Source organism: Macaca nemestrina, chromosome 12 (genome assembly GCF_043159975.1).
Source record: "Macaca nemestrina isolate mMacNem1 chromosome 12, mMacNem.hap1, whole genome shotgun sequence".
Lineage (NCBI taxonomy): Eukaryota > Metazoa > Chordata > Mammalia > Primates > Cercopithecidae > Macaca > Macaca nemestrina.
In genome coordinates, this window is record NC_092136.1 from 101,010,443 (window position 1) to 101,154,621 (window position 144,179).

At 37.1% G+C, this 144,179-nt stretch overlaps 1 protein-coding gene across 4 annotated transcripts; it reads right to left on the reverse strand.

Annotated features, from left to right (window-relative positions):
- Positions 1-1,235: 1,235 nt before the first annotated feature.
- LOC105466499 (progesterone receptor) lies at positions 1,236-118,212 on the reverse strand. 4 transcript variants are annotated; one of them, XM_071075503.1, is made up of 9 exons: positions 115,849-118,212; positions 114,433-114,584; positions 80,097-80,213; positions 51,840-52,133; positions 40,749-40,893; positions 39,181-39,311; positions 31,314-31,471; positions 28,144-28,335; positions 1,236-1,317 (listed from the first exon to the last, which is right to left on the reverse strand). In XM_071075503.1, the coding sequence occupies exons 1-8, from the start codon at positions 117,492-117,494 to the stop codon at positions 28,180-28,182; spliced, it is 2,799 nt and encodes a 932-aa protein (XP_070931604.1). In that variant the 5' UTR covers positions 117,495-118,212; the 3' UTR covers positions 1,236-1,317; positions 28,144-28,179. The 4 variants fall into 4 exon arrangements, with proteins under 4 accessions (XP_070931604.1, XP_011713763.1, XP_011713762.2 ...); XM_011715461.3 differs by lacking the exon at positions 1,236-1,317 and having other exon boundaries at positions 18,390-28,335; positions 51,840-52,019; XM_011715460.3 differs by lacking the exon at positions 1,236-1,317 and having other exon boundaries at positions 18,390-28,335.
- Positions 118,213-144,179: the final 25,967 nt, after the last annotated feature.

Sequence of the window (144,179 nt, forward strand, 5' to 3'; positions counted from 1 at the left end):
AAATTGATGAGTTGAAAGATAGAAGCATCAGACAGCCTTGTAGCCAAGGCAACATGAGTCAGCAGGGTTCCCACACTTGGAACGCCTAGTAGGTTAGTCAGGTAATACAAATGTGTGAAGAGGGCCAAGTGAAGCCATGATGAGTGGTACAGTGCTAGCCCTGAAAGGCACAGACCTATTAAACTCCAACTGATAGTTGTCATACAAAATGTAGGCTTAGATTTTCCCATTTTTAAAGAGATGATAGAAATCTGGTTGTTCATGTGTCTTCCTTGCTTTAAAAATGTCAGCAAATATTTCAGAATGTTGTCTTGTTGGATCAAACAACACGATTCCGGATGTAGCCAGTGAACTACCAGTTTATGATCTTTGGGTTCCAGTGAATTTTATGGGGAGTAGTGATTAATTTTTCTTTTTCCTTTTTTCCTTTTTGATTCGTCTGGCTGAGGAATGGGTCCTCTTGAATGAGCAAACTGTTACAAATATCTGAGGCCCTCATCATCAGTATATCTGCCTCATTTACCATAGAAGTAAACAGAATCCATTAAAAAAAAAATCATAAAAATCCGCAGACTTTCTTCCTGGCAGAGTCTTGAGCACAGACAGCTGCTAAACAAACAGAGGCGCTCAGCAGAATTTAAAGGTGTTGAGAGGAAGTTGCATTATTTTGTTGGAACAATGAGTCAGCAGAGGAAATGTTGGCTTCATGTGTGGAGTAGGGAAGAATGGATGTGAACGGGAAATGGCCAAGAACATGAACCTTTAAAAAGAGCTCATCTAAAATAGACTCATTTGGGCTTTACAAACCTGGAATTTTTTACCGAGTGTTTAGTCTGAGATCCTCAGGTTTAGGATCTGCTGGTATCAATGTGAAATTCACTTCATTTAAGTCTTATTAACAGAACCCTTTGACCGTAATCTCTGTTTTTAGCTTTGGAGCATCATCCACAGGCCATGAGAGTTTTTTCTGCTGCTGCTTTGTTGTAGCAGGGAGGCCACATCCTTATGCTGAGGTGGAACTTGGCAAATGCTTCTTGAAACATCGACTCAATCAATTAGCATCAACCTTTGAAAGTCCACATTCCTCATGGTGCGGAACTGCTTGTTTTGGAGTAGGATTAGAGCAGTTACGAGCTAGGAAGCAGCTACTGCAAAGGGGAGGGATCAGTCCTATTAGGTTCTGACTGTTCTAGTCCCTATGCCAGTTGTTTTCCTTTGGTAATTTCATTTCAGGTGCGTACATTTCTGGGACTCTTCTGACTCAGGAAAGTCTGTGTATGAGCTGTTTATCTTTTTCTTCATACAATAGGAGAAGGGCTGCAATGAAAAAAAAGAATGGAAATAACAGAGAAAAACCTTTTATTATATTTTCTGTCTCTATAAAGAACTTTATGGCTTTACCTTTCCATGGAACTCTCCTGCTTGAATATTTTTCATTTTCCAAGAGTCACCGTGAATTGAGAGTTTTACCATATGTCATTAGATTATTTTATAGGGGCATATAGAGTAGTGGTTATACTCAGAATTGTGCTTTCTGGCTTAAAATCTGGATTTTTTAAAATGTCAGTTTTCTAATCTGTAACATGGAGCTATAATAAGATATCTCATAGATTATTAGTATTACATGAAATAGTCCTGAATCAATAGCAGCTGATAGTATTATTTGTTCCTTATCTGACCCCTGAAAAATAGATGTTGTCCAAATTTTACAGGTGTAGAAACAATATAAGGAACTGCAATAACAAAAAAGTACAAATTTTTAAAAGCCCTTTATTTCTTTTTCAGAACTAGTAAAACTCTATTGGGAAGTTATAAGTTCTCGTTGCTTCTTCTTTTAGCCCTAGGTAAGGAATAGAGTTTTCACCAAGACTTGATGATAATTTTCATGTTCAAAGTGATCTGGCTAAAAAATATAAGCTCAATAGCTGTACATTCTCAGGTGCAGGATTAAAAACCACTAAATGAGATGTTGCTAGCACTGCTGGATGGAATAGCAATGATGAATAAACGGTTTCAACTATCAGATTTCAAAACTTCTTTAATGGGAGAAGAAAATAACACTATTAGATATACTTCTTTAAAGGTTTTATATATATTTTTTTAATTATATAAAACAATTTAATAGCCATTCAGGTTTTGTAACAGGCAGCCTAACTGGCAGCCAGTGTCTCCGGAACAGTTCAGAGAATTCTTGTTTTCCAAACTGACCTAAAGAGGAAGAGGCAAGACTAATCCAACAAGCAAATGTAGGGCTAAAAGACAGGAGGGAAATGGGCCAGGGGAGTGGCTGAGACCACATTTCCTTCCCTAGCTCAGCCAGTTACCCTTTGATGAACATAATACCTCTGAGCTTCATTTTCTCCTCCTCAAAAATGCAGTGGTAATAAATGCCTGTTTTCTATCGGGGTGCTTTTCCAGATGAGATAATGCATATGAAATGGCCTATGTAGAATCTTTTCAAATGTTGGAGATCATTACAAATACATGGAATTATTATTTTTTGTGTGTTTTACTTTAAGTTCTGGGATACATGTGTAGAACATGCAGGTTTGTGACATTGGTATACATGTGCCATGGTGGTTTGCTGTATCTATCAACCCGTTATCTAGGTCTTAAGCCCCTTACACATTAAGTATTTGTCCTAATGCTCTCCCTCCCCTTTCCTCCACCCTGAGCAAGCCCTGGTGTGTGATGTCCGCCTCACTGTGTCGATGTGTTCTCATTGTTCACCTCCCACTTATGAGTGAGAACATGTGGTGTTTAGTTTTTGGTTCCTGTGTTAGTTTGCTAAGAATGTTGGCTTCCAGTTTCATCCATGTCCCTGCAAAAGACCTGAACCCATCCTTTTTTATGGCTGCATAGTATTCCATGGTGTATATATGTGCCACATTTTCTTTATCCAGTCTCTCATTGATGAGCATTTGGGTTGTAATTATTTGTAAATAGTGCTGCAATAAACATATGTGTGCATGTGTCTTTATAGTAGAATGATTTATAATCCTTCGGGTATATACCCAGTAATGGGATTGCTGGGTCAAATGGTGTTTCTGGTTCTAGATCCTTGAGGAACCGCGACACTATCTCCACAATGGTTGAACTAATTTACACTCCAACCAACAGTGTAAAAGCGTTCCTATTTCTCCACAGCCTCACCAGCATCTGTTGTTTTCTAATGTTTTAATAATCGTCATTCCGACTGGCATGAGATGCTATCTCATTGTGGTTTTGATTTACATTTCTCTAATGACCAGTGATGATGAGCTTTTTTTTTTTTCATATGTTTGTTGGCTACATAAATGTCTTCTTTTGAGAAGTGTCTGTTCATATCCTTCACCCACTTTTTGATGCGGTTGTTTGTTTTTTTCTTGTAAATTTGTTTATAAGGAATTATTAATAGCTCAGCTGTAGTTTGAAAAAAGTGAAGAAGGCATTCTAAGTTAGAATTTTATTCTAATGGTATAAGAGTTCATAGATATGATTTAGGGACCTAAGCTGGATTACACTTTCTATTTCATTGTAAGATTTAATACCTATTTTGTTTTTATTTCTGGTGTATAAAGCCTCAAAAGCATCTGAGTCTTGTTACACATGTAACAATAATCCTATAGGAAATGTAACATTAACTGATACGTATGAGATGGGAAGAAACATCTGAAAATATTGGATTACGATTTCTGTAAATTCTTAAGCTGTCAGAGGTGTTCGAACCAGAGTGACTCCATCTTGAATAGGGGCTGGGTAAAATGAGGCTGAGACCTGCAGGGCTGCATTCCCAGGAAGTTAGGCATTCTAAGCCACAGGATGAGACAGGAGGTGGGCACAAGGTACAGGTCACAAATACCTTGCTGATAAAACAGGTTGTGGTAAAGAAGCAGGCCAAAAATCACCAAAACCAAGATGGCCAGGAAGGTGACCTCTGGTTGTCCTCAGTCCTCATTATATGCTAATTATAATATATTAGCATGCTAAAAGACACTCCCACCAGGCCCATGACAGTTTACAGATGCCATGGCAATGTCAGGAAGTTACCTTATATGGTCTAAAAAGGGGAGGAATCCTTAGTTCTGGGAATTGCCCACCCTTTTCCCAGAAAACTCATGAATAATCCACCCCTTGTTTAGCATATAAGCAAGAAAGAATCATAAAAATGGGCAACAAGCAGCCCACAGGGCTGCTCTGCCTATGGAGTAGCCATATTTATTATGGAATAAATAAATTTATTATATTTATATAATACATTTATATAAAATTATAATTTTATAAAAATAAATATATAAAATTATATTATGAAAATAAAAATATATATTTTAATAATATTTAAATATTTAAAAACATATATTTATTTTATAATATTATAAAAATAAATTTATAAATAAAATAAATTTATTCCTTTGCTTTCTTAATAAACTTGCTTTCGCTTTATGAACTCACCCTGAATTGTTTCTTGCATGAGATCCAAGAACCCTTTCTTGGGGTCTAGATTGAGACCCCTTCCTGGTAACAAAACTAAGAATCTTTTTTTTTTTTTTTTTTTTTTTTTTGAGACGGAGTCTCGCTCTGTCGCCCAGGCTGGAGTGCAGTGGCCGGATCTCAGCTCATTGCAAGCTCCGCCTCCTGGGTTTACGCCATTCTCCTGCCTCAGCCTCCCGAGTAGCTGGGACTACAGGCGCCCGCCACCTCGCCCAGCTAGTTTTTTGTATTTTTTTAGTAGAGACGGGGTTTCACCGTGTTAGCCAGGATGGTCTCGATCTCCTGACCTCGTGATCCGCCCGTCTCGGCCTCCCAAAGTGCTGGGATTACAGGCTTGAGCCACCGCGCCCGGCCAAAACTAAGAATCTTATTACTAAAACTTTTCCTGTAGCTTCAGTTTACAGATAGTTTGTGAGCTATTTTAACATAGTATGTGTTGTTTAGGAGAAATACCCTCGGCAGTGTCACTAGTTCTCTTTCAACTTTTGTGTCAACTTTCTGTGGTTGCCATGGTAAAAAGGGTCTTCCTAGGAAAGTGAGATTAATTCTTATTAAGAAGATTAGGAAAAGTATTATGGGCAAGGAGAAACTTAATTCATACCTTGAAGAATGAAATAGACTTAAAAAGTAAATAGTAAAACAAAGGGTACGTTAAGTACCAAAGGTAAAGTGTAGACAGATTAAGTATCCTGAGACTCATGGGAGATTTTTATCATTGATTACATTGTTCTTATTTCTCTTTACCTGTCTTAAACTTAGAAATTATAGCCAATTTAGTATGTCTTATTTGTAAATTGCCTGGTCACATGACCAATTAACATATGCTAAAACTTTCTTTTATGTAGCAGAATGCAAGTGTTACCTGAATTCAGGTACTTTTGTAGAAGCATCTTTCTAATTGAGGCACCTCTTTCTGATCTTTAAGAAGAAAAATAAAAGTTAGAGCTCATAAAAAGCTCCAGGGAGAGTACAGATGGTGGATTTTGGCCAACGTCATGGAATTCTGAGTTGTGTACTGATTCACTCTGAACTACATGTGGTCTCTTCAAAACCCAACTTATTATACCCACAAACCTCTTAAGCGTAAAAGAGAAGGTTCCCCTTAGGTCCCCTTTGAAATGTACTAAGGGTGTGTGTTTTAAGTTCTTTAATCAAAGGGCAGAGGAATGATCTCTAGCTCTTTCCCACCCTAAAGACTGTTATTTGTAAGATGTTTGGAGACTTTTAAAAGTAAACATGAATTGTGGACTGGCTAACATATTTACTGCCTCATTTATTTCTCCGGATCTCAAACAGACGTCTAAGGAATAAATGCAGATTTACGTGGAAGTAGTATCAGGGCCCACTTGTAAATCTAAATGCATTGATATGTGAATACTGAGTTTCACTAGAAAATATTTACATCTTCCCTCGTAACTGTAATTGGAGAGACTAAAAAATTAGACTTTCATTGCTCTCAATTTCTAGCTGTAGTCATCATCGCCTACAAAAATACAATCCTTTCAAAAAAAGCGCTTCTGTTATTCTAAATTTTAAGACCACACGGCCCCAAACCTTCTCCCTAAGAGACCTGTGCCTCATAACAGCAATAGCAACATTCACTTTGAATGAGACTTATTTTCCTTTCACAGGCAAATGTCACAGGGAGGCATACTCTATTTACTCCTTGGAGTATTGATTGATCAGCTTCTTTCTAATGAGACAGTTCACTGAGCATGTGTTTGCAGGGAGTGTAGAAAGGCACAAGTGTGTAGCAGATAGCCTGAACTGGGAGAGGCTAGTGTAGCCTGGTGCAGACTGAATTCATGGGGACTCTGCAAACATGTGAAGATGCCCTAAGGAAGGATGGCAGAGAACTAAGAGCAGTTAGCGTTGCAAAAGATAAATCTCCACTTACACGACTCTCTCTGGAATCACTCTTGAGTCTTTGGATGCCACTTACAAATGTATTTTTTTTTTTTTTAATGCTTTGCAAAAGTGTGAAACTGGCTCGGTTTCAATTGTATTTGTAATATCAACCTACAAAGCCCAGCTAAGCCAGAGTTACCTTCTTTGCCCAAGTTCACAGTGCACTTTGGGTATAAACATACAAAGATTCATGGGAATGTTCATTGACCTTCAGAGCTAGAAAACAGAGAAGTTTTAAAAGAAGCTGTAATCCTTGCTAATATAATTGAGAAGTTTATTTGCAACGTTTTCTTACAATTGCTGTTCCTGGCACTGAGTTACATATGACCTTAAAAAGGACCATAATCTGCTAAGAGACTGAAACCTCTCTCTCTACCCCCCACCAACTCCCACTTTCTTTCTCTTTGGGTAGGCTGCCCTCATGAAATGTGTTGCTTTATTTTGAGTTTCTTGGCTGCTGAGGTTTTATTTGGAAAAGAAACATCAAAATAAGTTATAATAGCAGCAGTAGTGTTTTGAGAAAGAATTAGAAATTAAATAATTTCTAAATGATGATGCCAGAGACAAGATTTATTTACTGTGGCATTTTAATATGATATTACATGTTTATTTTTTCAAGTTTTAAGATTACCTTCTTCAATACTCTTTCTCATTTTTATTATTTACATATCTTTTTAATGACACTGCCAAAACATGGTAGTTGTCCTACTTAAAATAAACGTCTATGTCCCTTCTTTTTTTGCTGAATCCGATTTGCTGTGGTTTTTATAATATAAATTTCTCAACTACACATGTAGGCACTTTTTCTATTTTTGATGAGCTTTTTCATTGCCCTTGTTCTCCAAAGACTTTGTCTGAAGAAAATTTGCAACTATGAGGAGTTTCATGCTGAAACTTTGACTTGCTATTTTAGTTTTGGTCAAACTATCCAACCCAAACCTCTATTAGCTCCAGACTGCGTTCCTTTGGTCTATACTACCTTCTCCCTTCTCTGAACTCTGACACCAGAATTGAAGCCTATGATTTAAGATATATTTATATTATGGATTAAATTTCCCTGAATTCTTCTCATGTGTATAATATTCTTCATCTCTAACAAGTCCATGATTTAATTGAGTGTGAGCTCTGTTTTTCAGTTTTTTACTTAGATAATCCTACAAGTTCCTGAATGGCACATAATAGAAGCTCAATGTATATTGGTTACTGCATTAGGGAACAGTGAGGGGACATTTCTTTCTGTCATTATTTCAGGTCCTTGTTTGCCCAGAAGAAATATTTTCTGTTCCATTCTCTCTAATCACTTAAAGTCAATTTAGATCGTCATTCTTTAAAATATGTTTCTATTTTGACGATTATTGGATTTTTAAAAAATAATGGTCACTTTTAGAAGACAGAGTTGTTTAATTCTGTTTTTAAGCCTACTAACTATGTTTTGGAGCATTTCAAAGCAGAATGTATCTTCTAGAAATCATTTGTCTGTTCATTTTATAGTTTTTGTACTAAGTTTTTTACAAAATAGTGAATGACAAAAGTGAGTGACAGACATAGATGAGATATAATGTTATGAAATTGATCAATCTTTATTAAACTTTATTCTGACTTTTGTGTTTATTTTATATCACCTCTAACTCCAAATAACAAGAAAGGAAAAGGTTACACAACATTTACTAGTGAATAGGTCAAGCACCAAGGTCAGTGGAGCAGAAATGCCAACTTCTATAATTTCTTTCAATTGAGAAAAAAGGATGGGCAGAAATTTATTGTGCTCTGAAATAACTTATCTGCAGAATTATGAGAAATTCATTTCAATTTTTCCATAAATATATATTTTAAGGGATAAAATATGAATACTAAATTCTAATTACATTACAGTTACAGTGTAATAATACTGTGATGCTAACTGAAATGGGAGATTAAATTCACTTTTAAGTTTTTGAAGACCAAATTATGGGGAAGCCACAAGCGGGTGTTAGCTGAAAACCCACTTATGTTGGGAGCTCTACAGATCAATAACATTCTGAGGTCAATCTTGTGAAATGATAAGAAATATACATATTGGTCTTTGCCTCCAGTTGCTAACACAGAAGTTCCTAAAACTCTTGTGATTTCCTAATAGAGGTTCTAGAAGCATCTTTTGTTCTAATATTTGGTGTTTGACCTGGCTCTTGGCACAGAGCTCCAAAATCCCTCAGAATTTCCTGGATAATAAGATCATTTTTTGTTTTAATGAGATGACTCTTGGTGGGCTCCCAGATGTGGGCTGGTTACCAGAATGACCAAACTGTGATTAGAAACTTGGAACTTTGAGCCTCACATTCCATTCTCTGGAAAGGGGAGAGGAGAGCTGGAGTTAATAATTGGATTATGTTTATGTGATGAAGCCTCCATAAAATAAATCCCTAACATATGGGGTTCAGAAAGCTTCTGAACTGTTGGACATATCCCCAGCTGGGAGGGTGTGCACCCCAACTCCACAGGGCAGAAGCTCCTGAACTTCTATCCTTCTGGACCTCACCCTATGTACCGCTTCATCTGTATCCTTTATCATATCTTTACCTTAAACTAGTAAACATGAGTGTTTCTCCGAGTTCTATGAGCTGTATGGGGTTCTATGAACCTGGGTGGGGTTGTGGGAACCTCTGATTTGTAGCCAAGTCAGATAGAAATTGTGGAAAACCTGGGAACCCACCCCCTTTCAATTGAAGTGGGAGCAGTCTTATGGGACTGGGCTCTTAACCAGTGAGGGCTGTGCTAACTCCAGACGGTACTGGAATTGATTGCATCATAGGATACCCAGTTGTCTGCAGACAATTGGAGAATTGTGGGAAAAAACTCCATGCATCTGGTGTCAGAAGTGAAGTACTGACAATGGCATAAGTTCAGAAATAAAAACTGATTTTTCCTCTTAATATACGAATCAGCACCTTGCTCCAGCTCTCACACTCACACCCTAAAGTATGGGGCTCAGGGAGCTTCTGGATTGTTGAACACAACCACAATCTGGGAGTGTGGCACACCCTAACTCCACAGGGCAGAGACTCCTGTGCTTGGACCCTTCTGGACCTCACTGTGACCTTGGATGAGTCACAGATTCTCTTGAGTCTCAAGTTCTCTATTTGTAAAATGAAGTGATGGAATTGATTTCTTTCATAACATGTGTTTCATTGTTGACCCCTCTGAGAAGTTGATGAGAGCAATGGAAAACATGTATACATACACAGACACTGAAATTCTGCATAGACTGTGTTGGAATTCAAACTGCCTCAAAACCAGTTGTCGTTGCCCTACGGAGAAACAACCCATGAACCAGATGATTTTTAGAGGCTTGTGCAACTCCAACATTCTATGACTCTTTGACCATATTTTTGTTTTAATTAAGCTTAAACGGTATACTGAGAGACCAAAAAAAACAAAACAAAACAAGAAAACAAACAAAAAAACAAACCCAGGCAAAGGAAAAAACATTTATAAGCAATAAGATATTTTAAGTGTAACACATATCTGGGTATAAGAGTTATCAATTTAGATACTAGATTGTGGTATTTGGATGGGTAAAAATAATGAATTTGATATGTGGAAATAGATACATCAGAACTAGCAATGCATTTTAACATTAATGTTTTAAATAATATTATTACATCCTTTAGCAGTACGTGTTCTTAACATGTAATTCAAAAATTCCATACAGAAAAATATTAAAAAACAGATAAAAACATAGTGACTTTCAAATTAATATAGAGGGCCTTATTGATTTGAAATACATATTTTGAAGATGATTTTTAAACAACTAAATTTTACATTTATCATGCACTTTGTTAAAATTGACATGTTAAAATCATTAAAATGATTTTACTATTCTGTTTTAACCAATAAAACAAATTTAAATACTTCTGTTTGACTTAGTTTAGCCTTAGGGTATGGTGTGAAGCTATTTACTTATTATTGTTATTACTGTGATGATGATGATGAGACAGTGCCTTGCTCTGTTGCCGGCATTGAAGTGCAGTGGTGCGACCATGGCTTGCTGCAGCCTCGACCTCCCAGGATCAAGTAATCCTCCTACCTCATCCTCCTGAAGAGCTGGGACTATAGGCATGCACCACCACACTTGAATAATTTCAAATTTTTTGATAGAGATGGGATCTCCTTATGTTGCCCAGGCTGGTCTCCAACTTCTGGACTCAAATGGTCCTCCCTCCTCAGCTTCCCAAAGTACTAGGATTGCAGATGAGAGCCACTGTGCCTGGCCTATTTGCTTATTATTTTAAGTCATTTAAACAATGAGCTTTTCTGAAAATAGCTGAGAAAGTGCAAATTAACATTTTGAACAGTAATGTCAAATTAAATTTTAGAAAAGTATAGTGGAAAACATGCCTTGTTTTTCAGAACCAAGATTTTATTAAAGGGAATGGATAGAGAGGAAATAGAAAGACAAAAGGAAAATTGCTTTTGCAGATAAAACAAAAATTGCTTTTTAAAATGTAGTTAAAATTTAGTAATAATAGAATATAGAAAAAATGAAAAGTTTTAGTTCAGGGAAAACTTTATTAGGTTTGAAAGTATTACAAATCAAACTAGTGCTATATACTATAGCTATCCAATTTCATAATTAAATGGAAAAAACTAGAAAAAATTATTTGGGGGAATTTTTTGTAAGTACCATAAATTTCTTCAGATTATTAATATATGTGTAGAAAATTAAAAGGAACTATTTGTTTCTTGCATTTTCTAGCAATTCAATGGAAACATTCAGGTTCAAATTGCATAAAGTTAAATACAATAACCACTAAGAATTTATAAAACAATTAAATACAAATCTGTTAAGCTATTGCCCAGATTGCAGTATAAGAATAAGGCATAGTTAAATAATCGAAAATGAAGTAAATAATACTATAATTTCCAAAAATGTTGAATTTTGAGATTACATGTATGTCATACACCCCCATTTTTTCAGATAGGTAAAATAAAGTTCAGAAAGGTTATAGGTAACTCATGCCAACTCAATAGGAAGTGTCAGAACACAGCTTAGAACACAAGTTTTTTCATTTCAAGCTTCCAAACTCTTTTCCCTATATTTTAGCCTTCACAGTAGGTAATGTTTGCTGTCTTTTGTAAGAGGGACCTGACTCTATTTTTCTCTAGATTCCTTTCACTCATGCATATGTACACGCAGAGTTAAGAACAGACATTTATTATCCCTGAATAATTTCACTGTAAGTCCTACTTAAGTAGAAATAACTTAGGGTAAGAACTTGTTAAACAAATTAGCTCCACATGATATATGTAATTTAGTTCTCTGAAGAAAGTTTTTAAGAATATAAAAATGATGGAAAGTGTGAATAGCCTTGGAATATAAGTTCAGCATTTTTTTGAGTTCTTGAAAGAAACACATTTTGTAGTTACAGAGCAAAAGTGAATTCAGCCCAGTTTAGATAGCCAATTCAGATAATTTGGGCACAAACAATAATCCCTTCCTGTCCCTGGATCACCTCTACTTAAGTCAGTTTCCTCGTGACATATGCTTATTTATTGTTTGGAAAACATTCTGTTAACTGAGCTACCAGTAAAGATGATTTTCTTAAATTTTGCATGACTTTTAAATATAAAATGTTTTTCTGTTCACAAAACTTGTTTAAAACTGAAGACCTCTTATATAATAGTTATGAATATCATTCTCTATTTGAAGGTTGGAAACTGTAAAAATTCAGGGTATGTGCAAACAATCATTTTTTGACATGTTTTCTAAGCAGCAGCTCCTCGTCTATCTCCCATTGCAGGGTATGGGTCTACGCTGACAGCCACCTCTTCTTCAGTTACACAGGATGAAGGTCCATGTGGCCCTGGAATGCCATTCTCCAGATGCACTCCCACACAAACTGCCTTCTCCCACATGCCATGACTTCTTTACCAGATCAGCATTCTAATTTTTTTGAATATAGGTTTGTTGGGCTTTTCAACTGATAAGTATCTATGTTGGTAAGCTTAATATATTTTGGTTATGAAAAATCATATATTTGGTGACCCAAGATTTATTCATTTATAAACTAATTAATTACATCTACTTATGTTGTAGAATGTTGTGTTGTATCTAGTAAGGGTGTTTAGCCATGTACTTACCTATTTCTTGGTAAAAATCATATTTGTATAAGGTTTTCTTGTCTGTGATGGAATTTCATAGGCACTATTGCATTTCAATGCAAAGCTCTTTATTAAAATATTTATTTCTGCTTATTAGATGACGATGCAGAGGCTCAGAATTAAAGACAGATTACTAAAATCACAAGGGATTACTTTTCAAAATGGTGACAAACCTATCTTTTAAAACTGCGTGAAGTTCTGCTGTTTGTTTTACTATAGGTATTTATTTGGGTGCTGTTAACAAGTATCTGAAATTGGCACATAGGCCATCTCTGTTTAGGTTCACAGGTATCTATGTTCTTGTTCACTGATTACCTCCATTTTTGCCAGTATACTATAACCTGTTATCAATCAGGTTTTTATTGTTTTTCTATTTATTTTTTTAGAAATTCTTAGTGATAATTATCCTTAAATCAACAGAACACTTGTACCAAAACTTGAAAATTTGTGCAAGCTGAATGTAAATATTATTTGGTTAAATGAATATAAATATTGCATGGCAGTTCCCTCCTCAATTTGAATTTTGTTGCATAATTTATGGATTTTTACCTTAGTTATTCTATATTTTCTCAAGTTTAGTGAGGAGTTAGTTGATACATTTCTTACTATGCATACTTTTTAATAACATCATTTAAGAACTTGAATAGGTTCATAATAATGGTTTGTGAATCTTAAAATTTTTCAAAAACTATTTCTTGACATTGATCCATCTTAAAATTATTCTTTCATTTGATTAATTGTTCATTACTTAGTAATGTTGCAATAAGAACACTGCATCTTGTAATCATTGTGATCATCAGGAAATGTTTAGATTTATAAAAATCAAAATAAATATGACAAGTAAAAATATTTCTCCTGTTCTATATCATCCAGGTTGGTGTGATTTAAACCTTATTTTAACAAAACAACTAATTCTGTACAATTCTGCTAACATGGCTTTAACAAATTAAGGACTTTAAAATTTAAATGATATACATATATATATGTCATGTAACTTCAAAATTTAAATGTGATATATCCTGCATGTGTTCTTTGTCTACAGTGTGGCCCAAGTTTGTTTTCAACAGAAATGCTTAGTGTCTAAATCTGTCTTACCTTTATATAAGGATTATATGGTTACTTATCTCAACCTTCTGCTACATAAAGATGAAAACATTCAGATAAAATAAGGAAGCTTTGAAATAGGACATTAAGTCATCAATTATATCAGAACTATTTAATATAATGAAAATACTGAGAATATGACTTTATCCTCAGAGTTCCAACTATTAAAACACATTCCAGAGCAGAGGGCTAGGGGAGGGATAGCATTAGGAAAAATACCTAATGTAAATGACGGGTTGATGGGTGCAGCAAACCACCATGGGACATGTATACCAATGTAACAAAACTGCATGTTCTGCACATATACCCCAGAACTTAAAGTATAATTAAAAAAAAAGAAATGTTAAAAAAATAAATTCCTTTCCAAATGATTCAGTGTTAAAGGTTAAATCAGAGGAACTTTTGATTTTCAAGAATGTTATATTTATTATAATTTATATAGCATTCCCTAATATCACTGAATAAAATTTTAAGATATATTTTCTTTAAGATGTGTATGAATTTTTTTTAAAAAAACACTATTATAGTAATTCCTATAGATCTAGGAGCTATCAGTCAACTCTTTAATCCAAAGTGCTATCTTCTGTCACTAAAGAGACAGTTTCCCCAACTGCACAGACCATGTCAATTACTTGCAAGAAAATGTTCTGTCTCAGAATATATTTCCAGTACTTAAATCTAAATGCAATTTTTAATCACAAATTTAGTAGGAGAGGAGTTGAGTTTCTTTTGATCTCTGATGAATTCCTTAGCATATACTGTGCTGTTGGGAAATTAGTGCTGTTCATAGTTGATTTTCCCAGAACATTGACTGCCCTCTCCCCAGTTGTCTGTGACAGAAACTTCTTTTGCTTTGGAAGAAGAAACGGTGCAAACAATGTTTTTCAGGTTTATTTATTTAATTAAAAAAAATTTGTGGGGGAGATAGAGTTTTGCTCTGTTGACTAGGCTGTAGTGCAGTGGCGTGATCTCAGCTCACTGCAGCTTCTGCTTCCCAGGTTCAAGCGATTCTCGATTCTCATGCCTCAGTCTCGCAAGTAGCTGGGATTACCATGCCTGGCTAATTTTTGTATTTTTAGTAGAGATGGCGTTTCACCATGATGGCCAGACTGGTCTCGAACTCCCGACCTCAAGTGATCCTTCCGCCTAGGCCTCCCTAAGTGCTGGGATTACAGGCATGAGACACTGCACCTGGCATTTTTCAGGTTTAGTGGACTGCTGTGAACCTCTACCTAAACTTCTGTACAATGTGACTCAGGTTTAGCTTGTATAGATTGCTCTATGGGTAGGGAAAATGTATGTAGAGTTCTCTAATGCAAGACCTTGTGCATAATAGGTACTCATATCAGTGACAGCTAAAAAACCAGCAATACTGATTTCATATTGATTGTTGGTCTCTAATAATTAGAAATTGATATTAGCACAGGGTAAAAGAAGTAGGAGAAATGAACTTCTATTAATGAAGAATGAATACATACACTGTATTTAATTGAATGTGATTAATGTTGGATTTTATTTTATTTTTAAAACATTTCATTCACATGAGTCAAATTTTATTTGAAAAAAAAATGAATTATTTTAGATTTCCAAGCTGTTCATCATGTGTCAAAACAAGGACTACACAAAACAGTATTTCTCAAAGTAAAGATCTTACTTTGTGTTTCTCATATTATTATTATTATTTGACTCATCACCCAGGCTAGAGTGCAATGGTGTGATCTCTGGTCACTGCAACCTCCACCTCCTGCATTCAAGTGATTCTCCAGCCTCAGCCTCCCAAGTATCTGGGATTACAGGTGCCCGCCACCACTCCCAGCTAATTTTTGTATTTTTAGTGGAGATGGGGTTTCACCATGTTGGCCACGCTGGTCTTGAACTCCTGACCTCAGGTGATCTGCCCGCCTCGGCCTCTGAATGTGCTGGGATTACAGGTGTGAGCCACTGTGCCCGGCCAATAATTTTTGACATATAAACAATATTGGAGTCCTTTAGTGCCGACAAAATACAACTTTAGATTTATAATCTAATCTTAACTATTTTATAAATAGTTTTTCATTATTGTTTTGTTCGGTATATCTCATAATTCAAAAAGTTCTTTTTTTCTCTTTGCATATACTTAAAAACATTATTTAATGGGGAAGGTAGTTAGGCTAGAGCCATAAAATGAGATAAATTTGGTTAGTCCAATCTATCCCATGCAGAAACTATTTCAGGTACAGAAACTGAAAAATTGTGACTATTCAGATTCATAATTTTGTTGATTAATACCCTATTTTTTCACTCGTAACAGTCTATCTTTGATCTCCTTTGCTGAAAAAATTTACTACTTTGATAATTACTATGCTACTGAATTTCCCATGACCTAAAATATTAAAAATTATTTTTACTAAATAGTTTATATAAAAATTTAGGCCGGGCACTAGTGGTTCATGCCTGTAATCCCAGCAATTTGGGATACCGAGGCAGGCAGATCACAAGGTAGGGAGATTGAGACCATCCTGGCCAACATGGTAAAACCCTGTCTTTACTAAAAATACAAAAATTAGCTGGGCCTGGTGGTGTGTAACTGTAGTCCCAGCTACTTGGGAGGCTGAGGCAGGCGAATCGCTTGAGCCCAGGAGGTGGAGGTTGCAGTGAGCCGAGATTACGCCAGTGAACTCCAGCCTGGGTGACAGAGCAAGACTCCATCTCAAAAAAAAAGATAAAAGTTTAATATCTTTTGTACCCTTAATCATTTATCTATTAAGGAAAAAGCCACTTAATTTGGATGAAACACTGAAATAGTGCTTGCTATGTCACACATTACTCTAAGTTTATTTTTCTTATACTGATTTGATCTTCATAACAACCCTATGAAACAGGTACTATTGTTATATCCATTTTACAGATCAGAAAACTAAGGCAGAGAGTGAAAGTATGCTGCAAGGTCACATAGATAGTAAGTGGTACAGCATGAAATGAGATTGAGACAGTGTAGCTCCAGAGCATATATTCTTACTATACTGCTTCTCTTATATCACAGCATAATTATGGGTAGCTGACATAATTCAAACATAAAAATACTTTGCTTTTTCATAGAGTACCTAAGTTGTTTAAGCTTTATGAATTCCAAACTACTCACAAATAACTGGTCACAGATCTCTGCATATTATATTCTACTTGTTTGGATTCGATCATTTATAAGATGGGTTTAAACTTCATCTGCTTAGGTAAATATAACTTCCTGCCATTGAAATATAGCTTTAAAAACTTGATCCTTGATATTAAGTATTTATTCATGATCAGTGTGGAGAGAGCTACACTTAGTTTGTTACAGTGACTCCATACAGTGACATATAGGGGCATAAGGGAAAAAATCTCATGTGCGTTGACATTCATAGCCACTTGCCACATTTTCTCTTTATTCATTAATTAACTTCGATTGGAAAAACTCCACCAACCATCAAAATCAAGTATTTATAAAAAACAGCATGTTGTTTCACAGGTAAATATGAAGTTTCTCAACAGTATTTACATTTGTAAATCTGAATATGGTGGCATGTTTAAAAACCGAAAACATAGTATTAACCAGGAATAAAGTGTTTATGTGATAGGAACATTTTCATGGCCAAATGATCCAATAAAGCTTTCCAGATTTTCTAGTCTATTCCAAATCCAGTTGATTCAGTAAGAAACAAGTATTTTGACATTTCAAACAATTAATAATATGTGGCATTGTATCAACTCAAACTTACAGCAAGAATCCTGTTCTACTCATCTTTGTGTCTCCAAGACCTATAATGGTTCTGAGGTAAAATATCACCAGGACTTGTTTTCATGACCCTGCTGATGAAAAACAGGTGTAGCTAAGAAACTGGCCCAAATCAGCTAGGACTAGAAGTTACAATGCATCTGCATGCTATGAGACACTGCCATCAGCACCACGACACTTTACAAATGTCATGGAAACATCCAGAAATTAACTTATATAGTTCCAAGAACTCCCTGCTGCTTTTCCAGAAAATCTGTGAATAACAGACCTCATAGTTAGCATATAATTAAGAGTTGGTATGCATCTACCCAGCCAGCAACCCACGAGGGCTACTCTGCCTACGGAGTAGCCATTTTGCTGGACGCTGTTGCTCCAATAAACTTGGCTGCTTTCACTGTGGACTCCCTCTTGAATTCTTTTCTGAATTAAGCCAAAAATCCTCCCAAGCTGAGCCCCCATTTTGGGGTTTGCCTGCATCAATTCCTTATACAATTTAGGCATTTATTTTATGTATTTGTATATTTGTATATTTCTAGGACTATACTAAATTATACTCCTAGTAATGAAACCAATGTAGTCTGAAATACTTTGTTATTATAAGTAGATTATCATTTGCCTTAATGTCAAATGCATTAAATTTCTTATGAAAATTCTTGTGTAATACCAAACTTTTTAATCAATGTGAATAACCAAAACAGTATATTATTGAATCTCACTAGATATCAGTTGATTGTATTTTGTCTTTCTGATTAAAACACTATGTAGTTGGTTTCAACTTAATTGCCTGAGAATCACTCTTTGCTTTGCTAAAATGCATACACAGTCAAGGATATTGTCTCTATAATGCCAAATCTTCCATATCAGTATCTAACCTTATGCCACATACAGTATTGTACAAATTGAAATGTTGGTTATAAATTTAAAATGACTGGTAAAGAATGCACTTATAATTGGTATGTGTCTTGTATGTAATTGTATTGAGGTTTTAGATGCTATAATTCACTAATAAAGAGAGATATAGAAATTAGTTTATTCTTTATTATCACACGGAATAACAAGAATTAGAGCTAAATTCACAATATTTTTAAAGAAAACATTATGTGAAGATGATTCATTTCAAACCACCAGCCAATTTAACATAAAACACTTGTCAAGCTGAGTAGACTGTTTTCTTATGCGAACCACAAAATATTTTCTCTGAAATCTACACTTAGTTTAAAAACAGAGATGGGATTTTGCATATTAGCTTGAAAATAAGTACACGGTGATGATATTAGGTGCCCACTAGCACCTAGTTTTTACAGCTTTGCATTGTCACCCAATCACTGCCAGGGACCCAGCCTCAGGCATACACAGACGAAAGGACAGTTTCACCTTCTCAGCAAAAACCTTCACATCAATTGTCAACATACTCTGAAATGTCTTTTTCATTCAGAAATGAGCAAAGTGTATGACTTTAGACTCAAGAAGTATATAGTGCTAAATATCTTTAAAAGTATAACTCTGGACAGTGTACTCAGTGACCTACTATTTACTCAAAATAGGGTAGTAGCATTAATAACTAAATAGGTCGTGAGTCATGAGAAAAATTCCCTGCATCTCTTGCCAAGTATTAACACTAGTTTTACTAACAAGCAATGGGGTAGATAACTGAAGATTTCATCAACTTCAACACACAAAAAAGTGAATATCTACCATGTGCAAAACGGTCAAAGTATTTTAGGGGAAATATAAAACATTACATAGAAAATAAGTATGTGATGATACCGTTAAAATCCATGATCACCTAATTTTTACAGTTTTGCATCTGTTACCAGCTAGTGCCAGGACTGTCAGGCACACGTGGATGGATGAAGAGTCTTACCCTCTTGATAGAAAACCTCATGAATTCCCAAAGCACTTTCAAAGTATATGCTTATTTGAAATAATTAATCTTTGTGTTTTTCTGTTTGGCACCCGACCTTTCTCCTGGTCAGTTGGAGGCATATTGCTCTGAGGATAACTGGAATTGTTATAGCAGAAAATTCAAAGAAAGTCAACATTCAGCTTTTGACGTCCTCAATTGGTGTTTGAAATCCACAGAAAGGCAAGTCTGGAGATTAAGTCTTTCTCAAGTGAAAAACAATGTTCTAAATCTCAAAGGTATCCTTAAAAGGTGGACTTAAGCATCGAAAGCTACTAGGACTAGATGAGAACTCATTCTAAGACCTGACAGAAGCTTCCAGCACACAGCAAGAGGAAGTGAGGGCCTTTCATGATTCAGAAGAAGGAATAGGTAGGGCAAAGAGGACAAATGCCTACATTCTGAGACTGAAACTTGAAGGAGGTGAGATTAAGACAAAGGGAAGTCCAGGAAAATCAAGACTTTTATGCTTGCCCGGAAACTCTGCAACATCTTAGAGAAACTTGGATTTAGTGTGGTGGCAGCTGAGTGGAGGCTTAGCAGGCAGTGGTAAGCCATGGCTCTCCTGGAGGGGCAAGGTGACTCCACAGCAGGGCCAGATGAGAAAACAGCTGGGCCTAAGAGGAATGAGGAATCTGCTAAGCCAGCAAGAATGGAAGTTAGCAAAGTCTCAGCACTCTGCAGTGCTGAAGCTGAAAGAATAGATAAATTCACAAGCCAAAGACTTAAATATGAGACGACAGAAATGGGTTCTATGACTCGGCATAACTAACAAGGGACTGGCATATGGCCAGTGAAGACCTGGAGAAAGAAACCTCCTTCCCACAGCTACCATGTTCACATAGAAAGCTTCTTCCTTCCCAGCTGCTGTCTGGTTAGTGGAACTAAAAAGGAAAACCAGCCCTTGATGGAAATTGAATGAGGTAATCCAAAAATAAGGCTCTTTTAGATGAAAAAAAGATGGAAAGATTCTTAAGTGCCAAGTTTTCTCTTCAACCTATTGCTCACCGGTGCTTCCTCCTCAGCTCCAATGCTGTGGAGGGCTCATGAAGTCATGACACTCTACCGAGAATTTAGCTCTTTTTTTGGAGTGGGTATACCATTTTGTAATTCCACTTGATAATGGCATCTGATTATTTGATCATGGCATTATTATTTGTATACAATGCAGCAAGAATTTTGTTTTTAATGTAGGCTTTCAAATGGGCTTTGATGGAACTTTGTTCCACAGAAGGAATCTCAGATACGGCTTTTTAAAAGCCGAGCCCAGCCATGGATTCATAACATCAAATATCTATGAGTTAGGTGAATTCCTCTCCTCTTGAAGTTTCAAGAATCTATACAAAGAATGTGTTTATTTTGCATGGGTTCAACACAACTCAGTTCCTCTTTCTTTCTCATTTTCTGAACCTTGAGCTGCTTAGTCTTACCTGTGTATATAGACCTGGACTTTGAGGTTGGACAGAAATGCAAAGGTAGAGATACAGGTGGAGTGGTACAGATTGTTTGGATAGATAGAATTCTGGGACTTGGTAAAACTAAGTTTTGTAGTTTTTGTTCTCTTTCTTGAAAAATTTGTAATTTCAACACATATGCAAAATAATTAGATGTCTGGCCTTGTGTTTGACAATTTATATGGCATATTTTGTCTCCTTTCGTCAGTTCTGTCAATGTTCCTATGTTATATCTTCCAAAACCCTTCTGGAGAATTAGAGAGGAGGTCATGATCACCTACAACTCCTCGTGTTTATGACCATCATTTTCACCAAAATAGTGCAACTTCCTCAAAAATATTCTTCCTGCTTCCAGGATTAGTCATCTCCAACTTTATTCTCCATATTCCAGTGGGAGTCTTCTAAAATATTCATATGAATTGTGCTGCTTTCCTGTTTACAACAGAATCAAGTCTACACTCTTTAACATGCTGTACAAGGCCACTGATTATCTAGACCTGGCTTTCTTCTTCAGTCTCATCATCCATCCCCACCCTATATTCTCTCTCCCCATCAGGTTTGTGCATATGTTGTTTGGGATACTCTTTTCTCTTCCGGATCCCTCCTGTTTGGAATACTTCTCTTCTTGCCTTTGGCATCTCCTCACCCTGCATGTTCTGCTAATTCCTAAACTGCTTGTAGATCATGGCTTAGGCTTGACTTTTTTCAGGATGCCTCTGCTAACCCCTAAATTCAAGGTAGGTGCTCCTCTTAGGTGCTCTAGTAGTTCCCTGAACTTTCTCCAGCATAAGCACTCACAGTACAATATTGTAGCTGTTTACCTGTCTTTATTCCCCACCCAACTCTAAGCTCGGAGAAGGAAATGCTGGTTATCTCCACAGTCTGGCATAGTGACTGGCATACAACACAGTAAAGGCTTCACAGCTAGTTGCTGAGGAATAAAATGATGCCTAAAGACTTTTTTTTTTTTTTTTTTTTTTTTTTTTTTTTTTGAGACGGAGTCTTGCTCTGTCACCCAGGCTGGAGTGCAGTGGCCGGATCTCAGCTCACTGCAAGCTCCGCCTCCCGGGTTTACGCCATTCTCCTGCCTCAGCCTCCCGAGTAGCTGGGACTACAGGCGCCCGCCACCGCGCCCGGCTAGTTGTTTGTATTTTTTTTTTTAGTAGAGACGGGGTTTCACCGTGTTAGCCAGGATGGTCTCGATCTCTTGACCTCGTGATCCGCCCGCCTCGGCCTCCCAAAGTGCTGGGATTACAGGCTTGAGCCACCGCGCCCGGCCGCCTAAAGACTTTTCAACAAAAAATATTTAAGTTAATGTTTTAGATAGCCCTCCATGTAACTTTTGTAAATCGTATTTAATCCTCTCAAAATACAAAGAACTTTGATATTTTCTTCTGTTTCTTTCAAATTTCAGTTAAAAGCTTTTAACTTAAAAAAAACCCTTTGTGCTGATTTTTCTTATAAACGTGCACATCTTAGAAAAGTTAAAATACACAGAATACTAAGATCAAAAAGAGATACTTTATTGGCTAAAGTGTGGAATTCTAAAGTCTGCCATGTGAAAATATCTTCCTATCCCTAATCATAGCAAATACAGGGCTTACTAGTTTAGGTAAATTCTGGAAAGTATTTCTACCTTATGGAGAACAAGCAGAGCCACATCTCTGTTTTGACAAGAATATGGTATGTTTGAATTAACTTTCCACGTACCTTTTTTGGTTATTCTCATGAATTTTAAAGCCCTTAGAAAAAGATAAGTGTATGTAATATATTATGACCCCAAAGCTCTGGATCTTAACCTAGTTTAGGAAACCTACGATAGAAGACCATTGACTAGCTATTATTTAAAAAGCAATGACATTTTATACTATCAAGTTAAGGCTACACAAAATATATCAAATCGGTGTGGATATAATTGTTATTCATGCTGCTCAGCAGCTTTCACTGATATGTCTTTGAATAACAGAACATTAAGAAAACAAAATAACTATTTCTTAATAGAAGTAGAGTTTGGTGGATGGATACTTCAGGGTATAAACTTTCCTGGGGGAGGAGAAAATAAAAGGTATTTTTCGTGGCAAAAAGCTTAAAACCACTGCTGTCTAAAATAATTCATAAGAACAAAAACTCAGATTAGTAAACATCATAGACAAAGAGATCAGAAGCTTAACATATAACTGACAAGACAAAAACACTGAAGTGGGCTTCATTTAGAATAATTTATATCTGATAAATTGAATACATCAGTATTTGATGTATTAAGAGCAATTTCAAAAGATAATAAAAATAAGCTATAGCATATGTCCCGAAAACTATTTACAATATCATTTGAATATTTTATTCATGCCTATCTAAATATTGACCAGGACATTAACGCCACACTACAGAGTTACTAATCTGTACATTTTCTTTAATGGACAGAGTATGCTTTCTTAGCTGCCTGATTCATGTTTCTCTAAAAATGCTTTATCAGTTAAAGTTTTCAACCAGCTTAAAAATAATGCCTCTCCCATGTCTCCATGAGTGGAAAAAAAGCAAACAAACCTGTGTTTAACAATAAGGTCAGCATGACATAAAGCAACAAGAGCCAGTAAATCGAAAACGAGGCTGACATTCTGGGACTAGGCCAGCAGTCCTGCAATAGTCTTCCAGACTCCACAGCTGCATAAGGCTGTGGACAAGCTTGGGCGCAGCCCCTGGGCATGTGACCTGAGCTCTGCCTTGGAATGCAGTCAGCTCCAAGGAGGAGAGCAAACCCCTTGGTGTTTTTCTTTGCTTTGGTTATAGGATATTCAGAGAATGTATGTATTAAATCATTTCTGCCATGAACAGCTGCTGTGTTTAACTTAGTACCAACACCCCCAAATTCTTAAATTTTCTCCAGTGACAGGGTGGACAAATTGTTGAAGAAAATTGTTCTTTCCTGCTTCTTTTCAGTTTTTAAGGCCATATTCATTCTAGGCTTAACTTTAGAAGTATAGGTTCTATTAGCTACAGCTAGCTGATGGTCTGTAAGGCCTTCTTTCCTGAGTTTATTAATAAATAGGGATGTGAGCCAACCTGAACTCAATAATCTAGGCCCAGTTCAGCTTAGATTCATCTTATGGATGTTGACTAATCTGGTTTGGATTATATTTCATAATATGGGTGAGTAGTCAGTTATTTTACTGCTTTTTGTTTAATTTTGGATTTAATAAGGACCACAGAGTGTGGAATTATGGTACATTAAATAGTCCGCAGATGCTAGGGAGAAACAGAGATTGGTCTTTTCACTCAGCCATGAATAAGAAAAAAACAAACCACAAAACCTAGGTGATGTTCTTTTCATTAAAAATCATTTCATGACTTAGTATAGTAAGGATAAGCAATTTAGGACTTAATGAACTTTTGCTACATCTGGCTATGTATTTCCTGTAAATTTTAAGAGATGTAGAAATTTCCCACATCCAATGGCTTCTGAACAGGCATACTTTGGGAACAAGAAACTTAAGCCATTACTTGTCTTCTTGTCCACTTCACTTTATCAGTGGGGACCACAGTTGTTGAGTTATTGAATACAAAAATAGAGTATCTTTAAATTTGAAAAAAATATGTATTTTGCAAGTTTTGAGTGCTTCTTACGCACAAGGCTCTAGGGTTGTAAAAATATTTAAAAGGATTCATATTCTATCCTGACTTCTGATGTGTGAAGGATAAGTATGGATGACAGAAATTGCCTAGGTACTCACAGCAAAAACTAAAAATGTAATAGCCATCCTACAAAAGGAATACAAGACAGATTAAAGCAGACATAGATTTCTTGTGGGCATCTTACATCATAACCTTCTTAGGGATAGGAAGTTATTTTTTGGGTTGATGACTTCACTGTGATTTCTAAACCCATTGTTCCCTTTTGTGGAATTGTTGCCATAGTAAAAATAATTTCAGCATGGGTTTTTGTAGGGGCTATGTTCTAGTCAGGCTCTTCATTCTAAAAAGACACTTAAAATGTTAAAATCAGTGTCATTATTTTAAAATACCTACAATGAAAGAGTGATAGCCTCTTTAGATCTTTGATAAAACAGGCCCTAAACTCAAAACACTGTATTTTTTTCAGCAGAATAAATTACTTGAATACTTTCAGCCCTAATTTTAAATGAATTCAATCAAATATATCATAGCATATGGTGACATAAATAAAACAATGAGACTTTCTAGAACCCTGGTTTCACTGTAGAAAATAGCCAGTTAGTTTGATAAAATTATAGCCAGAACTATGGCTTAATGAAAACAAAATAATAGCAATTACTATTTCTGAACGCCTGTATACATTTTTTTGGTTTCCATTTCTACTCATTACAAAGCACTGGGCAAAGGCAGGTTTAATCAGAGAGGTTAAATAACTTGCTTAATCTCATCCAGCTAGTAAGTGGCAGAGAAGGGGGGCACAGTCCTACGTCAGCTATCTCCACAGTGCCCATCATCAAACACATGACTAGTTGTGGATAATTTAAGTTACAGGTTGACATGCCATGGCTACTTACAAGGCATAGTTTTGGCAAAAAAATATTGTTCATCATATTTCCATATCACCTGTATAGCAATAAATTATCTTAATGTTAAATGTGAAAAAATAGCATAGCATTGCCTTATTAAAAAGTGCCACATCTTTAAACATTAAACACACACAATTGTCACATAATTACTGATAATGGAGGTATAATGCTTTAGACTCAAATGGCTTTTCAAACCTTTTTACGGAAAATATTTTCATCTCAAGAATCTATTTCAATAACCTTCAAGTATTTCCTGATATGTAACCTGTCTTCTTATGATTTAGTGTCATTTTAGAGCTACCAGAAAGAACATGACCTGTAAAATGAAGATAATGGTTATGATGACTAAATAGTAATGGAGACATCAGTAGATAGGACTTTGTAGAGAAAAAGATTTAGAAATTAGATATTTTCCATTTGGTGAAGCCATATTCTTTTTAAAAAGGTATTTTATTTTTTAAGCTTAGCATTAAATATTAAATCCTAGTGTTTAGACAACTACATTGCAGACAGAGATCAACATCAAAGATATCAAACATTTTAACAAAAGCCAAACCTGTGGCCACCACATTCTATTCCCTCATAGTTGAGTGAAATTAGAAAATTTTAAAGTTATGATGGAAATTAAATCTATGCTGGTGGAAATGATTTATATCATCAAAATATTGGTTTAATTCAAAGTAACAAGAATGAGATAATAAAATGACCACAACATCAACTGTTCCCTGAGTCCATCACTTAAGTATAAAGGGCTAATAATATTGTTTTTGTTTCTTGGGGGTTTTTGGATAGACCTACATTCATTTTCTTATGTCACACAGTTCATTCTGAGAGGTGTCACTCTCACAGAGGTAGATTTCCTGTAACTATTATATTTGGGAGATGTTAAAAATACTTCTCTTGGGATGACGTTTGTGGGGAAAATATACTGAAAGCCTTTTCAATAAGATTTAATGCAAATGAATTACTGACACATAAAGGTGTTATTTAATATTTACTTTAAAGTTAGTACCTTTGTGCTGCACATGTATCAGTAAAATTGTCTGTAAATGTTTTGCGTCTATCTAGTATATGTTGAGTGTACAGATATTAAAACGCCTACCTATCAGGCACTGTAATTTATACCTACTACTGGACTGTAACTTTCCTGAGTTAGATAGTCTTTCTTCAGCTCCAAATTCTCATAAGGCTTATTGGCACATTTTTCTTGTGCTAATATCAGGTACTCAATCAATATTTGTTGAATGAAATTAGAAATGAAGAAAGTTTTTATACTGAGGTTTACAGTACAAAACAATTTAAGGCTACGTAAACGTGAGAAATAATTGTTTTGTGGAATTTTTCTTAGGGAGAGAAATAATATTCCATTCATTCAGTTTAAAAACTTAGAACAAGAAATCTAAAGTATTGTCCTTAAGACACATAAAATACACTTCTATTCTTCTATGTTATAGTCAGTAAAGGGAGAGATCTCACAAAGTAGGAAGCAAAGGTGGAAAGTTTAAAAGTAATGAAGATATTTGATAAAGCATGGGAGAAGGAAGTGATAAAGTCATGGGTACAGAAATATGCAAAAATGTAACCAAAGAATGATCAAAATCTACTGTAATACCAAGACAGAGACAACATGTCATTCAACTCTCAGTCGACAAACACTATTGTCCACTTTATGTGGCTCCCAGACTCCTAGGAGAGTCACAATTGTAAAACAACATGCTACTGTAACTCAAATGTGCACAAAGTGGCAAGTGAACTCTAGAAGAAGGCAAATTACTGCTTGAAAGACTCAGAGATTTTACAGAAATGACATTTGGCTGAGTCTTGAAGGTTGAAACACGCATATGGAATTAGCATCAAAGGGGAAAATTCTGGCAGAAATTTGATGGTAAAAAGATCTGCATGGCTGAAACATAAGAGGAATTCATGATAGTGGAGGATAAAGAGGAGAAAGGTATGTGAATTGATACCTCCCTCCTCCTCCTCTCCCTTTCTTCTTTCCTTTGATTTGAAAAGATGTTAATAAGCTCTGACCAAAAGGAGCAATTGGCAGGAAAGATATTTTACTACTTTCAAAGGTGAGAGAATTGAAAATCAGTAAGGGTGACTAACTTTCAACATGCCACAGGTGGTAAGGAGTACAGTTAGGCCATAATCTTCTGATTTCTTATTTCCTCTTGTAATACCTCATTAGAGGACAATTCTCTCCCCAAAAAAGATTATTTTAAAAACCTACAAAATCCACAATACTATTTGTATAATGATATGAATCTACTTATTAACTTACTAAGAGATTTGTGTTTCCAATCTGGAAAATGGTCTTAACATATGAGTTGTTTTGCCTAGTTTGAAGAACATCAATCTATTTTAGTGGTTTTAAACTCTTTCTACATTATTTGCATTAAAAATACTTTTGAAAATCTGATGAAAGTTATGAATTTCATCCTCACACAAATATACTTAGACAAAATTTTGCATAACATTTTAAATGTTCATTTTTGGAAATATAATTGAGACAAAGGGAGTTACCTAGAAATAACTTATATAATAGCTTTGTATTATTACATGTAAGATTTTTTTTCTCTTAAGTAGATGATTTGTTAGATGCAAAAGTTAAAAATTCTCACCTACATGGTATGAAATAATATGGATAAGATATAGTTTAACAATTTTAGTACTTTTTCAGTCTTGTAAATTCTTCAAGAAAATATGGGTACACAAAACAGCTAAACATTCTAATTATACTTTATAAAGGAAAATAATTAGAACCTCACAATTTTTCTCTTAAATTTACACACTATGATATGTTATAAATGTAAGGCTTTCAGAAGAACATTATAAAAATTCAAGACCTCATAATCCTGACAAAACAAAAAGACATACCACAGAATTTAATTCTTTAAAAGAAAAAGATGACATTCACTTTTTATGAAAGAGAAGGGGTTTCACCATCCCTGCCAATATCTTGGGTAATTGTGCAGCAATAACTTCAGACATCATTTCTGGAAATTCAACACTCAGTGCCCGGGACTGGATAAATGTATTCAAGCAGTACAGATGAAGTTGTTTGACAAGCTGTTGGTTTAACAAACAAGTAGAAAACATGTAATAAAAATAATAAATTCATATGCTATTCAAATATGGCAACTTATTTTTCTAACTATAATATAAATACTTCTCAAGGTGTTTTCTTCTTACCACAATGAAAATAACTCCCACCATTTTCTAGAATAATATGTAAAATGTTACATACTTGTGATAGGACATTCTGATATTACGGAAAGATTTATTTAAATAAATGAAAGTTATTCATAATTCCACAGGATAAGCTGTGTAAACATTTTGGTATATTACTCAAGTTTTTTTTCTTTTTATACATGTGTACAGACATACCCAAATATACACACGATGTTACACATGTTTCATAAATTCTATTTGCTAATCTGGCTGTTTTATATAACATATTGATTCTTCCTATGCCAATAATCCAACATCGTTTAATCTAATTTTTATCAAAGTAATTCATGTGTATAGTGTTAAAAGCCAAGTAGTACTACATGATTATAAAAACAAAAGCAGCAGCAGCAGCAGCAATACAGCCTTGCAGTTTCCTGATAGACTTCTTCCCATCCCTATTCTAGCCCCGTAGACACAACTACCTTCAACTTTTTGTAGCCTGTGTCTTTTGATATTTATTTCTATATTTCCACTAAAGTTAGGTTTAGTTTCTACTATGGGAAATGAAGAAAATGAAGTTCTCTTTTTTTTTTTTTTTTTTTGAGACGGAGTCTCGCTCTGTCGCCCAGGCTGGAGTGCAGTGGCCGGATCTCAGCTCACTGCAAGCTCTGCCTCCCGGGTTTACGCCATTCTCCTGCCTCAGCCTCCTGAGTAGCTGGGACTACAGGCGCCCGCCACCTCGCCCGGCTAGTTTTTTGTATTTTTAGTAGAGACAGGGTTTCACCATGTTAGCCAGGATGGTCTCGATCTCCTGACCTTGTGATCCGCCCGTCTCGGCCTCCCAAAGTGCTGGGATTACAGGCTTGAGCCACCGCGCCCAGCCGAAAATGAAGTTCTCTTATACTAGACACTCTCTTCCTCAACTATGTACACGTTCTCTTCTTCCCAGAGAGAGCTTTTAGCTCAATTTTTAGCTAAAGGCAATATCCAGCATTTATATTATAAAGATTTTTAATGGTTTTCTGCTGGATTGCATCTCCATTCTTGTGACTCATTTTTATTTTGCAGAAGTGAATCACCTCGTGTTCTTGTTTGTTTTGTTTTCTCTACATTTGTCACAAAGTCATAGTCAAATGCGCCAACAGAATTGTAAAAATCACCTCAATTACAGTCATACTTACTGGTAATCTCTCAGTTCCATTTATTTTTCCTGGAGCTGGTATCCTAGAACCCTTTGTATTACTGCTCCCATCTAGACTACTGCTCTGCACAATTATTGTGTTGGGACATCACTTTGCATCTCTCTTGGGGTGGATCTTTGGCTTAGTCCCATGTTTTGTTGTAAGACATCCTATAGCAATTCTTGAGAAAGGTTGTATCTGAGGTAAACTCTAGGAGACCTAGCACGGTTGAAAATACTTCCATGCTGCCATTGTACTTGTTCGATGGTTTGGCTAGGTATGAAATTCTTTGAAGATTTTCTTTTCCGTGAAATTCTGAAGGCCTGCTCCACTGTCTTCTGGCTTCCAGTGTTGCTGCAGAGAAGTCCAATATCATTCTGAATCCTGATAACTTCTATGTGATCTGTTTCTTTCATTGCTGGTATACTTCAAAATTTTCTCTTCATTTCTGGCATGCTACAGTTTTACAATAAGGTACCTTAGTTCAATTGTGCAGTGCCTCTACACTGGACCCTTATTGTTAGAAAACTCGTGTATTTCAGTTCCAGCAACTTTTATGATTTCTTACATAAATTTCTCTCCTTGATTTTCTCTATTTTTTCTTCTGGACATTCCTATTAATTGGAGGCTAGAACTCCCTGGATACTAAATTTACTATAACTCTTCTTTCTAATTTTCCATGTTTTGATCTTTTACTTTTCCCCAGATTTTCCCTTCCATTTCAGCCCTTTCAGTGAATTTTTAATTTCTGCCTTTCTTCATTTAATTATCCAAAAGTATTTTCTTGCTAAATGTTCATTTAAAAAATGTTTTCTGTTCTCATGTCATGGACGCCATATCATTCTTATTTCTCTGAGGATGTTAGAAGTTTTCTTCTGTTCTCTGCACTGGTGTTTTTTTCCTTCAAGTGTCTTTTTATTTTGCTTTCTGCCTTTCATTTTAGAGGCTTTACTCAAATAGCTCATAATCTTGGCTGTCTGTTCATATTCAGGAGTAAGACCTCAAAAGTTGACCTAGTGAGTGGATAGCGTTTTTATGCCTTCACTGTCATTTTAATGTGATCTGAACATAGTAGCAATAAAAGCTTGTATTTCATATATCTTGACAAACCACAGATATCTTGTCTTAGTAATCCACTTCTGGTGTTAGGCATTTCTTGTTTGTTTTTCTTTTTTTCCCCTCTGCTATGGTGAACATCCTTGCATGTATATTACATTTGCCTAATTATTTCTTTAAGATAAATTCTAAAAAATAGAAACTTGAAAAGCATGCAAATTTTAACTTTTGCTATATATTGCCTGATTGCCCATCCATCAGCAATGCTATTTATAATTCCATTTAAAATGGCATGAGTCTTATTTTCCACACACATACCTTTGTTTTTACTATATATATAAAATCTTTTATAATTTTAGGCACAAATATTTTAGAACATATTCAGGAAATGTACCATAATTTCTATCAGCTATTAAATTACCCTCAAATTATACAAATACTTGTAAAAGAATATTTGGGTGGTCTATACTGAAAATGAAAACAAACTATATAAAGTCTGAGCAGCGTGATCCAAACACTTTTAAAATACAAGTATTAATCTGAGAAAATCATATAAAGTAAAATTGATATGTAACATTTAAAAAGTTATAGAAAATCAGAGAATAATCATTGATATTCTGGAATCAACCAAATACTTACATCATGCAAGTTATCAAGAAGTTTTGTAAGTTGATAGAAACGCTGTGAGCTAGACACAACTCCTTTTTGCCTCAAACCAATTGCCTTGATGAGCTCTCTAATGTAGCTTGACCTCATCTCCTCAAACTGGGTTTGACTTCGTAGTCCTTCCAAAGGAACTGTAAGAAGACAATTAAAAGTGGCAGTTATGTTTAAAAAGATGACATTAACAACTTATAACACATATTTGTAAGATATATAAAGATTTCTTCTGATATATGACTCTAGAAAAAAAACACCTTATATAGGAAAGAGATCATGTTATTGATAGTATCAGGACATATGCACTTCTAGTTCACTGGAAGAATATAAGAACTAATAGGTATAGTAAAGAACACTTCAGCTGACCTATTTTAGACCTGTATCAATGGATTCTGCATTTATCTTAGCATTTGCTCAAAAGAGCACCTGGCCTTATTCTACATGCTTCTTGAATACTTGGTTTGATTTAGTTTACAGCTGCATGTAATCTGGATGCTTTTTGTCCCCTTCTTTTTAATGAACACTTGGATCTCTTAGTAAACTTTTGTCTTCTTTATATAAATCTCAAGTATTTGTCATTAAGATTATTCCTAGACGATTTATATTTTTGTTGTAATTTAAAAAATTGCCTCATTAAATTTTCCAATGCCTTCATGCTGATATGGGAGAAAAGTATTAATATTTAAATATTTATCTTATATCCAGCCACTTTGTTACATAGGCATATCTTGGAGACATAGCTGGTTTGGTTCCAGACCACTGCAATAAAGGAAATATTGCAACAAAGTGAATCACATGCATCTTTTGGTTTCCCAGTCTACAGAGAAGTTATATTCACACTACACTAGAATGTATTAAGTGTGAAACAGCATTATTTAAAAAATGAACATAACTTAACTAAAAAAATACTTTATTGCTAGAAAACGGTAACAATCATCTGAGTCTTCCATGAGTCAAATATTTTTGCTGGTGGAGGGTCTTGTCTACATGTTGATGGCTGCTCATTGGTCAGGGTGGTGGTTGCTGAAGGTTGGGGTGGCTATGACAGTTTCTCAAAATAAGGCAACAATGAAGTTTGCTGCATCAGTTGACTCTTTTGTGAATAATTTTTCTGTAGCATGCAATGCTGGCAGTTTGATGGCATTTTACCCACAGTAGAACTTCTTTCATAACTGGAGTCAATCCTCTTAAGTCCGGCTGCTGCATTATCAACTAAGTTTATGTAATCTTCGAAATCCTTTGTTGTCATTTCAATAATGTTCATAGCATCTTCACTAGAAGCAGATTCCAACTCAAGAAACCACTTTCTTCGCTCATCCATAAGAAAAAACTCATCTTTCAAGTTTTATGAAACTAGTGCAATTCAGTCATGTCTTCAGGTTCTACATCTAATTTTAGTTCTCTTCTTCTTTTCACACATCTGTAGTTATTTCCTCCACTGAAGTTTTGAACTCCCTCAAAGTCATCCAAGAGGGATGAAATAAATTTCTTCCAAACTCTTGTTAATTTTGCTGTTTTCACCTTCTGCCATGAATCATGAATGTTCTTAATGGCATCTAGAATGATTAATCTTTTCTAGAAGGTTTTCAATTTACCCACATCCATCAGAGGAATCACTGTCTATAGCAGCTACAGCTTTACAAAATATATTTCTTAAATAATAAGACATGAAAGTGGAAAATTACTCTTTGATCTACGAACTACAGAATGAATGTTGTGTTAGCAGAAATGAAAACATTAATCTCCTTGCATATCTCCATAAGAGCTCTTGGCTGACTCGGTGCACTGTCAATGAGCAATAATATTTGGAAGTAGTATTCCTTTCTGAGCAATACGTTTCAACAGTGGATTAAAATATTCAGTAAACCATGCCGTAAACAGATGTGCTGTCATCCAGGCTTTGTTGTTCCATTCATAAACAGCAGAATAGATTGAGCATAATTCTTAAAGGCCTTAGGATCTTCAGAATGATAAATGAGCATTAGCTTCAGCTTCAAGTCACCAGCTTCATTAGCCCCTAACAAGAGAGTCAGCCTGTCCTTTGAAGCTTTGAAGCCAGAAATTGACTTCTTCTCTGTAGTTATGAAAATCCTAGATGACATCTTCCTCCAATGGAAAGCTGTTTTATCTACCCTGAAAACCTGTTTTTTAGCACAGCTACTTTCAGAAGTAGCGATAATCTTACCTAAATCTTTTGGATAACTTGCTGCAGCTTCTACATCAGCACTTGCTGCTTCATCTTATACTTTATGTTATGGAAATGGCTTCTTAAACCTCATGAACCAACTTCTGCTAGCTTCAAACTTTTTTCTGTTCCTTCCTCACATTTTTAGCCTCCATAGTATTGAGGAGAATCAGGGCCTTCCCTCTGGATGAGACTTAGGCTTAAGGGAATATTGTGGCTGGTTTGATCATCTATTCAGACCACTAATACTTTCTCCATATCAGAAATAAGGCTGTTTTGCTTATCATTCATGTGTTCACTGGAATAGCACTTTTAATGTCCTTCAAGAACTTTTCCTTTGTATTTGAAATTTGGTTAGTTGCTTGGCTCAGGAGACCTAGTTTTTAGCTTGTATCAACTTTTGACATGCCTTCCTCATTAAGCTTAATCATTTCTACCTCAGACTTGCAACTCTTTCTTTTACTGGAACACCAAGAGGCCATTCTAAGATTGTTAGTTGGCCTAATTGGTTTTTTTTTTTTTTTTTTTTTTTGAGACAAGGTCTTGCTCTGTTGCCCAGGCTGGAGTTCAGTGGCACAATCTCAGCTCACTGCAACCTCCACCTCGCAGGTTCAAGCAATTCTCCTGCCTCAGCCTCCTGAGTAGCTGGGATTACAAGTGTGTGCCATCATTTCAGACTAATTTTTGTCTTTTTGGTAGAGACAGGGTTTCACTGTGTTGACCATGCTGGTGCTGAACTCCTGACCTCAAGTGATCTGCCCACCTCAGACTCCCAAAGTGCTGGGATTACAGACATGAGCCACTGTGCCCAGCCTTGGCCTAATTCCAATATTGTTGTACCTCAGGGAACAGGGAGGAAAATTACAATTTCTTAAACCTATATTTATCCCATGCACCCCAATCAAAACTTGGTTTCCATTTCCCCTAGAAAAAAAAGGCCAGAGATACAAAGTTATGAAAAACAAATAAGTTCATTCTTTGGTTTTTGAGTTTTCAGGATCTTGTACATAAAGGGGACTGTGAAGAGTAATTCTGGCAATTCAGTATATCTATGCAAATTTTTGTCAATTGAAAACTCCAGTATGTACATCTATATGTATATCTAGAACCTCTTTTTTTAAAAAAATTGTATACATTTAAGGAATATCTGTGCAGTTTTGTTACGTGAATATATTGCATAGTGATATCTGGGCTTTTGGTATAACAATCACCCAATAATGCACATTGTATCCATTAGGTAATGTCTCACCCCCGTCCTACCTTTCCAGCCTTCCAAGTCACCACTGTCAATTATTCCACACTCTATGCCCATGTACATGCATTATTTAGCTCCCACTTATAAGTGAGAACATGTGGTATCTGACTTTGTCTCTGAATTGTTTCACTTAAGATAATGACTTCCTGTTCCATCCATGTTGCTGCAAAAGACACACTTTCATTCTTTTTGATGTCTGAATAATATTCCATTGTGTGTGTGTCTGTGTGTATGTATATGTGCAAATACATCACATTTTCTTTATCCTATTATCTGTTGATACACACTTGGATTGATTCCCTATCTTTGCTATCATGAATAGTGCTGCAATAAACGAGTGCAAGTATCTTTCTGATATAATGATTTCTTTTCCTTTGGGTAGACATCCAGTGGTGGGACTGCTAGATAGAATGGTAGTTATATTTATAGTTTGAGAAATCTCCATATGGTCTTCCATAGAGGCTGTACTAATTTTCTGGAGCTACTTCAAAGAGCAGTCATTTCAAACCTTCACAACTCTCTTTAAGGTTACCAACCAATCCCTATATTTCCCTCAGCTGTGTAAATATGAATGTAAATTTATTTTTTCTCAATTTGTTCATGGCAAATCCCTTTACTAAGATTTTAGTGTAAATTTTTTTTTTTTTTTTTTTTGAGACAGGGCCTTAATCACCCAGGCAGGAGTACAGTGGCGCAATCATGGCTCACTGCAGCCTTGACTTCCTAGGTTGAGGTGATCCTCCCACCTCAGCTTCCCGGCTATCTGGGACTATAGACACTTGCCACTACGCCTGGCTAAATTTTTGTATTTTTTTTTTTAGAGATGGGGTTTTGCAAGTTGCCTAGGCTGGTCTCAAACTCCTGGGCTTAAGCTATCTGCCTGGCTTGGCCTCTCAAAGTGTGATTAGAAATGTGACCCACTACATCTGGCCTTTAGTGTAATTTTGGTGAGAACAATGGTAAAAATGTTTGTTCAACCTACTGTCTATTCCTGGAGATTTATATTTTCATTTTTAATGGCAAATGAGAGGTTTAAGTTCATAACTACCAAATCATCAAAGTTTTACTTTGCCAATCTTCTTGCATTTATAAAAGGTATTTTCTACTTGAGATTGAAGATTATTTCTATTTCTTCTAGTTTGTTTTTTAATTATTTGAGTGTTTACATTTAACTCAATTATCTGTTATTCAAGGATATAATTTGAGCTATATATCCAAACTTTTTTTTTTCCAAATATAAAACTATTTTTCTTAACATTTATTTGTTTCATACTCATTGATTTGTGGTTTCCACTATACTATTTATGTTCTAATATATACTTGTCTGATTTGCCCAAAAGTTCAGTATATCTCTTCTCCCATGCTGTATTAATTATAGTAGCTTTCTAATTCCATGCATGTTTTTATAATGCTTATCTATTTAGTTTTAAAAATAGATTTTCAATAGGTTTGTCAAATTCACCCTCTTCTCCCAAAATCTCATTAGAATCTTGATTAGAATCTGTGGAAAGCATAAGTACTATTCATTAAATAGTTTCTTTTTCTTTCTTTTTGTGAAGTGGCAAGTGGCTAAAAATCTTACTCTCTATGGCATGTGAGTGGAAGTTGTACAAATCTCACTTGCTTTTCTTACCACTGCTCTAGTGATCGCCTAAGTTTCTAAGTGACAACAATGAGCAGTGCCTCCCTGTTGATTAATTCCATTGTTGTTTAATCCCCCAGCATAATGTTGCCTATCCATAAACAGAGAATTATGTTAAGGATATAAGCCAATTTGGAAAATCTAGGACTCTGTGGCATAAGGGCTATAGGATTCATTCCTTCATGCAAAGAAGGGCAGGAGCTAATTACGGTGTTATTAAATGTATTCCAGTGGACTCTCTGGGCCGGTTCCACGTGAATATTCTTTCTCCACTTGATGCTCTGTCACCAAATTAGGCTTGAAATTCCTCGTCCAAATAGGGTTCCCAAGAGAGTTATGTATTGATCCTTGTCTTTGCATAGATTCCATGAGGAAGCCTTCATTTTAGGGTTTAGCTTCCCTGCCCTTCCCTCCTGATCTGCACCCCCCAGCCATTTGAGATTTGTGTCTTAGAAAGAAGTCCCTGTAATGATGTTGCTGAGAAAGACCTTAGGCTCACCCTCGGCCTGAGGTCTTAGCTCCCTGTGGTTCTCACACAAATCACAATGAATCAAGGAAGCATCGGTTTGTACATTTGAGGGATGATTCTGCCTATGCAAGGGTCAAAGCAGTTGCTTTTTCTTTCTTTTTAAACTTCCCACCCAGACCCTTGGGGATCCACTGAGGCAGAGGTAAGTATGTTCCTTGGATATAAGAAAAAGTGGAATGGATATTTGCCTGTCCTTCTGGCGATCAACGCAATGCTTTATAAAACATCATTTCCTCTTTCTTCTGGGCCTATAGCTAGGCTGTATTTCCCAGCCTTTCCTGCAGCTTAAGTGCCTTGGAATGTGGGTGAAAGTGATGTATGATAGTTCCAGATCTAGCCTTCAAAACCTCTCTCACTCAGTGCTCATTGCTAGTCACGTCCAATAGAGGTTTGCAAGCCACGAGGAAAGGGTGGAGCCACTGGCTAGAAGGAGCCTGGGCGTTTCTTGCTAACTCACTGGACTGTGTCTGTGATAAAGAAACCGCTATTATATTAAGATGCTAACCTTTATAGTTACCTGTTTTAACAATTTATCTTGACATCACAAAAATAATTCTAAACAAAATTATGTATTTTATATAGCAAATACTTTGGGGATGGGGTGAGAGTGGTGGTAGAAAAGAGTATGGTTTGTGCTTATCCAATATTAATTGCAGTCGTGTATCACTGAATGATGGGTATATATTCTGAGAAATGTGTCCTTACACAATTTCATCATTGCGTGATTGTCACAGAGTGTACTCACACAAACCTAGATGGTATAGACTACTATACACCTAGGCCTTGTACCTAGGCTATGAACCTGTACAGCATGTGACTACTGAATACTGTAGGCAACTGTAACAGAGTGATAAGTGCTTGTGTATCTAAACACAGAAGGGGCATAGTAAAAATCCAATATAAAAGATAAAAATGGGACACTTGCATAGGGGACTTAACATGAATGGAGCTTGCAGGACTGGAAGTTGCTCTGCGTGAGTCAGTGAGTGAGTGGTGAGAGAATGTGAAGGCCTAGGACATTACTATATACTACGATAGACTTTATAAACACTGTGCACTTAGGCTATACTACATTTATAAAAATATTTTTATTTCTTTTATAATAAATTAGCTTTACCTTACTGTAACTTTTTTACTTTATAAACTCTAGTTTTTTAACTTTTTGACTCTTGTAATAACATTTAGTTAAAAACAAAAACACATGGTACAGTTCTCTTTCTTTCTTTCTTTCTTGTTTTAGAGACAAGTTCTCACATGTTGCTTCGGCTGGACTTGAACTCCTGGGCTCAAGTGATCCTCCCAAGTAGCGGGGACTACAGGTACATGCCACCGTGCCTAGCTTTCTTTCTCTATATCTTTATTCTATAAGGTTTATCTACTTCTAAATATTTTTTTTTTTTGCTTAAACTTTTTTGTTAAAAATGAATACCCAAAACACACATTAGCCTAGGCCTACACAGAGTGGGAATCATCAATATCACTGTCATCCACCCCCACATCTTATCTCACTGGAAGGTCTTCAGGGGCAGTAACACACATGGAGCTGTCATCTCCTAGGATGACGATGTCTTTTCTGGAATCCCTTCTGACAGACCTACCTGAGGCTGTTTTGCAATCAATTTAAAAAAGTAGAAGTAGTGACTCTCTATAGAAAACTATAGTATAGTAAATACATAAACCAGTACGAGTTGTTTATTATCACTACCAAGTACTATGTACGGTACATAATTGTATGTGCTATACTTTATATGACTGGCAGCACAGTAGGTTTGTTTACATCAGTATCACCACGAACGTGTGATTAGTGCATTATGCTATGATGTTATGATGGCTATAACGGGACTAGGTGATGGTAACTTTTCAACTCCATTATAATCTCAGGGAACCATTGTATATGTGTTCCATTGGTGACCAAAATACTGTTATGTGGCACATGACTGTAGTTTACATTACTGAAATAGGTGAATATGAAAGAGTAATTAAATCATTTTATCTAAAATAAAAAGAAATTGATAAGGCTATTTTAGTATTATATGGTAGGTAAAAGACTAAAAAAATCGAGTAATTGTATTAATGTCTATAACAATATATTGGGTATTTCTTCTTTATACTTATAAGCCAAAATGTCTACCTCATATATAACTATATAATCATATTGTTTGCAACTTTTCTAATGAATTAAGAAATGCAAGATATTAAGAAATATCTTGCATTAAGTTACTTGAACTCACTCACTTGTATTAAGAAGTAACAATACTTTCATACAGAGGAACTCTTCTTGGCTAACTTGAAGCTTGACAAACTCCTGTGGGATCTGCCACATGGTAAGGCATAATGAATAGAATGATGATTCTTTCATCCGCTGTCTTGCACCACACACAACACACAAAAGAAAAAGCAACAGGAAAAAAAAAAAAGTGTCTCAGCCAGTTTAGGTAATTTATCAGGGAATATGATTTTGGTAATTACCTTACATATTATTGAGTATGACTACACTTTTAATAAACAAACCCAATATTTGGAATTTTAAACATCTTCTGAACTTTTTACAATACTGAATTTTTGAGGTTAAGAAATCTTAAAATTAGAAAATTATATGAAATACACAGTGACCAAGATTAACATTGTTTCTCATTTTTATTATTACATTTTAAATACCTAAACCAAGAAAACAGAGCAGGGGTGTAGGAGTTGAGAATGTGGAGCTGAAGATTGCTCAGAAATGTTTTATTTACTTACAATTTATTTTCTATGAAAACATAATTATATAATTTTGTGTGCAATTAAACAGGAGAAGTCAGTTCACAGAGCTTACCATATTTTGAACTTTTCTAGGGAAACATACAATGATACAGAAAAGACTAAAAGAGGATATTGGCAAGCATTAATGAATGGACAAAGTTAAACACAAGTGCTGAAGGCTGAGAAAATTTAATTAAGGCATTTTCTCAACCATGTGTTGTTTTATAATGTCCACATTAGTCAAATGAAGCTAGCAAAAATAATGAAAAGAAAACTAGATTTTGACTCAAAAGAGAGAATGAATCTCACTGTCATTCAAATTATTTGGCAGATTATATAATTCTTCTGAGAGTCAATTTTCTGAACTGTACAGTGAAGAATGCTGATTTCTTAATTATCTCAAGGAATTGTTGGATAAAATATAATGAAACATGAAAATTATCTAAAAACTGTAAAGACTTATAAAAATCTCAGCTATTTGGGATTTAAACATAAACTGGTCTTACTTTGTAAAACCACTGCTTTCAGTGTGAGTTATATACTTCTAAGTCAGCATTCACCATTAGAACAATATAAACATTACCATGAAAAGATGCTTATTCAGTTAAAGGTTATATGTAGAAAATCAATTGAAACTATTTAAATATAAAGCAAATTAAAATATTTATCTTTCAACTTTTAAAATAAATTGCCAGTCTAATTTGTCATGTACGAAGAAAGAGGTTTTTACTTTTTGAATGTAAGTCAATAACAAAAATATTTCTCATTTATTTTATGATTGTCATTAGTACCAAGCTATAAAATTTTAAATTGATAAATGAAACATTTAAGTTTATCTTTAAATATATTACTTGATACATTCTTGGTGTGTAAGAAATTTGGATTTGATACAACTATATTTTGAAACGAGAAAAAAGCTCCAAATATCAAATTACCATAAAATGACATTAATACCATCATATCAAGAACACTAAATATGTGATCATCTATTGAAATACAACTTCCAAAATTATCCTATATGTACACTTATAATAACAAAAACAACAAAAGTTACTACTTACTCATTCAGTATTAGATCAGGTGCAAAATACAGCATCTGCCCACTGACGTGTTTGTAGGATCTCCATCCTAAACCAAACACCATTAAGCTCATCCAAGAATACTGAATGAGAGTTATCTGGTCATCAATATGTAAGTTTCGAAAACCTACAAAACAAATTTAAAAATACAGTGACCATAAAAATGACTGGATTATATAAAAAATGTTGAAAATACATATAAATCTGAAAATAGGTATAAGTAGGGTAATGTTTTCAATCTCAACATATTTTACCGTGAAAATCAGAAAACATTAATAAATAATACAGCCTAAAATATCAGCAACTTTGGAAGTCACTTAAAATCAGTCACTATGATTTAGCATTTCTGGGATTTTGCTAAGTGAATCCATTATCCATCCCTCATTCATGCAACACACATTTAATGAGAACCATTCGTGTGCCAGGCACTGTATAAAAATGAAGATGAGTAAGACTCAATCCTAGCTTCAAAAGAAGATCACAACTCAACAGGAGAAACAAGCACATGAGTGCTGGGGTAGAGAAGGTTACAAGGGAGTGCATCAGTCAATCTGGAGGGAAGTCAGGAAAAAATTACCAGAAAAAAAGAGAAATAATGCCTGAATGGAATATAATCAGTTTGTTAAATCTCAGTTCTTTGGGATTTAAACATAAATTGGTCTTACTTTGTAAAACTACTGCTTTCAGTTGTGTTATATCTAATTTTCTTTTAACAACCCTTAACTACGTCTTGGGTAGATTCCACAGTCATTAGGTCACTTGTGTTCTCTGAAACTTAATGCAGTCTTGTTTTAAACTTCCATGTGGCTTAAGAGATTTAGAATCTGTGTGTGTGTGTATTGGGGGGTGTGGTGTGAATGCTTTGGTCTTTCATCCTCTTTTAGGCTGTTCCATGGTGTTGGTGGCAGAAGGATGGCAAGGAAAGGGCAAATGAATCTTGACTTAATCATCACAAGTCTCTTCATGTCTTCCCAATTCTCAAGGGAAGATCACCAACTCAACAGTGAGTAACTTAAACGTGGGAGAAACAAAGATGTGTTTGGAGATGTGGGCTGGGTCAGATCATTCAAGGTCTTGCATATCTACTAAGGAGCAATGGGAGTGACATAGCCTTGCAATGTAGATAGATCCTTTTTAGCTATGTGGTAGGTGGATTCAAGGGAATAAGCCTGGAGTTAGGGAGGACAGCTGGGAGATACTGTCAAAGCCCAGGTGAGAGATGATAAAAGCCTGAAGTAAGTCAACACATCGGAATTAAGAGGAGAGAGTGCATCAGAAAAATATTTAAAGGGAAAAATCAAAGACATTTGTCAACTGATTGCAGGTAGATGGGAAGAAGAAGGAATCAAATACATCTTTCAGTATTTTTCTTGAACGGTAGATGATGATAACAGCATTGCTGAGATAAAATAAAGGAGAAGAAACTTGCTAGGGAGAAAATAGTTTTGGATAGGATTCAGGGGTCAACATCCTGATATCAGCTGCATGTATGAATTAGAAGTATGAGGAGATATCTGGGCTAAAAATATTAATATAAACTTGAAAGTTATTTATATCTCAGTGTAGCTGAAACAATGAAAATGGATAATTTTTAAAATTAAAGGTATAGAGACAATGTTTTGCTGAGAACATCAACCACTTTCTATAGTTATTTTAAAAACATATATTTTCTCTAAAAATCCACGACGTTCTTACAAATAATCTGTTTCAAAAGTAAAATCGAAGCAAAACTTAATTCATTAGCTATCAAGAGCAAAAGAAAGTTATTTCCTGACAATGTTAATCATGTCAAGGTAGGTAGCAAAAAAGAAGGCTCTTCTCTTCACACACTTCAGATCGTCCCATCTTCATGTGAATAGTAGAAAAATTGCTCTTCTCTTCTTAGAATTCCTTAGCCTCAATAAGACCAAAAACTCAAATGTATATTAATAATAAGAGATGCCATAGTGAGCATTTACCTTTTACTGAGAAGGGATGCTCTTCAGTGTCTGTCTAAACATTTTTTCTCCTTCCCACCTTTCCTTGCTCCCCTTCTCCCTCATTTCTTCCCTCACTCCCTTCCCCCCCTCCCTCCTTTCTTCCCTCCCTCCTTTCTTCCTTCCCTCTCTCCCTCCCTTCCTTCTTTTCCTCTCCTCCTCCCTCACTGCTCTCTAAAACCTTCCTCCTTTCCTTCCCAACTTTCTTCCTCCCCTCCTTCTTTCTCTGTGTGGACAGAGTTCTCCACTGGTTGTAGTTTTGTGAGAGCAAGTGCCCTACCTTCCTACTTTCCCACTGAGAAAGCTGGGTAAAGTTTCTCCTTCTCTGGGCTTGGGGCATAGGTTTGGCCCATGGAACATACTTTAACAGGCATTTGAATCAGAAAATACTAAAGCAAAGACAAATATATGACTATTTATTCTTGATGGTGGTGGTGTCCAGATAATGAAAACCAATGGGAGGATTTGTGATGCTTGCTTTTTAGCCTTTCAGATGTACCTTGGCTTCTGTCCATATTCTAAGCTTGTCCTCTAGCTTCTATTCAGTGAACCCCTGGTGTCCTTTCAGTAAATTATTTTTTTCTTTTTCTTTTGTTTTTAAAAGGGGTTTTTGTTGTTACTTGTGTGTTTTATAATTAACATAGTTGATTTTTATTACTGGCATCCAAGAATCCTGGTTTACTCAGGTGCAGAAAGACTAAATAACTAGCCAAACATTTTTTTGGCTTGCAATTTTTATAATTTTTAAAATTTGTGTATGACTTAAATGTGTCTTCAAGTATAGGTCTACATAATAACTTTGAAATAAAATTATAAAGCTCAACACAGTAAATGTAATACATAAATGCTGCTTGTAAGTCAAATATTTAACAGACTACAAAAATGGGTAATTTTGTGATAAAATTTAGAATCATTTGACAAGAGATCAATGAATTGTCTTAATGTTTGAAGAGGATGCCTTTCTAAAGGGAGGCACATATAAACGTCCCTATTGCTGATCTGTCTTCACAAGTTGGAAGGAATTCAGGACAGAAGACCCAAGTTCCAGTCCTGGCTCTACCACTCACTAACAGCCACTTTGGAAACATCACTTATTATCATTGAATCTAAATTTCCTCATGAGTAAAATCACAATGACAATGATAACTAACTCAGTGAGTTGCTATGAGACAAATGGGATAATTATGCACATTGTAGAACACTATGGAGATATTTATTATTAGTCTATCAATGCAACAGAATTGTTCATTGGAGTAATACTGTATGAAATCCACCAGTCAGTCTAATGGGAAGTCTCTGATACTAAAACACAATGGCAGTAAAAAAATGTTAGGAGGCATTTTATACATTATAGAACCTATAAGAACTAAAGTATAAATGTTAATAGTAGTGAAAAAATTTTAAAGATAAATTATGTGTGTGTTCTGGAATATATATTTTCCAGAATATATATTTTATGTTGTTAGATATAACAAATTATATATTTCATATAATACAAAAAATGGGCTGGGCACGGTGGCTCATGCCTGTAATCCCAGCACTTTGGGAGGCCAAGGTGGGCAGATCACGAGGTCAAGAGATTGAGACCATCCTGGTCAACATGGTAAAACCCTGTCTCTACTAAAAATACAAAAATTAGCTGGACGTGGTGGCACACTCCTGTAGTCTCAGCTACTCGGGAAGCTGAGGCAGGAGAATGGCTTGAACCTGGGAGGCTGAGGTTGCAGTGAGCTGAGATCGCGCCACTGCACTCCAGCCTGGTGACAGAGCAAGATTCCATCTCAAAAAAAAAAAAAAAAAAAAAAAAGGCTCACAGAAAGTTACTTAGTTTTAATTAATCAGATGTATCAAAACATTAACCGAGAGTTCACAATAATCTCCACAAATTTATTATTCTCTATATCTTTCTCGGTGACCTTTATAACTTTCTAAAAAAAGTATAATATTTAAATATTTGACTTAACTATGCTATAATTTTTCACTTCAGGCATTTGTTTTATGTTAACCTTTGAATAGTTTCAAACATTTAAACATTTTAGAAAATTATATAACAATTAAATTGTTCTTTATCCAAAAACAGATCCTGTCCACATTTACATGTTCACATTCACTTTATCCTACTCCTACTTTTTGTTTTTGTCTTTTTGCTTATTTCTTTGTTTTCACATTCTGGGACTAGAAATCCAGGCTTACTTTTATTTTATTACAACATTAAAGGCAAATCTTATTATAATAACTTTAAATTTATAAAATTACCAATATTTATATCAGAAACTATATTTCTGTTTGACAGAATGGAATAGAACTCAGAAAATAACCTTTATTTACTCCACCTTTTACAGTGCTTATCTATGATAAATGTACAATGTTAAATTGACTTGAACATGCCTAGTATAGAAATGCTATTTTTTTCCTTATTAACTGTAATGTCATTCATTACTTTATGCTGAAACAAAGACGGGAACACTGAGATCAAATTCCCAATGATGATAATGATCAGGCAAACTTAGTACATTTGAGATGACCAAAATGAAAAACCTTCACATAGAGAAGTGATGGATTATCACTAATTGTATTTAACAAATGTTAAAAAAAAATACTCTTTTCCTTTTAAGTGACTTGACCTGATAATTTCTGACAAAAGCCCTGTTACAGTTGTCCAATTTTAGCTTAAAGAATTAACAGAAAGTATATAGTAAAGAGATGGCCGGGGCTGGGTGTGGTGGTTCATGCCCATAGTCCCAGTGCTATGGGAGGTGAGGCAGGAGAGTCACTTAAGGCCAGGAGTTGGAGACCAGCCAAGACCCAGTCTCTACAAACCAATTAATAAAAGCCTGTCCAGGTGTAGTGGTGCACACCTGTAGTGCTGGGGAGGCTGACGTTACTGGGGAGGCTGAAGCAAGAGGATGGCTTGAGCCTAGGAGTTCTAAGCTGCAGTGAGCTATAATCATGCCACTGCACTCCAGCCTGGGTGAGAGTGAGAGCCTATCTCAAGAAAAAAAAAAAAGACAGCTTGTATGACATACTAAGTTCCCCAATCTTACTCCCAGAGTTTTGATAAAATATGTAGGTTTTGGTTTTGTAAAAAATGTCATGTAATTGAAACAGATAATCTACAACAACAATGGCAGAGCATTAAATATTTCATCACCTTCTGACACAAAGCATCAACTTTCATTTCAACAAGTATCAATGTTGAGAAGCACAAAGAAGCTTCAATACTACAAGTATAACCACCAACGTATGTTTGATGATTTATTCTGAATAAGAACTTAATGTCTAACAACTTAAGGTAGTAAAATTCTTTGCATATCAATTCTGTAAATTAAATTTCTATAAATGTTCTTTAAGCACCTATTTGGGAGGAAGCATTATACTTGCAATTAGGATCAAGATTAGAAAGATGCTGTTTCTGCCTTTAACACTATAGGCTTGTGAGACAGATAGAAAAGTAGAACACAATTGTAACTCAGAGTCATAGTGTTAGGGTTGACAAGCACAAAGGAGACAAGGGAGGGTACAGGGTTTCCTCACCCAGTCTAGGAAGGCTCAGAGAAATCTTCCCAGAGGAAGTGACAAGTAATGCGAATCCTGAAAGACAGTTACAGGTCAGTCAAAGGAAGATGTGGGAAAAGAGATGGGCTGCCAGGTAGGAAAAATAATATGGGCAAGAGAAGGAGGCTAGAATTGGATCACACAGCATTTAGGGAACTAGATCTTAGAGTAGTGTGAAGAGGAATGATGAGAGATAACACTGCAAATTCAGGAGCCAGATCACAGAAAGCCCTTGCATATTGAGGCTATGGAGTTTGGATGCTATTTGGAAAAAGAAATGGAAAATATGATTGATTATAATTGTTTTAGAAAAATGATTCTAGGGGGTAGAATAGAGGATCATTTGGGGACCATGTGAAATTGATGGTAATAGAATCAGTCAGGAGGCTGCGACATGAATCCAAGTAAAAAAAGATAAGGACCAAACTAAGGGAAGTCGCAACAGAAGTAGCATGTATAATGCATCATATATTTAATAAGTGGAGTTGATAGAATTTGACAATTTATTGGATAAGAGGTGAAGGAGAAAGTGAGTCAAGGATGATACCAAGAATTCTGGCTGAGGTGCCATTTCAAGATATTGAAAAAGGCCTTAGGTTTATGGGGTCATGTTGACTTGGAAATCATCTGGGTGGAGTTGTGTAATAAGCAGTTGAAAGTTCAGTAGTTTTGTAGAGGGTCTGGCTAATACTATGTATTTAGGAGTCATCACAATATAGTGGTAGTTGAAGACAAGACTATGAATGAGCTTATGCAGACTGTGTAGAATGAGAAATGACTGGAAAAGATAGAACTCAGAACACAAATTTATAGTGTGGGTGGAAGAACAAATCCACACAGGAGTCAGGAAGTATACATAGGGAGAGAAACATATCTACCTAGAAGCGAAGTAACAAATGCCTAAGCAAGAGTTTTAGCAAGAAATAGTTACTTTGCCAATAGTCCCAGATGTAGGTGAAACACATTAAGGGTTGGAAATATTCATCTGATTTGACAAGTAAAAATTTTTGTTGCCATTGGCAATCATAATTTCAGTGGAATAGGATGTGAGAAAAACAATTTTTTAGTCTTTATCAACACATTTATCAAGGCCTTTACTCTCAGTATGCTACTCTCATTTCTCTCTCACCATTTTTTTCTGGACAGCAATAATTTAATTTACTCTTCTGATTCGGGAAGGAAGAGAAAAAAATCCTTTGTCAAGATGCAATGACTGTCACTGACTCAAAAGTTGTTTTGGCATGCTTCAAAAGCAGAAAAACGAGGCAAAATACTGTTCCAATATCCTGATACTAATAATTGCAAGTAGTCTGGTGAAATGACACAAATAAAGTATGTCCTAAAAAGTGCAAAGCTTAAAAATGTCAAAGCATTGACCTAAATGGAGTTTTCACTAAATTAACTGAAATATCAAGACAAAATTTGTGCAACAGAAATGTTTCCCTCATATCCCCTCTGTCACATCAATTTCACTGCAATGTATTGATGTACAGGATGAGGACAATTTAAAGGTGATACTGAATTGTGAATTAGTACTTTTAATTTAAACTCTAACATCTACAGTAATTTTTAAGACCATCCTTGATCAGCCTATAACTTACACCTCTAAGTTTACTTTCCATGATTCAGTTCAAAATAAATTTATTGTCAATGGTTTCTTAGCATTTGGGTGATTAAATTCCCTGAAGGCCAGTACTTACTGTAGCAGTGTCTGAGGGACCGTATGTACAAATGTGTTTTCTCAATCCGTAGCTACTAAAAACTTTAATTCCTACCCTATGGGGAGACTGTATAAAATTTTTGATGTTACTAAGGGAACCCCACACTTGAAAAGGTTGAGAACCATTAATATGCTGGTTTAATGCATTATTCACCAAACCTATCTCATGCTTTTCTTATTTCAGCCACACTGTTCCTTCTATCTAGAATGCTTTCTCTTATCATGATTTATCAGTCTTGTTTCTCCTGCGAGATGCAGTTTAACTGACATTTTTGTCTCTGAAGTCTTCTTTAGTCCTTGAAGCCAAAAATGTTCTTCTGCCCCCCCCCTTTCATTATATCTGTATCTTATATCACTTTCACATAACACTATAGTTATTTGGGTATCTTCTCTCTCCCATTGGATTGCATTCTCCTTAATAGACAGACTATGTCTTGTTCATTAAAAAATTCAAATATAGTTTTGCTCTACATTTCAAATAAGCAAATATTGCCGACTGAAGCTACAGATAAAAGTCAATGTAAAATCATTCATTGGCAATGCATCCTAAGAAATGTTTTCTAAATGTGCTGACATAAGTTTAGAGCATCTTGCAAGTCTCTATTAAAGAAAATGGGGTGGGGCGCGGCGGGTCACGTTTGTAATTCCAGCACTTTGGGAGGCTGAGGCAGGCAGATCACTTGAGCCCAGGAGTTCAAGACCAGCCTGGGTAACACAGTTAAACCCAATTTCAACTAAAAATTTAAAAATTAGCCAAGCAAGGTGGAGCATGCCTGTAGTGTCTCAGCTACCAGCTAATCAAGTGGCTGAGGTGGTAGGATAATTTGAGCCCAAGAGGTCCGGGCTGCAATGAGTGAAGATCGTGCCACTGCGGTACAGCCTGGGCAACAGAGTGACACCCTGTTTCAAAAAAAAAAAAAAAAAAAAGAAAGAAAGAAAGAAAGAAAGAGAAAGGATATATTTGAAATATTTTTGAAGAAATATAAACTACCATTATTATAACAGATCCAAGATAATGGAAGAGTATAAACAAAGGAGAAATGAGAAAGCCCTGACCAGGCAATAAGAATTCTCAGGGCACTTGCAAATATATGCCTAGGTGTCTTCATAAATGCTGTCACCTTTGTTATGATGGTCATTCTGTATCAGATCTTAATGTGACTTCCCGAATACAGTTTCCTATTGTGAAAGAATGATCTGATCTGTTAATATATGTTCCTAGCAACATAAGTATTATGTATATTTATATTGTGTGTGTGCATGCATGTGTGTGTGTGTGTGTGTGTCTGTGTCACTGTAAATAAGCAAGTTAGTTGACATTCTGGCTTATTAGTGAGGCTCACTTAAAAGAGTCTGTCTTCCACAGACTTACATTGCACATGAGTGAATGAATGAAATAAATTTCTTTTACATGCAAAACTGATGACCAGATGCTAGGATGTGCTGCACCAAAATGCATTCACACCATGAGCCCAGCCTTGTGGCTTTTCTTTCTAAACCACTGTTTAATTATTAGATATTGCACACAGCAGGTACATAATAGACATTTATTGAGTGAATAAGTGAATAAAAACTGTAAGCTTATTTAAAGTCAATTGAAATCAGTTTTAAGTAGCTAATGATACTAAATTACTTTTTTTTTTTTTTTTTTTTTTGAGACGGAGTCTCACTCGGTCGCCCAGGCTGGAATGCAGTGGCCGGATCTGAGCTCACTGCAAGCTCCGCCTCCCGGATTCACGCCATTCTCCTGCCTCAGCCTCCCGAGTAGCTGGGACTACAGGCGCCCGCCACCTCGCCCAGCTAGTTTTTTGTATTTTTTTAGTAGAGACGGGGTTTCACCATGTTAGCCAGAATGGTCTCGATCTGCTGACCTCCTGATATGCCCATCTCGGCCTCCCAAAGTGCTGGGATTACAGGCTTGAGCCTCCGCGCCCGGCCTAAATTATTTTCTATACGTGTATCCTTCCAAGTCCTTTCTCAGAGGTCAAATAGTCACTCTAGTTCACTGGCCATTTTCATAATTCATTCAGTAGTGCTATTCCCAAAATGCAAACCATGAAAATATGGTTTTAAAAGTCCACAGGCCACAAGACACTTTGATAATCTCAATGTTTCCCTGTTTGCAATTAATGGAAACAGTATAGGTAATACTAGTGTTGCCATTATTCTGATTTACTAAACAAAAATTACATTTTGCAGCATTAAAAAAGTTGCCACCAAATTCAATGTAAGAGTTTTCTCTCATTCCTTTTTGAGGCTGTGTGGGGGTCAAAAAATTCTGACAGATAACTGTTTCCAGTTAAAAAGGTCACTTAGCTTTTATCCAAAGTGAATAAGTCATCTTTTCAAGTATAACTGGTTATTTTCTAACATTGCCAGCTGATGCTAGAATCTTTTTAAACAGTAAAGTACCTCCAAAATTGCAAACAAAAGGCATATAAACTATATCAACAAAAATCAAAGAAATCATATTTTCCAAATAATAGAACAATGGAGAAAAATAAACACATGTTTAAACACTCATTTTTAAATAGAAAAAGTTCATCAATGCTATTGGGTTATATATTTTTATTTATTAAAGCTCTGTCAAGTTTGCTAACCACTACGTGATAAATCCTAAACATTCAGAATGTTCAAAAAATTATTATCTGTTTAAGGCCTTTTAGTGAGACCGAAGTCAGTAAAAATCTGGGCATTTTGATTTTTCTGTAAAATTACCTCATCTCCACTAGAACACTGAATTCCATTAACTTTTCTTAGTATGTATTTTTTTAAAAGATTCAACAAACAGGTATCTATTTTTTTTTCTGTTTCATGTAATTGAATTTTCAGTAACAATTCATCTATTGTATTTCAAACCTTTCAGGTAGAATAATAACTGAGAGTTATATTAAGGCAAATTGGGAAGAAATTCTTTTTCTAAAAGAGCCATTGAATTTACTTGGGGACATAATATGTTTAATTCTTGATCAGATATTAGAAAAATAATTTGGTCTCTAGCAGTACAAGGGTATTACTGATGTGAAGAGAATGTAGTTTTTTTAAAAAGTTCTATTCCTAATTATTGGAGTAATGCCTTCACAAACAATTGCTATACATGTATTCTCCTGGCTCTGCAGTCTAAGATTTAACCAAATGAGAATTTCATCCTTGTTATTCTTTCAAGTACTTGGCTCCTACAGAGCTGTGGTGAGGGAGCAAAAATAGCTGATAAGTAAAGTGACTGAAATTCTTCTATGATGATATAATCCAAGTTCTCTCTGTTGCTGGGCGATATACTCCCTTTGTCTGGGTAAAATTAGAGGATTAGTGACTAGAGATTCTTTTCTCTGTATGCTATTTTTTTTAAAGTAATTTATGTTTAGGAATTTTGTTTTCTTCATTTACTTCTGATACCTTACTGTACTCTGAATACTATTTTGATTTGTTATATGACTTTATACATTGTTTTATTTTCAACCAAATAAGGTTGGTTGAATTAAGGCTTAGAATAGATGGGGCATTTATAAAAAATGGTCAATTTATCATTTCTGAGCTACCGTAATATCTGTGGTTGAACACGTAAACCTAAGGTATTTCTTATTAGCATAAGTTTAATGTATGCAATTTCTGACTCATCAGTAAGACTCAATGTGTTCTCTATTTGTTTACATTTCTGCAACACATATTAGGGTCCCAAATATTTTGAACTGCTGAAACATATACTATCACACACTGTTTTATGTTGTAGATAATTTACTGCATAGAGTGTTTTAACAATCTACTAATACAACAAACATAGTACATTTTTTATTACATGCTGTATATAAAAATTATTATTACCTGGCAACAATTTAGACCACTTGACTACTGAAAGAAGTTGCCTCTCGCCTAGTTGATTAAGACTTGTCAGCAAAGAACTGGAGGTGTCAGGTTTTGAGTTGTCATGTCCTGCATAGATCACATCTGGTTCAATGCTCACTAACAGGTTGATCAGTGGTGGAATCAACTGTATGTCTTGACCTGGTGAAAAAGTGAATCTCTGGCTTTCATTTGGAATGCCCACTGGCTGTGGGAGAGCAACAGCATCTAGTGCTCTCATAACTCTGACTTTATTGAACTTTTTAAATTTTCGACCTACAGAGAAGAAAAAAAAGGAGGTTCATGTAAATATATAGAAACTCCATATCCCAGTATAATATTATTTTTCCTAAATCTTAGAATCATCACATTATACATTTTAGCATCAATCGAATGAAATGAAATAGAATAAAATTAAAACATGTGACGCTTGATTAAAAAAAGTTTAGGCCTCAGACTTGGATTAAATAATTAATTACATCAACAATCACTGGGTGGGTGGGGTGTGGGTAATTATACCAGTATTCTGCAGGGGTTATGGAGCTGTGTAGAAGAAGATATGAAAAAAAAGACGAACAGTTTTAGTAGAGACTAAACTCAGTATTGGTCCATATTCTGACAGAACAGTCTTCCAAAAGCTAATGCTACAGACTACATTAACTGAAACTTAGTCTATAGTGGTTGTTAAATCTTCTTTGGGGCTTTATTCTTTTAAGAATATGTTAAAAGAAAAGCATTTGTTTGCCAGCCACACAAAATCTTTTTATACAATTTCAGTGGGTTCATTGATATCTTAAAATCAATACAGCTATACTTTTATGAGATCTAAGACTCAAAATTAATAAACCTTTTTCTAAATTAATGAAAGAGGAAGTTTACACCCATGCTGGTCAGATCACATTTGTATTTCTGGATGATTTCTAGAGTTTCTACTTTGATGAATTCTCATATGTTAGGGGAAAAAGATGGATGGTGAGATGAATAGAATCTGCTTTATGAGAAATGATTGAAGGAGAAAAAGATGCTTATTTGGGCTGCTGGTAGTTCACAGATGCCTTGAGAAGACTTAGAGGAAGTTCTGGTGATGTGATATCAGGCTGGATTCAGCCCCACCTGCTTTGTGTCAGGCAAGGGCTACTTATCAGTGTGAAGTGGCTGTTTAGCCAAGGGAAGGCTGACACCGGCAATTATCTAAGCAGAGGTTGCAGTCTGCTGGCTCTAGTATCTGATCATGCCCACAGATATGTTTTGTTTGGCTCAGACAATGCTGACCAGAATTACGAGACCATCCGTGAATTACGAGACCATCCGTGAATTACTTAGGTGGCAACAATTTGTTAAAGCTTAGTTGCAATGGTTGCCTTTGGATGGGGCATGGGTATTCCAGTTTGTCCAGTTCCCTCCACAAACTGGTGGTACGCCAATGGTCTCTTTTCTTAAGTCTTGTCACTCTAGCCACTTATTTACCTGGTCTCTGTAAACATTTGTCTCTGAGATTTCTGAACTCAGGGTATTGTCATAAGGAAAAAGGATCATACTTGTTCTATAAAACCCCAAGGAATGGCCAGGTATGGTGGCTCATGCCTGTAATTCCAACACTTTAAGAGGCCGAGGTGGGCAGATTACCTGAGGTCAGAAGTTTGAGACCAGCCTGGCCAACATGGTGAAACCCCGCCTCTATTAAAAATACAAAAATTAGCTGGGTGTGGTGGTGGGCACCTGTAATCCCAGTTACTCCAGAGGCTGAGGCAGGAAAATCACTTGAACCCAGAAGGCAGAGGTTGCAGTGAGTCAAGATCATGCCATTGCACTCCAGCCTGGGTGACAAGGGAGAAACTCCATCTCAAAACAAACAAACAAAAAAACAAACAAAAAAAAGCCCCGACGGGTTGAGCTAGAACTTGTAGGAGATGGGAAAACAAAACAATTGCCATGGTTAGAAACAAAGGGGATTCAAAATTATTTGCAGAGATCAAATGAGCTTTCTGGGGGAAGAAATGAGTCACAAAGGGAAGGGAAGGAACAGTTACAGAGTATAAGGAAGGGAAGGAACAGTTACAGAGTATATGGTATATGCCAGGAACTCTGTGTGTGTGTGTGTGTGTGTGTGTGTGTGTGTGTGTGTGTGTGTGTGTGTGTTGTGTCTAAGGGAAGAAAATGTTAAGAAGAGGGCTAAAGTTTTCCTGTCCTTGACTATAATCTTCAACAAAGGCACCACCTGTTTGTCATCTTTATTTTCTCCAGTGTCTTTTGGCAATACATGTCTGCTAAATGAATGAAAGAATACAGTACTGTCTTTTCCATCTTCCACTCTGAATATCTTGTCTTTATTATCTATTATTTATTAGTCGTCTCTCATTCCAGCTGATGGATGAGGTTTTAAGGGATTGAATCAGAAGCAGAGGTAATGATTTGGGGGAGGCTTAGGGGGAATATAGCCCCATTTGGAAAATATTTTCTTTGTGGCCAATCTACAGTATGGCTACCCCTGTACTCTGCCTTCCCTCCTGTTACAGTTCATATTCCTGACATTTCAGTACCAAATCTTAGTCCTTGTCACCCACTCAGGGACTTTTCTCTGAAATCATCTGCCCTCTTGTCTGCATCCTCTAATAGTCCCTCTCACACATAATCTATTCCGTGGAGAAACATCACTCTCTCCATTTCCTCTCCTCCAATTCTCCCTTGAACCTTCTCCAGTCAGGTCATTCCTCTCCTTATCCCAACCAAATTATTCTTGGCAAGGCCTTCAAAGATTTCCAAATGTCAAAAAACAATGGCCAATTCTCAGTCCTGGACTTAACCCGGGTAAGTACTTAACACACTGATCATTTCCGTCTTCTTTTAACGCTCTTATTCATTTGGCTTCCACATATTTCATTCTTGTAGTCACTCTTTCAGTCTCTCTGTCTAGCTGTTTTTCATCTTCTCAACTTCTAAATCTTTGAGTACCCTGAGCTCAGTCCTCAGACTTCTCTTAGATAACTATGCTCTCTTTCTAAGTGTCTGAACCTAGTTCTATGTCTCTAATATCATCTAGACATTAATGATTACCAAATTTGCAGTCCTAGTCCCAGCTTTTCCCAAAAACTCTAGACTCAACTATCCAGCTGTATTCTCAGCATCTCCACTTGTATTTCTTTCTTTCTTTTTTTCTTTTTTTGTTTTTTTGAGACTAAGTCTCACTCTGTGCCCAGGCTGGAGTGCAGTGGCGCGATCTCAGCTCACTGCAACCTCCGCCTCCCAGGTTCACACCATCCTCCTGCCTCAGCCTCCCGAGTAGCTGGGACTACAGGCGCCCGCCACCATGCCCGGCTAATTTTTTGTATTTTTAGTAGAGACGGGGTTTCACCGTATTAGCCAGGATGGTGTGGATCTCTTGACCTCGTGATTCCCCCATCTCGGCCTCTCCACTTGTATTTCTAACAGACCCCTCAAATTAATATGTCTAGAGCAGAACTTTGATGCATTGGCCCAAACATGCATCTTCCAGGTTTATAACTTCATCTACACCTGCTCTAGCCCCAAACTCTAGAGTCATTATTGATACCTCACTTATTTTCTCACCTCATATCTAATACATCAGCAAATCTGGTGGATAACGATGAAAATATAACCCAAATTCAAATCCCTGTTTCCACTGTTTGCACCATAATTTACATCCCCACAATCACAGTTGGACTACTGTAACATATGCTGGCTGGTTTCCCAGCTTTTGTTTTTTTGTAGCCTATTTTCTATACAACTTTAAAGACTTAAATCAGACTATGTCATTCTTTGCTTGAATTTTCAGTGACTCCTGATCCTGCTTAGAATGAAGTTAAAATTCTTATCAAGCTCTACAAGGCCCAATTTACTCTTGCATAGTCTCTCTTCTGTTCTCCCTCATGCTCCCTTCATATTGATGCCCATCTTGCCCCTGAAGTGTGTTTCTGCCTTGGGGTCTTACACTGACAGTTTCCTCTGCCTGAAATGATTTTTTCCTTGGATATTTGCATGGCTTGCTTCCTCACCTAATTTATATTTCTGAATATCACCTTACCAGATAGCTTGTTCTTGTCTATCCTATAGATATTTATAACATATATATCTAGAATATACAAAGAATTATTACAAATCAGAAAGAAAAGGCATAAACAGATATTACACAGAGGAAGAAAAATATAGACAACAAAACACAACGATATGACTGACCTCATTAGTAACCAAACAAATGCAAAGTAAGACCACAATGAGACATCATCTACCTAAAATGGCAAGGACACAGAATACAGGAACACACAAAACAATAAAGAGCTGCCATGGAGTGTAAACTACCACTTTAAAAACAATCTAGTATTATCTAGTAAAGCCCAACATGAGCATGTATTACAATCAGAAATTTCATGCCCAGGTGTGCAGGTTACCTATAGAAACTCTCACACATGAACCACCAGAAGACATGTGCAATAATGTTCACAATTGAACTGTAGGTAAAGTACAGCAAATATCAAGTGGAAGCACATGTTAATACATGAGAATAAATAAATGGGAGATATTCATACAATGAAATCATACAGTATAGAAAAAAAACCAGAATAATACAAATCAAAACAAAAAACACAAATATAATATTAGGCAGTAAGATCAAATTGCATAAATATACATACCATTTCTATGGAGTAGAAAAAATATCTCAAAACTAAAAATCTATTGGTGAGAAATACATAGATATTAAAAAATACTGTAGAATAATATAAGAAAATGACCAATTCCAAATTAAAGATATAGAGGTTTCTGGAGAAAGGGAAAGAGGAAAGTGATAAATATGCAATCAGTTTCAAGTGTAGTGAAATATTTATATTTTCCTAAGCCAACTGAGTCCAGAGGTGGATATTAATCATATTGTTTCTATGTCATTTGCTTTATATGCATTTTTTGTATGACTAAAATATTTTATATTAAAAAGTACGGCTTATTCTTAGGATACAAAATCAATGTGCAAAAATCACAAGCATTCCTATACATCAATAACAGAGAAACAGAAAGCCAAATCATGAGTGAACTCCTATTCACAACTGCTGCAAAAAGAATTAAATGCCTAGGAATACAACTTAAAAGGGATGTGAAGGACCTCTTCAAGGAGAACTACAAACCACTGCTCAAGGAAATCAGAGAGGACACAAACAAATGGAAAAACTTTCCATATTCATAGATAGGAAGAATGTATATTGTGAAAATGGCCATAGTGACCAAAGTAATTTATAGATCTAATGCTACCTCCATCAAGATAATATTGACTTTCTTCACCAAATTCGAAAAAACTACTTTAAATTTCATATGGAACCAAAAAAGAGTCCGTACAGCCAAGACATCCTAAGTAAAAAGAACAAAGCTGGAGGCATCACGCTAACTGACTTCAAACTATACAAGTCTACAGTAACCAAAGCAGCATGGTACTGGTACCAAAACAGATATATAGACCAATGAAACACAACAGAGGCCTCAGAAGTAACGTCACAAATCTACAACCATCTGATCTTTGACAAACCTGACAAAAATAAGCAATGGGGAAAGGATGCCCTATTTAATAAATGGTGTTGGGGAAACTGGCTAGCCATATGCAGAAAACAAAGTAGACCCCTTCCCTATACCTGATACAAAAATTAACTCAAGATGAATTAAAGACTTAAACATATGACCTAAAATCATAAAAACCCTAGAAGAAAACCTAGACAATACCATGCAGGACATAAGCATGGGCAAAGACTTCATGACTAAAACAACAAAAGCAATGGCAACAAAAGCCAAAATTGACAAATTGGATCTAATTAAACTAAAGACCTTCTGCAGAGCAAAAGAAATTGTCATCAGAGTGAACAGGCAACCTACAGAATGGGAGAAAATTTTTGCAATTTATCCATATGACAAAGGGCTAATATCTAGAATCTAAAAGGAAATTAAACAAATTTACAAGAAAAAAAAACATCAAAAAGTGGGTGAAGGATATGACACTTCTCAAAAGAAGTATGTGGCCAATAAACATGAAAAAAAGCTCATCATCACTGGTCATGAGAGAAATGCAAATCAAAACCACAATAAGGTACCATCTCACACCAGTTAGAATGGTGACCATTAAAAAGTCAGGAAACAAAGATACTGGAGAGGATGTGAAGAAATAAGAAAGCTTTTACACTGTTGGTGGGAGTGTAAATTAGTTCAACCATTTTAGGAGAGAGTGTGGTGATTCCTCAAAGATCTAGAACCAGAAATACCATTTGACCCAGCAATCCCATTACTGGGTATATGCCCAAAGGATTATAAATCATTGTGCCATAAAGACACATGCACATGTATGTTTATTGCAGCACTATTCACAATAGCAAAGACTTGGAACCAACCCAAATCCCTATCAATAAGAGACTGGATAAAGAAAATGTGGCACATATACACCATGGAATACTATGCAGCCATAAAAAGGAATGAGTTCATGTCTTTTGCAGGGACATGGATGTCATCATGTAAATTCTCAGTAAATTATCACAAGAACAGAAAACCAAACACTGCATGTTCTTACTCATAAGTGGGAGTTGAACAATGAGAACACATGGACACAGGGAGGGGAATGTCACACATGAGGGCCTGTTGAGGGGTGGGGAGCTAGGGGAAAGATAGCATTAGAAGAAACATCTAATGTAAATGATGGGTTGTTAGGTGCAGCAAACCACCATGGTACATGTATACCTATGTAACCTGCACATTCTGCAAATGTATCCCAGAACTTAAAGTATTAAAAAAAAAAAAAAAAAAAAAAAAAAAAAAGGTTGGGGGTTGCTGGCTGGCAAGATGGCCGAAAAGGAACAGTTCCAGTCTGCAGCTCCCACCGAGATCAACACAGAAGTTGGGTGATTTCTGCATTTTCAACTGAAGTACCCGCCTCATCTCATTAGGACTGGCTAGACAGTAGCTGCAGCCCATGGAGGGCGAGCCAAAGCAGGGTGGGGCATTGCCTCACCCAGGAAGTACAAGGGGTGGGGAAACTCCCTCCCTTACTCACAGCCAAGGGAAGCTGTGAGTGACCATGCTGTAAGGAACAATGCATTCTGGCCCAGATGCTACGCTTTCCCCACAGTCTTTGCAACCCGCAGACTACGAGATTCCCTCGGGTGCCCAAACAACCAGGGCCCTGAGTTTCAGGAACAAAACTGGACAGCCATTTGGGCAGACACTGAGCTAGCTGCAGGAGTTTTTTTCATACCGCAGTGGCACCTGGAATGCCAGTGAGACAGAACCATTCACTCCCCTGGAAAGAGGGCTGAAGCCAGAGAGCCAAGTGATTTAGCTCAGCAGATCCCATCCCCATGGAGCCCAGCAAGCTGAGATCCACTGGCTTGAAATTCTCACTGCTAGCACAGCAGTGTGAAGTAGACCTGGGATGCTGGATCGTGGTGGTGGGAGGGGTGTCCACCATTACTGAGGCTTGAGTAGGCAGTTTTCCCCTCACAGTGTGAACAAAACCACCTGGAACTTCAAACTGGGTGGAGCCCACTGCAACTTGGCAAAGCTGCTATAGCGAGACTGCCTCTCTAGATTCCTCTCTGGGCAGGGCATCTCTGAAAGAAAGGCAGCAGCCTCAGTCAGGGGCTTATACATAAAACTCCCATCTCCCTGGGACAGAGAACCTGGGGGAAGGGGTGGCTGTGGATGCAGCTTCAGCAGACTTAAACGTTACTGCCCGCTGGCTCTGAAGAGAGTAGCAGATCTCCCAGCACAGCGCTCATCCTCTGCTAAAGGACAGACTGCCTCCTCAAGTGGGTCCCTGACCCCTGTGCCTCCTGATTGGGAGACATCTCCCAGCAGGGGTCGACAGACACCTCATACAGGAGAGCTCTGGCTGGCAATCTGGTGGGTGCCCCGCTGGGATGAAGCTTACAGAGGAAGGAACAGGAAGCAATCTTTGCTGAACTGCAGAGTCTGCTGGTGATACCCAGGGCAAACAGGGTCTGGAGGGACTTCCAGCAAACTCCAGCAGACCTGCAGCAGAGGGGCCTGTTAGAAGGAAAACTAACAGAAAGGAACAGCATCAACATCAGCAAAAAGGACATCCACACAAAAACCCCATCTGAAGGTCACCAACATCAAAGACCAATGGTAGATAAATCCATGAAGATGAGGAAAAACCAGCCCAAAAAGGTTGAAAATTCTAAAAATCAGAATGCTTCTTCTCCAAAAGATCACAACTCCTCGCCAGCAAGGGAATAAAATTGGATGGAGAATGAGTTTGACAAACTGACAGAAGTAGGTTTCAGGATGTGGGTAATAAGAAACTCCTCAGAGCTAATGGAGCATGTTCTAACCCAATGCAAGAAAGCTAAGAACCTTGAAAAGAGGTTAGAGGAATTTCTATCTAGAATAACCAGCTTAGAGAAGAACACAAATGACCTAATGGAGCTGAAAAAAACACAGCATGAGAACTGCGTGAAGCATACACAAGTATCAGTAGCCAAATCAATCAAGCAGAAGAAAGGATATCAGAGACTGAAGATCAACTTAATGAAATAAAGCATGAATACAAGATTAGAGAATAAAGAATGAAAAGGAATGAACAAAGCCTCCAAGAAATATGGGACTTTGTGAAAAGACCAAACCTACATTTGATTGGTGTACCTGAAAGTGATGAGGAGAATGGAACCAAGTTGGAAAACACTCTTCAGGATATTATCCAGGAGAACTTCCCCAACTTAGCAAGACAGGTCAACATTCAAATTAGGAAATACAGAGAACAGCACAAAGATACTCCTCAAGAAGAGCAACCCCAAGACACATAATTGTCAGATTCACCAAGGTTGAAATGAAGGAAAAAATGTTAAGGGCAGCCAAAGAGAAAGGTCAGGTTACCCACAAAGGGAAGCCCATCAGATTAACAGCAGATCTCTCTGCTGAAACACTACGAGCCAGAAGAGAGTGGGGGCCAACATTCAACATTTCTAAAGAATTTTCAAACCAGAATTTCATAGCCAGCCAAACAAAGCTTCATAAGCGAAGGAGAAATAAAATCCTTTACAGACCACCAAATGCTGAGAGATTGTGTCACCACCAGGCCTGCCTTACAAGAGCTCCTGAAGGAAGCACTAAACATGGAAAGGAACAACTAGTCCCAGCCACTGCAAAAACATGTCAAATTGTAAAGACCATCAATGCTAGGAAGAAACTGCATCAACTAACAGGCAAAATAACCAGCTAGCATCATAATGACAGGATCATATTCACACATAACAATATTAACCTTAAATGTAAATGGGCTAAATGCCCCAATTAAAAGACACAGACTGGCAAACTGGATAAAGAGTCAAGACCCATTGGTGTGCTGTATTCAGGAGATCCATCTCACATGAAGAGACACGACAGGCTCAAAATAAAGGGATGGAGGAATATTTACCAAGCAAATGGAAAGCTAAAAAAGGCAGGGGTTGCAATCCCACTCTGATAAAACACACTTTAAACCAACAAAGATCAAAAGAGACAAAGAAGGGCATTACTCTGGTAAAGGGATCAATTCAACAAGAAGAGCTAACTATCCTGAAAATATATGCACTCAATACAGGAGCATCCAGATTCATAAAGCAAGTTCTTAGAGAGCTATGAAGAGACTTAGATGCCCACACAATAATAGTGGGATACTTTAACACCCTACTGTCAATATTAGATCAACAAGACAGAAAATTAACAAGGATATTCAGGACTTGAACTCAGGCTCTGGATCAAGCAGACCTAAGAGACATCTACAGAACTCTCTACCCCAAATCAACAGAATATATCTTCTTCTCAGCACCACATCGCACTTATTCTAAAATTGCCCACATAAATGGAAGTAAACACTCCTTACCAAATGCAAAAGAATGGAAATCATAACAGTCTCTCAGACTACAGTGCAATCAAATTAGAACTCAGGATTAAGAAACTCACTAAAAACTGCACAACTACATGGAAACTGAACAACCTGCTCCTGAATGATTACTACATAAACAACAAAATTAAGGCAGAAATAAGTAAGTTATTTGAAACCAATGAGAACAAAGATACAATGTGCCAGAATCTCTGGGACACAGCTAAAGCAGTGTTTAGAGGGAAATTTGTAGCACTAAATGCCCACAAGAGGAAGCGGGAAAGATCTAAAATTGACACCCTAATATCACAATTAAAAGAACTAGAGAAGCAAGAGCAAACAAATTCAAAAGCTAGCAGAAGACAAGAAATAACTAAGACCAGAGAAGAACTGAAGGAGACAGAGACACGAAAATGAAAAATCCTTAAAAAAAACAGTGAATCCAGGAGATGGGTTTTTGAAAAGATTAACAAAGTAGATAGACCACTAGCCAGACTAATAAAGAAGGGAGAGAAGAATCAAATAGACACAATAAAAAATGATAAAGGCGATATCACCACTAATCCCACAGAAATACAAACTACTATCACAGAATACTATAAACATCTCTATGAAAATAAACTAGAAAATCTAGAAGAAATGCATAAATTCCTGGACACATACACCCTCCCAAGACAAAACCAGGAAGAAGTCAAATTCCTGAATAGACCAATAACAAGTTCTGAAATTAAGGCAGTAATTAATAGCCTACCAACCAAAAAGAAAACCCAGGACCAGACAGATTCATAGCCGAATTCTACCAGAGATACAAAGAGGAGCTGGCACCACTCTTTCTGAAACTATCCAAAACAATAGAAAAAGAGGGAAATCTTCCCTAACTTGTTTTATGAGGCCAGCATCATCCTGATACCAAAACCTGGCAGACACACAACAAAAAAGAAAATTTCAGACCAATATCCCTGATGAACGTTGATGCAAAAATCAATAAAATACTGGCAAACCAAATCCAGCAGCACATCAAAAAGCTTATCCACCACAATCAAGTCAGCTTCATCCTTGAGATGCAAGCCTGGATCAACATATGCAAATTAATAAATGTAATCCATTACATAAACAGAACCAATGACAAACCACATGATTATCTCAATAGATGCAGAAAAGGTCTTTGACAAAATTCAACACCCCTTCATGCTAAAAACTCTTGATAAACTAGGTATCGATGGAATGTATCTCAAAACAATACGAGCTATTTATGACAAACCCACAGCCAATATCATACTGAATGGGCAAAAGTTGAAAGCATTTCCTTTGAAAACTAGCCCAAGACAGGGATGTCCTTTCTCATCATTGCTATTAAACACAGTAGTGGAAGTTCTGGCCAGGGCAGTCAGGCAAGAGAAAGAAATAAAGGGTATTCAAATAGGAAGAGAGGAAGTCAAATTGTGTCTCTTTGCAGATGACATGATTTTATATTTAGAAAACCCCATCCTCTCAGTCCAAAACCTCCTTAAGCTGATAAGCAACTTCAGTGAAGTCTCAAGATACAAAATCAATGTGCAAAAATAAGAGGCATTCCTATACACCAATAATAGACAAACAGAGAGCCCAAACATGGCTGAATTCCCATTCACAATTGCTACAAAGGGAGTAAAACAGCTAGGAATACAACTTACAAGGGATGTGAAGGTCCCCTTCAAGGAGAACTACAAACCACTGCTCAATGAAATCAGAGAGGACACAAATGGAAAGACACTCCATGCTCATGGATAGGAAGAATCAGTATCATGAAAATGGCCATACTGAGCAAAGTAATTTATAGATTCAGTGCTATCCCCAACAAGCTAACATTGACTTTCTTCACAAAATTTGAAAAAACTACTTTAAATTTCATATGGAACCAAAAAAGAGCCTGTATAACCAAGACAATCCTAAGCAAAAAGAACAAGGCTAGAGGTATCAAACTAGCTGACTTCAAACTATACTACAAGGCTATAGTAGCCAAAATAGCATGGTACTGGTACCAAAATAGATATATAGACCAATGGAGCAGAACAGTGGCCTCAGAAATAACACCACACATCTACCATCTGATCTTTTACAAACCTAACAAAAACCAGCAATGGGAAAAGGATTCCCTATTTAATAAATGGTGTTCGGGAAACTGGCTAGCCATATACAGAAAACTGAAAGTGGACCCCTTCCTTACACCTTATACAAAAATTAACTGAAGATAGATTAAAGACTTAAAAGTAAGACTGAAAACCAGAAAAACCCTGAGGAAAAACTAGGCAATACCATTCAGGACATAGGCATGGGCAAAGACTTCATGGCTAAAACACCAAAAGCAATGGCAACAAAAGCCAAAATTGACAAATTGGATCTAATTAAAGACCTTCTGCAGAGCAAAAGAAACTATCATCAGAGTGAACAGGCAACCTACAGAATGGGGGAAAATTTCTGCAATTTATCCATCCGACAAAGGGCTAATATTCAGAATCTACATGGAACTTAAACAAATTTACAAAAAAACAACCCCATCAAAAAGTAGGCAAAAGATATGAACAGACACTTCTCAAAAGAAGACATTTATGTGGCCAAAAAACATATGAAAAAAAGCTCATCATCACTGGTCATGAGAGAAATGCAAATCAAAACAACAATGAGATACCATCTCATGCCAGTTAGAATGGTGACCATTAAGAAGTCAGGAAACAACAGATGCTGGAGAGGTTGTGGAGAAATAGGAAAGCTTTTACACTGTTGGTGGGGGTGTAAATTAATTCAACCACTGTAGAAGACAGTGTGGTGATTCCTCAAAGATCTAGAACCAGAAATACCATTTGATCCAGCCATCCCATTCCTGGGTATATGCCCAAAGGATTATAAATCATTGTGCCATAAAGACACATGCACACGTATGTTTATTGCAGCACTAATCACAACAGTAAATATTTGGAGCCAACCCAAATGTCCATCAATGAGAGACTGGATAAAGAAAATGTGGCACATATACACCATGGAATACTATGCAGCCATAAAAAATTTAGGATGATTTCATGTCCTTTGCAGTGACATGGATGAAGCTGGAAACAATCATTCTCAGCAAACTAACACAAGAACAGAAAGCCAAACACTGCATGTTCTCTCGTAAGTGGGAGTTGAACAATGAGAACACATGGACGCAGGAAGGGGAATGTCACACACCAGGACCTATTGGGGGTGGGAAATAGGGGAGGGATAACATTAGAAGAAATACCTAATGTAGATGATGGGTTGATAGGTGCAGAAAACCACCATGGTGCATGTATACCTATGTAACAAACCTGCACGTTCTGCACACGTATCCCAGAACTTAAAAGTATAATAAAAAATTAGAAATAAAAAATAAAAAAATTAAAAAGCATGGTTTATTTAAATATCATGCATTGAAAAGATAAGATGAAGAGTCTAGGAAACAGTATTGTACAATTATTCTTGATGTATACGTAACTGAATCTGGATGATGATACTATGAGAATACATTTTTATGACAAGTGATATGAAAAGTTTTTGAGAGAGATTTATTAGAAGTGAAAGCTTAAATACAACCTAAAAATAAAAATTTTGAAGTATCTCAGCAAAAATCCTATAGAGAATGAGAGCTGGGAGAAGAAAAGCTTGTAAACCTCGTTAGCGTGTTTTAATAAAATAATTTGGTAAAACAGGGCAGACAAAATTATTATTTAATTCTGATATAATAAAAGAGGAATACAGATTTTTGTATTTTCAATAGATTTTTCTATATCTTTACTATTTTTTTAAACTACAAATGGATTTTTTTTTTCCCAACAGAGTTTGTGCTATAATGTCTCATAATAGCTATAATGTGCTGTAATGTCTCAAACTCTTTTCCATTTTCTTTCTTTGCTAGCTTGGTCAAGTTTCCCTTTATTTTCTCATTCTTATTTAACTTATTCTATTAATTCAGAAGTTCTACTTTGCTTTTCCAGTTTGCTAGTGTTTGCATTCCCATTCTGAAAAATCTCTGTATTTTTCTTTTATTATATCAGAAGAATCTCTGTAGTTCGGGTGAATTTATACTACCGTCTTTATACTACCTATATAAAATCATCTTTATACTACCTATATAAAAATATGGAAGGATGTCTAGAGGCATGCTTCTACTTCAGATTACCAAAATGATGATGACTACTGTGTAGTGCTGGGATCAGTCCACTGGCACTACACTTAAATCCTTTATAGCACTGATAGTGTTTGCCTTCCGTTTTTCAGGATTCGCCTCCAATTTCCAGATCAAAACAGAATGTGCCTTTGTATACACTTCAAAGAAAACAAAGATGCTTGACAACAGGAAATATAAAATGAAATCAGGTATTTTCCAAAAAACAAAACGATACTAGAATTGATTTTTTTAAACGTATGTCAATCATTCAAATAAAGTGAACTACAATGGAGAAAATATTTGAACCCCTCAATTCTAACTTTTTACTGAGTCTAGAAAATAATAGATACTACTGAAAAGTTCTAGTTGGTAACCACAAAAGACATCCCATACAAACACAGAAAAAATTTTAAGCAAAGAAATGAGAATGAATACACTGAGGACTATCCCCAGTTAGCACGTGTGAGATGGTGTTTAGGGTGAACAACCAGACTGATGAGAAGACATCAGTTGGCTGCAGGCTTCAATGCAGTGAACTCAGGGAGCAATGTGAGAGGTGCTGCCTCTGGGAGATGCTGATTCAAAGGCCAGGATTTGGGTGGAAAAAGAGATGCTCATAAGAGGAAAATTATGTGAGGTCTAGAGAGGTAGGTGGTAGCCATCATCCCCAGTAGATCTTGCCTTAAAGAGGAAAAATGATTTTTGTTCTTAGAGTATTAAAGGCACAGAACAGGACTCTATACTTCTAGAAAAGATACCACTGTGTCCTAAATTCAAGAATTTTGCAATTCTTCCAAAGAAGACTTGTAGCCTTGTTGGCTGTCAAGTGTAGGAGGAGAAAACAAAAAAACAACAAAAATCTTTACTACACAACCCATACTCTCTAGCCCAGAAAGTTATTCTCTTTGCCATGAGAAGTGGTTGAATCTAGGTGGAGGAGGAGGTAGGGGGAGTAGGAGAGAAACTGGCTAACACAACCTTTTAAAATGTGAAGATAAGGTTCTCTACCAAAAAAGAAAATAGAAAAAAAGAAAAACCCATAAAACCTATAACTGTGGATTTAAAAAAATTTCAACAAAGATAACTATTCATTTAATCATCCGTTTATTGTAGAAAGCTACTTATTTTTGAAAGAGCTAATTACCTTATACTGGTTTAGCATTTTTACAACTGCAAAATATAAAGCTGTATTCATTTCAGATATGTTTTGTGAGTCATTAAACAAAAATGTTTTCTAGAAGAAAGAAGATGGAAGCAGAACACCTAAAGTAGAAGATATATTACCATCCTTAAGGGCGTAACTATCTTCCCACTCAGTGCTGTACAGCAGTGAACTAAAGCAAAAGTTCACTGTGACCTGTTGAAGGTAGGGAAGTGATTCATTAAAAACAAGAATCATATGCAATGAAGAAGTCAAATAACTCAAACATAATTGTTATAATCAAAACATAGGCACCGGAGCAGATAAGAACAAACTGCTCCTAACAAAATCTATGTCATGACATGCCAAAACATATTTATGACCTCTATTATTCTACTGTAAGATTTTATTAAATATTTTTAAAGCTTTCTAATATTCTCTCATGTTTTATCTTTTGTTATTCAAATGTTCTCAGACATGAGAATTCTATGTCAGAAATGAGAATTCTCAACCATATTGAGATATTGGTATAAAAACAGACACAAAGACCAATGGAACAGAATAGAGAACCCAGAAATAAAGTCGTGCATTAACAGTCAACTCATTTTTGACCAAGGTGCCATGGACTTACACTGGGGAAAGGGCAATCTGTTCAATAAATGCTGCTGGGAAAACTGGCTACCTATATGCAGAAAATGGAACTAGATCACTATCTCTCACCACATACAAAAATAAAATCAAAATGGATTAAAGACTTAAGTCTAAGACCTGGAACTACAAAACTACTACAAGAAAACTTTGGGGAACTGCTTTAAAACAGTTGAGCAAATATTTTTGTAGTAGGACCTCAAGGCATAGGCAATCAAGGCAAAAATTGACAAATGGAATTTCATCAAGCTAAAAAGCTTCTGCACAGCAAAGGAAATAACAAAGTGAAGAGACAACTTAAAGAATGAGAGAAAATATTTGAAAACTATTCATCTGACAAGTTGAATAATCAGAATATATAAAGAACTCAACTCAATAGCAAAAAAAACCCAAGTAATCCCATTTAAAAGTGGGCAAAATATCTGAACAGAAATTTCTCAAAAGAAGCCATACAAATGCCAACAGATATATGAAAAAATGCTCAACATCACTGATCATTGGGGAAATGCAGATCAAACCCACAATAAGATATCATCTCACCCCAATTAAAATGGCTGTTACTAAAAAGACAAAAAATAAATGCTGGTGAGGATATGGAGAAAAAGAAATGCTCATACACAGTTGGTAGTAATCTAAATTAGTACCGTAACTATGGAAAACAGTATGGAGGTTCCTAAAACTAAGAACAGAACTACCGTGTGATGTAGCAATCCTACTACTGGGTATATAGCTGAAAGAAAGAAAACTGATATATGGAAGAAATATCTGCATTCACATGTTTACTGCAGCACTATTCATAACTGTCATTTACCCCTCCTGTGTGGAGATCTTGGTGCAGGGGGGCCCTCTTTATTCCATGCCAAAGTAGATCTCCAGGCATCCGGAGCACCCACTCTCCTGAATCAGGAGCTTAGGATGCCCCTCATGCAGAGAATCTGGAGTTAAAGAGGCTTCCCAGCTTCATGTCTATGTCCAACTCTGGGTGCTTGGGGGCCACCTACTGATTCTTCCTTGGGACTGGTGCTTGTGCCTGCCATCAGGGGACCTGCAGGTGGACCTGCTGGGTCCAAACCTGCCCTTTGTGGCTCCCATCTCCCTGGGGCTGAGCAGGGAGTGCCGACTACCGTGCATTCTACAAATCAGTATCAGCCCATTGCCTGAGTCAATGGAGAGCTTTCGCTAGTAAACAACGATCAAGTATATATCCAGCCACATTGGTCACAGCCCGCTCTTACCTATAAGTGCCGCCTATGGGCTTGTGGGATGACCCGCAGAGCCCAGTATAAAACCTGATGAAAGAAGTACATAGGGCTGTAGAATCAAAGTGAAAAGACCCTACCCAGCATTCTGTAGAGGCACAACCCCTAGAAAAAGGGGAAAAGGGAAACAAAAAAATTATCATTAAAATAATAACAATACCATTATAGGGAAAGAAAAAAAAAGAAAAACTCCTACTCACATGAAAATAATTACAAAAATTTGAAGTGCCAGTGTCTCCAGATGAGAAGAAACCAGTGCAAGAATTCTGGCATAATGAAAAACCTGATTGTAGTGACATCACCAAGGGATTGCACTAGCCCTCCATCAATGGTCCCTAACCAAGATGGAAACTCAGAAATGACAGATAAATAATTCAAAGCATGGATTGCAAGGAAGTTCACTGTAATCCAAGACAAGGTTGAAAACCAACACAAACTTCTAAGGCAATCTAGGAAATTAAGAAAGAAATGAACATCTTAAAAAAAATCAATAGTAGCTTCTGGAGTTGAAAAACTCACTTAAAGCTTTCAATTATATTTTGAAATTCCTTATCAATAGACTGGATCAAGCAGAAGAAAAAATTTTAAAGCTTGAAGGCTGGTCTTGTGAACTAACCCAATCTGATAAAAATAAAGAAAAAAATTATTTTAAATGAGCTGATTTTGAGACATATAAGACTATATAAAGCAACAAAACCTATGAACTATTGGCATTCCTGAGAGAGTAGGAGAAAAAGCAAACAAACTGGAAAATATATTTGAGGGAATAATTCAAGAAAACTTTCCTAATCTTGCTAGAGAGGTAGAAATCCAGAGAACACCTGTGAGATACCATACAAATGAACATCACTGGCTGGGCGTGGTGGCTTACGTCTGTAATCCCAGCCTTTGGGAGGCTGAGGCAGGTGGATCATGAGGTCAGTAGTTCAAGACCAGCCTGGCCAAGATGGTGAAACCCCGTCTCTACTAAAAAATACAAAAAATTAGCCAGGCAAGGTGGCAGGCACCTGTAATTTCAGCTACTCAGGAGGCTGAGGCAGGAGAATCCATTGAACTTGGAGGGCAGAGGTTGCAGTGAGCCGAGATCTCACCACTGCACTTCAGCCTGGGTGACAGAGTGAGACTCTGTCTCAAAACAAAACAAAACAAAACAAAACAAAACAAAACAAAACAACAACAACAAAAAAATCACCAAGGTATATAGTCACCAGACTGTTCAAGGGCAACATTACAGAAAAAAAAAATCTTAAAGGCAGCCAGAGAAAAATGCAGATCACATACAAAGGGAACCTCATCAGGATAATAACAGATTTCTCAGCAGAGGGTTGCAAGCTAGGAGAGACTGGGGGCCTATTTTCAGCGTTCTTAAAAGAAATTCCAACCAATAATTTCACATACTGCCAAACTATGGTTCATAAGTGCAGGACAAATAAAATCTTTTCCAGGTAATCAAGTGCTAAAGGAATTTGTTACCACTAGACCATCCTTATAAGAGATCTTTACACGGGAGTTCTAAACATGGAAACAAAAGAACCATACCTGCTTCCACATAAACACACTTAAGCACATAGCCTGCACACCCTACAAAGCAAAAACACAATAGAAACAACAAAGCAAACAGCTAACAACTAAACAAGGGATCAAAACCTCACATATAAAAATTAACCTTGAACATAAATGGTCTAAATGCCTGATATGGTTTGGCTCTGTGTCCTCACCCAAATCTCATGTTGAATTTTAATTCTTAATGTTTGGAGAGGACCTGATGGGAGGTGATTGGATCATAGGGGTAGATTTCTCCCATGCTGTTTTTGTGATAATGAGTGAGTTCTCAGGAGATCTGATGGTTTAAAAGTGGTAGCACTTCCCCTGTCATTCCCTCTCTCTCTCCTGCTCTGCCATGGTGAGATGTGCTTGCTTCCCATTTGCCTTCCACCATGATTGTAAGTTTCCTGAGACCTCCTAGCTATGTTTCCTCTTAAGCCTGCAGAAATGAGTCAAAGGTCTTTTCTTCATAAATTACCAAGTCTCAGGTAGTTCTTTATAACAGTATGAGAATGAGTTAATACAAAAATTGGGACTGGGAGAGTAGAACACTGTTTTAAAAGATACCTGAAAATGTGGGAGTGATTTTGAACTGAGTAATGGGCAGAGGTTGGAACAGTTTGCAGGGCTCAGAAGACAGAAAGATATGGGAATGTTTGGAACTTCCTAGAGACTTGTTGAATAGTTGTGATCAAAATGCTGATAGTGACATAGACAATGACTCCAGACTGAGGTGGTCTCAGATGGAGTGAGGAACTTATTGGGAACTGGAGTAAAAGTCACTCTTGCTATGCTTTAGCAGAAAGACTGGTGGCATTTTGCTCCTGACCTAGAGATCTGTGAAGCTTTGAACTTCAGAGAGATGATTTGGGGTATATGGTGGAAGAAATTTCTAAGCAGCAAAGCATTCAAGATGTATGTGACCTGGCTGTTTCTAAACATGTATGCTTATATGCATGAAAAAAGAGATTATCTGAACCTGGAACTTACATTTAAAAGTGAAGCACAGCAAAAAAAAAAAAAAAAAAAAAAAAAAAAAATTTTCAGCCTGGCCATGTGGTAGAAAAGAAAAAAAAAAATTTCCTGGGGAGAAATTCAGGCCTGTTGCAGAAATTTGCGTTATTAAAGAGGAGTCAAATGTTAACAGTCCAGACAATGGGGAAAATGTCTCAGGGCATCAAAGACCTTCACAGCAGCCCCTCCCATCACAGGAACAGAGTCCTAGGAGGGATTAATGGTTTTGTGGGCCAGACCTAGGGCTTAGCTACTCTGTGCAGCCTTGGGACATGGTGCCCTGCATTCCAGCTGCTCCAGCTCCAGCTGTTGCTAAAAGGGGCCAAGGTACAGCTTGGGCCAGGGCTTCAGAGGATGCAAACCCAAAGCCCTGGTGGCTTCCACATGGTATTAGGCCTGTGAGTATGTGGAAGGCAAGAGTTGAGGTTTGGAAACCTCCATCTAGATTTCAGAGGATGTATGGAAATGCCTTGATATCCAGGCAGAAATCTGCTTCAGGGGCAGAGACCTCATGGAGAACCTCTACTAGGGCAGTGTGAAGGGGAAATGTGGGGTTGGAGCCCCTGCACAGAGGTCCCACTGGGGTACTGCCTAGTGGAGCTGTGAGAAGAGGACCACCATCAACCATATTTTAGAATGGTAGATCCATCAACAGCTTGCATTGTGTGCCTGGAATAGCTACAGGCATTCAATGCCAGCCTGTAAAAGCAGCTGCGGGGGCTGTACCCTGCAGAGCCACAGAGTGGAGATGCTGAAGGCCTTGGGAGCCCACCCATTGCATCAGTATACCCTGGATGTGAGACATGGAGACAAAAGAGATTATTTTGGAGCTTTAATATTTAATGACTGCCCTGCTGGGTTTTGGACGTGCATGGGGCCTGTATCTCCTTTGTTTTGGCCAGTTACTCCCATTTAAAATGGGAGCATTTACCCAATGCCCATATCCCTATTGTATCTTGGAAGTAACTAACTCGTTTTGATATTACAAGATCATAGGTGGAAGGGAGTTGCCTTGTCTCAGATGAGACTTTGGTCTTGGACTTTTGGGTTAATGCTGGAATGAGTTAAGACTTTGGGGGACCATTGGGAAGGCATGATTGTGTTTTGAAAAGTGGGAAGGACGTAAGATTTGGAAGGGGCCAGGGCGGAATGATATGGTTTGGTTCTGTGTCCCCATCCCATCTCATGTTGAATTGTAATTCCCAGTGTTGAGGGAGGAACCTGGTAGGAGGTGATTGGATCATGGGGGCAAATTTCCCCCATGCTGTTGTCATGATAGTGAGTGTGTTCTCCCAAGATATGATGATTTAAAAGTGTGTGGCACTCCCCCAACCTACCTCTCCTGCTCTGCCATGGTAAGATGTGCTTGCTTCCACTTCACCTTCTGCCTTGATTGTAAGTTTCTTGAGGTTGCCTAGCTATGCTTCCTGTTAAGCTTGCAGAACTGCGAGTCATTTAAATGTCATTTCTTCATAAATTACCCAGTCTCAGGTAGTACTTTATAGCAGCATGAGAATGGACTAATACAACGTCCCACTTAAAAGTCACAGAGTGGCTCCAGGCACAGTGGCTCACACCTGTAATTCCAGCACTTTGGGAGGCTGAGGTGGGTGGATCACCTGAGATCAGGAGTTTGAGACCAGCCTGACCAACAAGGTAAAACCCCATCTCTACTAAAAATACAAAAATTAGCCAGGCGTGGTGGCAGGCACCTGTAGTCCCAGCTACTCGGGAGGCTGAGACAGGAGAATTGCTTGAACCCAGGAGATGGAGGTTGCAGTGAGCTGAGATCACGCCACTGCATTCCAGCCTGGGCAACAGAGCAAGATGCCATCTAAAAAAAAAAAATCACAGAGTGGCAAACCAGTTAGGAAAACTGGACTCATTCATCTTCTGTATTCAAGAAACCCAACTTACATGTAATGACAACCATAGGCTCAAAGTAAAGGGTTGGAGAAAGATGTAGCATGCAAACAGAAAACTAAAAAGAGCAGGGGTTGCTATTCTTAGATCAGATAAAACAGACTTTAACAGCAGTAAAAAAGGAAAAAGAAGGGCATTGCCTAATGAATTCATTCAATTCAATAAGAAGATTTAACTATCCTAAATAATATGCCCTCAACATTGGCCCTCAACATTGGCCTCAATATATGCCCAGATTCATAAAACAAGGACTTCTAAGGACCTAGAAAGCCATACAACAATAGTGGGGGACTGACAGCATTAGATCATCAAGGCAGAAAACTAACACATTCTGGACTTAAACTCAATGCTTGTCCAATTGGATCTAATAAACATCTACAGAATAATTCATCAACCACAGAACATAAATTCTTCTCATCTGTACACAGAACATACACAGAACATATACTCCAAGATTCACCACATCCTTGGCCATAAACCAAGACTCAATACATTTAAAAAAATCAAAATCATGCCAGTCATACTGTCAGGTCACAGTGGAATACAAAGAGAAGCCAATGTCAAGAAGATCTGCACAAACCACACAATTACATGGAAATTAAAAAGTTTGCTCTGGATAACTTTGAGTAAACAATAAAATCAAGGCAGAAATAAAAAATTAAAATAAACGAAAACAGAGACAACAACTTACCAAAATCTCTGGGATGTAGCAAAAACAATATTAAGAGGAGAGTTTATAGCTCTAAATGCCTACGTCAACAAGTTAGAAAGATCTCACATTAATGATCTAACATCACACCTAGAGGAACTTAAGAAAAAAAAAAAAAAAAAAACAAGAAAAAAACTATCCCCAAAGCTAGCAGAAGAAAAGGAAGAACTAAAGAGCAGAACTGAATGAAATTGAGACCCAAAAATCAATAAAACCAAAAGTTGTTTTTTTAAAGGATAAACAAGATTGATAGACAGCTAGCTAGACGAACAAAGAAAAAAGAGAAGATCCAAATAAACACAAACAGAAATGACAAACATGACATCATAATGGATCCCATAGAAATACAAAAGATCCTTAGATAACTATTGTGAACACCTCTACACACACAAACTACACTATCTAGAGGAAATGATTAAATTCCTGAAAACGCACAATGTCCCAAGTTTAAATCAGGAAAAAACTGAAGCACTGAACAGACCAATATTGGGTTCCAAATGGAATTAGTAATAAAAAACTTAACAACCAAAAGGAAAGCCCTCGCCAGAGAGATTCACAGCTAAATTCTACCAGATGAACAAAATAGAGCTGGTACCAATTCTACTGAAACTATTTCAAAAAATCGAGAAGGAAAGACTCCTCCCTAACTCGTTCCCTGAAGCCAGCATCACCCTGATACCAAACCCTGTAAGAGATACAGTGAGAAAGGAAAACTATAAGACAATATCCCTGATGAACACAGACACAAACATTCTCAACAAAACCCTAGCAAACCAAATCAAACATCACCACGATCAAGTTGGCCTCATTCCTGGTATGGAAGGTTAGCTCAATATATGCAAATCAATAAATATGATTTACCACATGAAAAGAATTAAAACCATATGATCATCTCAATAGACACAGAAACAGTTTTTGATAAAATGCAATGCCACTTCTTGATAAAAACCCTCAAGAAACTAGGCAACAAAGAAACATACCTAAAAACAATAAGAGACCACAATGACAAACCCACAACCAACATCAGACTGAATGGGCAAAAGCTGGAAGAATTTTCCTTGAGATCTGGAACAAGTTAAGGATGCTCACTCTCACCACTCCTATTAACACTGGAAGTGCTAGCCAGAGTGGTCAGGCAAGAGAAAGAAACAAAAGGCATTTAAACACGAAAAAAAGAAGTCAAACTATCTCTCTTGCATAATACATGATTCTATACCTAGAAAATTCTAAAGACTCCACCAAAAGGCTCCTAAAACTGATAAATGTCTTCAGTAAAGTTTCTGGACATAAAATAAACCTGCAAAAATTAGTACCATTTCCATACAACTATAGCATTCAAGGTGAGAGCCAAATCAAGAAAGTAATCCCATTTACAATAGACACACACATACACACACACACACAAAATACCTAGGAATACATCTAACTAAGCAGATGAAAGATTTCTACAAGGATAACTATAAAACATTGCTAACAGAAATCACAGATGACACTAACAAATGTAAAAACATTCCATGTTCACATATTAGAAGAATCAATATTGTTAAAATGGCCATACTGTACAAAGCAATCTACAGATTCAATGTTATTCCTATCAAACTACCAATGACATTTTTTCCAGAACCAGAAAAAGCTATTCTAAAATTTATATAAAATCAAAAGAGCCCAAATAACTACAGCAGTCCTAAACAAAAAGAAAAGTCAGAGGCATCACATTACCTAATCCCAAACTATACTAAAAGGCTACAGTAACCAAAACAGCATGGTGCTGGCACAAGAGCAGACACACAGACCAATGGAACAGAATATAGAACCCAGAAATACAGGTGTACACCTACAGCCATCTGATCTTTGACAATGTTGACAAAAATAAGCAATGCAGAAAGAATTCCTTATTCAATAAATGGTACTGGGATACCTACCTAGTCACATGCAGTATAATGAAATTGGACCCCTACATTTCACCATATACAAAAATTACCTCAAGGTAGATTAAAGATTTAAATATAACACCTCAAACTACAGGAATCTAAAAGAAAATCTAGGAAATATAATTCTGGATATCAGCCTTGGGAAATAATTTATGACTAAGTCCTCAAAAGCAATTGAAAAACAAAAATTGACAAGTGAGACCTAATTCAACTAAAGAGTTTCTGTACAGCAAAATAAACTATCAATGGAGTAAACAGACAACCAACAGAATAGGAGAACATATTCACAATCTATGCCTCCAACAAATGTCTAATATCCAGAATCTATAAGGAACTTACACAGTTGAACAAGCAAAAAATCTCATCAAAAAAATGGGCAAAAGACTTGAATAGACACTTCTCAAAAGCAGACATACAAGCAGCCAACAAACATTTAAAAATGCTCCATATCACTAATCATTAAGATATGCACATCAAGACTACAATGACATACCATCTTACACCAATCAGAATGACTATTATTAAAAATTCATGCCAGGCATGGTGGCTCACACCTGTAATTCCAGCACTTTGGGAGGATCACTTGAGCCCAGAAGTTTGAGACCTGACTGGGCAACATAGTGAGACCTCATCTCTACAAAAAATAAATAAATAAAAAGTTTGCCAGGTGTGGTGGTGCATACCTGTAGTCTCAGCTACTCAGGATGCTGAGGTAGAAAGATCACTTGAGCCCAGGAGATTGAGGCTGCAGTGAGCCACAATCGTGCCACTGCACTCCAGTCTGGGTCACAGAATGAGACTCTGTCTCAAAAAAGAAAACCTAAAAAACACAAAACCTAATAAATGCTGGTGAGGCTGTGGAGAAAAGGGAATACTAATATACTGTTGGTGTGAATGTAAATTAGTTCTGCCACCATAGAAACTGGTTTGAAGACTTCTTAAAGAACTTAAAACAGAACTACCATTAGACCCAGCAATCCTATTACTGGATACATAGCCAAAATAAAATAAACTGTTCTATCAAAAAGACACATGCACTCACATGTTCATCACAGCACTACTCACAATAGTAAAGATATGGAATTAACCGAGGTGCCCATTAATAGTGGATTGGACAAAGAAAATGTGGTATATATACACCATGGAATAGTATGCAGCCATGAAAAGAACGAAGTCATATCCTTTGCAGCAACATGGATGTAGCTGTAGGCCAAGATGCTAAGCAAATTAACATAGGAACAAAAAACCAAAAACTGCATGTTCTCACTTATAAGTGGGAGCTAGTCATTGGGTACTCATGAGCATAAAAATGGCAACAATGGAAACTGAGGACTACTAGAGGAGGAAGGAAGAAGAAGAAAGGGTTGAAAAACTATTGAGTACTATGCTCAGTACCTCAGTACCGAGCTGATGGGATCATTTGTACCTCAAACATTAGTGTCACACAATATACCCAGGTAACAAATGTGCACATGTACCCACTGAAGCTAAATAAAAGCTGAGAAAATAAATAGAGCTGCAACAGCTGGGAAAAAATGGTCTAATATGCTCTTTTCCAGAGTGTAACACATACTCATTTATGGTATACAAGCAGTTTTTAGGTTGTACATTGAATATATATTTAAATAGTTAAGAGTTTATTTTAATGTCTTTTAGAAAAATTATAACTGGCATATCAAATCCGTGATTTCAGAGATATTATTGCTCAGGAAGAGGCTAAGTAAAACAAAAATATTATTAGACTAACGAGTTCAGTAGTGAGTCTGCTTCCTGATAATCCCTACTAACTCTGCTTAATATCTTTCCACAGCACTTATGATTATTTGACATGTACATTTGTTGCTCCTCCTCCCACAGTGTAAGATCTATGAGGGCAGGAATTTTGTCCATTTTGTTTGCTGCTATATGCCCAGAACTTAGAATAGTATCTGGTAACTAGAAAGGGCTCAATATACAGTTACTGAAAGAAAGGAATGGGGTACAAGTTAGAAAATGATTGAGGGGGAAGAGGGGGGAAGGAAAGAGGAAGGAAGGAGGGAGGGAGGGAGTAGAGTTAAGCAAATAAATAATATAAAAGGTATGAAAATGTAGCAATAGCTGTGAAGCCCATAGAATATGGTTTGGAAAGCATAGGAGTAACAGGCTAAAGTAACAAGCAGTTTAGTTACAGAAGATAAAGAATTATAGATGCTTGAATAATATGCTAAAGGCCGGGTGCAGTTGCTCACGCCTGTAATCCCAGCACTTTGGAAGGCCAAGGTGGGCAGATCACCTGAGGTCAAGAATTCAAAACCAGCCTGGCCAACATGGTGAAACCCTGTCTCTACTAAAATACAAAAATTAGCCGGGCGTGATGGCGGGTGCCTGTAATACCGGCTACTCGGGAGGCTGTAGCAGGAAAATCGCTGGAAGCTGTGAGGCAGAATTGTAGTGAGCTCAGGTTGTGCCATTGCACTCCAGCCTGGGTGACAGAGTGAGACAGTGTCTCAAATAAATAAATAAATAAATAAAGCCCTAGAATATTAAAAGATAACATAAAATTCTCTAGGTTATGTCGCTGATCCCCAGGAATATTCTGAAGGTTCTATCCAGAACTCTGCCATTTCCATTCTTTGATAAAATTGAAGAGTCTTTTAAAGTCATTGGGAAAACACTCAAGATTAAAGATCTTAGTGGAATCTAAGTGTCAGCATTAGAGGCTCTGCTACTATCTAAGGCAAGCATGCCAAGGAGAAAACAATGGCTGCGCCAGGGTCAGGATACCTTCAGGTCTTTCTTCTGGCTCCAACATTGACTAGATGTGTGATTTTGTGAGAAAGTTGTATTTTCTAAAATTGAGGAGGCTCCTTAAGACTTCTGAGTGGAAACAGAAATACAAAGAGGTGGTAATTGAGGTGTCGGACTCAAAAACAATTTTAATCTGCTGAGATTGTGGTTTCATTCAGCTAATAGAGAGTTACTGGGCACCTCCTTAAGCCAGGTACTACTGTCAACCTAATCACTGCTCTTAACTTAGGAAAACAAATCTTTAATCAAGAAATTATAAAATTCTATAAGTGATCTAATTACATGAATTAATGTAAAGTACCCAGCATGTTACCTGGGTGCTTAATTTTGGTCCAGCATGTTTGCAAAAACAAAGGAGGTGACAGCTGTATATGTTTTAAATTTGACAAGCATTGGTCTCAATATAGCATTTCCCAAAGGAAAATCCACATAACATCACTGGAACACAAGCTGTTTATAGTTGGTGCACTGAAAAAGCATTTTTAGCTTTAACAATTATGTAATATTTTTATTATGTTTTTTAAAAGTTATATCTAGATGTAAAAGCCACGATTTCCAGACAGTGTTGTGCAGGATGTGGCTAAGTGAAAAAATGCAAGGGAGTAGGATTGTCTTGCATAACCTTGGCTCGCTTGATCTCCCTCGCTCCGCTGTTTTCATTCAAACTATCTGTCACTATCTGACATTAATTTTTTAAATGTGCGCTATATTATTGAAAGTTTTAGAGATTCTAATAAAAATATGGGAAAAGGGAATTACTAATATAACTCTTCACCAAATAGATTCCTAAAGTGATTGCTTTAATCAATCACTTGCAGAAGCTAGTAAGCAATGGTACCTGACCAATCTGCAGAGTCAATTTTTGAGCCGAAAGGAACGTTAATGCTCTCATTTTACAGATAAGTAGACTGATGCCCAGGAAGGGCTGTGGTCACACAGGATATGGGCAGCAAACTCCGACACATACTACTTAATGACAGGTCAGTGCATTGCCCATAACCTCTACTTATAGGCAATATAGATTAATGGAGTTTTCTTCTCTTAACAGTTTCAATGTGCTGGAAACCTGTAAAGTTAACGGAATGGTATTGGTTGCTTCATTCAGACACTCACATGTGCAGAGTCACTGCAAATAATCAAGACAAAAAAAAAAACAAAACAAAATAAAGATGAATAAGAAATTACAATTTTCTGACACACAGTTTTATAGTATAAATATTACACAGTATACTATTGATGAAAACACCAGAATTACCTCCAAGGACCATGCCAGCCTGACAGCACTTTCTAAGGCGACATGCTGGGCAGTTTTTTCTGCGGATTTTATCAACGATGCAGTCATTTCTTCCAGCACATAAGTAGTTATGCTGCCCTAAAAAAAAAAAATGAGTCAAAATTATTTACAATATCTAAGATTCACTGGAAATTCTATGCAGTGACAACTGAAATAGAGACTAGACACACATCAGCAAGTGCATGACTTAGCCAGCTTCCTGCCTGGCACAGCTGAATGTTCGTGAAGCTATAAAACTGCTCAGTACTTTACCTGTGCCTTTAGGAGGCTCAATGAGGTGAGCATAGCTGAAGAATCAATCCTAGGGCTCCTTTAAAAATCTTTTGCAAAAGATTTCTGTTTATCTTCTTAATGGTGTCAGTATCAGATTGCCTTTAGATGTCATTTCAAGATTAGCTACACGTTGCTGATAAGCGTTAGTTGTATGAGGTGGTCAAATTCTAGTAAAACCTTTCTTTCTGACATCGATGCCTTTAAGAAAACAGATACAGACTAAAGAATTGAAGAGGCCTCTGGAATAGACTTTTTAAAAAAAATCTAAATGCTTAGTTCTATTGGAAAAGTCCCAGAGCTGGTTTTCTCTTTAAGAAATCAACAGAAGAGCACGTAAAAAAAGGGCACTTATTGTACTGAATTTAATATCTGCTTTATTTTGACTACACATTAGAAAATACCTTGAACAGAAATAATGATAAAGGAAGAACTTAAAACAGACAGAAGTACTCAATAAAGAAGAGGAAAATTATAGAAGTACAGATGATACACATCACACATCACCTTGGGGTCACTTTGTGTAGAGGAAACTATGGATGCCTTTAAAAAGGTCTGGCACATAAATTTAATATTCAACAATGATTTTTAAACCACAAATATGCTAATAAGGCATGGAACAATCTAATTCATTTAGATTTAACAAAAATAAAAAAATTCAGCTTAAACATGTAAATGTTAATTTACTTTTTCTGACACTCTTTTTTTCCCCAAAAAATTCTTTAAAACAGACTGTGAGTCTTTTAGTATCATCAGCCTACTTCAGCCTACTTATACTTATGAACATGACAAACAATTTTAAAAGATCATGGAATTTTCCTGTAGTATTTACGTTAGTTAAGATTAAAATCAGAGTCTTCTGGCCAAAGTTTGCAGTAAAGGAACTCAGAGGTACCTACAACATGTACTTAATCAAGCAGGGGAAGGATAAGCCTAAATGGCAAAGGGCAAAAACGCCAAAAGGCCTATCTATGTGACAGCTGATATCAAGAAGGTTCCTGATCTCGGGCATTTCTGGAAAAGCACAAATATTTTCATAAAGATATATGCCTCTATAAACTTATGTTCATGTACACTCACACAGTAGTGTTCGTCTCTTGTTTAGAGTCCCAGGAATTAAGCTTTCACCTAATAAAGGGTAACTGTGAAGCCTCATATCTATGCTGACTTTTGTGCACATAATGCCGGTCCTACAGGAGGTTAGCAGAGTGTACTGCATGCTACTTTCTGATTTGACTCTAATTTATTTTTTTTAACCACAAGTTATATATTTAGGGTATAGGAGTGACTGTGAGAGCAAGGTGTGTGTGAGTCAGTCTATCAATCGATCATCTATTTAGACCCTATATTGGTATCTCATAAGAAGAGAGAACAGAAAATAGCAAGATTTTCTATTCTTTTTTTTCAACGGAGTTTCACTCTTGTTGCCCAGCCTGGAGTGCAATGGCACAATCTGGGCTCATCACAACCTCCCCGTCCTGGGTTCAAGGAATTCTCCTGCCTCAGCCTCCTGAGTAGCTGGGATTAGAGGCATGCGCCACCACGCCTGGGTAATTTTGTATTTTTAGTAGAGATGGGGTTTCCGCATATTGGTCAGGCTGGTCTCAAACTCCCAACCTCAGGTGATCTGCCCGCCTCGGCCTCCCAAAGTGGTGGGATTACAGGCAAGAGCCACCGTGTCCGGCAAGGTTCTCTACTCTGTACAGAAAACAGACTTCAAGAAATAGAGCACACAGATGTAATTGTTGTTTGAAGGGAGGCTGTCCTACTCTCTGCTTCCAGGTCATAAATACCAAGGAAAAAGGTCTGATCTAAACACCAGAAGCTGGCATGCTGCTCATCTGTCTCATTTATATTTCTAAAATGGCCTACAATATCACCTCCTTATTCAGTGTCTCATAGAGTCCTCTTTACCAACCGTTTTTGCTTTCGTCCTTCAAACAGTTCCTTCCTATCTGCTTTCAAGTCTTGTCCCATCGATTTCCTCCTTGCTCTCCTAAAATCTTTAGTCTCTCCTGTCCAGTGATGTCCTGCTCTCTCATTATTTTTCCATCCAAAAAAGTTCCAGCACCAAAAAAAGGAACCCTAGCTCACTCTAGATTCTCCCGGAATCCATTCCCCTTTTTTTTGGTCATCAAAGTTGTTGAAAACATCATCTACATTTGCTGTTTCTACCTAACTTTCTTTATTCCTATGTGGTAATTTGACTTGTGTAGTCACTATTCTTATAAAATCGCTTAACATCATCAAAGATTTTTTCATTCCTAAATGCTGTGAATGCTTTCCTGATCTTCTGAATCGTTTGCTTCAGGTGATTTCTTTCCCCGCCTGTCCCACTGATTCATATTTTGGGGCCTCTCTTTTCTGACTCTTCACCTGTCTTTCCAGCAGTTCCTTTTAAGTTCCTTTTGTCAAGTCCTCTTACTTTGCTTAGTCCTTATGTGTTGTGCGCCACTGCACACACTTTGTGGGTAGTCTCATTATCTTCTGATGGTCCCAAAATCTCAATATGAGCTCTGACCTTCCAGTCATCTTTCTAGGTACCTCAAACTCAATATCTAAAAAAATACAATTTAGTGGTTATCTGTTCAAATTATATAATGAATTGTATTATTAGAGAAATTCTGTAAGAACATAAGGAAATTCAAAACAGAAAATAACCTACAATTTGATAATCATGCATCTCTTCTCATTTTTGCTTCCTTCTTGCTATGGTTTGAATGTTTGTGTCCCCTTCAAACTTTATATTGAAACTTAATCCCCAATGCAACAATATTAAGAGGTGGGGTCTCTGCCTTCATGGATGGAATCACCTTTCAAAAGGGCTTGAGGGAGCGAATTTGGTCCTTTTTGTCCTTTCTGCCATGTGAGGATGCAGCAAGGGGCGCCATTTTGGAAGAAGAGTGCAAGCTCTTACCAGATGTGGAATCTGTGCCACCTTGATCTTGGACTTCTCAGCCTTTAGAACTGTCAGAAAATATTTCTGAATATTTCTGTATTTATAAATTACCCAGTCTAAGGTATTTTTTTATTGCAGTGGAACAGACTAAAATATTTCCAAACTGTCTATACAAATCTAAATGGTTCTTAATATTTATTTGTTAGTATTTAAGTGAATGTATTTATACTTTTATAAAACTCTCATTCATTCAACAAGTATTGAGTATCTACTTGAGTATTGAGTATATCCCAACACTGTTTACTGACTAATCCATGTTTTCCCTCACTAAATTAAAATGCCATGTTAATTGCTGACGCTACATTGTAGTACCAAAGAGCAAAGTTAGAGGCCAAACTGCTTGTTCAAAGCTCAGATCTGCAACTTACTATCCACAAATAATAAAAGAACAACAGACAATTATTAAGCACTTACTGTGTGCCAGGAATTGTTATGAGCTATTGACATATATTAACTCATTTAATCACCAAAACAACCTTTGGAGGTATTATTATTCTCATTTTATAGAGAGTTAACTAAGGCATCTAGAAGTTAAATAACATGCTCAAGGCCACACAGTTAAACATTTTAGGTTAATTATCTTGAGAGGTAGTATAGAAAGTTAAGCATATGGACTTTGGAGCAGTACTGTTTAAGTGTGAATGTCAATCTCATCACTTAGTAGCTGGATGACATTTGGCAATTAAAATGAAGATAACATTAGTACCTTGGATTGGATCTAAGGAATACACAAGCTCATGTAAGAGCTTAGAATAGTCTGGCACATAGCAAGTACTTAACAAATGTCTACTATAATTATGATTATCATACATGTAAATCTCAAATATAGTTAGATTTTTCTAAATGTGGTCCAAGAAGTCTATATCTAGTCAATTTATTCAGTGTAAAGGCAACTTAAAGATATTCTGAAACATGCATAAAATTGGGAAATAAGGCCCCAGTATACTCTTCCTAAAGATGTAATCCAGTCAACAATAGATAAGTTACAGCAAGCAATGTATGAGGTAGGAAGTCTGGTATGAAGAGACTGATGATAAGTACCAAATAAATTTAAACGTAAGTATAGATTTAAATATGAGTATAAATAAGGAAATTATAGTTAACAAACAGAATGCAATTTTTATAAGTTTGGAAGAAAAAATGACTTAGAGGTCCAATATTTAAAGTTTGAGTGGGAAGGAAAATATTTAATAATTAAGGACACTGGCATGAAGTCACGACCTTGAGAGGTTGGCACAACTCATATCATTGTAGACTGCCTGTGACAGACTGGAACAGTTTAAAGAAATCTGGAAGCTCAATTCACTCTAACTTTTCATCATCTTGAACACTAAGTGATGAGCCATCAAAACTGCAAAGTAGATGCATCATCATGCAAACAAAATATAGGGGTATAGTTATAGGTTTATCTTCTCAAGCAATTTTTTTGAAATAAAGAAATGTTGTAGCTAGCCAGTTCCAACTAGAGCTGACTAAGATAATTTGGCGTGAGGCCCAGGCATTGCCTCTGAACCATAATGCATGGCCAGGACTCAGAGCCACCAAGAATGCAATGAATGCAGAGGAAGCCATTCACTACATGTGTCCCTCCATCAGGTACCCGGCTGTATAGGCAGGTGAAGAAAGGTCAGGCACAAATGCATTAGCTCTGTCACAACATTTTCCTGGAAATCTAGAAAAAGATGAAAATCTAACATAACATCAGTTGCTACCATTTTCTTCAGACAATAGTCCCCAGTTTATATCCTGGTTTTGAGAAACACATCCCTGTCTAGATCTACTCGCTCACTCATCATAAACCATAAGTTGATGGTTCAAATTGCATATTATTTCTTCTCCTTGGTCCAACAGAACATTGTCACTATACAACAAGTGTAAAACAAGTCACTATATTAAAAGACTCGGAGCATTCCATTTGTTAACCATCTTTGCTATTTACCTACATTGTCACCACCAGGAGTATAAGACATTTAGGAACACTCAAAAGCTATAAGCCACCACAAACATAATAGGGGATAAATAGGGGAGTTCACTCCAGTAGGAGCCGCTATTTAGCTCTCTCCCTTAATATATGCATCATCTGGCCCTGTTGAAACCTGGGGAGCTTAATAGAGCACTACACTTCTTTCTCCTTGCAAAACTGATCTGTTTTAGGGTGCAGAAAGCAGGGGGTGAGTTCAAACTGTTATGTCTTTTCTTTCTAATCACATACTCTTTCCCATATTCTTTATGCTCCAGAGTACTAACATCCTTGGATTATCCCCAAAATCTCTCATGCCTCTATGACTTTCCTCCCTTCCTTCCAATTTATCAACTTAACAAAATCTCACTCATCTTTCAAGCCTTGGCTTAACTGCTCCCGTCAGCTGGTCTTACCTGACTGCTCTCATAAAGGCTTTAGACATTTCTTCTGTGTACCAACTGCACAGAACGTATTCTTATTATATACTGTGTGCCTATAGCTACTAGGTTCTATAAGAGTAGGAACTAATTAGTTTGATACTTTTAACTCTTGTGTCAAATACAGTTTGATAAATATTTGTTAGATAAGTGTATATACAATTATACCTATGGTTTCACTTATATTTGTAAATATAGTTATATTCAACAGTATAAGACATATTTCACTTATTGTCATATATAGTAAATAGTCACTTGCTTCTGATTTTTTACCCCCTTTTAACTTTTTTCTTACAGAATGCCTTTTATTCAGCAATTTCTTGCCTTTTTATAGTAATAGACCATAATTAAATGTGAAGTCTAACAAGACTATTTTTAACATCTAATTTCCAAGGGTTACTTTTTTTTGAGACGGAGTCTCACTCTGTCACCCAGGCTGGAGCATGGTGGGCCGATCTTGGCTCACTGCAAGCCCCGCCTCCCGGATTCATGCCATTCTCCTTCCTCAGCCTCCCGAGTAGCTGGGACTACAGGCCCCGCCACCACGCCTGACTAATTTTTTGTATTTTTAGTAGAGACGGGGTTTCACCGTGTTAGCCAGGATGGTGTCGATCTCCTGACCTTGTGATCCACCTGCCTCAGCCTCTCAAAGTGCTGGGATTACAGGCGTGAGCCACCATGCCCAGCCCCAAGTGTTACTCTTATTAAAAAATATTGTGTGAAAATAAAAGCACTATCAAAATGTGATTAGATCATTTTATTTGCCTAGTGACTTACAAAAATTTTAGATAGATGACAAATAAAATTCCGTTTTAAAGGAAATAAAATATCTTTATCATAAACAAGAAAAGGACTTACCTGTAAAAGAAGAACTTTATATTGTTTGTGTTGTTTCTCAATATGAGCACAGGTGAACATATTTCACTTACGTCTGAGAGAGTTCACAATTTTTCACAGCATTTTTGAAAAGGAGGGGAAAATCCATAGTAAAATGGCAGGAAATAATATACATTCAGCAGTTTAAGGAATGAAATAGTGAAAGTCAATATGGTGTCACCCGCCAGTCATGGGCTTGAAGCAACATGAGCTGGTCCATATGAGGGCAATCGTTCTACCACAAACACAGAAATACTGGAGAAAATATGATAGAAGCATGTTGCTTAATTACAGTCTGGGAAAAAGGGTACGTAAATCTCCATAAGCCAGAAAAGAAAAAAGAAATGAAAGCCAGAGGAACAAACTTAACTGGACTCTGCGGTGATCCAAAAAAGTTTCAGATACAGATATAAGAAATGCCTGAAAGATAAGAAATGGGGTTTAAAGCCCATAACAGGATGGGATATATTACTTCAGTCCCAATGGAAGAGAGTGGCAGGGCTGAACTACATGCATAAAAATGTAGAACCTTAAAAGCCTGCCTTAGCAATGAAAACAGGGCTAGAAAACACTATACAGAAAATGCCAGGAAGCCAGGAATCTGTCCAAAAGTCAGGATGAGAACAAAAATCATTTATGACTAAAAACAACATAAACAAAATAAAATATAGGCCTTTAATGGGAGGTGAATTTTCACTATCACGTGGTATAGGAACCCTGGCCAAGGAACAAAGACTGGTACAGGACCAGTGAAATTGCCAGCGTCCTTGGAGAGGCAAATGAAAAGCTTATCTGTAGGGACATGCAAAAAATAGAAGATTTGTACAAGAATATTTATAGCAGCAGTGTTCATAATAGCCTCAATCTGAAAACAACCCAAATGATCACCTATAGCAGAATGTGTAAACAAGTGGTTTTATTTATTCAATGCATTATTACACAGCAACGAGAATAAATGTCTAGCTCCATGCAAAATGTGGATGAACTCTGTAAGTATAATGTTGTGTAAAATAAGCAGACACAGAAAAATACTATATGATTCCGTTAATATAAAGTTCTAAAATAGTTTAAACCAATCTATCACGTTAGAAATTGGGATGGCGGTTACTTTTGGGGAATGATTGAAAGGGGCAAAATGGAGCTTCTGGAACCTAATGATCTTTAAATTTTGGGGTCTGAGTGATAACAACATGGTTTCATTTACCTACTGATGAGCTCTACATCTTTAATTTGAGTGCTTTTCTGAAAATATTTATCAATAAAGGTTTCTTTCTTTTAAAAACTAGCTCCAGCTAAGGGGACAACCTAGAGAGTACTGTGATCCAACAGAGTCTGTGTAGGGTCAGTCAGCGGAAATCCAGAAGCACAGGGTCACGGTCATGTCCAGAGAGAAGAGAGGTGTCTACTGCATTACAGGACTACAGGATTACATTTAGAGCCTCTCAGTAAGGTATCTCCACGAATCTCACCAAAGTATCCCACTAGAGGAAGAGTAGCCTGTAATCTCCCACCAAACACAGATAACCCCAGTGACAGTAAAATTCCTGCTTGTTGTATAAAATTATGCACTCTGTCTAACTTCTCTTCCCACACCCTGGCCCTGGAAGGGTCAAAATCAGCTGCCAGTGGGTGAGTGTGGGCAGCATAAACAGAAAAGAAGCAGATCTTATTTGTTCTTCCCTGTAGGCTTCAAGCTCAAAGCAGTGAGTGCTGAATTGGGGCAAAGAAGAAATCTAAATTTAGAAGAGGATTTGTAAATTTGGCATAATGCTTCCCTGGGCATTTTGATTACTGATATGGTCTGGCTTTCTGTCCCCACCCAAACCTCATCTTGAATTGTAATCCCATAATCACCCCGTGTTGTGGGAGGAACTCAGTGGGAGGTAATTGAATCATGGGGGTGGTTTCCCCCCATGCTCTTCTCGTGATCATCATGAGCAGCGTGATCAATCAGTGACTTCTCATGAGAACTGATGGTGTTATAAGAGTCTAGCATTTCCCCTACTGGCACTCATTCTCTCTCCTGCTGCCTTGTAAAGAAGGACATGTTCGCCTCCCCTTCCGCCATGATTGTAAGTTTCCTGAGGCCTTCCCAGTCATGTGGAACTGTGAGTCAATTAAACCTCTTTCTTTTATACATTACCCAGTCTTAGGTATTTCTTCACAGCAGCATGAGAACAGACTAATACAATCAGTGGAATGAGATGGTTCTTCTGATTAAAATCTATAGGACTAGCCTAAGATTTTATACAGGAGATGGAAGAGCTAGTCTACAAAGCAGGTTTTGTTGTTAGAGGTAATAATGCTGATACTAGTATTTTGAATACACACACACACACACACACACACACACACACACACACACACTACATATCGATAAAACAATTAGCAATGATTTTGATTTTGCTAGAAATACAAATGTAAACCAGTAATCCTGAACTAGAGGCAATTTTGCTCCCTTCCCCACCAGGACATTTCACAATATCTGGAGACAATTTTGGTTTATACAACTAGAGGGTAGGTATTATTGCAGAGAGACCAAAAATGCTGCTAAACATCCTATAATGCACAGGACATCCCCCCTGCAACAATTATGTGGCCCAATAGGTTAACAGTGTGAGGTTGAGAAATCATGGTATAAATTCATGATCCCCTTACTTTTTCAAAAAGAGATATTTTCTAGGTCTGTTCACTGAAAATGCCCAGAAGTAAAGACAACTCCAGCAGGAATTCAGATTTTCACATCTAATATAATTTTCATCTAAAAGGAATCAGAGCTCCTTGGGGAAATGACTGATCCAGGACTAGGGCAGGAAATCTGCAAGTTGAGCCTGGGATGCTTTGCTGTGACAGATGATTTGCTTTTACTGAGGGCTAATAAAATTGTCTCTCATTGACCACTGATAAGTCACACCAACCAAAATTAAAACCATTTGAACATCAAAAAGAACTAGTTCAAGTGATTAAAACACACTGAATATATATTTTAAAAAACATGAGTACATAATAATATGTAAGAAGAGAAAGAATGAAAGAAACAAGAGGAACTCACTGGAAACCACTGGAGATTACTAGGGCACAAACTCACAACTTTGAAATTTGAAAATTAAAAGTAAATAATAAGTATGTTTGGCTTTCCATTATTAAATGTATTTTAAGACTACCAAATTGCCTCTTGGAAGAGAGAGAGAACTATTAAAAATATTTAGAGCTGATAAAACAGAAGGGATAATAGAAATAGAGAATCTTCCTTTTGTAATTTCTAATGAAATGGCCACCACTTGTCAAGTCTGAAAAGACAATTAAAATACTCCCGCATTTTCCAACTATGTATCTGTGTGAGGCCACATTTTCTTCCCATGCTTCCACCAAAACAACATATTGGAACAGATTGACTGTAGATCCAGATATGAGAATCCAGCTGTTTTCTATTAAGATAGACATTAAAATGACTTATAAAAATGTAAAACAATGTCATTCTTGTCATTACATTTTTTGGTTTGAATAATTAGTGTCTAATGGGTTGGCTTTTTTAAAAAATGAGCTAATAAAAAGTTTTAAAACATTATGAGTTTTAATTTCTAACACAGTAAATACTGAGAGAGATAATTCATGTATACAAAATTTCTTTGGGCTTGTAGCAATTTTTACGCACATAAGGGGGTCATGACATCAGTGTCTGAGAACCGTTGGCCTGTGTAGGATTCTTGTCAAAATGTTTAACTGGCATATAATTATGTGGGGGAAAAAAATCAGACAAAGCCAGATTATGGAACTTTCTACAAAACAGCTGGCCTAGACTCCTGAAAAAAAATGCTAATGTTCTGAAAGACAAACAAAGGTGGGAGATCTTTTTAGATTAAAGAAAACTAAATAGAGTTGTCAACCAAGTAAAATACACAATTCCTGACTGGATCTTGAATGAAAAAAAAAATTCTATACAAAACATTTTGGGAAAAACTGAAGAAATTTTAATACTGGCTGAATATTAGAATTGTTTTATCAATGTTAAAATTTTGGTGTGATAATATTGTGGTTATAATGGAAGATGTTCTTGTCCTTAGGACATGAATTTTGAAGTCTTAAGAGGTGAAATGTCGTGATGTCTGCAACTTACCTTCAAATTATTGATTACAGATACTCGCTGTACTATTCCTTAAAGTTTTTTTGTATGTTTTCTAGCATCCAGCATATTCTGAAGATGCATGCAGAATGAGACAAAGGTTCAGACCAGTTTTTCACAGTAGTAATCAGGGGATGGTCATGTAAAGTGGAATGAAGAGTGACTATCTAGCAGAGTGTGAAAGACAGCTGGACAATAACAAACCAGTAAGTTTTAAAATATCTTCATGAAGATCCAAGGATTTTTGATAAAAGTGAAAGAAAAAGGTGTGGGGGGAGGGAGAGAAGGAAAATCTTATTGAGCATATTAGAGACCAAAATACTAAGCATTTAACTGGTTTATTTCAAGTAACCTTGTAACAAAGTAGATACATAAACATGTAATTTTCCCTAGAACATCAGTCCCCAGCCTTTTTTGCATCAGGGACAGGTTTCATGAAAGATGAATTTTCCACTGACCGGGGGCAGTGGAGGAGGGGTGGTTGGGGGAAGCAGTGATTTCAGGATGAAAGTGTTCCACTTCAGATTATCAGGCATTAGTTAAATTCTCATAAGGAGCACAACCTAGATCCCTGGCATGCGCAGTTTGCAATATGGCCTGCGCTGCTATGAGAATCGAATGCTGCCACTGGTCTGATGAGAGGTGCAGCTCAGGCAGTAATGCTCACTCACCTGCTGCTCACCGCCTGCTGTGTGGCCTGATTCACAGCAGGAGGTGAGTAGCAGGTGAGTAAAATGGCAGGAGAAATAATAATGTATGTTCAATAGTTCAAGGAATGAAACAATGAAAGTCAGTCTGGTATGGCCCACAAGTCATAGGCTTGTTCTAGGTTGGAGATCCCTGCCGTAGAAGAAATAATAAAGTGCATGGAAATTCCCAAGGATACAGCAGATCTAAATAGTCTTTGGACTAGAATCTAAGACGACACAGAATATGCTGGCTAGAGAACAGACCACTGGGCACTGAACACCAGGTGTGAGCATCTGAGACCTTAAGGGCGATCCTGGGGAGGGATACAGCACACTGGTGGGCAGCAGGGCGGAGAATAGCAGCTCCTGTCTCTTACCCCAGCATGTTACTAAACTTCACCCTGAACTACAGGACACTACAGGAATCCCAAATTAGTCCAACCATCAGACAAACAAGTACTTTGGTATTGACTGGGCATATTCCTGACCTCTTACATATATAAGAATATATGTTATCTTCACCCAAGAATAGCAACACAACCTGATGGAATTTTTGCCAATCCAAGCATTTAGTACTCAAGGAGGAAATCTAATGTCAACGCAATTTTTATGTCTTAGTAGTTAACCAGTTTTATTAATCCTACTTAAATGCATATAGGGTGTTTTTTCTTCATATGAAAAATTACCAATATATGCAAAGTTTTAGCTTTTTAAAATTATATTTACCTGGGATGCAGTGAGTCTTTTTGATCTAAAAAGTAAAATTTTTATTTAACTGCCCACTTACTTCTGTTATCCGTGTTCTACCACCTATTATTAAAAATATAACCTTGAACAGATCACTTAACTTCTTGGTGCTACATTATCCTCATCTATAAAATAACAGTTTAAAAGTTGCTTTGAGGGTAAATAATGTATATAAAATCTATAGCACCATGACAGACACAGAATAAATGCTTAATAAATAGTAATTACGACAGTTCAATAAATAAATATTTCTTGAATATCTACCATGTGCCAACATTGCGCTGATGACACAATGTAGGAATGATCTCGTAAAAAAGACACATAAGAAAGAGTAATTTTCTATAATCAATTACTATTTTTGCTTGCCTTGTTTTTTAGTTTCTTTTTCAGAATCACTGGATATTTATGGGTTGCATATGTGCTCTCTATTCATCATATCTGTTGTCCAACAGCATAGTGATAAGGCCTTTCCTAGACTTTCATTCAAATTCAGTTCTGTCACTCTCTGCAGCATGATAAAATTATTTAATCAAACTCTTAGTTTTCCCACATATATTATAGAAATAAATATTTTATAATGTTGTTATATGGATTAAGTGAGCTAAATTAGATGAAATGTTATCACAATGACTGGTACATAATAAAAACAATAAATCATAGAATGTAATTTTCACCAGTTTACCAATTTCCCTTCATTCTGAAGTAACTCCTTAAATGTGAATTCTACATAATTGGTGTTATTTCCTGCTCTTTATGACCACCAATATGGATTTTAACTGTTATTGCATTTTGGATCATACTGCAGTAGTTTCTTATCTCATCCAGCTATGCTTTTCTCTAATCCGGTTGTTTCCTTATGACACTCAGTCTTGTTTTACAGATACTGTTGTGTTTGTAATAATTCAAAGCAGATTATTATCCAAATTTTTCTTTTCTTTTTTTTCAGCAAATAAATTTTAGGCATATTTTCCCTAAGATTGAATCTGCCTATTACTGATATTAAATGTTACTGGTGTTAAATGAGACAACTTGACAACACTCTAGTGGGGGAACGTGTTAAGTGAGACACTGGCAGTCACCAAAGTTTGTTATGTTTCAGAATATTCATGGAAGCTGGAAGCTGGAATGGGTTGGAGGAGTGGGGAGTGTTGGGAAAAGGAATTAGAGAGGAAAGAAGAAATTGCTAAGATGCTAAGAGATGACGGATTGTTTGAGGATGTGAGTAAGGCTAGAGCTGGCTAAGCCAGGGAGAAGAGTAGTAGACAGTACAATCAGAGTGCAACAGAGTGCAGATGCTGTAGGGTCTTGAAGGCCACTGTAAGAACTTTGATTTTTCTCTAAAATATATGGTACCACTGGAGACATTGGAGCAGAGGGCTAACATGATCTGACTTATATTTTAACAGTATCACAATGGCTCCTAAGTTGAGGGCAGACTCTCAACCTCTGGAATCTAGGAGGGTAAGGATAGAAATGAGACTGTCAACAGACCACTGCAATACATCCAAAGGGGAATAAGAGTGGCTTGAACCAAAGTGGTCAGTGGAGGTGGGGAAAAGAGGTCAGGTTCTGGATATCTTCTGAAGGCAGAGCCAAGTGGTTTATAGAGTCTTGTTTGGTGGCATATTCATTTTTTTTGTTTTTAAAGAAATTAAGTCTTTCATGGACCTCTTCAAGGAGAACTACAAACCACTGCTCAAGAAAATCAGAGAGGACACAAACAAAATGGAAAAACATTCCATGCTCATGGATAGGAAGAATCAATATTGTGAAAATGGTCATACTGCCCAAAGTAATTTATACATTCAGTGTTACCCCCATCAAGCTACTATTGACTTTCTTCACAGAATTGGAAAAAGCTACTTTAAACTTCATATGGAACCAAAAAAGAGCCCACGTAGCCAAGACAATCCTAAGAAAAAGAACAAAACTGGAGGCATACCACTACCTGACTTCAAACTATACTACAAGGCTATAGTAACCAAAACAACATGGCACTAGTACCAAAACGGATATACAGACCAATGGAACAGAAAAGAGGCCTCAGAAATAACACCACACATCTACAACCATCTGATCTTCGACAAACTTGACACAAACAAGCAATGGGGAAAGGATTCCCTATTTAATAAATGGTGTTGGGAAAACTGGCTAGCCATAAGCAGAAAAGTGAAACTGGACCCCTTCCTAACACCTGATACAAAAATTAACTCAAGCTTAATTAAAGTCTTAAATGTAAAACTGCAAACCATAAAAATCCTAGAAGAAAACCTAGGCAACACCATTTACGAGATAGGCATGGGCAGAAACTTCACGTACAAAACACAAAATGCAATGGCAACAAAAGCCAAAATTGACAAATCGGATCTAATAAAACTAAAGAGCTTCTGCACAGCAAAAGAAACTGTCATCAGAGGGAACAGGCAACCTACAGAATGGGAGAAAATTTTTGCAATCTATCCATCTGACAAAGGGCTAATATCTAGAATCTAAAAGGAACTTAAATTTACAAGGAAAAAACAACCTCATAAAGTGGGCAAAGGATATGAACAGACATTCTAAAAAAAAGACATTTATGCAGCCAACAGATATGAAAAAATGCTCATCATCACTAATCATTAGAGAAATGCAAATCAAAATCACAATAAGATACCACCTCATAGCAGTTAGAATGGCAACCATTAAAAATTCAGGAAACAAGAGATGCTGAAGAGGATGTGGAGAAATAGGAAAGCTTTTACACTGTTGGTGGGAGTGTAAATTAGTGCAACCATTGTGGAAGACAGCGTGGCGATTCCTCAAGGATCTAGAACTAGAATTACCATTTGACCCAGCAATCCCATTACTGGGTATATACCCAAAGGATTATAAATCATTCTACTATAAAGACACATGCACACATATGTTTACTGCAGCCCTATTCACAATAGCAAAGACTTGGAAGCAAGCCAAATGTCCATTAATGATAGAATGGATTAAACAAATGTGGCACATATACACCATGGAGTACTATGCCGCCATATAAAGAATGAGTTCACGTTCTTTGCAGGGACATGGATGAAGCTGGAAACCATTGTCAGCAAGCTAACACAAGAACAGAAAACCAAACACCGCATGGTCTCACTCATAAGTGGTAGTTGAGCAATGAGAACACATGGACACAGGGAGAGGAACATTACGTACCTGGGCCTGTCAGGGGATGGGGGGCTAGGGGAGAGATAGCATTAGGAGAAATGCCTAATTAGGTGACGGGTTGATGGGTGCAGCAAACCACCGTGGCACGTGTATATCTATGTAACAAAACTGCAAGTTCTGTACATGTACCCTACAACTTAAAGTATAAGTTAAAAAAAAAAAATTAAGTCCTTCATGTCATCTTTCTAAATAATATGTTCTTTTTTCTTCCCTTCAATTCTCTTAAACTGAATTATTTCTGACCATGAATCAGCTTTTCATCTACCTTTCCTGAAGCTGTTCTGCTCCTCTCTTTCTAAATAAAACAGTCTCTCTGGAGCTCTTCCAAATTTCTTAATTATTCACATATCTTCTAACTTATAAAATATGAAATTGTATGAAGTATCTAGTTATAACTGACATCAATAATAACATAGTTAGCTAGCCAGTAAGCATTTAGAGAATGTAAGGAACTACACATTACATGCAAAATTAAAAAAAAAGAAACCACAATCATTTGACCTCACATACCATTGAGAAAGGAGTTTAAGACAGCTACATAAAAAACATTAAAAAATTACAAAACTATTTGTCAACACAGTTGTTTACGTCCTTGTGCTACTCTGATGCAGGATTATAACAGTTACATACATGCAAATGGTTAATTCCTTCCCTCATATCTATGTAGTTTATTTTTTTCTTCCTGATTATAGAGATCCTAAATTTATCAATGTTCAGCTTCATTATTTCTTCAAACTCTGTTTAGGTACATCAAGTTACTTAAGATTCTGTGATAATTTTCCAGAATCTCCTGTCTCACTTGAAAATGGCTTTGTAAAAAAAAAAAAAAAAAAAAAGAAAAAAGGGGAAAAGTAGAACTATATGGATAATTAATTAACATTTTCCTAAATGTTATTTAAGTCTAGGCACCCAAATATGTAAGATTTGAGCCGGCCGGGCACAGTGGCTCACTCCTGTAATCCCAGCACTTTGGGAGGCTGAGACGGGCAGATCACTTGAGGTCAGGAGTTTGAGACAACCTGGCCGACACAGTGAAACCCTGTCTCTACTGAAAATGAAAAAATTAGCTAGGCTTGGTGGTGGGTGCTTGTAATCCCAGCTACTCTGGAGGCTGAAGCAGAAGAATCACTTGAACCTGGGAGGCGGAGGTTGCAGTGAGTAGAGATTGTGCGATTACACTCCTGGGCGACAGAGTGAGACTCCATCAAAAAAAAAAAAATTGAGCCTAGGCAAGGTGGTTCATGCCTGCTGTAACCCCAGTACTTTGGGAGGCTGAGTTGGGATGACTGCTTGAGGCCCGGAGTTCCAGATCAGCCTGCAACAAAGCAAGGCCCTGTCTTTAAAAAAATATCTGGAGGTTGAGGTGGGAGTATCACTTGAGTCCAGGAGTTCAAGGCTGCAGTGAGCTATGATCATGCCACTGCACCCTAGTCTGTCTCTAAATAATAATAAATTTTTTAAGTAAAAAATATTTTTAAAAGTTTTGACTACAATAAGATTTTTAAGTATTTTCAATACATCTTTCAATCAATTGCTAGTATCATCTCGTACTTCACAGTGCCCAGTGGTGTGCTTTAGTGAAAGCGGTTTAATTTTTGGAGTCTGCCAAAACTGGGTTTGGTTACCAGCTCCATTACTAACTGCCGGGGTATCTTTAGGAAAGTTAACTTCCTTCCTTGTTTTAATTCTTATATCTGAAAAAAGGAGATGGTAGTAACTTCTCAAACAGCTCTTAGCTGAAAATTAAGGGAGATACAAGCATATAGTATCTTATTGTGCTTTGCTTAATTGTACTTCACAAATATTGTATGTTTTACAAATTCAGGGTTTGTGGCAGCCCTGCATCCAGCAAGACTATGGGCATCATTTTTCCAACAGCACATGTTCACTTTCTGTCTCTGTCACATTTTGGTAATTCTCAAAATATTTCAAACTTTTTCATTATCATCTCTGTTACGGTGATCTATGAACAGAGATCTTTGATGTTATTACTGTAATTGTTTTTGGGTGTCACAAACCTTGCCCATATAAGACAATAAACTTAACTGATAAATGTGTGTGTTCGGACTGCTCCACCAATTGGCCAGTCTGTCCTTGTCACTTTCTTCATGATTTCCTATTCTCTGTGTCACAATATTGAAATCAGGCCAGTTAACAACCCTACAATGGCCTCTAAATGTTCAAGTGAAAGGAAGGGTTGCATATGTCTCACCTTAAATTAAAAGCTAGAAAGATTAAGCTTCATGAAGGAGGAATGTTGAAAGCCAAGATAGGCCAAAAACTAGGCCTCTTGCACCAGTTAACCAAGTTGTAAATGCAAAGGAAAAGTTCTTGAAGGAAATTAAAAAGTGCTACTCCAGTGAACATATGAATGATAAGAAAGTAAAAAACAAAACAAAAAAAGCCTTATGGCTGATATGGAGAAATGCTTAGTGGTCTGGATAGAGGATCACACCAGCCACAACATTCCCTTAAGCCAAACCTAATCCAGAGCAAGGCCATAATGCTCTTCAATTCTATGAAGGGTGAGAGAGGGATGAAAGCTGTAAAAGAAAAGTTTGAAAGTAGCAGAAGCTGGATTATGAGGTTTAAGGAAAGAAGCTATTCCCATAACATAAAAGTGCAAGGTGAAGCAGCAAGTGCTGATGTAGAAGCTGCAGCAAATTATCCAAAAGATCTAGCTAAGATCACGGATGAAGGTAGCTACACTAAACAACAGATATTCAATGTAGATAAAACAGCCTTCTCTTGGAAAAAAAAGATGCCATTTAGAGCTTTCAGAGCTAGATAGCAGAAGTCAATGCCTGGCTTCAAAGCTTCAAAGGAAAGGCTGACTCTCTTGTTAGGGGCTAATGAAGCTGGTCATTTGAAGGTAAAGCCAGTCCTCATTTATCATTCTGAAATTCCTAAGGCCCTTAAGAATTATGGTAAATCTACTCTGCCTGTGTTCTGGAAATGGAACAGCAAAGCCTGAGTGACAGCACATCTATTTACAGCATGGTCCACTAACTACTTTAAGTCCACTGTTGAGACCTACTGCTTAGGAAAAAAAAAAAAAAAAAAATCCCATGAGCGCTGATGGAAATGCGTAAGAAAGTTAATGTATTCAAGCCTGCTAACACAACATCCATTCTGCAGCCCATGGATCACTGAGTAATTCTGACTTGCAAGCCTTATGATTTAAGAAACTCATTTTATTAGGCTATCGCTGCCACAGATTGTGATTCCTCTGATGAATCTGGGCAAAGTACATTGAAAACCTTTTAGAAAGTGTTCATCATTGTAGATGTCATTAAGACCATTTGTGGTTCATGGGAGAAAGTCAAAGCATCAGCATTAGCAGCAGTTTGGAAGAAGTTTATTCAAACCCTTATAGATGACTTTGAGGGATTCAAGGCTTCAGGGAGGAAGTAACTGCATATGTGGTAGGAATAGCAAAAGAACTGGAATTAGAAGTGGAGCCCAACGATGTGACTGAATTGCTAAAATCTCAAAAAATTTGAATGCATGAGGGGTTTTGTCTCATGGATGAGCAAAGAAAGTGGTTTCTTGAGATTCAATCTGCTCCTGGTGAAGATGCTGTGAACACTGTTGAAAGGACAACAAAAGATTTAGGATTTAGGATATTATATAAACTTAGTTGATAATGCAGCAGCAGGTTTTGAGAAAACTGACTCCAATTTTCAAAGAAGTTCTACTGTGGGTAAAACACAGCATTTCATATGACAGAGAGATCTTTTATGAAAGGAACAGTCTATGGATATGGCAAACTTCACTGTTGTCTCATTTAGAAATTGCCACAGTCACCTCAACCTCCAGCAATCGCTACCTTGATAAGTCAATGACCATTCACATCAAGGCAAGACCCTCTACCAGCAAAAAGATTACAACCTGCTTAAGGCTCACATAATCATTAGCAATTTTAGCAATAAAGCATTTTCAATCAGGGTATGTACATTGTTTATTTAGACATAATGATATTGCACACTTAACAGACTACAGTATAGTGCAAACACAACTTTTAGATACTGGGAAAGCAAAAAATTTGTGTGACTTGCCTTATTGTCATATTTGCTTTATTGTAGTTGTCTGGAAAGAACCTGCAATATCTCCAAGGTATGCCTATAACAAATACATACAATGTGTCTACTATAGTGCCTGGTACATAGTAAGGACACAAAAGGTGGAAGTCTCCAACCTCCCTCCCTAGCCTCTCACAGTTTTTAGAATTCTTCCTAGAGAAGGGAGCATTCTTGGTAGGGGCCACAGCCTACCTGCCTTCTATATTTCAGCTTCACTGCTTTAGGGAATTAAAAAGTAGTGTTTTCTCAGCAAAAGACTGACAGTCACCAGATCTCGATCAAAGAGTATTTTAAATAATCTTAGGTCTGATCTCCCTGGCATGACCTTCTGCCTCTATTCCCCATTGCTTCTAGAGTTAACTTTCTCAAAAAAAAAAAAAAAAAAAAAAAAAAAAAAAAAAAAAAAGCCAACCATGTCACCTCTCAGCTTTGTATCTGGCTCCCCTCTGAGCCAAGTAGAACTTTAAGAAACAGCCAAACAGCTATCTGAAATGCCATTTCTGGGTCCCTTTCTTAGATATTTTGATTTGGCTTACCTGGGGCGAGGCGCAGAAATCATCTCAAACCAGTACCCACCTGATTCTGAGGCAGACAGCTTGAAGACCAAAAGAACACTGGCTTACCAGACAAAATCCAAAGTACATCAGGAGCCAATTCTGGGATGTGTTGGTTTGAGAATTCAGTACTCATACTATGAAGATATTAGGTAGGCAATTAGACACGCAAGTCTGGAGTTCAGGGGAAAGGTCTGGGCTGGAGATAGAAATTTGGGAGTGATTGGATTATGGGTGATTTATCCACAGTTTTGAGACTGGATTAGATAACCAAGGAAGTAAGTATATAAACAGAAGGAAGGAGGAGCAAATACTGAGCACTGGACCCTCTCATATTAAAAGCTAAAGGAGAAGAACAGTTTGAATGGGAGCCAGTGAGGAAAATCAAGAGAGGGTCGTGTCGTGTCCTGAAAACCAAGCGAATAAAGTATTTCCAGGAAGGTGGAATGATCATTTGTCAAATGCTACCAGTAAGTCCAGTAACATGGGACTGAAAATTGCCCATAAGACTTAACAACATGGTAACCTTGACAAGATAAGTTTTGGTAAAGTGACAGAGGTAAGTAACTGGGTTAGGTTTAAGAGTGAATGGGGGAAGAAAATGTGTTAGAAGAGTTTTGCTATAAAAGAAGAAGAAAAATGATTGGTGGCTGAAGAGTAAGTGAAATCAACAAAAGTATTTTGTTTGTATTTTAAGATGGGAAAAGAAAGAGCATATTTGTAGGCTGACAGGAATGATCCAGTAGAGAAGGGGGAAAATGATTTAAGGGTTGGGGGAGAATTGGTAGAGCCTGTCCTTGAGTCAGCAGGAGTAATTTGGATCTAGTGGTCAAGGAGAGAGGGCTGGACTTGAGAACTGCAGATCTCTGGTAACAGAAGAAAAATGGTATTATAGTTCAGATGCCACTTCTGTCCATACAGATGGTGGTAGTAATTTCATGAAGTTTTTTTTCCGATAATTAGGAAGCAAAGTTGTTAGCTGAAAGTGAGGACAGGGGAGTGCTGGCAGGCTGAGAAGAGAAGGTGGAAGAGAGCCATCCAGAAACCACAGAGAATGAGGGGACTGTCGGCAGGGCAGATTATGTAATCATAATATTCATTTTCAATTCCACATACCAGTTATGAAAAGTTTCTTTTACCCCCGAAATTCAGCTAGCAAGTATCTACTCTTCCTTATGTCAATCAAGTTTCATTACAAATACTTAGGACAAAGAGACACTAGATAATGAATAAGAGATAATGTAACAAATAGGAGAGAAGGTTCTGTGGGTTCCAATCTCAGCTCTACCATTTTATTTACTATTTATCTGTGCAAGTGATTTAAAATCTTTGTGTTTAATATAACACATTTAGCCAAGTTCCTGACATATGTGTTCAATAATGTCACTATTATTATGAAATGTGTTCAGAACCTAACCACTGAAATTCTGTGGAAGATTTTTTAACAAGTTAGAAAATCTTGTTTCAAAGTGTTTATGCATGTAACTATAAAATTTTGATCTCTTATAATATCTTCACAATACAATCAAATAACAGTGGAATCATCCCCAAAGACTTGTTTTCAAAATGCTATCTACAAACCACAGGTGTCTTTCAAAAGAGTGGATGCCTGTGAAAATCTCCCTATTGCAGGTAACAATCCATAAATCCCTAGGCTGGTAGTGCCTGATAGCAAACTTGGAATTGTTTACTATCTCATGTTTTAATTACCTCCAGCTACCTCCCAAACCTTAAGTAAATTTTTGCTGTTTACATTTTCCTTTATAAAAGGATATGTATTTCAGATTGCAGACCTTTCCTATGATGACAAGTGTCTCAGTAGTATGATACTTAGAAGATATACAGGCCGGGTGTGGTGGCTCACTCCTGTAATCCCAGCACTCTGGAAGGCTGAGGTGGGCAGAACTCCTTTTTTCTATCATGAACATTATCTTTAACTTGAAGGGGGCAGATTATCTGTACCTTCTGCTAAATACCTTTTTTTTTTTTTTTTTTTTTTTTTGAAAGACAGAGTCTCGCTCTGTCTCCCAGGCTGGAGTGCAGTGGCGTGATCTCTGCTCACTGCAAGCTCCATCTCCTGGGTTCACGCCATTCTCTTGCCTCAGCCTCCTGAGTAGCTGGGACTACAGGCACCCGCCACCATACCCAGCTATTTTTTTTTTTTTTTTGTATTTTTAGTAGAGACGGGGTTTCACCATGTTAGCCAGGATGGTCTTGATCTACTGACCTCATGATCTGCCCACCTCGGCCTTCCAGAGTGCTGGGATTACAGGAGTGAGCCACTACGCCCGGCCTATATATATTCTAAGTATCATACTACTGAGACACTTGTCATCATAGGAAAGGTCTGCAATCTGAAATACATATCCTTTTATAAAGGAAAATGTAAACAGCAAAAATTTACTTAAGGTTTGGGAGGTAGCTGGAGGTAATTAAAACATGAGATAGTAAACAATTCCAAGTTTGCTATCAGGCACTACCAGCCTAGGAATTTATGGATTGTTACCTGCAATAGGGAAATTCTCACAGGCATCCACTCTCCTTGAGCCCTTGCTTCCTACTCAGTTGCTAGGCCCTTTCTATTTCCTACTCCTTGCCCCAGCTGCTAGCCTACAATTCCCTAATTTCTATTAAAATAGTACATAGAGAGGTTCGGTTCTTCATACTTTCATCCCCCTCCCCCCAATCCAAAGTGGCCTCTTGATGGGCCTTTGCACAAAGAAACACTCATTGAAGTGCTCTGTTTCACAAAAGATAAATCATTGTGGTCTCCACTGTTAATTACAAAAAAGCTGTCACAAACTTTGAAATTACAATAATTTTTAAAATTTAGTATTTTTCATCTAATGCTTAGTCAGGATTCAGACTTTCCCCTTCCATACACCAGCATTTAAACACCAAGGTTAGCTCTCCCTGTCCTATTCTTCCACAATTATCAGCTCACACCTCTCAATGATATTACCAGACTGCATTTCAATAATGTGTTTTCATGCCTTTCTCCTAAGTTATGAATTTGGCTTATCCATTTTTGAGTCTCAATATTTAACAGAAATCCAGGCACAAAAAGGCATTATTTTTGGTATGAGTTAATAAATAAGCAGATGGCTAAATGAAGTGACAAACCAGAACATCTCAATTCTCAGAAGTTATTTTGCACACAAAAAATTACATTATTTCAATATCCTGCTGAGGATATTACGTAGAATAAAATACAAACAATTTGAAATTAAACTACTTCTCAGAATCCGTGTTATCAGTTCCCTAGCTGTTCTCTCTGACTTCAAGCTCTCTAATCTCTGTTCAAATACATTCTGCATGGTGCTTTGAGGATAATCCTCCCTAAATACTACTTTCAACATCACTCTTTTACTGAGTAAAATGATCATGTACTTCCTATTTCTGAAGGTGACTTCCCCCATCCCCACAATTCTCTTGTGTCGTTTTCATTACCATTCTCAATTGGTTCCGGTCTACCCATTGAACCCATTCCTCTCTCCACAACCCTGGCTCAGGTCCTTAGCGCACCATCCCCAGACAGTTTTCCTTGTCCCTTAACTTTCTGACGTTAATCTTTCCAACATACTGCTGACATACTAATTTTCCTAAATATTAAAATAGGCCACTAGACTGCCCAAAAATATTTAGGGGCTTCTCACTCTTTACTCAATTAACTGTAAACACTCCATTGTGTCATTCCACATTTTTTTCGACCTTCTATTTTATAATAATCTTCACCATTCCTTTAAAGCAGTGGTAAGCTAACTTTTTTGGAGGTGGGGGAAAGGGGTCACTGATCTCTTTCAAAAGCTCATGAAATGGATTATCTAGAAAAAACAAATAAATTATATATTATCATAAGGGATTCTGATCATGTTCCCTGCTTTAGCCAAATTGTCCTTCTGCTCAGTCTGTAGCTTTTGTTTATAAAAGCCATTACAATTATCACTATCAAAAATTTCATGCATTCTCAGCAGCCCATCTAGCATGCTCCCCTTTCCATAAAAACATATTTTGGTCTCTCTAGTTAAATATGATCTTTTTCCCCTTGAAATCAAAAACACATTTGGTTTATATATTACCTATATTGTACTTGCATATGGGATAAACTCCATGATTGAACGAAAACTATATGAAGTTAGATAATATGGCTTATTTATCTTTTATAGCTCCCTGCAGGACCCAGCATGGTAGTAAGAATTTATTAAAAATGATAAGAATAGTCTGGACGCTGTTGCTCACGCCTGTAATCCCAGCACTTTGGGACGCTGAGGTGGGAGGATCGCTTCAGGTCAGGAGTTCAAGAGCAACCTGGCCAACATGGTGAAACCCCGTCTCTACTAAAAATACAAAAATTAGTGTGCGTGGTGGTATATGCCTATAATCCCAGCTACTTGGGAGGCTGAGGCAGGAGAATCATTTGAATCCAGGAGGCAGTGCAGTGAGCTGAGATTGTGCCACTGCACTGCAGCCTGGGCAACAGAGTGGGAATCTGTCTCAAAAAAAAAAATATATATATATATATATATAAGAATAAATGATAAGAATTGTCTATAAAAATGTTCAGGGCTGGTACACAGTAAAAAGCCAGCAGGCACCACTAGCAATCTAGTCTAGAAATCATTTCTGAATACATGTCCAAAATCTCTTAGCTGAAATGTATTGGGCCAGATGTGTTTCAAAATTCACAACTGTTTGTATTTTAGAAAGATGAAATAGAGCAACACTTAATAAAACATTATATTTATGCAGCAAAATGTATGAATATTTACAGAGACTACAAGATATCCTCATGTGATTTCAGATCAGATTTTGCAGCCAAACAAATTCACGTCAGGTTAGGTACTGTTGACAAGTGACTACAACAAAATTTTTGTTTGCAGTGCTTTTTGAATATTGAGATTGTGTGTGAGGAATTGTGGGCCTGTGTCCATTCTTGGCTCCATCTAGTCAGGAAGTATTCCTTAATTCATGACATAGAGTAACCTCAAGCTTTTGCTTCAACATTCTTCAAGTTTCATTCTTTGTTAGTCTCTTTCAACATTCTAGGGTACCTGAAAGTGAAAAGTGGTGCATACGGTCACGAGACAGCATTAGGGCAGGAGAGGCTAGCTGAGACTAGGTGGGGCCAGTGTGGAGGAAAGTCAGGCACCAAGTTAATCTGTAATCGCAGCCCCTTCAGTAAATACTTGCTTAAAGAATGAAGCTGGGTGCGGTGGCTCATGTCTATAATCCCAACACTTTGGGAGGCCCAGGTGGGCGGATCACCTGAGGTCTGGAGTTCGAGACCAGCCTGGCCAACATGGTGAAACCCCATCTCTACTAAAATTAAAAAAAATTAGCTGGGTGTGGTGGTGGGTGCCTGTAATCCCAGCTACTCGGGAGGCTGAGGCAGAAGAATCACTTGAACCAGGGAGGCACAGGTTGCAGTGAGCTGAGATCAAACCACTGCACTCCAGTCTGGGCAACAGAGCTAGATTCCATCTCAAAAAACAAAAAATAACAACAAAAATAAAATAAAACAAAACAATGTCTCAGAAATTGGAAGTCTCTCATTGTCCTGACAGTAAGCAGTTATTTTCTTTAGATAGCTCTCTATGGCTAGTAAGATCAAATGGGTACAATTTTTACCCAGAATGATATTGTTCCTTGCTTTTTCATAAAATCAAATATTTTAGAGCTTTTTCACATCTGTGATATAGATGTGAAACATTAAATGTGAATATTTAGACAGCTAATTCACTCTTCATTGCAAGGGTATACTACAATTTGCTAATCTCTTTTTAACAGACATTTGGAATGTGTTCAGTTTCTCAGTATTACAAATAATGTAATACTGCAATAAACATCCATCTAAAGGTATTCTAGAGTTCTGTAAGGGTGAGTTTCTAGAAGTAGAATTGCTGGGCCAAAGTAATGCGTATTTTAATTGACAATACCAAACTATCTTCAGATTCTCCAATGGTCATTGTTATTCATTATTATTCCAGCAATTGAATTGCTGAAATTCCCATTATTATTTTAATCAGTAGTGCTTATTAGTGAGTTGAGCCTTTTTCATACTACTATGGGCTGTATTTTGTGAACTGTCTCCCTATTTTTTGTTCATTTTTCTTCCTGTTGTCTTTTTCTTGATTTGGAAAAATATTTTGTATATAGGTAATAATTTCCTTTTGACTTACATACACGTTAGTTTCCTAATTTGTTGTTGTCTTTTGACTTCATGAATTTTTGAGATTATATAGCAAATTGAGCAAATTTGTTTTTGAATTCTGGATTTTATATCAAATTTAGAAAGTTTTTCCATCCCAAGATTATAAATACATACCTCCATCATCTTTCCATACTTTCAGGTTTCCTTTCTTTAAATTAAAACAATTAAGTTGTTGACCCACATGAAATTTTTCTTGTGTATAATAAGCCAGGAGTCACAATATTATTATATTAAAAAAACTATCAAAAAATAAATGTTTCTTAATTACCGTCTCTATTTTTAAAGGCTTTGAATAAATCTTTCTAGCTCAACAAACTACCTTTTCTAACTACTGAAGACAAATCTCTGCCGGTACTACTATTATTTGGGGTAAGTTAATTAACTTCCGAGTCTTTGCTTACATATGAAGTGGAAATGGTAAATTCTACTTTTTAGGATTGTTGTGAAGAATAGAAATATTAAATATAAAGCATTTAGCATGGTTTCTATTACATATAGGCAATCAGTAATGACAACTCTTGGTACCTTCCTCTCTAGTTCACTTATAGCACCCTAAGTCTGCAACACACAATTTAATCAAACACTAAATTGCAGTGTTGTCTGTTAATCACTCACTTCCACACACACATTGCAGGCTCCTTGAAATCAAAGACTGTATCTTTTGCTGCAAAGGAATATCCAGTGAAAGTTAAGAACATTGGCTCCAGGAGGGGAGTTCTGCTCTACTGTTGACGAACTGAACGAACCTCATCTGTAAAATGAGGAAAATAGAACCTGTCTCATAGGAATGTTGCAAGGGTTAAATGAGTTAGTACACAAAAAGACATTAGAAGAGTACCTGAGTTTAGTAAACACTCAATAAATAACCATTGCTTTTACCCTTTAATTTTTATATTTCCTACAAATGCTACAGCATTGTTTTGAGCTCACAGTTCATACTCACGACATGTGTATTGAATCTCATAAATCAATCACTTGGTCATAGGAGAGTAAATAGCATGAAAAGTATTTGCATTTTTTTCTAAAGAAATAATGATTACTAGTAAATACTATGCTTTAAGAAAAAAGTTATGATTCCTTAAAATGTCATCTAAAGTACATAACACAAAATGCTGTAGTAGCAGTTAAAAACAAAGCCCAAAACCTGTTAGTTTTTAAAAATTGAGCATTAAAATTTACTTGTTTTGTAGGAGTTAAAATTAAAAGGAAAACACAATAGGCTATTTACATATCACTTATTAGAAAGCATAACATCTCATCAGAGGAGAAAAAAATGTCTTGATGATAAGCTATACGAAGTATGCATTATATAGTTAATTATATGAGGGCTGTCTAGCCACAGGAAGGATATTGTGTTCATCAGCCCATCCTCAAATTAGGTAGATAGGGAAGATATATAGAGTATGTGACTTTCTGATGTTCTTAAATGACAATGAAGTTTAAAAGCCAAGGTGTAAACCAGCAGTCCTCAACCTTTTTGGTACCAGGGACCAGTTTTGTGGAAGACAATTTTTTCATGGATGGTGTGGGATGGTTTCTCAATGAAACTGTTCTACCACAGATCATCAGGTATTAGATTCTCATAAGAAGTGTGCAACCTAGATCCCCAGCATGCACAATTCACAATAGGGTTCTCACTCTTATGAGAATCTAAGGCTGCTGCTGATGTGACAGGTGGTAGAGCTCAGTCTGTAATTCTCACTTGCCCACTGCTCACCTCCTGTGTGGCCCACTCCCTAACTGGCCATGGACCCGTATTGGACCATGGACTGGCTGTGCTATCAGTCCACATCCTAGTGGTTGGAAATCCCTTGTGTAAATGATTAGTGTGCCTATTTTTGAGTGTCTGTCTTAAGTATCAGTTATTTCAATCAATCCTTTAAAGAAGTGACTGATAAAAGATTCCCTGGAGTTACTTTTTTTTTTTGCTGACAAAAGCAAAAGCTCTATAACTCAGATGTGATCTTCAGCTGGTAATGTGGATATTCTGTTAGAATAGTGAATAGTTGGACTTTAAATCTTGATCACAAATGGTCATCCTATCTTTGCACAAATGCCAAAAAGATACCAGCAAATAGAGCCAAAAAAGTCTTAGGAGTCACTCGAATAATTCAACACTTGACTGAGATCTAAGGGTTTCCTGTTATAAAGGAGTGTTTTTTTTTTTTTTTTTTTTTTTAAAAAGGTTGGCTGAGAATCCTTTGTCCCAATAAAAATCTCAAGTGGAAATATAAACCAAATAAAGAAGTACAGAGCTGTTCTAAGCAGAAGAAGGAACTTGACTAAGGAGCACAATTTGAAAACCAGTCTCCTATAAGAGACCATGTATTTATCTGAAAAAGCATAAAATAATTAATATTTGCTCAAATACAGAATAGTCCAGGGAAACAGCACAGAAGTTAGAGTCAGACCTCCTGAATAGTAGAAACCTCTCTTTATACCCATCTGTAAAATATAGATACCAACAGAACCTCCATCTCACAGGACTCTTACAAGGATTAATTGAGCTAATCCAGTGAAGCAGTTAAAACAGTGCCTGGGTTATAGTCAAGGCTAGTTAAGTGACTATTAAATGAATAAGCCTCTTGCACAACATCAAGATATGATAGTAGACTAAACTGCCATCCTTCTCCATGTGTCTAACTGAATACTACGGTGTGTCAGCCACGGCTCTGGCATAACTTATATCAAGGTATTCTCATGTTCACTAGTTGTACCACGGGTTTGTATTGTTTTCTTCTTCTTGGTTTTGTGCATGTCAAAGACAGGGTCTGTATACATTTTCATCTTCAGTCCCAGCACAAGCAACTTTTAAATGTATCGATACATGTATCTGAAGTGAATAAATTAGTGAATCAAATCATCTTAGCAGCAGGTAGAAAGCTGTCATCTAGTTCATCCAGAACTGTATCAAAATACTTCAATATATTCTGGAAAGAGAAGACATGTACCAAAGGAGAAAAGTACAAAAAGGGTTTACTCAAGTAATAGTGTAGTAATTCTTAAATATAACGATTTTCATATTATGAAGTATTAAGTGGTGGTTAAAAAACACAGGTTAGAACTACATATATGAACAATAGAGCTTCAAGTCATTTTTGTATCAAAATAACATGAATGATGCATAAATTATGATATATAACATTTATATATTAACACACCCCAAAGAACATATTCCACACACACACACACACGTGAAAAACTGAGGTAGATGGTAGGCAAGGGAACAGATTAGAGGTATTGATCAAAGAGGACTTAAGCCTTATTGGTAACATTTTCATTGTTTAAAGGAGACAGACTGTTGTGTTACTTGAGTAATGAAAGTACAATGATTCAGTGGCCAGAACAGGAGCAGTTACTAGCACTAGCATGCATGGCTAATACTACTGCTTCTCCTCTGGCTCTAGTAGTGGTATTAAGGTACACGTTAAAAGAGTATTAATAATTTGGGAGATCTAAATAACCACATATGAACAGATGACACCAAATGCTATCTTTCTGACCATTTCTTTTTCAGTACAGTAGAGGCTTATTTCAATGAACCATAATGTAAAATGGTGTGTAAAACCAGTCTATCATTATCCATGCTAAATATTAAACTGAGAGACCTCAGCTTGAAAAGAAATTGGATATAGAGTTTTGAAATAAAGTCTAGTGAATTACTACATATTTATTTTTAGGGTAATGTGAAAGCTATTATAGAGTAAACTCTATTGGAGAGTAATTGAATTTAAGTAAGATTATTGGCAAAATACCTTCTCAGAGTCCAAATATTATTCAAATAGATTACAGTGGAAGAGATTGCTGGATAATCTGTGCACTACAAAAGATGGAGAAAGCATTACAGATCTCTAAATATAGAACAAATAAATCACAGAAGTTGCTAATGAAAAATTGGATGTTCAATATTTCTCTTTCTGATGCTGTATCAAGGAGAACTATGCTACCAAACCAGTTTTCATTACTATCCTATGACACCAAGTATACTCAACTTTTGAAAGAAACACTTTATTCATAAAAATATTTCATTTCTGTCTAGTTTCCTCTGTAGTCTATTTATTGTGATGTCTAGGTCTGAAAAACTTTCCCCATTATCTGACAGAGGGGTCAATTCTCTAGTTGTCCAAACATTGCATAAACAAATCACTTACCACACGTGCAATTAGTCATGTGTACACAAATCCGTAAGATTTCTCTCTCCACCACTACACTATAAACTTTAGTCAATAGCCAGCAAGGTCTCTCTTGTTTTACTGCGGTTTCACCAGCACCTACCATAGTACCTGGCACATGGCAGGTACTCAATACATACATGAACTAATGTAATTAAGGTAATTACTTCATGAACAATTAATATATGAATAAAAGAATAAGGATAATATTGCAATACAATTGAAAATCCATCAATACCTACTTAGCTTAGTGTCTTCTATGTAATACATTTCAACTGTATTATAGCATGTGTTTTATCATATCACATCAAACGTATTCACAACAAATGCAGTCACTGAGTAAAGCATCCAAAGAATAAAAGTGTGGCATTATCAGTTATGATGACTGGATCATGTAGCTGTTATTTACTGGATGCCTAGTATATTCCTAGCACTGGGCTGGTTACTGTGTACTGGCAAAGATAAGCCATTGAGAAACTGTCCTTTCCTTCATCACACCAGGTTAGTAGTCTGCATTTGCAGGACTGGCAGGTCATTATTACTTCCTCTCCTTAGAAGGCATTAAGTCAATTCCTGACCATTTCCTGGTTCACTCCAAACCTATAAGTCTTGGTAAAGGAATGCAATGGTCTATCCAACCAACTGGTTTTTGACCAATACTATATTTTAAACAGTTCAGTTAGCTTAAAAGAAATCATCTTTCCCAACTCCTTTCTCCCATTTCCTGAGTGGTATCTTATTTCTTTATCTCTTCTCTCTTCTGTCTCATATCAAGGGAAACCCAGTCATCCAGAATGACTTTATAGGCTCTATCACCTCCCACCCCTAACATGGGAAGGAGGTGAAGAAACTGTTGGCTCTTGCTTATGTCTTCTTATTGCTGCCTTAAACGTGAAGTTAATATGATCCATCGTTTTATACCACACACTTCTCATTACCCCTGCTCTTGCATTCTCCTTTAGGATTCACTTTTACCTTCCTAGGTGTTTCATCACTTGGCTCACATCTTTTCTTCGAACCCTCTATTGTTTTTTGTTTGACTGCATTTCCTATTATGAGAAAGGAAGCATAGTGGTGGAGGGCAGGGATTCTGGATTCATAACACCTGGATTTGAATCCTGACTTTACCATTTCCTAAGTGTATTAAGACAGCTTAACATCTACAGACCTTAGTTTCTTCATTTGTAAAGTGGCAGTAATAATAATAATATCAACATTATAACAATTAGATAAGACCTGCAAAGCACTGAAATAGTCACTGGCACAGAGAAAGCACTTTATAATGCCATCATTTTCATTATCATCTTGGCAACATTAGTATCCATATTGTTGCCTGTTGACTTGAAACTTCTGGCCATATTGGCAACCACACATAGCACCACCGTGAACCAGCTCATCACGCAGCATTGCTTTGTTGAAGATTTTGAACCTGGTATAAGTCCTTCTACTTATCTTTCTCATTCCTGAAAACTCCTGGAACCTTCTCTTTATTCTCTTGCCTTAAATTTCCAATTCTCCAAATTCACCCAAACACTAGCAACCTAGTTTCCCAACCTTTAACTCTCTCAATTTCCTAATGTGAACATTCAACGCTTAGTCAGCGTAATCTTAATTTCTTCACTCTTCTTTGACTATATACACTTAAAGTTCTCCTCGATGCCTAGAGATCTTATCTGTCCTTTACTAATCAAATGTTCATATCTTCCATGAAGCCTTCTTCATCATTCAAGAATATACATATTCCAGCCCATGACCACCTCGCTCTGTCCAAATACAAAAACTCACAAACCACAAAGATCTCATATACATTACACAATTGCTTACTTGGGCATTTACTGAGAATCTTTATTTAGATGTTTTATGTGCATATGTTATTTCCCTAACTGTATTACCTTGAAAGTAGAAATGCCAGTGGAAACTAATAATATGTCAGGCCTTTTACATACTTTACAAGCATCAGTTCATTTAATCTTTATAGCAACCCTAAGAAATAGCCACTGTTATCCTCATTTTATCTCAAGGCAGAGAAAAGTGAAGTCAGGGACAAAGGATATCTCTAGCATAAATTGCTGAATGAAGGAATTTACTAATATAGTTCACAATCTTGTTCTAGTTTCATGAATGATTTATCTGCATCAAATCTTAAGTAATTCTTTGTAATTATTGCTAAATAAAGGTGCTTCACTTCTACTACTCAAGACTATAGGACCACGCCAACAGCCAGAGTCCAACAAATGCTTTCTAAGATTACATTTGGAAAGACTTCCTCACAGTTTTGGATGCTATTCTAACAAAATGATGAGAAAGCATTCGTATTTGAGTTAGGGTGCTCTTTGCTCTACATATGCACTTTATGAAATAACCTCTGTGAATCAAACAGTTTATATATCTACTTTTGCATATCGTCTCTGATTTACAAGAACTGCAATTTAAAAATATTTAACCTATGTTTACTAACAATCAGCTACTAACTAGTTTTGTGACCTTCAGAAACTCATATTTATGTCTTTGAGATTTGCTTATCTTTAAAAAGAAGGAGCTGGGGTAGGAAAAATTGGTCTTCAGGGGATTCTAAGGGAGTCATTCACTTATAAAATTATACTATCCTTAGGAGACTTTAGAGGAAATCACATTAATGTAGAAGGGAATGCTTAAGAAACCAGAATCGAAGTCAGATAAAAATGGTAACTCCAATTACCCATTGGAAAACTGACTTTTTCACACAAAGAACTTCCATCTGTAACTGTAAATAAATTATGTCAATGGGTAAGAGCCACTCTCAGTTGCCCTATTTTCTCAAGTACCACTTTTAACACTGCCTCAATTAGTTTAAAAGGCAATCAAACCCCCTGAAGCTGAATATGTTCAACATCAGTAAAATACATTCATCTTTTGTAAACAAACAAAAAAAAATCATGTTCTAAAAATATACAAAACAAACATTTGTTATGAAGAACTCCTTTGAAAGCTCCCTTAAAGTGAAATTTCCCATTCCCTGCTTTTCTGCTTGTAAGCAGAGCGATTTTCAAACAAACAAACAAATAACCTCAGAACAGGAGACAAAAAGCCAACATTCAGATCTTTGGTTCCTTGTCTAGGTGTGATCTCAGCACTCCAGAGGGAACCCTAAGCTCCATTTTACATACTTATACAACACATTTATTGCTAGTATTAAAATGTGAACTCTTTCAATGTATTTTTATCTTCAACTGTAAGGATGTTTGGCTGCTTAGAGTTCAGGTAGAAATAAATTAAAAAATATTTACTTTGAAAAAGTCTGAAACACACTATGCAAGTAAAGCTGAAATCATTAAGCATGTAAGTTCAATGAGTTTAAAAACATGAAATTTTTACTTAAAGCAAAATACTTCTTTAGAGATTGTGTTACTGTGATGGCCAGATTTTTTGTTTTAAACTGTTTAATGCTGTCCTTATACACTTACAAAAATATACTGAACAAAAAGAGAATTTAAAAATTTGTTTAGCATTAGTATTTTGTAAATATTACATAAATATTCATGTAGTCAAAAGACAGTATCATGTAGAAAACTAACTGCATCATATATATGTTGTGATATATGTTCGTGTATGTATAGGCAAATATGTATACGCATACAGGTACATATGTGTCAACTACCATTTTTCTTTTAATCAAAATTTTAAAGTACTGCGTACATATATAGCTACATAATAGATATATAAAAGTACTATTAGAACGAAGCTGTTTCCTGAAAGCTAAGCAGTTAAGGAACAATAGAAGCACTTTCCTCAAGATTTTTAAGACTTATGTCTAATACTGAAAGTGTAGTCAAAGAGTATGCTATTATAATACCCAACCACATTCAATCTTGAGTATCATAAATAAAAACATATTGTTTAAATGTCATCATATATTTTAAATTATATGGAAATATCACCATTTCTTAGAAGAAACAAGGAATAATTGAAATCTATACAATAACAGATGATCTCCATTTACAATTAAAGCAATAATAAAGGATCAGGGGAAAGGAGCCTACCTTCCATTGCCCTTTTAAAGAAGACCTTACAGCTCCCACAGGTAAGGACACCATAATGACAGCCTGATGCTTCATCCCCACAGATTAAACAAATCTTCTGAGGTAATGACTCGAAGCTGTATTGTGGGCTCTGGCTGGCTTCTGAATCCGGCCTTGAAATGCAAAACAAAGTACTCCATTTATTTTTAAGTGCACCACTATCTAATACTAAAGGTTTCTTAAACCAGAATTGACATGGTGAAAGGAGATTTTAAAAACAGAACTGTATATATACACTTGAAAGGCATGCAAACTAAACTTGGAAATAGACTACCTGTAACTGGATTCAATATCAGCCATTCATCAGTAGCACCAATATAAAAGAACAATTATTACTGTATAATATTATGTTCTGGAAAGCTAAAGTCAGTTAAAAATAAATCTTTCCACAAAACTCTTTATATAGAAACGATTTAGTCTTTGACAAATGAAATGTTATGTCCTTCCTGTGTGTATGCTGGGTCAAAACAAATATGATTTGGCTTTAAAAGTTCGATGGTACTTTGCAATGTTTTGGTTTTGAGTTTCTAAAACACAACCCTGTAATCATTGCTTACTTAAACAAGTATATGTTTGTCATTTTAAAGTATTGTCCAATACACTGACACTGTTTTGCCTATTCACAACATAAGATTCCAAACAGAGCATTCTTTTTTTTACATTCCATTACTTCAGTATGCAAATTAGTGTTTTTTAAACCTGCATGAAAAAAAAAAAGTTGTAGTGAATCGCAAGCAATAATTAGAAAACGGTGCAATGCAGTGATAGGTGTTTAAATCCACAGTTTAAACATCTCCCACGTGAACTTAACTTTAATCTTGAGATTCTTAAGAAAAGCCATTAAAGTGTTCAAATCCCTAAGATGGTGCAGCTTTCGGTTCTGGCCGGCCACCTCTCAAGTCCCACCCCTCCCGGGGCAACGGTGCCTTAACTCCTCTCCAAGACAGGCACTCCTGGTAAACGTCCTTCTTCTAAGCAAGAAGCATTTCATAAAGCCCCCAACTCGCCGCGCACTTTCTGCCCGGCTGGGCTACAGCGGACCTAGTGTGACGCTGCACGTTTTAAATCAGGGTTGGTTCTGCTTCGGAATCTGGAAGATTCGGAAAGTTTAAAAAAACAAAAAACAAAAAAATAGCTTTCAGGCAGGCACGACCCCAAAATAGTATATTCTGCGCCCACCTTCGTGTCCCCAAGAGTGAGGAGAGGAGGGAAGAAGAAGGGAGGCAACTGCCCCTGTGCTGTGTCCCGCTGCCCACCCCCTCCGGCCGCCCGGGGGAGCGCAGCGGTGCGCCGGGGCTGGGGCTGAGGGTTGGCGGCTGCCGCCAGCGGAACCGCTACTCCCGGACGCGCTGGGCGCGCCCCGCCCCGGGCCCTCACCTCAGGTAGTTGAGATAGGGCGGGTAGACCTGCTGCAGGCCCTCCTTGAGCACGGCGGCCTGGTAGCCGAGCTGCGGGAGCCCGTTGAGGCCGAGTGCAGGGTAGAGCGCGGGGGCCGCCCCGGCGGTGGCGGCAGAGGCGGAGGTGGAGGGCAGGCCATCCCGCGGGAGCAGGCAGCCGCCCGCGCCCGGCGCCTTGCAGGGCGGCGGCGCGAACGGGCCCTGCTGGGGCGGCGCGCCCTCCGCTTTGTACAGGATGCACTCCAGGGTCGACCCCGAGGAGGACGCGGATGACACTGAGGCACCTGCTGGTGCGGCCGTCACTGCCGCTTCCCCGGGTCTGGATGGGGGCGCTCGCGGCGGCAGCGGGGGCGGTGGCCCCAGCGGGAAATCCGGAAAGGCGGCGGGGTTGGCACCGGCCACCAGGTAGGAACGCGGGGAGCGCGCGGAGACCTCCGCGCCTTCCTCCTCCTCCTTGATCTTTAGAGCGGGCGGCTGGAAGTCGCCATAGAGAGGGTACGCGTCGTCCTTGGGATCGGCGTCGGGCGGGTACGCGCAGTCGGGGAAGTCGCCGACAGCGACCGGAGTGGATGAGGCAGAGGGTGAACTCCGCGGCTGGGCAAAGGCGCTAGCGGCCCCGGCGCCACCGTCGTAGCTCTCCTCTTCCAGCAGCTGCCGAGTGCGGGCTGCCAAAAAGGCGTGATTGAGAGGCAGGATGGGCACGTGGGTGAAATCCATCGTCGTGGTGGCCAGCGGGGAGCGCCCGGGCGCCATGGGCGCGTCCTGCTCCACCAGGGCGACCCTGGGCGCTGAGAAGCGGGAATCTTCCTTGGGAACCAGAGCGACGCCTCCTGCGACCGCCCCCGGCGGGACAGCCGCGGCTCCTCCTCCAGCCGCCGCGCCACCCGGAGCCCGAGGTTTGCCCTTCAGAAGCGGACCCGCAGAGTCCTCGGACTCGGAGCCATCCTCCTCCTCAACCTCCACCGCAGTGGGCAGCGGAGACGGCTTCACTGGGGCCCCGGACCAATGAGGGCTCCCAGAGGCCGGGAGCAGCAGCTGCCGGGATGGTGACAGGCCCCGGGGCAGCACCTTATGGGCAGCTGCCGTCCCGGAGCTGTCTCCAGCCTTGCCCCCGGACCGGCTCATGAGCGGAGACAACACCCTCTGGGTGGCAGGGGTGGCAGGGGCAGCCGGTGGATCTTCAGGAAGTTCGGGGCCAAACAGGCACCAAGAGCTGGTGACCTCGCAGGCGGGAGGGCTGGGTTGGCTCTGCCCGGGACCTGAGGGCGCCAACAGAGTGTCCAAGACACTGTCCAGCAGTCCGCTGTCCTTTTCTGGGGGTCTAGAACTGCTGCCTCCAGTACCCCTTGTAGCTTCAGCTCTGGAATATGCGCCCTCCACGTCCGACAGCGACTGTTGGTCCTGCGTCTTTTCGTCTAGGGGGTCCTGTCCCTGGCAGGGCCGAGGGAAGAGTAGCCCGTCCAGGGAGATAGGTATGGCCGAAACTTCAGGCAAGGTGTCCGAGGTCTGGCTCCCTTGGAACGGGCCTGCGGCTGGGCGACACAGCAGTGGAGATCCGACCTCGGGGGAGGGCGGGCCGCCCGCCACGTGGGGAGCCCGGGGACTCTTTGCCTTCAGCTCAGTCATGACGACCTGGACTCTCCTTTTCTCCTCCCCCGTCTCCAGGGAGGAGGGAAAAGGGAAGGAGGAGGGGGTTTCGGGAATATAGGGGCAGAGGGAGGAGAAAGTGGGTGTTGATTGTGGCTGGACCGGAGGGATCTCCACCTCCTGGGTCGGGGGTGGGGGGGCGCGGGAGGGCGGCGCTGGTCAGCTCCTGCCCTTGGCCTCCATCCTGTTGTCAGGGGAACGGTGGCTGTCGTTTGTCCCAGAGAGCGGCAAGTGGGGAGCGCAAGAAAAAGTAGTTATTGTAGGGATCTGGTCTCCTAACTCGGAGAGTTCTGCAAGAGAGTTCTCTGACTTCTATCCGAGGACTGGAGACGCAGAGTACTCACAAGTCCGGCACTTGAGTGACTGCGGCTGCGACGGCAATTCAGGGACACGCGACTCCTTTATCTCCCGACTTTTTCTCTGGCATCAAACTCGTGCATGCTGTGAAGCTCTCAATCCCTCGCTGAGTTCCACTGCCCCTCTCACTAAAACCCTGGGGCTAGTCGGACCTCTCAGTACAGCCCATTCCCAGGAAGGGTCGTGCCTCTGCTGGCTCCCTACCTCGGGCGACAGTCATCCCCGAAGATCTCAGTTCCCAGCAGTGCGGGAGCACTAGCCGCCTCGGGTTGTAGATTTCACTCAAATGACAAGTGAAGCTAGTTCGCATTGAGAATGCCACCCACACGCGCAAATACAACAAGGCTTACCCCGATTAGTGACAGCTGTGGACTGGCCAGACAGCTTTCTAACAACGCCTCCTCCTCTAGGGAGGCCCCGCCCAAAGCCCCTCCCTACCCCAATTAGGGGTAGGATCTGAAACTCTGGAATTGGCATTTCCACCCGTTATTCTGAATGCTACTCTCAATAGCAGGTTCTTTGGGATGGAACCTCATAAGCATATTCCATTTTGTTTTGCAAATTAAGAATTATGCCCTATCTAATTGGAAAAACGAATAGATTCTATCAGAAGTAGAATTTTTGTCACCATTTTAAGATTTCAGTTTTGTAAAGATTTAACACAGGAAGACATTTGACTACATTATCTTTTAACATAATAAATGTATCAAAGATGATTCTAAATACTTTAAGAGATTTTCTCCCTTATGCATTCCATAAAAGTGAATGCTTTCAAGTTTCTCCTGCTGCAACCAACATGTCTTGCTCCTCTTGAGTAATCCTCAGCGTGACAAAGAAATTTGGGAGTGGGAGATGGTCACACCTGTGCACCTATGATGGAAGTTTGGATGTTGTGTGCCATACTTTGATTTGTCCTAAAGAATGTGTTCCAATTTTTAGTAAATAGCACTTTAAGGAAAGTTTCCTTTAGCTCCAGCTTATACCCTGTGCTACATGATACGATCCTCAGTAGAGATGTTGAACGGTACTTTTTTTCCCTAAATATTCTTAGTTTGAAAAGTAATTATCTTTGAACTCATAAAAATGAATCCCCTCTAAATTCATGAAGTCAGCAGAGAAAGGGAAGAGTATTGCAATATATATTTTAGATAAACAGGCATAAACTATATTTGACCCAAGACCATTGGGTATTTTAACATCATCTTAAATATACCTTGTTCAAAACAGAGTGAATGATTTGCAAATTTTCTTATAGGGCCTCAAGGTCTAGCTATGCTAATGACTCATAGTTTATCTCAACCGTGTATAGAAAATACAGAAGACTCTAGGAGGTGGGGGAGCCACTAGAGGTGAGAAGCCTGGACCCCTCGATCATCTGGGGAGGGGCTACATGAGTGAGAAACAAACCTTTATCATGTTAGATCACTAGGATTTGGAGTTGATTGTTCTAGCAAGTGGTTTACTCTGATTAATTTTAGATATGTGGGAGTTAGGCAGACAAAGGAAAGGTAAAGAGAATTCCAGGAAGCAGGTATAGTATGTTCACAGGGCATCTGCAAGGGGACCATTTTGAATAAAGCAGGAGCAAGTGTGGGCACAGAAGTATATGAGACTAGAGAAGTAAACTAATTTATTAATATCATTATTGTTGTTTTCAGGCTTTCTCTTTCCAGCCTATCTTAAAACAGTTACTGTGCTTTATTGAGGTGTAATTCCAATATCATATGACTCACTCAAAGTATCAATCATTGATTTTTCATGTACTCAGAGTTGTGCAACCATCACCCACTATTAATTTTGTAACATTAGTATAACTCTAAAATCTCAATATGCACTAGCAGTTACTCCACATTTCTGCCTAAATCTCCCAGCTGCCACTAATATGCTTTTTGTACTTGTGATTTGGCTATTTTGGATGAAAGTTCATCCATGTTCCACATGAATCAGTACTTCTTCACTCTTTTTATTGACAAATAATATTTCATTGTATGGATAAACCACATTTTATTTATCCATCTCCATCAATTGTTGGACATTTGGGTTGTTTACACCTTTTGGCTACCATGAAAAATCCTGCTAATGAATATTCATGTGCAAGTTTTTATGCAGCATGTATTTTCCTTTCTCCAGGTATATACGTAGGTGTGCAATTCCTGGGTCATATGGTAACTCTAGGTTTAGTCTTTGGAGGAACTGCCAGACTATGGTTCAAATGATTGTACACCTTACATTTCCACCAGCAGTGTATAAGGGTCCTAGTTTCTTCACATCTTTGACAACACTTCTTATCTGTCTTTTTTGTTATAGCCCTCCAAGTGTAGGAAATGGTATCTCACTGATTTATTTATATTTTCCTGATGGCTAATGCCACACAATGTATAGAATTTGTAAAATCAGGACAGCATTGCCAGGTAGTCTTCTAATCCCTTTACCTGTGTTAACTGTAATCCTTTAGCAGTCTCACAAAATAGGTACTGTTATCCCAATATCATAGCTGGGGAAACTGAGGCACAAGGTTACCCGGTATTACAAAGTTAAGTACTGTAACCCAAACCCAAGACATCAAATGACTTCTTAAGAGTGTGATTTTAAATGTCAGATGCCATGTAATTTGGTTTCCTGGTCGCTGCTGTAAAATTGGCACTTGGCTTCATTTTAAATCTGACAAACTGTATTTGGCTTGATTTTGGTTGGTTATAATAATTCCCTTGTCAGAATGTCTCGGGAGGTTGTTTCCAAAAGATTGAAAATCTTAACGTGGGAAGACAATAATAAAGGTGTCCAACATGTCCTAAATCACCATTATTCCATAAATTTTGATGCTGAGTGATTAGCATTTTTGGCACAGGAACTTCCCAAATGTATGAATCGTTGAATGAAACAAAATTCACTGATTAAATTCAGGTGTGATGGGGCTAACTTCAAATATTTGAAGACTGTTTTTGGAGAAGAGGATTTAAATGTGGAAGTTTTTTTTCTATAGTTTGGAGAAAAACCACATTATCGAGATAGAGTTGTCATATAATAAACTGCATATATTTAAATTGTATAATTTGTTGTTATACCTGTGAAATTAAAATGATAAACATACCCTTTGCCTCCAAAAGGTTCCTCATGCCACTTTTTAAATCCCTTCATACTATTCTATCCCATCCCCTTCTCCTAGTACTAATCACCGCTTTCTGGCAAGCCACTAATCTGCTTTCTGTCACCATATATTAGGTTTTAAAAAATATTTATGTCAATTTATTAAGCATTAAATTATACATATGCATATGCCTTTTAGGTCTGTTTCCTTTAAATGTTTTATTAATAGATTTTACTTTGGGGAACAATTTTGGATTTACAGAAAAATTGAGCAGATAATATAGAGAATGCTCATATATCATTTGTACAATTTTCTCTGTTAGCATTTTAAATTAATAGGGTACATTTGTTACAATTAATGAACTAATATTGATACATTGTTATTAACTAATATTCACAGTTTATTTAGAATTTCTTCATTTGCAGTTAATGTCCTTTTTCCTTTCCAGGATTCCATCCAGGACACCACATTTAATTGTTGTGATGTCTTGGGCTCCTCTTGGCTGTGAGAGTTTCTCAGATTTTCCTTGTATTTGATGACCTTGACAGTCCTTGGGAATACTGGTGAGGTATATTGCAAGATGCCCCTCTATTGGAATTTGATGTATCTTCATGAGTAGACTAGGGTTATGGGTTTTGGTAGGGGGTGGAAATCAAAGAGGTAATGTGCTGTATTTATTACATCATATGAAGGGCACATATTGTCAACATGACTTATGACTGTTAATGTTGTTCTCCATCACCTGGCTGAAGTAGTGTTTGTCAGGTTTCTCCATTGCATAGTTACTCTTTTTTCCCTCTTTGCATCCTCTTTACTCTTTGGAGGGAAATCATTATGAGTCACTTAAGGAAGTGTAGGGGAGTAGGGTGTTATGCTAGCCCTCCTTTAGAGTGGAGTATCTTCATAATTTATTTGGAATTCTGTGTGGAAGATTTGCTTCTTCTCCCCCATTTACTTCTTTATTCAGTCTTTTCTTTATATCTGTATGGATTCATGAATACTTTGTTGCTCACATTTTTCCAGGTTTGGCATTGGGAGCTTTTTCAGTTGACTCCTGTGCTCCTTGACCCACTCTCCGTATTGTGTGTATGTGTGGACCTTCTTACTCTGTGTTATTACAAGATGCTACAGGCTCACAGCCCCAGTTGTAGAATCAGCCATTTACCCAAGGAAGTTTGAGACTTCTTATCAGAAGCTGGTATAGAAAGGAAGATCTGGATGCCAAATAAATTAGTTTTTATTTCTTAGAATTGTATATAATACAGTATATGCTTTTTTCATTTGGTTTCTCTCACTCAGCATAATTATTTTGAGATTCAGCTAAATTATACTATGTATCAATAGTTAATTCTTTTTATTATTTTTATTTATATACTATAGTTTGTTTATGTATTTGACTGTGGATAAATATCTGAGTTGTTTCCAATTTTTTGATATTATAAATAGAGCTACTATGAAAATATTGTACAAGTGTTTGCATGGACACGTGTTTTCATTTTTTCTTGGTAAACACCTAGCAGTAAAATGGCTGGATAAATTAGTAGGTGCTGTGGTCTGAGTGTCTGTGTTTTCCCTAAATCTGTGTGTCGAAACCTAATCATCAATGTGTTAGTCTTAGTAAGCGGGGCTGCTGGGGAGTGATTAGGTCATGGAGTGCTGCCTTGCCCCTTCTACCATGTGAGTACACCGTAAGAAGTTGCCATCTGGGGACTGCAAAGCAGGTCTTCACCAGACATCAAATCTGTCACCTTTATTGTGGACTTCCCAGCCTCCTGAACTATGAGAAATAAGTTTCTGCTGTTTATAAGCTACCTAGTTTATGGTATTTTGTTACAGCAGCCCAAATGGACCAAGACAATACATGTACATTTAACTGTCAAACAATTTTCCAAAGTGATTGTATCATTTTACATTTCCACCCAGTATATTAGAGTTCTAATTCTTCCATAAGCTGGACAACAATTGGTATAGTCAGCATTTTTAACTTTAGCAGCTCTAACAGGTAGGTAGTGGTATCTCATTATGGTTTTAATGTGCATTTCATTAATGACTCATGATGTTGATCATGTTTTCACATGCTTATTTGTGATATTTATATATTCCTCTTCTGTGTATCTGTGTCTGTTCAAATCTTTTGTTTGCTTTTTTTTAAAAAAAAAATTGAGTTGTTTTGTTGTTGTTGAATTTTCAGAGTTCTTTATGAATTCTGATAGAAGTACATTGTCGTATATGGGATTTGAAAGTGGTTTCTTCTAGCCTGTGGCTTGTCTTTAAGTTCTCTTAATGGGATCTTTTGAAGAGCAGATGTTTTTAATATTGAGAAAGCCTCTTTATTTACATTTTTATGGATTATACTTTTGGTGTCATAACTGAATATTCCTTGCCAAACCCAAGGTCATGTTTTCTTTTGGCTTTATAGTTTTAGGTTTTACATTTATATCTGTGGTACATTTTAAAATTACTTTTTAATATGGTATAAGGTCTAGATCAAAACTCACTTTTCTTGCATCTGGATAATCCAGTTGTTTCAGCGCCATTTGCTGAAAAGAATACGCCTTCACTAATTTCCTTTGTACCTTTGTTGAGAATTAGTTATTCAGCTATGTGGAGATCTGTTTCTGTACCCTCCATTCCATTTAATTGTATTATTGGACAGTTTTTATGTCAATACATTATCTTGATTAGCTGTAATTTTTTAAGCTGTTCTTTTTTAAATCCATCTGTGTAAATGATAGTGTTCTGCCTCTAACCTTCCAGCCCTGGGGGTGAGGAGGGGTAGCCCACAGCTGGTTGAGGGAAGAGACGGGATCCAGGGTGTGCTCTGAAGCTACAGATAGCATGAGAGGCAACCCATAAAGTTTCTAAGCAGAGTGGTAACAGTGGCCCCCTACTTCTGTTTCTGAACTCCAGCTCTCAGGGTGTTGGTGACTTTGAACCCCCTCCCCAGAAATGGAAATGCCAAAATGGAAGAGCCCTCAGCCCCACCTGGCTCCCTTCCCAGTAGGACATAGAGTTAAAGGCTAGACCATCTTCCCTCCTGGGTGGAACCCTCCTTCCCCCCACGGATACTTAATGTACTAGTGCTCCAACTTTATTCTTCTTTTTCAAAATTATTTTGTCTAGATCGTTTGCATTTTCATGTAAATGTTAGAAGCAGTTTGTTAATATCTGACCAAAAAAAAAAAAAAAAACCCTTCTGAAATTTTGATTGGAATTGAGTTGAAATTATAGATCAATTTGGAGAGAATTGGCTTCTCACTAAAATTAAGTCTTCCAACTCATACAGGTAATATATCCCTCCTCCTCTCAGCAGTGTTTTCAAGCTTTTGGTGTACAGGTCTTTCATATCTTTTGTCAGATTTCTCTCCAATTATTTCATAGTTTTGCTGGTATTTTGAATGGTGTATATATTAGCTTTCCATTGCTGAGTCAGCAAGTACCACAACTTACTAGCTTGAAAAAGCACTCAGTTATTATCTTACAGTTTCCATGGGTCAGGAGTCTGGGCATCGGTTGGATGGATCCATTGCTTAGGGCTCACATGGCTGCAATCAGTGGATAAGCCAACACTGCGTTGCCATCTGTGGCTTAGGGTGCGCATCTAGGCTTATTCAGGTGACTGGCAGTTGTAGAACTCATGTGACTTTCATCATCTTTGAGGTCAGCAGGAAACAGTTTTACTCAAGCTTTTTAAGGGTTTCTGCCTGATTAAGTCAGACCCTCCCAGATGATGTCCATACCCATATTATTCAAAACTGATTTGGGATTTTTTTTTTTTTTTTTTTTTTGCAGAGTCTCATTCTGTTGTCCAGGATGGAGTGTCCTGGCATGATCTTGGCTCATTGCAACCTCAAACTCCTGGGCTCAAGCAATCTTCTTGCTTCAGTCTCCCAAGTAGCTAGGACTATAGGCATGTATCACCATGCTTGGCAAATTTTTATTTCTTATTTTTTTTTTTTTGGAGATAGGGTCAGTCTTGCTGTGTTGCCCTGGCAGCTCCCAAACTCCTGGGTTCAAGTGATCCTCCCCACTCAACTTCCCAAAGTGCTGGGATATGCAGGCATGAGCCACCTCACCTGCCCTGATTTGGGATCTGAATTACATCTTCACATTTCCTTTTGCCATAAATGTAACATTATCCCCAGGAGTGACATCAATCATATTGGTGGTCAAGTCCACATTCAAGGAGAGGCAATTATACAAATACTGTACCACAGTGGGACAGGAATTTTGGAGACCATTTTATAATTATACTGAATTTCTGTATTGTGCATTCTTAGACACAATTGATCTTTAGCTGGAGTGATGAGGTTGGGAATCCTTGCCAGTTTGTTGATTTTAGGAAGAAACCATTCAGTCTTTTAATGTTAAACATGATGTTTGCTGCAGGTTTTTCATAGATACCCCTTCTCAGGTTGAAGAAATTCCCTTCTACTCTGAGTTTGCTGAAAATTTTATTAGGGGTAGATGTAGGTTTTTGTCAAATTTTATTTATGCATCCGTTGAGATAATCATACAGTTTTTCTTTTTTTAATTGGTTAATAGAGTGAATGACAGTCCTTGAGCTTTGAATGTTAAATGAACCTTGTATTCTTTGGCTAAATCCCACTTCATCATAATGTATTACTTTCATGTACTGCATTTTGATTTGTTAAAAGCTTGTTTAGAATTTTAAAATTTCCACTCATTAGGAATACTGGCCTGTTGGTTTCTTTTCTTGTAATGCTTTATCTGATTTTGGTATCATGAATGCCACTGTATACATAGTATATTTTTTTTCTTTCTTTCAGATGAATCTCTCTCTGTTGCCCCGGCTGGAGTGCAGTGGTGCGATGTCAGCTTACTGCAACCTCCGCCTCCTAGGTTCAAGTGATTCTCATGCCTCAGCCTTCTGAGTAGCTGGGACTACAGGCACATGCCACCACACCCAGCTAATTTTTAGTAGAGATGGGGTTTCACCATGTTGGCCAGGCTGGTCTTGAACTCCTGACCTCAGGTGATCTGCCCACCTTGACTTCTCAAAGTGCTGGGATTACAGGTATGAGCCACTGTACTCATTATCTATTAGTATTTTCATATTAATAGTATAAAATAAAAGAATACAATGATAGGTATAGTCTTCACAGATAAATGTATTTTGGCACAAGCTGCTCTTTGGTGTTGGCTATCCACTATGACAGTGAGCATAGCATACAAAGAAAGTCCTGAAACTTCCTTAAACTTGAAAAGATGATTCAGTTTTGTCATGTTTGCTTTTCACTTTTTATAGTGAACTAAGGAATCATTCATTCATTTTTACAAACATCTGCCTATACTATGTCATTAAACAGCTTGCTTTGTATGTTATTTTCCAAGCTGTACTCTATTTTCTGCACTGTCATATGTAATGCTCATAAAACTTCATGACATATGTATTATTATCTCCATTTTACAGATGAGGAAATTGAAGCCTGCTGTCTTAGAGAAAATACGAACACATTCAGAAGGGCATATTGGGCCATCCAGACCTATGACTTGGCTAGTTGGAAATTTTTACTGTCTATACAAGTTTGAGAAATAGGATTTGATATCTGTTATTCTAGCTTGAGGCAATTCTTCCATATTTACATGGGGCTAATTTCAGGTGTAATTTGGGACTTGATGGATACTGCAAGAGAAGGAGTATACACAGGTCACTTCTCTGGCCTTCCTGGTGCTCCCTCGGTTTCTAAGTTCACTGCCCCATACAACCACTAGGTTACTCAGTCCCTTCCACAGATGTACTGAATATTCTGCAAAGTATATCTGATTTTTATACCCATGGCAGATAGTATATATTTTGGCTGAAGTAACAGGATACTCAACAAAAGTGAGTTATATAATAGATGTTTATTATCCCTCATAACAAGAAGTCTGGAGGAAAGTAGTCCTAGGGTTGGTGAATCATTGGCTCAGTAATGGTCTCACAGTCCCAGACTCCCTGCCTTTTCAGTGAGCTAACCTCAGAAGCTTGGGTTTTGTTTTCTTCCTTGTCCCCAGCATCCAAAGATGGCTACTAAAGCTGTAGGCATCAGAGCCTCACATAACCTCATGCAGAATTAGGAATAAGGAGAATTTCTCTTGACATTATTTTTTTCAAATCAGGGGGAAAAATTCTTACCCAGAAGCCCACTCCATAGACATCCTATCAAGATGTATTGGCTAGAACTGAGTCATCTGTCCACCAGTAAACGAGTTACTCAAAGAAGAATTTGATTAGACTAACCATGGTTCAACTTCTGCAGCTGTGTCTACTGCTCTGAGTCCTTTGCTATCAATATGTGAACACAACTGGGGTTCAGTTAGAAAGGAGTAAGGGTAGGGAGATGGCTGTCGGGAATTCAACAAAGTGTCTGACGTTATACCAAAGTCTCATTTCCCTCGGAGTCCTAAGTGATACTTAATCTAAACTGAGAAAGAAAGTCACACTAATGTAGGAATGAATTTAATAACCCATTTATTTTTATAAATGTAATCTTTTCATATATTTATCCTGATTATTTTGATACATGTATATGTACATACATATTGGCAATTCTATTTTATGTGATATTTCACAATAACTGTCTACTCCAAATATCCTTTTAGGTGCCTTGAATTATTCTTCAACCTTATGTACTAATTGCTGATGGCTACAGCTCTCATTTCTTTGGTTCTACAGTTTAGCATATAGTTGTTCAGAGTTTACATATACCTTCATTTGCTACACTTTAGTGTCCTTGGGGCTATATACACTTAACTAAACCTGCTTATATTACAGTTTGCAAATACTTTTAATTTTTAATTTTGTCATCTAGTTTTTTCTCTTTAATGTAATGTAGCTTTTAGGGATTTTTCTTATTGCTATTAAAAGTTTATATAGAATATTTTAGGATGAGGAAAGATTGGCAAATGTAAGTACTAAAGATAAAAATCTGCCATAATCTGTAGTTTATATGGTTAATATGAATGATATATTTTGTGCAATTAAGAGGAAAGGTATCATAATATTGAGCAGGAGTATGAAGGTCAAGAACTAGAAGGTAATTCCTTGACTACATTCTGAAATCAAATCTTTTGAAGTAGGAGTCATAAATACCAGCTGTTTATCTTAACATACATACATACATATATATATATATATATATATATATATTAAGTTGAAGTAAGTTTATTAAGAAAGTAAAGGAATAAAAGAATGGCTACTCCATAGGCAGAGCAGTCCCAAGGGCTGCTGGTTGCCTGTTTTTATGGTTATTTCTTGATTATATGCTAAACAAGGGGTGGATTATTCATGAGTTTTCTCAAAAGGGGGTGAGCAGTTTCCGGAGATGAGGGTTCTTCCCCTTTTTAGACCATATAGCGTAACTTCTGAATGTTACCATGGCATCTGTAAACTGTCATGGCACTGGTGGGAGTGTCTTTTAACATGCCAGTGCATTATAATTAGCAAATAATGAGCAGAGAGGATGACCACAAGTCACTCTTGTCGCCATCTTGGTTTTGGTGGGTTTTGACTGGTTTCTTTACTGCAACCTGTTTTATCAGCAAGGTCTTTGTGATCTATATCTTGTGCTAACCTTCTGTCTCATTCTATGACTTAGAATGCCTAACTGCCTGGAACTGCAGCCCAATAGATCTCAGCCTTATTTTACCAGCCCCTATTCAGGATAGAGCCACTCTGGTTCAAATGCCTCTGACATATCCCCCCTCTCTTTTATAAGAGAACCCTTAATCCTAAGGGTTGCAGAAGGATGAAGATCCACTTTCTGTAACTTCTTTCTGCTGAATAGAGGTGATGATATTCCTGCCTAACTATTGGGGTCTTTTGTATTCAGGGTAGAGAGGAGCTCAACACAGAAAGCATCAGTATGGTGAGGCCATTCATAACTCTGAGTTCTGACAAAAGGTGATGTTTGGAAGATGAATAAGTGTTTAAGAAAACATTCAGTAAGCTTATCTTGCATTCCTACACAAAGAGTACAACAGCAATATATTTCACAACACTAATGCAAAGTAAGTGAAATTATCCCAAGTAAACTAAACAAGAAGGCTTTCCATGAACTGCGCAACTGGTGGGACCAAGCTGATAAGTGTTGCTAGCTGATTCCAATATGTCCCCAGAATTAGGATATTGATCCGGATTTTTACATTACCCATCCATCTTGTTTTTCCCGAGCTGCAGTCAGAGATCACTGGCTGGTTCATAGTAATAAGCAAGATCAGCTTAAATTGCAGGAAGAAAAACAACTGATGAGACTAGAATATAACAAAAAGTATACCATAGCTCTTGAAACATACTTTTTTTCCTCTCTCCAGTCTTCCATTTTTACTAAAGACAAATCATGGTAGTCCCGTTTGCTTTATTATACTTTAGTTGTATAAAGTGCAGCAAGAATAATTATTTTCACATAGGCTTGTAAAATTGGCTATGATGGAGCTCTCTTCCATAATGAATTTCAGATAAGACCTTTTCTTAAAGCTGAGATCAGCCATGGGTTTTTACCCTCAACTACCTATGAATTGGGTAAATTCCTCTCCTCTTGAGGTCCAAAGATAACCTGGGGCTCCTGGGTCTGTCAGAAAGTGATATTCTTTACTTACCACAGGTCAGAAACCTTGTACAGGGACAGTGTAGATAAGGTATGAAGCCAGTTTTCCCAAGAGGCTTTTATTGGCTCTGTAAGTCAAGTTTTATTTCTTAAAGGAAAGCATAGCATTCAAGTCAAAGCCTTGTTAAAATAACCAGTTTCTCCAATTGTGTCCTGTTACAAATGAAAACGGATTCTTATTGTACTTATGGAAATAACTATATTGCCATAAGACAAGAATACTTACAAATGGTTTCTAAATTATGGAGAAATCAGGTAGAGAGAAACAAGTATGGTCCAAATTTTGTTCACAGGAATATACTCAAGTGTTAAAAGCTGTAAATAGCTTTAAAAAAAAGTTTCCTTGACTCTGAAAAACAAAGGATCAACAACATTTTAAGCAAAAATTTCACACAAATTAACTCAGTCTTCTATTACTTCACTCCATGCAGTTAACTCCTGTCCTGCTTGATAGGAACATTTCAGCTCTCCATGGTTCCTGAAAGTTTTTTTCTCTATTCTAATATCACACAATCTCCAAAGTTATTAGAAACCTGCATTCAAGAACAGCTGTTAGAGTCCTATAGTTGATTATAAACCACCTTTTAAAGAGGATTAAAATAAGACAACAACTATCTGTGGATGATAAAAAGTTTTAGGACAGCCACTATTAAAGCCACAAATGACTAGGAATTTTGATGACTTCTGTGGCATACAACAGTTTTACATAACAATTGTAATTATTAATAATACACTAAGTCATATGAGCATTAAAGGAGCTTCTCATAATTTTGGAACACATATCAATAACACATTTATACAAATTCAGCCCAAAGAAAGCCAAACACCATTTCATATTTGACAATGCTTTCTGTATGATTTTTATACCAAATAAGCCAAATGTCACTTTTGGACTTTAGGTGACCTAACGTCTAAAAGATTAATTAGGTCAGAAAAACACATACTTTATAATTTGATTTTGGAAAGTTTGTAAAATATCAAAGATTTAAGACACTTGATATTATAAAATAGAATTCCAGGTTACCATAAGCCATTCATTTAGCCAAAATAATAACTTAAAATTTTTAAAAGGAGAAAAACCTTTACTCGCTAATAGAGGGAAGACTTAGCTTTTCCAACAATGTTTTTTCTTTCCTTTCTTCTTCCTACAGTTTATTCAAAAGGGCAGACAAAAACCTTTCATTCCATAATTTATCTATGAGGAAGGAAAGGAATATAATACTGTTATGGTAATTTTGATAAAAAAGGAACAAATGCTATGTAAAATAACTGTGTCTTTACAAGCTTAAACACCAGAAATAGTACTTTCTCATGAGGTTAACAAGATCAATAGTAATTTTATAGTTGAGTTTAAAATAAAATAATGATAATTTTAAGTTTAAAACTATAACATGAGACACAAAAAGACTTTCTCTTACTTTTACAGTTATACTACATATAAGTACTATAACTATTGAGAAGGACATTAGATTCCCAATAAAAAGAAAATGAGTGTTTACATACAACTGGAAAATCATACGTTAAAGAAAATATAAGATGCATGATTAAGTGCAAAAAAAAAAAAAATCTCACTATCACCAGACCATTTCTGGAGCTGTAGGCCTTTTTCAGTTGTGAGCCAAATGCATTCCTAACAAAAAGCCTTCATTTTTTCATTATTCTGACTTAAAATAGAAACTAGTCAATCCATTGAATATTAGAAAATTTTGGCTTAGCAAAAGCCACTATCTTTTACAATACCAGTTATTGTGAAAGCACAATATAAGCAGCATAGCTAAATTTAGAAAACATAAAACGTGGTAGTAGTTCTCATCTTAAATAGCTACCTGTATAGAACAGGAATAAAAGAGAAGGAAGCATGTCAAGCTTGGATAGCCATTTATATTTTATTACCACAGGAGATCCTACTTCCCTTTCTTTCCTCTGACATTCTCTTTCTGTGTTGCTACTTCTCAATTTGGTTCCTGCATTTTTGTTGCTATTCCACATTAAGGTGGTCTTCAACTCTACTTTCCTAGATGATTATCTTCAATTGACTGCCAATTTTCATTCTACACCATATATCTCTCTTCCCAAAGTCTTGATCATTATCTGTGAAGGAATGAGAGAAACTGTTTATTGGTAAAAAATGTAAATACAAAAAAAATTTTGACATGGTATAGGCTTTGAAATAAGTTTTTGATAATAAAAAATTTTTTTAAGAATTAAAACTCCTGTTAACCATGGAAATAACCACAGATTTTTTCTTTCGGCCTTAACTTTAGTGTACATGAGGAAATGGTGATGAAAATTAGTTATTAAGAAGACTTGGCCAGGCGCGGTGGCTCACGCCTGTAATCCCAGCACTTTGGGAGGCCGAGGTGGGCAGATCACATGAGGTCAGGAGTTCAAGACCAGCCTGGCCAACATGATGAAACCCTGTTTCTACTAAAAATATAAAACTTAGCCAGGCATGGTGGCACATGTCTGTAGTCCCAGCTACTTGGGAGGCTGAGGCAGGAGAATGACTTGAACCCAGGAGGTGGAGGTTTCAGTGAGCCAAGGTCACATCATTATACTCCAGCCTGGGTGACAGAGCCAGACTCCATCTCAAAAAAAAAAAAAAAAAAAAAAAAAAGATGACTTAATTTTATAATTCAAATAATGTATCACTTAAAGATGTCTATATCTTTTTCCTCCTCCTCTTTCTTCCATAAATCAATTTAATCATGTTACCTTTACTGGTGCTTCCCATTGTACTCTTTAATTTGTTTTTCAGCTTTATTTTAATATACTTAGTTTCCTACTTACACGAACAGGTCAATCATAGAACATTTTCTGTTTTTCACCTTTCTTCCCATTCTCTTTCCGCTTGTAATATTCTATCCAGTGATTCTTATTCCAATGTTAGTTTTAATTTTAGATTTTCATTGGTTAAAATATCTAATGCTAACTGCTGTAGATTTCATCACCAAATGTGGTTTCTTTAGTATTTTTCAAAAGGTGAACAATCCTCACTAAGTCCTTACATGTTCAAAGTTCTTGGTCTTCTGTCTTTATACTTGCAGAAGTGCTTGGTTGTGTATAAATCCTGGGGACTTTCTTTTGTCGTGTATCTTGTAGATGTTTCTCCTCTGTTTCCTGAATGGAGAAGACTGATACCATTGTGTTTTTCTTTCCATTACAAGTTTCTTAAGGAGCCTTTCTTCATCACTGAAGTTTAATAGACTTTGTAAGATAAATATTATTGTTGACTATTCTGAATCAGATTGTGATATGATTTTGGTGTGCTGTTTCAATATGTAGATTAAATTATTTTATTTTAGAAAATTATTTCCTTTTTAAATGACAGCTTAAAATATTCATCCTTTTCCATTGTTATTTTCTTTTTTGGAGACTACATTTATGAAATTGTTAGGTCTCTTCTGCCTGTGTTGTATATCCATTTTCTATTTTTAAAGTTTCTCTTTCTTTTTTCTTCTTTTTGCTGTTTATTTCCTATAATTACTTGTGTGTCAATTTCCCACAATTTATGTAACAAATTGCCACAAATTTGGTGACTTGAAACAACAGAAATATGTTCTAGAGACTAGAAGTTCAAATAGAGCTAGAGACTAGAAGTTCAAAATGAAAATGTTGGTAAGGTCATGCTCTATCTGAAGGTTCTAGGGACGAATCCATTTTTGCTTCTTCCTAGCTTCTAGTGATTCTCAGAAATTCTTGGCATTCCTTGGCTTTTATCTGCATATCTCCCTTTTCTACCTTCATTTTTACATGGTCCTTTTCTCTGTGTGTGTCTCTGTGTCCTCTCCTCTTATATGGACATCAGTCATTAGATGTAGGGCTCAGCCTAATCCAGTATGATTTCATCTCAAGATCCTTAACTAATTACATTTGCAAAGATCTTATTTCTAAATAGGTCAAATTCACAGGTATGAGGGTTTGGACTTGAATATATCTTTTAGGGAGACACAATTCAACCTACTACACAGGGTGTCTATTTTGTTTGTTCTCATTTAAGTTTTTAAAACTTTTTTTTTTGATTCAGGGAGGTACATGTGCTTATTTATTACATAGATATATTGCATAGTGGTGAGGATTGGGCTTCTAGTGTACCCATCACCCACGTATTGAACATGGTACCCAATGGGTAATTTTTCAATCCTATTGTACTACATTTTGGAGTCCCCAGAGTCCTTTGTCTCCAACTTTATGTCCATGTGTACTCATTGTTAAAGTTTTTATTTGGAAATAATGTCAAACTTACTACAAAAATTTCAAGAAGGGTACAAAAGCTCCCATATATCCTTCATCCAGATTTTCCAACATCTTGTCCAATTTACTATTTGTTCTATCTAATCTAATCTATCTATTATATAATATCTATTCATTCATCTACAGATATAGATTGAAATACATTTTTTTCTGAACCATTTGAGAGTAAGTTGCACAGATCATACTGCTTTACCCATAACTACTTCAGTGTGATAAAGGACATTTTCTTACATTAACATGGTGTGGTTTTCACCCTCAGGAAACTTGACACTGAAACAATACATTTATCTATCATTTTTCTAATTGTTTTCAATTGATCAAATAAAATTCCTTACAGCATTTTTTCCCTCCAGTTCAGGATCATGTATTACATTTAGTTGTCATGTCTTTTTAATCTTCTTTAATCCGCAATAGCTCCTTAGCTTTTCTTAGTTTTTCATGACTTTGATATTTCAAAATATGCAGGTTCTTTTAAAACAATAGACTTCTCTACTAAAAAAATACAAAAAAAAAAAAAAAAATTAGCCCGGCATGGTGGCAGGCACCTGTAGTCCCAGCTACTCGGAGGCTGAGGCAGGAGAATGGCGTGAACCCAAGAGGCGGAGCTTGTGCTGAGCCAAGATCGTTCCACTGCACTCCAGCCTCGGCGACAGAGTGAGACTCTGTCTCAAAAAAAAAAAAATAGACATCCTCATTTTTGGTTAGTCTGTTGTTTCTTTATGATTACATTCAAGTTAAGCTCTCCAGTTGGAGTACTGTATTAGTGATTTTGTGTCCTTCTGAAGACATTACATTCAGAGGTACACAGCCCATTTGCCCCTCATTGCTGATACCAATTTTGATTACTTGGTCAACGTATTTTTCAATTTATCCACCATGTAGTTGCTGTTTTCCTCTTCCAGTTTTTACTATTGTGGTTGAAAATGTTTGATTTTCCTACTCCAGTTTTCCCGTACCTTTATCAGTCAGCATACTCCTATAAGGAAAAGCTCTCCCTTTTCCCTCATTTGTTTGTTTACAGATGCATTATTAAAACGGATTCATGGATTCCTATTTTTTCAAATTTAAATTTTTTTAGTACTGTCTTCATCTCAGCTCTCAAATTGTCCAAGATTTGGCCAGTAGGAGTCTCTTTACACTGGCTCCTCTGTCCTTTTAACATGCCCCGATCATTTTTTTAAAACACTTTATGACTTAAAAACACTTTACGACTTAACCATATGTTCTAGGATCATTTTGCAGATAAGCTTCAGTGTATCTTCTTTGCTTGCAGACCTTTTCAACAGAGTTAAGAAATGTGCGAGCCTGCATGTGCATATCTGTAATCTGTTATACATATGAGATCTGTATAATAGGTGCGTATAATGTGTTATAGAATCTAATTATTCTCAAAGGCGTTAGAAATTATGAGATCTACTGGGCGTGATGGTGCACCCTTGTAGTCCCAGATACTGCCTGAGAGTCAGAGGTTGCAGTGAGCCAAGACCGCACCATTGCACTCCAGCTGGGTGACAGTGTGAGAGACTCTGTCTTCCCTTCACACCCCCAGAAAAGAGAGAAATCATGAGTTCTTACTGATACTTCCAAATTCTATTGATTGCCGTAGAGGTTTCCTTGCCTTTCCCCATTCTGTTTGTATCTCACTTCTTCCATAGGCAAAGAGACCATTGGTTCCCAGCAACATCAAAGTATTTACTCTCTTATGCATAGTATAATCTCCTAATTATTTTATGCATCACTATAAAAATACCTACACAAAATTCCAATTTAGTTTGCTCTTCTTCCCCTCATCCCTACCCACAGACTGAAGCACTATAGTTCAATATTTTGTTTTAAAAAATTGAGGTTTTAAAAACAATTTCTCTCCAGGATGATTATGTTATTCATCTGTAATACAGTTGTGTGTATTTGTTTCAGTTTACTTTAAGTATTAGTTATTTTAATATTTTGTTTCTCAACTCCTCGGTGATTTATTTTTATGGAATATGTAGAATATTAACATACTTCCAAAAGTCATAACTACACAAAAATTATCCTCGGTGAATTATCATGCCCTCTCCTGTCCCTTTCACTTTACTCCCAATTTCATTTTTTTCCAGTTAATCCCTCCTTTCTTGTTGTTTACACATTCAGATGTATTTGCTTTTTTATTTATTTTTATTTCTCATACAAAAGGTAGCTCTTTTTATTTACTACATTCCAGAAATAATTTTGTGTATATATATATTAATATATATGCACACATATATATATTACACAATGTTATAGACTGATGATAAGTTATATGTAATATGTGTATATGTGTGTGTGTGCATATGTGTGTGTATATATGTATATACACACACAGAGACAAGCTATGAATACTTAGTGTATATATATACTAAGTATTCATATATAAATATTCATATAAGTATATATATACACACACTAAGTATTCATAGCTTCTTATTGTCTCTGAATGTTCCCATTCAGACTGTGGTCCTCTTCTAGGTAGGCTTATGTTTATGTGTTGATGATTAGTTTTATATATATACATGCACACACACACACATACACAGAGTATAAAATATATACACAGTAATATACGTACATATGTACTAATATAATATATACATACACATATATTACTAAGTGTTTATAGCTTCTTATTGTCTTAAATTTTTCATTGGGAATGAGTTTGAGTATTGTCAAAGGCTTTTTAATATGTATTTTTCATCAAATTTAGTCGATTTCTGAAAACTTTTTTGGTCTTTTTCCTATTTTTAATCCTTGAGTTTTTCAAATTCTTGATTCATCTACACTTATTGTTCTATCATAAACCACTGTTTTCTGGCCATCTCTTCCCTGAGTTTTTGAATTTCTGCTTTGTGGTTTTTTTCCTTTCTTCAATATTTGTCTAAAGCCTAGTGGTTTACAATTTTCATATGATCAATGCAACATTGGTGATTTTTAAAATGAAACTATTTTGTTATTTCCAATATTTATTTATTGACATGTAATTGTATATATTTATGGGTATAATTTTTTGTTTTAATGCATATAGATTGTATAATGATTGAATCAGGGTATTTCGTGTATCCATTGTCTCATGCATTTATCATTTATTTGTGGAGAGACCATTCAAAAGCCTCTGTTCTAGCTATTTAGTAATATACAATACCTCAGTGTTACCATCATTACCCTACTGTGCAATAGAATACCAGAATTTTTTTTTTTTTTTTTTTAAGTTCTGGGATACTATGTGCAGAACATGCAGGCTTGTTACATAGGTAAATGTGTACCATGGTGTTTTGCTACACCTATCAACCCATCACTTAGGTATTAAGCCCAGCATGCATTAACTATTTATCCTGATGCTCTCCCTACCCCCACCCAACCCCCACCAACCGACAGGCCCTGGTGTGCATTGTTTCCCTCCCTGTGTCCATGAGTTCTCATTGTTCAGCTCCCACTTATGAGTGAGAACATGAGGTAGAACACCAGGATTTATTTCTCATATCTAATTGTAACTTTGCACCCATTGAGCATCCTCTTCCCATCCTCCCTCTTCCCCTCTTCCAGTTTCTGGTGAACATTCTACTATCTGCTTCTATGATATCAACTAATTTTTAAAATTCTGCATATGAATGAGATCATGTGGTATTTGTCTTTCTGTGTCTGACTTATTTCTCTTAACATAATGTTCTCCAGGTCCATCTGTGTTGTCACAAATTACAGGATTTCACTCTTTATTATGGTTGAATAGTATTCCATTCTGTAAATATGCCACATTTTCTTCATTCATGTGTTGTTGGACACTTGGGTTGATTACAGTTCTTGGTTATTATAGATAGTGCTGCAATAAACATGAGAATGTGGATATCTCTTCAATATGCTGATTTCATTTCCTTTGGATATATACCAATAAGTGGGTTTGCTGAATCATATGGGAGTTCTGTTTTTAATTTTTTGAAGAGCCTCCATACTGTTTTTCATAGCAGCTCTATTAATTTATAATCCCATCAATGGTGTCTAAGTGTTCCTTTTTCTCTATTCCTCCCCAATACTTGTTTTCTACTGTCTTTTTGTTAATCACCATTCTGACTATAGTAAGTTGGTATTTTATTATGGTTTTGGTTTGCTTTCCCCTGATAAACTCTTTTTCCATTTTTAAAACACAAAATTGTTGTGTAGATGCAGTGATTATTCTTTTTGTTTCTCACACTTGATTTAATTTTATTTTTATGAACCAGCTGTTTACAAGAATCTCATGTTGGGGAAAGGGGAAAGACCGGGGTAACCTGGCACCTCTATAACTCAAAGGCTGTCACTTCTGTTATGGTGACAGAGCTAGGTGTTATTTCATTTTCTCTACTACTTTTTGAATCTATCTTGTTTCAGAGAAGGTTCTACTGCCATATCTAAACTTCTTCAGGTTCTAATCTACCTATATCACCAAGGAAGAGATCTTGCCTTCTGGAAAATCTCCCTTACATATAGAAGATTTTAAAAATTGTGTTATTATACTATCCCTGGGTCACTTCTGAGCTCTCTTTCCCTGCCTCCAAGTGTGCTCCCCAGCCTCACTCCTAGCAGTTCCCATTCAGAGTGTGGTCCTCTCCTGGGTATGTTTATGTGGTGATAGTTGTTACACTATTCTCCCATTGTCTCCTCCTTCCCCTTGAGTTTTCAGTTTTCTGCAAGGTTTCTGCAAGGTTCTGCAACAGTTTTGCTTCAGGCAGCATTTACACAAAATTTGTAGCTTGGAAGTATTTATTCTGTCTTCTGCCTTTGTTGACCATTGAATATGCATTTTTTTTTTCTAATTATGCTTATTTCCCTATGGCTTTCTAGAGAAGTGGAATAATTCTTAACTTAGTTACCACCAAGTTTTTACTGGAAGTTGAAACATATTTTACAATATTTTCTCTATTTTACTTGTCATATGACTAGACTAGTTATTTAAATTCTTTGTATGACTGTTAACTGATTTTCAAAGTAAATTGGTTAGTATCTAGTAAGGTTGATGTAGGAGCACATTGAGATACTAAATTTGACATAATATCTGGTATGTGGTAGATGTTTATTATGGACTGAATTGTGTGCTACCCCACCCAATTCATATGTTGAAGCCTTAACCCCCAATTTGACTATATATGGAGGTAGGGCCTTTAAGGAGGCAGTAAGATTGATTGAGGTTATAAGGATGGAGCCTAATCTGATACGACTGCTGTCCTTATAAAAAGAGGAAAGAGTTCTCTCTCTCTCTCTCTCTCTCTCTCTCTCTCTCTCTCGCTCTCTGCCCCCTTCTACATACATGTGAGCCCACAGGAAGGACTGAGAGGGCACACTAAGAAGGCAGCCATCTGCAAGCCAGGAAGGGAGGCCTCACCAGAAACCAACTCTGGCACCTTGACCTCAGACTTCTAGCCTGCAGAACAGTGACAAAATAAATCCTCTCATTTAAGCTGCCCAGTCTTTGGTATTTTGTTATGTCATCCCGTGAAGACTGTATTAGTCAGGGTTCTCTAGAGGGTCAGAACTAATAGGATATATATATATATATATATATATATATATATATATATATATATATATATATATATATATATATAGGAGTTTACCAAATAGTATTAACTCACACGATACAAAGTCCCACAATAGTCTGCCTGAAAGCTAAGGAGCCAGGAAACCAGTCTGAATCCCAAAGCTGAAGAACTTCGAGTCCAACGTCCAAGGGCAGGAAGCATCCAGCATGGGAAAAAAGATGTAGGTAGGCTGAGGCCTTTTCCTGTATTTTAGTCTGCTTTATATCCTGGCTGCACTGACATTTGATTAGATGGTGCCCACTCAGATTAATGGTGGATCTGCCTTTTCCAGCCCACTGACTCAAATGTTAATCTCCTTTGGCAACACCCTGACAGACACACCCAGGATTAATACTTTGTACCCCTCAATCCCATCAAGTTGACACTCAGTGTTAACCATCACACAGACTAATAGAGTGTTCATTAGATTGTAACTGCTAATAAAAACAATTGGTGGTGATGGTGATGATGATCCTAGAAGTCCAGGCCTATGGATACTTAGTGATAAAGAATTGAAAGACCTGCTTTGAATTGATAGGGAGTTTTTAGGAGGGATATAAGTAAACTTTCTGCTCTGTTACTCTCCCCTTTCCTTTTATTAACTGGATTTAGAAATACTTATATTTGCTAAAAGAAATGTTATAAATCTTCATACATATGGCTAATATTTCTGGCTAATTACCATGAAGCAGAATAGCCATTAAGCATATTCTTAGAGATACCCAATTAATTTCATTATGTGCTTGATTTTAGTACTAAATTTAAGCAGTTTATGCCACCTCTCTTAGGTCAACTCCAATTATGATACACGTCTTTCTAGTATTAAATGCAAAAACAATGAGATATCGGTAGCTACCTTTATTATTACTTGCATTTCTTCACCTTCGTTTTTTTTGAATACACAATTTATGATTTTGATACTGAATGAATAAATTTGTTCTTTCTTTCTCACTGGGAGGCCTGCCTTCCAAGCTGCTTTTTTGCCAAAACATTTACCAGGACTTTCAAAATCATCTCTTGTTTTCAGTTATTATTCCCTTTTATGACAACTACCTTTGAAGAGATTTGGAAGTTAGTCTATATTTGAAATTACTGTGTGTGTTTTCTGTGTTTATATGTAATTCCAACTTAAAAATCAAAACATCTTCACAATTCCATTGGTATCTCATTTTAAATAAAAGCATCATTTTTTTAACTGAAAGTCTAGATTAGATATTACTTCCTCTGTGCAACCTGCCTGGACACTCCCAGTGCAATCAGAGAAATTTACGGTTGTATCAGAGCACTTTCCATGTTGTGTTGTATTTTGTGTACAGCATGTGGCATGTAGTACAGAATTTAATGATTAAATGTGTCTCCAGTTAGACTCCATGTTTCTTGGGAATAGAGACTATCTTTTCACATCCTCAGAACCTAGCATTTCTCTATGTTGATTTCATTATTGTCAGATCATACTTTGCATGCTTTCAATTCTTATAAACTTAAGTTTTCTGATTCAGAATATGGTCTGTGCTCATGAATGTTCCGTGTGCGGTTTAAAAGAATGTATATTGTGCTGTTTGGGGAGGTGAGGCTCTATAGCATTTCAGTTGGTTGATGGTGATGCTCACTTCATCTATATCCTTGCTATTTTCCTGTCTACTTTTATTTATTATTGAGAGAGAAGTGTTGAAGTCTCCAAATATATTGTGAATTTGTCTATTTTTCCTCAGTTCTATTAGTTTTGGCTTCATGTATTTGCAAATACTGTTTGATGCATATACATTCAGAATTATTGTATTTTCTTGATGAAATGCCCCTTATATTATTATATAATTTTCTTCTTCTTCTGGTAATTTTCTTTGCTCTGAAGCCTACTTTGAACAATATTGACATATCCATTTCAGGGTTCTTTTTGTTAGTGACTGCATGATATATCTTTTTTTGTCCTTTTGCTTTTTTTAACTGAATAGATGTACATAGTTTTGGAGTACATGTAATAATTTAATACATTCATATAATTTCCAGTGATCAAATCAGTATACTTGAGATATATATCACCTTAAATATTTGTCTTTTCTTTATGCTAAAACCATTCTATAGTTTACAATAGTGTTAGAATGACAAATAGCTAGAAGACAAGAATTTGTGCAATACCTTATTGTAAACTATAGTTACCCTACTGATCCATCAAACACTAGGTCTTATTTATTCTATCAAATTGTATATTTGTACTCAGTTGGTATGGTTTGGCTGTGTCCCCACCAAAATCTCATCTTGAATGTGGTTCCCATAATCCTCATGTGTTATATAACTGAAGTAATTGAATCAGAGAGGCAGATACCTTCGTGCTGTTCTCATGATAGTGAGTTTTCATGAGATCTGGTGGCTTTATAAGGGGCTTTTCCCCCTTTTGCTTTGATACCTCTCACCTGCTGCCATGTGCAGAAGGATGTATTTGCTTTCCCTTCTGCCATGATTGTAAGTTTCCTGAGGCCTTCCCAGCCATGTGGAACTGAGTCGATTCAACCTCTTTCCCCTTATAGATTACCCAGTCTTGGATATGTCTTTATTAGCCAGCATGAGAATGGACTAATATAGTAAACTGGTACCAGGTAGTGGGGTGCTGCTGTAAAGATACCCAAAAAATGTGGAAGCAACTTTGGAACTTGGTAACCAGCATAGTTTGAAACAGTTTGGAGGGCTCAGAGGAAGACAGGAAAATGTGGGAAATGTTGGAACTTCCTAGAGAATTGGAGGGCTCAGAAGGCAGGAAGATGTGAAAAGTTTGGAACTTCCTAGGAACTTGTTAAATGGCTTTGACCAAAATGCTGATAGTGATATGGACAATGAAGTCCAGGCTGAGGTGGTCTCAGATGGAGATTAGGAACTTGTTGGGTACTGGAATAAAGGTCACTCTTGCTATGCAAAGAAACTGGTGGTATATTACCCTGCCCTAGAGATCTGTGGAATATTGAACTTGAGAGAGATGATTTAGGGTGTCTGGCAGAAGAAATTTCTAAGCAACAAAGTGTTCAAGAAGTGACTTGTTTGCTGTTAAAAGCATTCATTTTTGTGTAGTCACAAAGATATGGTTTGGAATTGGAACCTATGTTTAAAAGGGAAGCAGAGCACTAACATTTGTAAAATTTGCAGCCTGAGGATGCAATACAAAAGAAAAACCCATTTTCTAAGGAGAAATTCAAGCTGGCTGCAGAAATTTGCATAAGTAATGAGGAACCAAATTTTAATCACCAGGACAATGGGGAAAATGTCTCCGGGGCATATCAGAGACCCTCACGCAGCTCCTCCCATCACAGGCCTGGAGGCCTAGGAGGGAAAAATGGTTTCTTGAGCTGGGCCAAAGTCTCCCCTGCTGTATGCCGCCCCGGGACATGGTGCCCTGAATCCCAACTGCTTCAGCTCCAGCTGTAGCTAAAGTGGGCCAATGTACATCTCAGGCCTTTGCTTCAGAGGGTGCAAGTCCCTAGCCTTGGCTGCTCACATGTGGTGTTGGGCGTGTGAGTGCGCAGAAGTCAAGAATTGAGGTTTGGGAACCTCTGCCTAGATTTCAGAGGATGTATGAAAATGCCTGGATGTACAGCACAAGTTTGCTGAAGGGGTGGAGCCTTCATGGAGAACCTCTGCTAGGATAGTATGGAAGGGAAATATGGGAAGCTAAAACAATAAATGCTCCAGTGGGGACTCCTCACACAGAGTTCCCACTGGAGCATTGCCTGGTGGAGCTGTGAGAAGACAGCTACCATCCTCCAGACCCCAGAATGGTAGCTCCACCAACAGTGTACCTGGTAAAGCTGTAGACAATGACAGCCATGAAAGCAGCCAGGAGAGGGGCTGTACTCTGCACAGCTACAGGGACAGAGCTGCCAAATCTGTGGGAGACCACCTCTTGCGTCAGCATGAACTGGATGTGAGACAGAGTCAAAAGAGATAATTTTGGAACTTTAAAGTTTGATAATTGCCCTATTGGATTTCAGACTTGCATGGGGCCTGTAGCTCCTTTATTTTGATCAGTTTCTCCAATTTGGAATGGGTGTATTTACCTAATGCCTATGCCCCCGTTGTATCTAGGAAGTAACTAACTTGCTTTTGATTTTACAGGCTCTTATGTGGAAGGGACTTGTCTCAGATGAGACTTTGGACTTGGAATTTTGAGTTAATGCTGGAATGAGTTAAGACTTTGGGGGGCTGTTGGAAGGGCATGATTGTGTTTTCAAATGTGAAATCTTGAGATTTAAGAGGGGCCAGGGGCAGAATGATATGGTTCGACTGTGTCCCCACCCAAATCTCATCTTGAATTATAGCTCCCATAATCTTCATGGGTCATGGGAGGGACCCAGTGGGAGGTAATTGAATCATGGAGACAATTACCCTCATGCGCTTCTTATGACACTGAGTTCTCATGATATCTGATGGTTTTATAATGAACTTTACCCCTTTTGTTCAGTTCCTCTCTGTCCTGCCACCATGTGGAGAAAGATGTGTTTGCTTCCCCTTCCACCATGATTGTAAGTTTCCTGCAGCCTCCCCAGCCAAGCTGAACTGTGAGTCAATTAAACTTCTTTCTTTTATAAGTTATCCAGTCTCAGGTATGTCTTTGTTAGCAGCATGAGAATGGACTAATACACCAGTTATCAACTTCTCTTCATTCCTCCCTCTCCCTTACCTTTCCTGGCCTCTATAACCACCAATTTATTCTCTATCTTCATGGGATTCACTCTTAGCTTCCACATATGACTGACAACATGCAATGTTTTTTTATGGCTGAATAATACTTCTTGGTGTATAT

Bases quoted from the DNA above. Each gene is read 5' to 3' on its own strand.
- LOC105466499 (XM_071075503.1), bottom strand. From the start codon at position 117,494: ATGACTGAGCTGAAGGCAAAGAGTCCCCGGGCTCCCCACGTGGCGGGC. The intron at 31,472-39,180 runs GTGAGTGAGTTC...GTCTTCTTACAG, and splicing joins ATTGTTACTTCTTAATACAA to TTCCTTTGGAAGGACTACGA. The intron at 28,336-31,313 runs GTAAGTATTTGG...TTAAACCAACAG, and splicing joins TTCTTGATAACTTGCATGAT to CTTGTCAAACAACTTCATCT.